The sequence below is a fragment of the Ammodytes marinus genome (assembly GCF_949987685.1).
Source record: "Ammodytes marinus genome assembly, chromosome: 14".
NCBI lineage: Eukaryota > Metazoa > Chordata > Actinopteri > Uranoscopiformes > Ammodytidae > Ammodytes > Ammodytes marinus.
In genome coordinates this window covers 15,948,655-16,088,628 of record NC_137218.1, presented here as the reverse complement: position 1 = coordinate 16,088,628, position 139,974 = coordinate 15,948,655, and the positions used below count along the sequence as shown (strand labels likewise).

General features: G+C 40.4%; 15 protein-coding genes across 20 annotated transcripts in view; 3 read left to right on the top strand and 12 right to left on the bottom strand.

The window, feature by feature from the left end:
* LOC307260240 (transcriptional coactivator YAP1-like) overlaps positions 1 to 6,611 on the top strand; it is a 9,279-nt gene extending 2,668 nt beyond the window's left edge. Inside the window, exons 4-9 of one of the 2 annotated variants that reach the window (XM_080040425.1) lie at positions 1 to 104; positions 1,615 to 1,716; positions 1,957 to 2,060; positions 2,231 to 2,349; positions 3,131 to 3,231; positions 3,677 to 6,611. The exon at positions 1 to 104 is cut by the window's left edge and continues 51 nt beyond it. In XM_080040425.1, the coding sequence (XP_079896551.1) occupies positions 1 to 104; positions 1,615 to 1,716; positions 1,957 to 2,060; positions 2,231 to 2,349; positions 3,131 to 3,231; positions 3,677 to 3,846 (700 nt within the window). In that variant the 3' untranslated portion in view covers positions 3,847 to 6,611. The remainder of the gene's footprint in view (positions 105 to 1,614; positions 1,717 to 1,956; positions 2,061 to 2,230; positions 2,350 to 3,130; positions 3,232 to 3,676) is intronic. The other variant, XM_080040426.1, reaches the window with a different exon arrangement.
* Positions 6,612 to 8,135: 1,524 nt separating this feature from the next.
* Positions 8,136 to 17,591, top strand: birc2 (baculoviral IAP repeat containing 2). The gene is made up of 13 exons (XM_080041289.1): positions 8,136 to 8,259; positions 9,740 to 11,469; positions 11,583 to 11,863; positions 12,483 to 12,779; positions 13,028 to 13,316; positions 13,690 to 13,789; positions 13,964 to 14,042; positions 14,144 to 14,192; positions 14,286 to 14,528; positions 14,678 to 14,776; positions 15,078 to 15,233; positions 15,545 to 15,586; positions 15,889 to 17,591. The coding sequence occupies exons 2-13, from the start codon at positions 11,376 to 11,378 to the stop codon at positions 16,080 to 16,082; spliced, it is 1,923 nt and encodes a 640-aa protein (XP_079897415.1). The 5' UTR covers positions 8,136 to 8,259; positions 9,740 to 11,375; the 3' UTR covers positions 16,083 to 17,591.
* A 139-nt stretch (positions 17,592 to 17,730) lies between these two features.
* Positions 17,731 to 20,259, bottom strand: rpl23a (ribosomal protein L23a; the record flags this gene model as incomplete). The annotated part of the gene is made up of 5 exons (XM_080041290.1): positions 17,731 to 17,795; positions 17,993 to 18,062; positions 18,424 to 18,600; positions 18,868 to 19,048; positions 20,190 to 20,259. 5 exons carry the CDS (start codon positions 20,257 to 20,259, stop codon positions 17,781 to 17,783), a joined length of 513 nt encoding a protein of 170 aa, XP_079897416.1. The 3' UTR covers positions 17,731 to 17,780.
* Positions 20,260 to 21,356: 1,097 nt separating this feature from the next.
* ddx52 (DEAD (Asp-Glu-Ala-Asp) box polypeptide 52) lies at positions 21,357 to 33,470 on the bottom strand. Of its 2 annotated transcripts, XM_080041561.1 has the most exons (15): positions 33,321 to 33,470; positions 32,836 to 33,085; positions 32,150 to 32,289; positions 31,833 to 32,018; positions 31,592 to 31,735; positions 30,840 to 30,951; positions 30,670 to 30,742; positions 28,804 to 29,007; positions 28,625 to 28,715; positions 28,300 to 28,422; positions 28,056 to 28,206; positions 27,671 to 27,746; positions 24,819 to 24,890; positions 22,027 to 22,251; positions 21,357 to 21,446 (listed from the first exon to the last, which is right to left on the bottom strand). In XM_080041561.1, the coding sequence occupies exons 1-14, from the start codon at positions 33,465 to 33,467 to the stop codon at positions 22,047 to 22,049; spliced, it is 1,974 nt and encodes a 657-aa protein (XP_079897687.1). In that variant the 5' UTR covers positions 33,468 to 33,470; the 3' UTR covers positions 21,357 to 21,446; positions 22,027 to 22,046. The 2 variants fall into 2 exon arrangements, with proteins under 2 accessions (XP_079897687.1, XP_079897686.1); XM_080041560.1 differs by lacking the exon at positions 21,357 to 21,446 and having other exon boundaries at positions 21,585 to 22,251.
* A 1,160-nt stretch (positions 33,471 to 34,630) lies between these two features.
* Positions 34,631 to 42,772, bottom strand: heatr6 (HEAT repeat containing 6; the record flags this gene model as incomplete). Its single annotated transcript, XM_080041441.1, has 20 exons — positions 34,631 to 35,684; positions 36,287 to 36,491; positions 36,633 to 36,729; positions 36,896 to 37,020; positions 37,113 to 37,235; positions 37,347 to 37,481; positions 37,606 to 37,692; positions 37,990 to 38,112; positions 38,200 to 38,546; positions 38,645 to 38,744; positions 39,304 to 39,510; positions 39,601 to 39,775; positions 40,021 to 40,253; positions 40,350 to 40,514; positions 40,650 to 40,751; positions 40,845 to 40,959; positions 41,430 to 41,548; positions 41,626 to 41,766; positions 41,935 to 42,042; positions 42,482 to 42,772. The coding sequence occupies 20 exons, from the start codon at positions 42,770 to 42,772 to the stop codon at positions 35,098 to 35,100; spliced, it is 3,585 nt and encodes a 1,194-aa protein (XP_079897567.1). The 3' UTR covers positions 34,631 to 35,097.
* A 1,462-nt stretch (positions 42,773 to 44,234) lies between these two features.
* On the bottom strand, positions 44,235 to 45,754 carry dynll2b (dynein, light chain, LC8-type 2b). The gene is made up of 3 exons (XM_080041182.1): positions 45,648 to 45,754; positions 44,854 to 44,998; positions 44,235 to 44,772 (listed from the first exon to the last, which is right to left on the bottom strand). The coding sequence occupies exons 2-3, from the start codon at positions 44,983 to 44,985 to the stop codon at positions 44,635 to 44,637; spliced, it is 270 nt and encodes an 89-aa protein (XP_079897308.1). The 5' UTR covers positions 44,986 to 44,998; positions 45,648 to 45,754; the 3' UTR covers positions 44,235 to 44,634.
* Positions 45,755 to 48,435: 2,681 nt separating this feature from the next.
* srsf1b (serine and arginine rich splicing factor 1b) lies at positions 48,436 to 52,245 on the bottom strand. Of its 2 annotated transcripts, XR_013845205.1 has the most exons (5): positions 51,806 to 52,245; positions 50,922 to 51,133; positions 50,650 to 50,822; positions 49,390 to 50,088; positions 48,436 to 49,000 (listed from the first exon to the last, which is right to left on the bottom strand). XR_013845205.1 is itself a non-coding variant. In XM_080041419.1 (4 exons), exons 1-4 carry the CDS (start codon positions 51,997 to 51,999, stop codon positions 49,891 to 49,893), a joined length of 777 nt encoding a protein of 258 aa, XP_079897545.1. In that variant the 5' UTR covers positions 52,000 to 52,245; the 3' UTR covers positions 48,436 to 49,890. The 2 variants fall into 2 exon arrangements, 1 of the variants encoding a protein (XP_079897545.1); XM_080041419.1 differs by having other exon boundaries at positions 48,436 to 50,088.
* Positions 52,246 to 52,589: 344 nt separating this feature from the next.
* Positions 52,590 to 57,046, bottom strand: pigs (phosphatidylinositol glycan anchor biosynthesis, class S). The gene is made up of 12 exons (XM_080041027.1): positions 57,013 to 57,046; positions 55,987 to 56,126; positions 55,783 to 55,894; positions 55,595 to 55,684; positions 55,401 to 55,492; positions 54,974 to 55,214; positions 54,725 to 54,867; positions 54,510 to 54,624; positions 54,244 to 54,389; positions 54,005 to 54,105; positions 53,714 to 53,924; positions 52,590 to 53,163 (listed from the first exon to the last, which is right to left on the bottom strand). Exons 1-12 carry the CDS (start codon positions 57,029 to 57,031, stop codon positions 52,885 to 52,887), a joined length of 1,689 nt encoding a protein of 562 aa, XP_079897153.1. The 5' UTR covers positions 57,032 to 57,046; the 3' UTR covers positions 52,590 to 52,884.
* A 1,091-nt stretch (positions 57,047 to 58,137) lies between these two features.
* aldocb (aldolase C, fructose-bisphosphate, b) lies at positions 58,138 to 69,309 on the bottom strand. Its single transcript, XM_080040721.1, has 9 exons — positions 69,214 to 69,309; positions 62,150 to 62,266; positions 61,370 to 61,581; positions 60,870 to 60,924; positions 60,600 to 60,760; positions 60,415 to 60,498; positions 60,141 to 60,315; positions 59,301 to 59,500; positions 58,138 to 59,194 (listed from the first exon to the last, which is right to left on the bottom strand). The coding sequence occupies exons 2-9, from the start codon at positions 62,259 to 62,261 to the stop codon at positions 59,102 to 59,104; spliced, it is 1,092 nt and encodes a 363-aa protein (XP_079896847.1). The 5' UTR covers positions 62,262 to 62,266; positions 69,214 to 69,309; the 3' UTR covers positions 58,138 to 59,101.
* A 1,404-nt stretch (positions 69,310 to 70,713) lies between these two features.
* Positions 70,714 to 78,005, bottom strand: rskrb (ribosomal protein S6 kinase related b). The gene is made up of 13 exons (XM_080041512.1): positions 77,870 to 78,005; positions 76,361 to 76,651; positions 76,150 to 76,233; positions 75,674 to 75,742; positions 73,987 to 74,056; positions 73,110 to 73,217; positions 72,860 to 72,900; positions 72,538 to 72,565; positions 72,193 to 72,282; positions 71,950 to 72,038; positions 71,607 to 71,717; positions 71,381 to 71,494; positions 70,714 to 71,291 (listed from the first exon to the last, which is right to left on the bottom strand). Exons 1-13 carry the CDS (start codon positions 77,897 to 77,899, stop codon positions 71,055 to 71,057), a joined length of 1,362 nt encoding a protein of 453 aa, XP_079897638.1. The 5' UTR covers positions 77,900 to 78,005; the 3' UTR covers positions 70,714 to 71,054.
* A 649-nt stretch (positions 78,006 to 78,654) lies between these two features.
* cct8 (chaperonin containing TCP1, subunit 8 (theta)) lies at positions 78,655 to 84,903 on the bottom strand. 2 transcript variants are annotated; one of them, XM_080041231.1, is made up of 15 exons: positions 84,759 to 84,903; positions 84,063 to 84,153; positions 83,885 to 83,964; positions 83,645 to 83,794; positions 83,109 to 83,289; positions 82,936 to 82,997; positions 82,703 to 82,840; positions 82,048 to 82,226; positions 81,749 to 81,815; positions 81,574 to 81,661; positions 81,345 to 81,460; positions 80,974 to 81,045; positions 80,691 to 80,855; positions 80,256 to 80,375; positions 78,655 to 78,939 (listed from the first exon to the last, which is right to left on the bottom strand). In XM_080041231.1, exons 1-15 carry the CDS (start codon positions 84,816 to 84,818, stop codon positions 78,865 to 78,867), a joined length of 1,644 nt encoding a protein of 547 aa, XP_079897357.1. In that variant the 5' UTR covers positions 84,819 to 84,903; the 3' UTR covers positions 78,655 to 78,864. The 2 variants fall into 2 exon arrangements, with proteins under 2 accessions (XP_079897357.1, XP_079897358.1); XM_080041232.1 differs by lacking the exon at positions 78,655 to 78,939 and adding an exon at positions 78,975 to 80,001.
* Positions 84,904 to 88,367: 3,464 nt separating this feature from the next.
* Positions 88,368 to 92,803, bottom strand: pimreg (PICALM interacting mitotic regulator). 2 transcript variants are annotated; one of them, XM_080040667.1, is made up of 6 exons: positions 92,735 to 92,803; positions 91,513 to 91,836; positions 90,966 to 91,273; positions 90,720 to 90,815; positions 90,139 to 90,177; positions 89,226 to 89,316 (listed from the first exon to the last, which is right to left on the bottom strand). In XM_080040667.1, exons 2-5 carry the CDS (start codon positions 91,819 to 91,821, stop codon positions 90,147 to 90,149), a joined length of 744 nt encoding a protein of 247 aa, XP_079896793.1. In that variant the 5' UTR covers positions 91,822 to 91,836; positions 92,735 to 92,803; the 3' UTR covers positions 89,226 to 89,316; positions 90,139 to 90,146. The 2 variants fall into 2 exon arrangements, with proteins under 2 accessions (XP_079896792.1, XP_079896793.1); XM_080040666.1 differs by lacking the exon at positions 90,139 to 90,177 and having other exon boundaries at positions 88,368 to 89,316.
* A 1,975-nt stretch (positions 92,804 to 94,778) lies between these two features.
* tmigd1 (transmembrane and immunoglobulin domain containing 1) lies at positions 94,779 to 97,600 on the bottom strand. Its single transcript, XM_080041299.1, has 6 exons — positions 97,535 to 97,600; positions 96,994 to 97,078; positions 96,578 to 96,856; positions 95,252 to 95,539; positions 94,989 to 95,092; positions 94,779 to 94,890 (listed from the first exon to the last, which is right to left on the bottom strand). Exons 2-6 carry the CDS (start codon positions 97,064 to 97,066, stop codon positions 94,879 to 94,881), a joined length of 756 nt encoding a protein of 251 aa, XP_079897425.1. The 5' UTR covers positions 97,067 to 97,078; positions 97,535 to 97,600; the 3' UTR covers positions 94,779 to 94,878.
* A 7,474-nt stretch (positions 97,601 to 105,074) lies between these two features.
* On the top strand, positions 105,075 to 116,079 carry slc47a1 (solute carrier family 47 member 1; the record flags this gene model as incomplete). The annotated part of the gene is made up of 17 exons (XM_080041440.1): positions 105,075 to 105,278; positions 105,645 to 105,746; positions 106,815 to 106,883; positions 107,003 to 107,151; positions 107,535 to 107,577; positions 109,559 to 109,603; positions 109,966 to 110,063; positions 110,766 to 110,863; positions 111,168 to 111,281; positions 112,925 to 112,992; positions 113,579 to 113,687; positions 114,014 to 114,089; positions 114,175 to 114,244; positions 114,387 to 114,519; positions 115,237 to 115,331; positions 115,503 to 115,607; positions 115,723 to 116,079. The coding sequence occupies 17 exons, from the start codon at positions 105,075 to 105,077 to the stop codon at positions 116,077 to 116,079; spliced, it is 1,935 nt and encodes a 644-aa protein (XP_079897566.1).
* Positions 116,080 to 124,288: 8,209 nt separating this feature from the next.
* On the bottom strand, positions 124,289 to 130,198 carry LOC307261003 (multidrug and toxin extrusion protein 1-like; the record flags this gene model as incomplete). Its single annotated transcript, XM_080041439.1, has 16 exons — positions 124,289 to 124,530; positions 124,804 to 124,867; positions 125,086 to 125,180; positions 125,279 to 125,411; positions 125,502 to 125,571; positions 125,799 to 125,874; positions 126,016 to 126,124; positions 126,332 to 126,513; positions 127,603 to 127,700; positions 127,878 to 127,975; positions 128,165 to 128,209; positions 128,343 to 128,385; positions 128,516 to 128,664; positions 128,830 to 128,898; positions 129,032 to 129,133; positions 130,016 to 130,198. The coding sequence occupies 16 exons, from the start codon at positions 130,196 to 130,198 to the stop codon at positions 124,289 to 124,291; spliced, it is 1,758 nt and encodes a 585-aa protein (XP_079897565.1).
* Between the last annotated feature and the right edge of the window lie 9,776 nt (positions 130,199 to 139,974).

Below are 139,974 nucleotides of genomic sequence, written 5' to 3'. Positions count from 1 at the left end.
GTCAGCTGTAGCGCAGCATCCTATCACTGGCACTCCGATCCACTCCCACTCCCTCAGCAACCCAGCACCTACTACGCAAGCACAAAACATCAATCCAGATCCAGGTATCACTCAGCCTCCCCTCTCTCACCCTTCTGTTTCTTTATAAATCAAACACCTGCTATTACATTGTTCAGCTCCATCGGCTGCGGGCCAGGTCTTTCTGCTGGGTGTGATTTCTTCAGGATTCCCCCCCTTGGGTCTTTTGCATCCGTGGCTTTGGTGGCAGTTATCTCATTCATAGGCTTAAACTGAACTTCAAAGACATCACCATGGTGACAGTCTGTGACGGAAACGGCTATAGAAAGAGACAGGAACCTCCAGTTTTTACATATAAGTGACAGCTTCCCCAAAAATTCAACTTATTTTTGATTTACAGTAATAGTTTTTTCCTCACCTCCTGTCCAAACTGGACATTAATTGATCTCTTACTAATGCATTTCCAATGTAAGTGAATGGTTGCAAAATCCAGCTCTTCATACAGGCACCAGATGTTGTGACCCTATCCTTAATCCCTGGGCTTCAAAGTGCATCTCTACTTGCCTAAATTAAGAGACATCTCTTTGCCTGCTCTCAATCCTATAACGAGGGGGAGACTGACATTTAATTTGTGGCCCTCATGGCATTGCAAAGTAAAAACAATAAACACCATTACGGCAGATATGATCCAATATTTGTACGTTAACAATTGAAAGCATTACTCCTTGGATGTGAAAGAGTGATTTAAGTTATCGTCAAACTCTGCAGTTCCCATCAGCTCTCTTTCGGCCGCAGCAGGCAGCAGGTTCAAGCAAAAAACACATAATTGTACATGACACAACAGACACAGTTAGCGACTAGCTTGTGAACATAGTAGAGCATTTAGTAGCAGAAAAGCCAGACATTTCTTCCAGAAGTTTGTAGAGACCAAAAATTTATCTGAAGGGAGAGTGAATATTGGACTTGAATTTGCCTTGTGGCCACTATTAAGCTGCAAATAAATGATGGTGTTTATCCATATCTCCTTAGTGTGTAAATAATAGGCAGCTTTTTTCCATGAAGTTTGTGCTGACAAACTTTATAAGGTATGTCAGTGTGTTAACAGCTTGTTTCAGCTGCCCCCAAGTGGCCACAATATTAATGACTGCAGGTTTGTGAACAGTTTTTAAACTCAGGGAAGAGTCAAAATAAGAACCCTCCAGAATTTGTTCTGCAGATTAGCCAGAATAATGGCGATGGTGTTTTTGCTGTTTTGTTATATTGTATTGTTATATTGGCTGTACAGAGCCTTTTGAGAATACAACTTTTACAGTTGACCGTTTGCATATCTGTGTAATATCCTGTAGTGTTTTACAAACTTTCACCCACTGCATTCGGGCAAAAATGCACATAGGTTAGCACATTTCTATTCTGCAGAATGTGCAACACCGAAGCTATTTACCCATTAACTTTCACTTCTATTATTAACACCTCTACCAACTAGAAGCTGCACACAAATTAAAGGACATGGGCCATATTCTATCCTTTTTATTCTCCAGTCTCCATGCAATCCAGCCACCATTTGCCTTCTCACTGTGTACTTTCACTGCTGTTCAGGTCCACTGCCTGAAGGCTGGGAGCGCGCTGAGTCTGCAGATGGAGAGGTGTTCTACATCGATCACATAAATAAGACCACCGCATGGGTCGACCCGCGTCTAGGTAGCGCACTATCAAATCTGTGTCTCCTGAATTGACAATTCTTGTTTGTCAACAAGCAACATTTTTTTTGTTACAATGTCCACCATCACAAGTTGCTGATAAGAACGAAAATAAGAAAGATCGCAATGTTTTGACACATTTTTCTTTTCCTCACATATGTAATTTGTAATGTTTGAACGTGCATTGAAATATTGACTTCATTGTGAAAAAGTTCCTCTTCTATACATTTTTATGTTCCAGCCCAGAAGATCAACCCCAGCGTCCTTGGCTTGGCTCTGCAGCAAAGGCAGGAAAAGGAAAGGCTCAGATGCAAACAAGGCCTCCCTCCGCAAATCACACCACAGGTCGGAGGATAAATAAATCTGTCCATTGATTAACTTTTATAGAAGGTTTTTCTTGTTGAATGTAACGCTGTAAATTCAGTTTGTGTTTGTGTGAACACATTCTGAGTTTACGTGCCGTGATACAAGTAGGTTTGTGTGTTTGTTTGTTTGTTTATTTGTTTCTGCTGTAGGAGGCAGGAGGAAGGAACCAGTTGCCCGTTGGGATGGACCATGACAGGAACGCACAGACACTTGTCCCATCTCTGGATGTGAGGATCAGAGCCTCGAACCACGAACCCACACTTAATGGGTGAGTTCATGTTATTGATATTTAAGGTGCACTATGTAACTTTGGGTGTGTCTGAGAAGTTAACATTTTATTCTCATAACTGAATAACCAAACTTTTCTCACAGGAAAATTGGAAATCTGCAACAATGTTTAAAGTTAAATAGCTACATGAAAAGTTAATGTTTCAATGTTGTCTACAGAAGCAGTGCCCACAGTTTTGTTTACAACCATTACAAACTATTTTTTTTAAAACTTTATGACTACAAAAATATTCATTACTAAGAATTTCATTAGAGAAAATATGTTTTGTAAACAAACTGCTGGCTCTGCAATTGTAAACAAATCCCCCTCACCTGAAACTGCATAGTGCACCTTTAATGCAACATGCTGTTACTGGTCATAAAGGGAAAAAAAGGGAAAAGTATTCATAATTAGCTTCTTCTTGACTATTAAGTATTACTAGTTAAAATTATCTAATGATCGCCCCACTTTTAGATTAATAACAAAATATATTTACTTTTCACACTTAGTATAAATAGGTGTAACATGCCCCGGTCTTTCCAGCAAAAAAAATAATTAAAAATAAGAATTCTCCGAACAATCTGATGTTGATTCCTGCAGTTTTTCATGAAAATTATTACAAAATATTTCAAGAAAGAATTGTTGTAGATGTAACTGTCAGTTACCATGAAGACGTTTCACTGGTCATTCCAGGTTTTCGCAACAGTTGCTGATGGTGTGTGTGTGTGTGTGTGTGTGTGTGTGTGTGTGTGTGTGTGTGTGTGTGTGTTCTCTTTTGCAGTGCTCACTCTCGCAACGAGAGCACTGACAGTGGTTTGAGCGTCAGCAGCCTGCCCCGCACGTCGGACCACATGTTGAGCTCTGTGGATCACATGGACACTGGTAAATGCACACAGGCACACCAGAGCATAGAAAAGAAAGATTGCCATGGGGATCCCACTATTTTTGTTATTTAGTTTTTAATTTCCTCCCCCCAAACTAGATGTGTATTTGTACTTAAACCATAGTTGATGAACACTGTCTGCAAATGTGGAATAAGGTGATTTGAATTTACATTTCAACCATTGGGAAGGATTTTTATTTAGAATTTAGGAGATAAGAGTTAGTGTGACACACATTTAAGCAAGCATAATGCATTGATATTGGCCTTTGCTGTAATACATTTGAATTTATAACTAAGGCCAATGACATGATTTAGAGAAAAAAACAGGTGAAGCCAATTTAAAGAGAAAATCCCTGATTTTGTGAAAGCACCCAACAGCCAGTCTAAATTCCCCCAAATGTATTTATAATCAAAACACAATTAATTTGTATCTTCTTTCTTCAGGTGACGCTGGCGATGTCTTACAGGACTCGATGCCTGTGCTCCCGATGTCTGAGGGTGAGGAGCTGATGCCCTGCATCCCCGAGGGTCTCAGTTCAGACCTTCTGATGGACATGGAGACAGTTCTGTCCGGATCACACATGGACAGAGACAGCCTGCTCACCTGGTTATAGACACGCCCAGTATGGTTGACATCAGATCTTCATAACATGACTGAGAATTCTGGAAAATCAAAAGTGGTACAGAACAACGTTACTGAGCGAATATGCTACTGTCGTGTGACGGACACCTAACACTACTCGCACCCTGAAGAATGAAAGAAAACAAAAAAACAATCCCTGACTCTCACAGAGGGTGGTAAACTGCAGGTATTCTTCTCATTTTGGGCCTGTTTTAACATATATGCATGACGGGGCGTCCACCGTTTTACGACACTCCTTTCTTTTTAGTCATCCCCCTCAGATGATGCTCCCCACGTCTCTTGTAAAATGTGTCAAAGCTAATTTAAGAGCACAGATTAATTTTTATTATCCCCAGAAGGGTCATACTCTCTGCGACAGATGTAACAACACAGTGTTTGCATGAAGCAGTCGCATAAATGCAAACAATCATGTTGAAATAACATAAAAGATGCTGTAAAGATATTTAGCAGTGAATATCTGATTTTAGATTGTGGGAGCAACATTCTAAGGCCACTACCTCTACCTTCAAGCAGCCTGTAATTTGTTATTTTAGTGCACGTGCTCACATAGAGTGCCAGGAAACAAATAATTTGTCTGGATTAACAATACATTACATCTCGCTACATCTAAAAAAAATATTAAAAAAAAGACTGGTAAAAACTCCCAAAGACACTGCTGCATAGAAACATAAGGGAGGAGAGAGGACGCACGTTTGTGGTGAGACTGTAGAATATTGAAAACACTAACAAGAGTCCAATTAACACTGTCTACTAAGACTAAGGTCCGTCAAAACGCTCACATGCCAAAAAACTATATTAAAACCTGTCTGTGAGGACAGCTGTGGGTTTCACAGTGCACACCTAACAAAAAAAACCTGCAAGATAATCTCCAATTTAGAAGGAATGTTTCTTAACTTTGGGCACCCAATCTACATAAAAAGTGTTATTTAGGGCCATAGCCTAGAGACAGAAGCTTCTCTTTTTCGCTTCTGGTAACAGTGTTAAGTTTTTATTTTTCAAATTAGCCTCCCTCCGCTCTAGAACTGCTAAAGAAACCCTATAACAGCCATTATACCTTTTCTCATTTTGTTGTTGCCGTGTTGGATTGCATTTTATTGTAAAGGGCTTCAGTCATTTTGTCCACTCCAGAATAGAATATAAGCTTCACATAGGTAGTATTTATTGGAGATTTGTTTTATTGGATTGAATTATATATTGTACAATTGTAATATTATAAAGTTCTTGTGTAAGAACTGGTGCCATCAGGGCCTAGACTGGTTTCTCTCCTTAGAGTGCTGCAGAGGCTCTCAGCAGCTCCTACACTGCCCCTGAAACCTAAATGAAAATATTCAACTGATCATCCAGCAACTTTGAGATTAAACTGTTTAATTCCTCCTTCTTACTTTTCTCACTATTGGCTTGATACTTTACTAATAATTCCCCTTTCTCACATAGGCGTAATTTTATTCAGTAAAAGCGGCGTTTCACAGACAGCAAGATGTGGACAAGCGTCGATCAAACACTACTTTTCTCCTGTACACCACCATGCTTTATTAATTTCTGCAACATTGCCTTGATCAGGATGGAGTTTGAGGCCCCTCTCCAGTTTACTTATACTGTATACAAGTCATTAATCAGTCCTTTGACTGGTAAATCACCATAGATACCATGTATAAAAGACTGTATTATCGTCATCTTTTTCTTTTAAAATACAATTCAAAAAATAGCATTACTCTTAGTTGATGCAACAACTACAAGAGGAATATAGCAGTACTACAGTATTACTATCATCTTTTCATAATATTCTCCAGCGAATGTACAATCTTTTATTTTACAATCGATTTTTATCCAACATCATCCAAGAAAACATACATTTATGTTTATGAATATATAATTACACAAGTTTTAAGGTCCAGCTATTAGATTTCTCATTGTTTGGATTAGATATATACTGTGGAACAGAAAGGGGGAGGCAGGGTACGCATTGAAATTTCTAAAGCAGAGCCGCATGGTTTGCAAATTACTTAGCAGTGCTGTAAAATGTATTTGATTTGTTGTCATTGTCAGTGCCGCTAAGATATAATTTTGCTACCACACCCTAAGGTTCCGCTATCCGTGGGTCTAGTTTTTCATTCTTCAAAGAGCTGTCTTTGGGAACGAGAAAACATTTAAAAAATTGACTTCTTCTCATTCTGAGAGGACTCTGCTTTGCCTCTTCAGACACACTCATTTCGGATGCTGTGTTCTTGGTACATTTTGATCTAACTGCAAGTGCTGTAACACAGAAGGAAAACGTTGCCTTGTTTAGTTAAACTATATAATAAGCATATAATCTGTTTTTTAACTGCTGGGTTGTTTCTTCAGTGTGTTTTTTATATTTTATCTGAATTTGAAGCTGTCAATTATTGGTGAGATTATTTCCCACTAACCCGCTTCCGTGTAAAGACTTCATTCACAACATCCCTGAATAAAGGGCCACGTCTTATCTTTTCTAAATTAAAGTACCATGGTTCCTGGAGCGACCCATTATTCATGCACGAATTGCAACACACTACCTTGCCTATTATTTATCTTAGCATGCATGACACTTGGTATGTATGTATGTTACATATTATGATGTTTATTCTCCTATTTACAGAGAGTTTGGAGGCAATCAGACTTGTTTTGTACCTTTTTATGCATGTGCTTTATATAAATATATTTCCTCTTACTCTCACTGTAATCATTTTAAAGGAGTTTCTGTTTAATAAACTTTTAAATACAACTGGCAAGTAATCGTTTTTAGTGTTTGGATTGTCTATGGCATGGTAGTAAAATAACACCATGATGTCTTTATTGATGACTGGTTTCAATTTTTGTTCGTATTTCTATGTACACTATGTTAAAGTAGCTCCGAGGAGTTTTCAGTTCGTGTTCATTCTTGCACCCCGTTTGGACAAAAGCCGTAGTGTTTTTACTATGCCAGCTGTTCCTGGATGAGCGTTCCCATGACAAAGGCATTGAGAAACTATATAAAAATAGTGTTCTTTGGACTGATGGTCTTGTTTGCTGTTACATGTAATGACATTCATGATCATCGGAGGAAAAATGAACCTCAGAAATATTAAAAAGTTCCTGGTAGCAGTTTTATTTTAACCTCACAGCATCACTAGTATGAAGGAAAAAAAACTGAAGTATGCCAAATTCTTTAATAATTATAAAATGTATTGTAAGGATTTAGCACAGTTATAAAGATAAAAATAATCACATTTCATAGACAGGAAAGCTTTAAGACATGTTCCCTTGGTCTCCTGATCTAAAGTCTTCATAATAAAATATACTCAATCCTTTTTAACCACTAAATTATGGTAAAATTATTTGGATTACAGAGGGAAACCTTTCTATTGAAGAAATACAACTACTTTACATGAAAGACTGGAGAAAATCAATCTATAATTGGTTTATGTGGTGTGAGACACTGTATATGTAGATAGGGGGAGTGGTTAGTGTATTCAGGGGAAATACCGCATACTACTACGTGACTCACTTGCCTACTGTGTCCACACCTATATGTCTATTGTCTACTACACCATATGACTTGTCTTCAACAAGACCTCTCTGTAAGTATCTTCTCTTATGAGAATATTCCTTGTACCATTATTTTAACTGTAATGATCTTGGCAAACCTAAATTGTAGGTTTTTGTCTGTTGATAGAATATTGTTGCTGTTAGAATAGTTAAAATAATTTTAAATGTAGTTTATATGAATATGATCAGTTCTTGCTTTGTTTGTAATATAGCATTTTATTTTCAATATAGGCCTACAGAATAAAATAAGACAGTAAGTATAAATTCTAATTTGTAATTAAATTATGATCTATTCACATGCAGCTAGATAATCACACGGGCCAAATAGTTTTTAAATAATAAAATTGCAGTTGTTTTGCAGGTTGCTGGAAGTGTTTAATGGAGTTTTTATTTTTATTAATAGAGAAGTTTGTTAGCCTTTAAAAAAAAGAGTAGGCTAAGGTTGATCTAGAGTCCAAAATGAGCAGTTTCAGTGTTGTCACACACTGCATCAAATCAAATGTTATTAATGTGAGATAGTGTCATTAGTGTAGGCCCAACTTCAGTATTATAATATCAAAATTGTCTAGTAGGATTAGGTGACCAAAACAAGGAAAATATTCGATTCATAGCGCCTATATGCAGATGTTTGGTTATCTAAACTTGGGGGCTGTTTTCACCCCTGGGATGCTGATAGGCTAGTTGGGCTATGAGACACCGGAGAGAGGTACTAATTTTACACATTGGGGGCGCACCTGGGTGACTGTGGACATTTTTCTAGTTTCATTTCAGAAGGGACCGGAAGCGGAGAGAGACAGCGGCGTCGGTGACGTCAGGGACTTTCCGCACTTGCAAAACGGTGAGTGACAAAACATCACCATTGGAAACGTTTTTTTCCACTGGGTTGCTTCGTGTTATTGTATCGCTTTCTTAAACTGTTATTTTAATTTCCCTTCTGCTGCACAGTGTTTACCGAGCAGGATAACGTTCTACGGTTATAGCCTATAGCAAACATTAGCGTTCGCTAGCTAACTAGCTCGACTGATCCTGTCAGACCTGTTTCTGCACTGCAGGGCGTTAAATGTCATCACATATTTGTTTTAATTGGGGCTTAGCTGCCGAACAAACAACCTAAAATCATTACAACTCCTTCCTCGGGTTTTAAAGACATAGCTAACGTCGACTTCTGAACAATTGAACCGAAACATAACCAAGCTAGAACTAAAAGAGGAAGTGGGTCAGTGGAAAGTACCTGCCATGTCAGAGTAAAATACCATGAATTTCCAACTGTTGTTGATTTTGTTTCCAATTTAAGTATTCATTTGGATGTTTAATTCCCCATTTACCATCTCTAGTTTCGAATGGTTTAACTTGAACTAAATAATCGATTGGTGTTACGGGAAATTGACTGTCAATTTTGTTTAAATAGACACTTGATCAATTTTCCACTTTAAAGTCATTTGACTAGTCATAAGCATAAGAAGTAGCCTACTAACTAAGCCTGTGGAAACAGTGGTATAGTTCCATCTCTTGCTCTTGAAAAGGGTAAGTCGCGCAGATTCCTTAAAAGTCTTATTTAATCTGAAATCCAATTATCTCAATATTAGATCCTAAATAATTAAGATTTTTACAGGTCTTCAAAATAGTTTGGATAATAAAGTTAAGGACACTTTAACAAAGCTGTGTTAAATTCAGTATTGTTTTAAATTAGTTTTTGGAGAACATTTCTATCGATCTTGCTGTTACAAAACTAAAAATCCGCCATAGAGCGACATAATTGGTGTTGACTTGAAAGTGAATACAATTATTTAATTAGCAAGTAATTACATTTTCTTTCATATTCCTGACAAATCTTTGCGAGTATAGATGTGAAATATTTTCTTAAATTCAAAATGATCTTAAAAGGGTATTAAATGTGACTTTTTAAACCTGCCAGAATTCCTGATTATGATGTTTAGTTAAAAAAATAACCTTGATGATGTCATTGTGTCTATTTGTTAGTTGGACAAAACAAGCAACCTTGTCACTTTTTAATAAGTAAATAGTCAATTAAATCATCCTTTCCAACATTTCACTTTAATTTTTATATATATTTACTTTTTTATTTAATATGTTGAAGTTGAGTTATGTTTAATTGTATTTGAAAGGCAGCAAAACAAATGTATCTATAAGTTTGATAGTTTGTGTTTTTTTTCTTCAGGAAATTACTGAAATTCTATTCTTTTTTACCATTACAGGAAAGTGGCCATATAGACTCTTTTCATTAATGTATTAACCTTAAAAATCGTATGCATGAACACAATTCAACATTTTGTTTTTATCTGTCTTTCTTTCTACAGGTCCTGCTATCATTAAACCAAAGAGACACGTATGTTACCCTTATAAGAAGAGGATAAAATATTTCTTATTGGGTTTCTACCGTTCAACTATGGAGGCTTAGACACCTACAAGGGGGGTGTCCGTGATGGGGGGAGGGGTTTGAGAGCATATATCCCTTGGTCTGGGTGTGTGTGTGTGTGTGTGTGTGGGTGTGTATCTGACTATCTGTGCTTGTGACATGTTAAATTTATAATGCGCTTACACATAATCACATACGTCATGCTCAAGTTACAATGTTTACAAAATGTGTTTAACTTCTCTCTGCTAAATATGTCGGGTAATAAGTTGTATACGGATCCTGGGTGATCTGATCCACAGTGTAATATTATTTGAGTGATTATTGATTTGAGGATGCATTTTAAATAAGCTTCTTTAAAATCCATTAGTTTTTACTACGGCATTTTGTTGGACTTAAATCCAAGACATGATCTGAAGTAGATGGAAAAGGGTGTAAAGTAAAGGCTGTATGCAGGGAATAATATTTTTGAGAAAGAGAAAGGACAAACTTCATCACTTCTTTGTGATGATGGTGGTGTCTGGATTGGTTGTTTTGTTTCTTTTGCACCACGTTTCGCACTTCACTTTCTTTTTCACTCTTTCTGTCTAGTGCAGGGGTGTCCAAACTTTTTTCACTGAGGGCCACATACAGAAAAATCTACGAAGGGCCGGGCCACTTTGCAAAAATAACACATTTATCAGGACATGTAGATGCTCTGATGTTTAGTTTCATAGTGTCTTCGTAAATTGTAATCCTTCTTCACGGCAACACTTTCCTTGCACATTAAACAGATACATTCCCCCTCTTGTTAAATACCATTGATACACCCAGTGTTTTCTGCTTTTGCTTCCAATGTCCAGCTGGGTGAAAATGGTGGCCAGCCGAGATCCCGACCCTCCTAGAGGGGTCCGGGGGTATGCCCCCCCGGGAGATTTTTTTAAGTTTTTAAAGTGAAATGCATGAATCTGGTGCACTTTGAGAGAGAAATTAAGAGGCTAAATCTGAAGAATTTTGTATGAAAAAAAATTTAGACACTGTGTCAGATGAATTAGAAGCTATTGGAGAAGGACACATGGATTTTCCATAATAATATTAATTTAAAATAAAATATTATGCAGGGTCCTCTGGGATGGGCTTGGTGCTCTTTTTCTTTTATGGGACATATTTCTCTGTAATATAATGAGTGCATTTCAATTATTTAAAAATTAAAAGGGCCATATTACATTATATTTTTTAAATGTGCCACGGGCCAATCAATCAGTTTTGACACCCCTGCACTAGTGGGTTAACTAAGAAATGCAAGAAAAAAAAAATATATTTTTTTTTTTCAAAGGGCCATATTACATTATATTTTTTAAATCGGCCGCGGGCCAATAAAAAGCAGGCCGCGGGCCGCAGTTGGCCCGCGGGCCGTAGTTTGGACACCCCTGGTCTAGTGATCTTAATCCCCCACGCCACCTCCTCTGCCCCCCGATCTCTTCTGCTAGTTTCTGTCTCATTGTGTGTGAGTGCGTCTGTGTGACCTCGGGCTTTCTCAAACCTCTCTCCCTTTGAAGGACATCTCTTTTGCCTTCATATCTCTTTACCAAAATACGAAAATGGAAACTCTTGTTCAACTGAAAAATAATCAGTTTTTGATGGGGCTGTGTCGAAACGGGCCCCCTCCTGACCTGCAATATGATAACTCCTCAGGTACAAGTCTCTCCTGTACTATCCCCTCATAAGAAATATATTGTAGGTGTATTTTTTTGTATCCACATCTGATCTGTTCTAATCTCAAGTAAATGTGTTGCTCTCACCCACAGAGCTCTATCGCATCTCCACCTTCGCTCGTTTCCCAGCTTCGGGAGTCACGGAGCGAAGCCTGGCAAGGGCGGGTTGGTTCTACACCGGCGTGGGCGACCGCGTGCAATGCTTCAGGTGTAACGTGACGGCAGAGGGCTGGCAAACTGGAGACTGTCCCACAGAGAAACACCGACAGCTGTCTCCTTCCTGCTCCTTCATCCAGAGCCTCCCGTCTACAGCCAACCTGCTCTCGTCCTCTCACTCGGCCTTCTCCCCACTCCGCATTGCCCCGGCCATACCAGTAAGATCAAAGTGGGAAAAAAGGACAAAGTTTCACCTGTGCATTGGAAAATCATCTATAGTACCGTGTTGCAAAATTATTTGAAAGTTATAGTTGTCCTTCATATTAGCAATCCTAAAGGTAACATATTTAGCTAATTTTCTGGTTCAAAATTGTAATTTGGGTTTCAACTAGAAACTTTTTTTAATGGTGAAATCCTGTCCAAAAATCACTTAATATTTCACAGTGCCATTGCTGGATCTCCTCTTTTCAGCCTCTGTCTGAAACGCTCCACTCTTAAAGTCCCACCTTCCAAAAAGCCTAGTCTCCTTTGATTGTCCTTAAATATAAATGCCGGTTTGAATCTAACTGCGAGTAAGATTCAGATGTATCTGAGGGTGTGCTCAGCATGGGTGGAGGTAGTGCTTAGTTAGGTTGGTAATCATATATCATATATCTTATGATGTCATAAGGGGAGAGAAATCTGATTAGGCTTTTTGAACACACGTTTCCAGAAAGGTGGAAAAAAGAGAGAGGGTTGTTTTTGCTCATACTTTGGGAGTCTCTAGACACATATTAATGTTAAAATCTGCATTTTGCACAATAGGTGACCTTTAAAGTACCATTATTTTCCTTCTAGCTTTCTGGTCCCGGCCCAGCTAACCCAACAGTGAGCCAAGGTGAAGAGCCAGCAGGCTACCTAAACACAGGATTCTCTGCTCCACCGCCCTCCAGTCCACTGAGCTCTCGTGGGGTGGAGGACATGTCCCACCAAAGACCCTCGTGCAACAACCCCAGCATGCGCAAAGAGCAGGACCGCCTGGACTCTTTCCACCCGTGGACACTCTCCATCATAACCCCTGCCGAGCTCGCCAAGGCCGGCTTTTACTACCTGGGCCAGGCCGACAGAGTGGCCTGCTTCAGCTGTGGAGGACAGGTGTGTATCATCACAGGGAGCAAACAGCTGAATGGTGTTGACATATGTCATTACCCAGGGTGTGGTGTAACTATCCTTGGGTTATAAGTCATTGCAAGCTCTGGAAAGACCAAGCTAGCCAACTTGATGCCCTCCTCTCAGTCACATACAAAAAGGCTAAAGCACTTCCACCTTACCAGCAACCGGTAGGCACAGGGTCAGGGTTTTCAAAAAGTGGACAGGACATAAGTTTTTGTTTGTATTTGTAGCTTAGTAACTGGGAGCCAGGAGACAGAGCCGTGTCCGAGCACCAGAGGCATTATCCAAACTGTCGATTTGTGCGGGGAGACAGAGCTGACAACGTGTCGCTGGCTGCAGCTGCTGCAGCTGCATCTGGAGGAGGAACTTCTCAACCGCCGACAGGATCTGCCGCTCTCAATAATGTGTCCAACCCTGCAATGCAGCAGAGCGATGAGAGGCTGCTCACTTTTGTCAACTGGCCGTCACGTATCCCTGTCCGGCCCGACCAGCTGGCTAAAGCTGGCTTCTACTACGTAGGTAAGGACAATATCAAAGAGACACAGATATTCACTGACGGTATCCTGATGATAAAGAGAACCATTTAACAGCTTTAAGAATGGTGAAAACTGGATCGACATTCAGCAAGTGGCTAAAAATCGACTTTATATTTAGATAATTTGTTGGTGTTGTCGTTACTGTTGGTGGTGCTCTCCAAATGGCCACAAAAAAAATCGGGCACAAATGGTTCCTATGTCCATATGTTCCAGCGTAGTGCATTCATATCAATTCAGATCAGTTTCCTGCTAAATAGTTCCAGCAAAAGAGGAAATGAGAGATGAATTTTTAGAATACCTATGTTTTTTTTCCCCAAGCTGCTTGTCACAATAAAATCTCTTTGTTGGCCCTGAAGGTCGTAACGACGATGTTAAGTGCTTCTGCTGTGATGGAGGCCTGCGATGCTGGGAGTCTGGAGATGATCCTTGGGTGGAGCACGCTAAATGGTTTCCTCGGTAAATGCAGCAGTTAACATTTTATTTTTGATGGTTTAATTTGGCGTCAAACTGTAATTTCCAAAGCATTGTGTACTCTATTTATAAACTAAAGAGACAAATATTCTGATTGTCTCTTTACATGTGTAGAGAAAGGCTTATATGAATGTATGTGTCTCTTCTTGTTCATTCCAGTTGTGAATATTTGCTTCAGGAGAAAGGACAAGAGTTTGTTCACCAGATCCAGGCTCGCTTCCCTCGGCTGTTTGAGCAGGTGAGTAAAGAGAGGCATGAAAACAAACTAATAAACATTCGAAACAGAGGAAGGGATTATTCCAAAGATGACTTATTTCTCTTTTTTGTTTCACCTAAAAGCTTTTAACAAATGGAGACAGCACCTCCAGAGAGTTTGTGGATCCACCTGGTGAGTTTGATGCAATGGAAAACCGAGTTGGAGATGTATTTTTTTACAAATATGATGAAAGGTTTGACGTGGCCCCCCTTAATTTCCTCTCAGTGGTTCATCTCGGTCCAGGAGAGGAGCGGTCCGAGGACGCAGTCATGATGAACACACCTGTTATTAAGTCTGCTTTAGAGATGGGTTTTGATCGTAGTCTAGTCAAGCAAACGGTCCAGAGCAAGATCCTGACCAGTGGAGAGAACTACAGAACTGTCCAGGAGCTGGTCTCAGACCTGCTGAGCGCCGAGGACCAGAAAAGGGAAGAGGAGCGAGAGATGATGGCAGAGGCCATGGCATCAGGTACAGCCAACAGTGAAAATTGAGAATGAATCATTATGTCTCTGCGATGTGTTGGCCGTGAAAACAAACAACCGTGGATTCCACTTTAAGTTGTACTATCTGTAGCTTCTATCAATCTGTAAACAATACAATCCTTTGTTATTTTTCAGATGGTTTCACCTTTGTGAAGAGACACCAGGCAGCGTTGATCCAGCGTCTGAAGAGTGTTGAGCCAGTGTTGGAGCATTTAAGAGAGCAAAATGTGTTATGTATGTTTCTCTTTTACTCTGAGATTTGAATAACTGTTGCCACTTCTTTTTTTAGGTGTTTTGTAACTCCACTAGTAGAAAGGGCATTTAATTAGCTGCTGTGGGGTGCAGGATTTAGTTTTTCAACAGCTTTGATTTAACTCTATCTGGAAAATGTATAAATTAAGTGAAACAATATATTCTCGTCATTTTGTCATCACAGTAAAATAAGCTACTGTGGATTTCTGGCATTTGTTGACTTAAATAAAGCAAAGTTTAGAAATCTGTGGATCGTTAGTAATTCTTGCCTCTCAACCTACAGCGCCGGAGGAGTATAGTGGCCTTAAAGCTCAGACGTCTGCCCAGCAACAAACTGCCCGGCTCATAGAGCTCGTCCTCACCAAGGGAAATGCTGCCGCCGAGGTCTTCCGCAACTGGATCCAGAAGAACGATGTCCACCTACTCAGAGATCTCATGGGTATGTTTCCGAACACCGTAGATGTTGTGCCAAATAAAGAACATGCAGTATGTGCTCAACATGTGGAAAATTAAAGTTTAAAAAACCATTTATATATTTGGCAACTAAGGTTTCAATGTGTGAGCAGACAGCGCTGGGGAAAAAAGGAAACCACAAATACTGATCAAATTGTAGCTAAGTGGTTTAAAACGATAAGCCAAAAAAAAAAAAATGCTTTTATTTAAAGTGTAAAGTATTGTTTTCCTTGAGCTGTGCGAGACTACCATTGAGTGATCCCTGAGCTAACCTGATCTCGTCTTTCATATTTTCAGCCCAATCAAACGAAGCTGCATCACCAAGCCAAGATCTTTCAGGTACAAGGAGCACTTTGTAATTTCTATTTTACAACGTCAGTGATCTCTTTACTAAAGGAATATTTCACCCATACGGAACCGGCGGTCTATCATTATAAAATCGCTACTATAAAATACTGAATTAGGTTTTTCTTCCCTCAGTCTTCCCTTGGCCCAGCTGTCAAGTGTGATGTCATATTTTAACTACATAGGATCTCAGAGTTCAATAAACCTTCATATTCCCACCGGTGAAGTAGGGCTCTAATATCGGCCCCAAATGTGAAATTCAAGAAAAATTCACTTCCACCTTTTTATTTTTGCAGACCTTCCTATGGAGGAGCAGCTGCGGCGTCTGCAGGAAGAGCGTACCTGTAAAGTGTGTATGGACAAAGAGGTCAACATCGTCTTCATCCCATGTGGACACCTGGTGGTGTGCAAAGAATGTGCTCCGTCACTGCGAAAGTGCCCCATCTGCAGAGGCCTGGTCAAAGGCACGGTTCGAACCTTCCTCTCGTAACTAGGAGGCCATGAGCCGCGTTCCCTCAGACTCTTAATGATGTGATTGAATGATTGTAAGCAATACGGTTATTTCTTTAACCTGGTCATGTTAGTCCTATCAGACATTGCCAAGTTCCTACATCATTTATCTTACCGGATATAATGCGGAAATAACCTTACCCTTAATATATGTGAAAATAACACTTCCAGTTTAATATGATTACCAGTTGGCTTTTATTGTTAGTGCTTGGTGATAGGTTTGAATTCAGTACCATGCTTGTAAAAGGTACTTTTATGCCATCAATGAACACCACATAATGGAAATGGTATCTAGAAGCTCAATCAATATTCATTCCATTGAACTGTTACACTATTTAACTCATTAACAGACTTCAATAAATGAATGTTTCTCAAATAAACTGATTTATAATTGAATGCAGTTTCCTTGCAGTGTTGGATGAAGGTTAAACTTTTATTTTTTAAATGCGAGGGTCTATAAGATGGTTGATGCTTTTGTGTGAGATGGACAGGCAGTTACATAAGCCGCTACAGTGATAAATGTGCCAAGAAATGTCTATTTATTTTATACTGTAATCATCAGTATGGGAAAACTTCAGAGTGGTCATGGACCATTTTAACAATTAAAAAAACATGCTCAACATTGTCTCAGATATAAGCGTTGCATAAACTGCTGGGTTTCTGTCTTTTTTGGTCACTTCCTGCCAAACAGGGAGAAGCCAAAGTTTAATTATAATCAAAACTAAATAAATGTAAGGCAATACTGTAATTCTGGCAAAAGTCACAATGACAATTAGACTGAACATCCGACTCCTTAAATGCAACTACAGCCTTATAACATTTTACATAAAACCTTTTATAGCCAGGATAAATCAACATGTCTTTCTGCTGACATGCTTTTTCTGTAATTTAATGTTCCATATTCTAGATTTATGAAACTGATATTACAGGCCTCGTTTTATTTTTTCTAAATATTAGGATATTACATAAGGCAAATCAAAATCAAAAATGTTAAAAACAAATTTTCCCACCAAAACCACTGGTTGGCTGACCATGGTATTACTGTGCTGGATTGGCCAGCCAAGTCACCTGACCAGAAACCCAGAGATTCTACATGGTATTGTCAAGAGGAAGATGACTCACTAGACCCAATCATACAGACGAGCTGAAGGCCGCAATCAAAGCACCCTAGGCTTCCATAACAACTCAAAACCACAGGCTGATCTCTATGCTGCATTAATTCATGCAAAATAAGATCACCGACCAAGTATTGAGTGGATGAATCAACACTTTTCACACTGGTCACACTTGGAATATTCTAATGCCTGAAATATTTCACTTCATGTGTAATGAATCTTGAATATTTTGTATGAATATATATTTCACTTTTTGAATATTACAGAAATGCGGGCTTTACCATGAAATTGATATGAAATGCACCTGTAAGACCTGATCATTTTTACAGCAACGACTTGCACCTAGTGGAGAAATTCATGGTTTTAAACTTTCTGCCCAAACACTCTTGAACTTTATCAAACTCTGGATTTACAGAATCTATTGGCCTGAGAATTGTCAATAGTGAATTAGGCATTGGAGGATAAAGCATGTAAAACCTTATTTTCACTTTGTATTATGAAGACACCAAACAATTTTGATTTGTACAAACATTTATTCATCCACAAGTGTCTTCAGCCACAGTTTAGATGATGCCAATCTGTGAAGAAGGAAAGGACATGAATTACACAATGTTCTTCAACAGTGAATACATCTACCTCCACTATCTGGCATCAGTGGTTCCTTTGAATGCATCACAAATATTCAGACATAAAAAGTTTACATCACGTGCACAGGATTGTCAGCTTCTGAAAGCTAGCTTTCAAAAAACCTTTACCCTGTTGAATTAAGACTCACCTTGTTTGCAACATCCAACGCGTCATAGTCTGGTGCAAGCCGAACGTACGCCTTCTTCTCACCGTCAGGCCTAGACACAGATCACAACAAAGGACTCGATTGAAAGAATGAAAGGAAGCAAATAAAATCTATGCAGCCAAGTTTATATTTACAATGCGATTATGTGATACTCAAGTGCTGCATGATGACCTGTTATACTTTCAAATTATTGTTCCAATTTACTATACATCATATAAATTGTTAACAGTAAATTTACTTCTACAACAAACTCCTCAATCCTACAAACCTTGACCCAAGTACAATGAGCCAACATACCACAGACCTAAATTGATATATTAACAGTAAATGAAAACGAGTGCGAATAAACAGATTTCACTCCAATTTCCATCAGGACACAATCAAAGGAGCGCTAAGCGGTTTAAGATTTCTACCTGATGAGTGTGTTGACTTTGGCGACATCAATGTCGTACAGCTTCTTGACAGCGTGTTTGATCTGGTGCTTGTTAGCCTTGACATCAACAATGAACACAAGTGTGTTGTTGTCCTCAATCTTCTTCATTGCGGACTCTGTTGTCAAGGGGAACTTGATGATGGCATAATGATCCAACCTACAGAATAAAAATATTTATTAATATACAAGACCAAAAAAACAGCAACATGCCCCCACTTTTCTGGTTCACAACAAAATACACCTGTCTGCATCTTTTTAAGTTCTTGCGCATAAACAAGTTTTTGTTCAAACATGTATATTTTATTTGGGTGCATCAGTAGTTTATAAAAGGTGGAATCATGTTTTTTCATACTTTGATCGCTTATACCATCATGTGCACCAGATTTGAGCCCGATTCATCAGCAGCATAATCAGTACTACTCACTTGTTCCTGCGAGGAGCACTCTTGCGAGGGTACTTGGGCTGTCTGCGGAGACGAAGGGTTTTAGGGCGACGGAAGGTGGGAGAAGTCCTCATCTTCTTCTTCCTCTGGCTGTGTACACCCTTGAGCACAGCCTTCTTGGCCTTCAGGGCCTTCGACTTGGCCTCAGTCTTGGCAGGGACCGCTTGAAACAGAAGAATAAAATGGTAAGACTATTGGTCAGCTGATGAGATACTCCAGTTTATAACTGATAAACAATAAAATACCTCAAATCTAGTCAACAGCACCATTACGTCCCTATATTATACAATTTTAATTGTTGGCTAATAGGTATTTTAAATTAGACATTGATAATTTCATTGTATACATCTGGACAAACTAGGATATTCCTTCCAGGAAATATGACAAGCTGAGACAACTATTAAATTTTTCATTATACATAGAAAGATTTGTGTGGCATAATTGCATAACTAGGCTTATTTTTGGACAAATGATGGTGCTCAAAGAGAAAACGGTCACAGTCACACATGCCTTTGCTGCATATAGTTCACTACATGTTTTAATGTGTTGGTATTCGGTGCATCAGTAGTTAATAAAGCTGGAATCATTATTGTTCATACTTTGATCGCTTAAAACATCATTTGCACCAGATTGTCCCTGCCACGAAGCGCCATCATCGTCGATGCTCACTTGTTCCAATGAGAAGCACTCTTGCGAGTATAGTGTTTATTTGTAAAGATTATACTCAATAATAAATGACACCTGACTGGAACAAAGCCACTAAACTCCTCCGTGATTGAGTAACAGGATTTGTGCTATCTTCAATCAAGAACTGCCTAAACTTCAGCAAACACATTAAAATTCCTAGTATATCAGCAATATCCCAAACCGCTTACACTCACGTGTAGCTAATGAAACGTATTACACAGTGCTAATGTTTAGCAGATGCTAAACTGTCATGCAAAACACCTTATCCACAAACGGATGTTACTGGTGAGAATACTTAAGTATATTGTAGTAAACAGCCAATACTTTTCAACGAAAGACTATAAACGAAGAAATCGGCACAGTACCAAAAATGTATACCATTTTAGTAAGCATCGGCAACGCTAACATGCTAACATTAGCTTTGCCTCACGTTCCGGCATCCATGCCGGAGACAGTGTTCATTATCTACTAATTTAAACCGTTGACAACATTATTCCGGGGTTATTTGAACCACGGCTGGTTTATCTTTACATTTCGTACACACATATTGAACCTTAAATACGTAAATGGTCCAAATTGTACGAAATATTCATAGAAAAATTATTAGGTTGACAAACCTTCCTTCTTCACCTTCGGTGCCATGTTGAGAAAGGAAGACAGAACGGGGTTTTCTGAACTATAATGCATGGGCGAGATCTCGCAGTAGATATATCGCGATAGTTAAGAAGGCTAAACCTCGTTTGATACAATCTGGATACAATAGGCCTGTAATGAAATATTTATAGATACATAATACAACATTTTAATATTTTCATGTCAACCGAAATTACAACAATTATTGTTGTTGAATATGGTAAAGCATATATTTATTAGGTAAGGTAATGTATAGCAAATCTGAAGCTATTTTGCAAAGAAGAATGGGCAAGTCTCCAGATGTGCAAAGCTGAGACATACCCCAAAAGACTTGCAGTTTTAATTGAAGCAATAAGTGGTTGTACAAAGTATTGACTCAGGGGGGCTGAATACTTTTGCACGCTACACTTTTCAGGTTTTTATTTACTAAAAAAATTTAAACCCATCTTTAATTTTCATTCCACTATACAATTATGCGCCCCTTTGTGTTGGTATATCACATGAAATCCCAATAAAATAAATGTACTTGTGTGGTTATAACATGACAAAATGTGGAAAGGTTCAAGGGGTATGAATACTTTTGCCAGGCACTGCATGGTCTTATAAGGGGTCTGGTTCTCGGTGCCTCAAAATAATTTTGGTTTGGTTTATGATAATTATTCAATACTAAAAATTACATGTGGAAAATATATGTTTTGTGAACTAACTGCAGGCTCTACAAATGTAAAAAAAAAAAAAAAAAAAAATTAAAAACTCCCTCCCCTTGAAACTGTATAGTGCACATTTAAGTGCATACATAGAGTTGAAATACTCCTTTCAACATGGTCTGAATGTTATTATACTCAGATCCAGTGGGGGGCAAGTTTGTTGTATTTGATGGGTGTAAAGGAACACGTATTTCTCACAAATACTTAGGCTAAACAAATACTATAAATTAAATTACTTTAAGCCCTCATCTTGATAGTTCAACATAATCATTCTTCACTCACTCATGAAAGCCTATATTTTTCTCAAGGAATGATGATTATTATATGTGCAAAGTTGCAGTTGAATAAATATAATAGCAATAGAAACAAAATAACACAAATATACAGAACTCTTTATTTTTATACTCTGATAATAAAAAGCACAAATGTGAAAATTAGCAGTAAATCAGACTGCAAGATGTCCATCTTCCCATCAGTCTGCTCGTAACCATTCTTCTCTATTCCTCTTGTGGCTTATTTTTCTTACCCTTTTTCCTGGTGGAGAGATTTGGGGCAAAAAGGAACATTTGAAGTAGTTCCAGCAATTTTTGACCAACATCCTCAAATAATGCCACATCTTACAACCTTTACTTCAATGAAATACAATCAGTATAAAATTAGAACATAGATAAATACTGCTGTGTGATTTATTTAAAAACGGTTAATACACACACATTATTTAACACATTTATTTTTGAAATCGTCAGCATAATTTCATGGGCCCATGTTAAATAAAGTGCCAGTTTTATTTTCAATTAACTGTTTTCACTCAGGAAAGAAAATTCCTCATTTGCACTCACAGAAAACTTTATTCATTTATCAGTGCGCTCATTACTATAGGGTGCAAATATATGAGCATGTACAACTCAGAGCCACCTGCTAATTCTGTATCCTGTAAAACCCACAGAAACAAGACTAAACTCTGAAAATGTGTTAAGCTAAAAACACATCAGGGGGTAAAGTTTATGAAGATGTCATAATTCTCAGGCAAAAAGCTGTTATGGCATAAAACCCATTAAACAGATATAGCAAGAGAATAACTCACTGAATATGAGCAACATAGAACTTTCTTTACTTTTTCAATTTGTCTCCAGATTACTTTGATTCAGTTTTCTGAGGCGCCGTCTTCTGTTTTTCTGTCCCCTCTTCTTTCTGTGTCCTTTTCTTCGTCCTTTGTCCTGCCTTCTTTCCCCCTTTCTGCTGTTGCGCTGCCGTTTGTTTCTTCTTCATTAAGAAGCGTGGAGTCGTGCAAATGGTGCTTCTCTTGGGAGGTCTCTTCTCGAGTTGCCGCTTCACTTTGCTAAAAAAACAAAGAAATGTCACAACTATATTCATTGAAACTGATAAAATTAGCAAGAAATAAAAGAGCAAAAAAACGTGCTGGATAGTGTGGAACTTTTTTTTTTATGCTTTATTGATAGTGTAGAGACAGAGTTGAAATGGGGCAGAGAGGGGAGTGACATGCACCCTGCGTTCCAATACCCGTTCAACATGCCCTCGTTCACTTGCCCTAGGCACTTGCCCTCGGGGGAATCCCCGCCTCCATCATAAGTGTCGTTCCAATTGTCTGGAAACTGAAGTGAACTTCATGAGATAGACCCTCGGAGGGCTGAGTGATCGAGTGAACATCCATGGTCACTCCGAGGTGGATATCACCCACAGTGCATTGCAGTTTGTCTGCTTCTTCTTCTCCTTTTATTTTCCGGTAGACTGTATGCTTTTAGGGACATCGCGGCCACCCGCAGGACAAATATACAGTATCTCACAAAAGTGAGTACACCCCTAACATTTCTTCAAATATTTCATTATATCTTTCCATGCGACAACACTGAATAAATGACACTTTGATACAATGTCAAGTAGTCAGTGTACAGCTTGTATAACAGTGTAAATTTACTGTCCCCTCAAAATAACTCGACACACAGCCATTAATGTCTAAACTGTTGGCAACAAAAGTGAGTACACCCCTAAGAAAAAATGTCCAAATTGGGCCCAAAGTGTCAATATTTTGTGTGGCCACCATTATTTTCCAGCACTGCCTTAACCCTCTTGGGCATGTAGTTCACTAGAGCTTCACAGGTTGCAACTGGAACCCTCTTCTACCCATTCATGACGACATCAAGGAGCTGGTGGATATTAGAGTCCTTGCGCTCCTCCATCTCCCGTTTGAGGATGCCCCAAAGATGCTCAATAGGGTTTAAGACTGGAGACATGCTTGGCCAGTCCATAACCTTTACCCTCAGCTTCTTTAGCAAGCCAGTGGTTGTTCGGAGGGGTGTTTGGGGTCGTTATCATGTTGCAGTACTGCCCTGCGGCCCAGTTTATGAAGGGAGGGGATCATGCTCTGCTTCAGTATGTCACAGTACATGTTAGAATTCAATGAACTGTAGATCCCCAGTGCTGGCAGCACTCATGCAGCCCCAGACCATGACACTCCAACCACCATGCTTGACTCTAGGCAAGACACACTTGTCTTTGTACTCCTCACCTGGTTGCCGCTCCACACTCTTAACACCATCTGAACCAAATAAATGTATTTTGGTCTCATCAGACCACAGGACATGGTTGCAGTAATCCATGTCCGTAGTCTGTTTGTCTTCAGCAAACTTTTTGTGGGGTTTCTTGTGCATCATCTTTAGAATAGGCTTCCTTCTGGGATGACAGCCATGCAGACCAGTATGATGCAGAGTGCGGCGTATGGTCTGAGCACTGACAGGTTGACCCCCCACCCCTTCAAGCCCTTCAGCAATGCTGGCAGCACTCATACGTCTATTTTCCAAAGCCAACCTCTGTGTACGACGCTGACCACGTGCACTCAACCTTCGTAAACTGGGCCGCAGGGTGGTATTGCAACATGATAACGACCCCAAACACACCTCCAAGACGACCAGTGGCTTGCTAAAAAAGCTGAGGGTAAAGGTTATGGCCTGGCCAAGCCTGTCTCCAGACCTAAACCCTATTGAGCATCTTTGGGGCATCCTCAAACGGAAGCTGGAGGAGCGCAAGGTCTTTAATATCCACCAGCTCTGTGATGCTGTCATAAATGGGTGGAAGAGGGTTCCAGTTGCAACCTGTGAAGCTCTAGTGAACTACATGCCCAAGAGGGTTAAGGCAGTGCTGGAAAATAATGGTGGCCACACAAAATATTTACACTTTGGGCCCAATTTGTAAATTTTTTCTAAGGGGTGTACTCACTTTTGTTGCCAGCAGTTTAGACATTAATGTCTGTGTGTCGAGTTATTTTGAGGGGACAGTAAATTTATATAAGTTATACAAGCTGTACACTGACTACTTTACATTGTATCAAAGTGTCATTTATTCAGTGTTGTCCCATGGAAAGATACAAAGAAAAATGTGAATAAATGTGAGGGGTGTACTCACTTTTGTGAGATACTGTATATATAAATATATTCCAAAACGCCTCAATTAGCCTATCCTATTTCCATAGGAACAATCCTGTGAATGTATTGCAGGTTAGGCATTGCTGCTTTAACACTGATGGCTGCCAATTATAGGACTATTTAAAACAAACGTTTTCTGGTTGAAACTAACATAAATAAGAAAATACGTCGGAGCAAACAAACAAAAGTAACAATATATTGATAATCTGAGTTACCGTGTCGAAATTCAATGTTTGTTATACTATGGAAATGGCTTTCTGCAATATAGGCTACCTTAGCAGAATGTTATAATTCTGTATTATTTGCATTCAGAACTACCTATGCAGCTGCAGAGAACGACCGCGGGCTGGAATCGAACCCGGGTCCGCTGCTGGCCGAGGCCCATGGGGGGGGGACGCCCTACCAACTGAGCTAAGGGCGCCCCGATAGTGTGGAACTTTAACATCAACATCCATCCATACATTACCTGTGTATCTTTTTGAAGCCAATCATGTAGTCGGGTACAGGACAGCCAGCTTGTTTTATCACATTAGCGATGCTGTTAGGACAAGATGCAAAGAGACAGTGTTGGAAAAGTTCACTTTCTACATTAACAAGTGAAAAGTTCAGTTCATACGTTTTAAAATGACCTAGTTCAGTTCATAGTTCATAATTCAAAATGTTGAACTAAGTTCACAGTTCAAAAATGAACTAGTTCATATTTTATTTTTTTTTCAATATTTTGCTGTGAGATATAATTTTTCAAAATTATTGCCATAGCCCATATAGAATCACAGACAGCAATTATTGTATCAGTTTTAACACTGAAACTATGTGTCAGATTCGTATCAAATTTTTAATGAGGAATTATTAAAACAAACCAGGACAGTAGTCCTTTAACCCATTGATGACTATGGCAATCTAGGATGCATGTCCTTAATGCCTGAGGGTTTTCTGAAAAAATAGTACGAATTGTGAAGTCTACCAAAACCTTAATATCTAAGCCTGTGTAGCACATAGAAACATGAAATAAAATACATTTAAAAGTTAAGGTTCACATGTTTTATTTAAACATGCTCCCATAGCGCTTACAAACCAACAAATATTTCTAAAAATCGTCAAAATTAGATGAATTCGAAAATTATTAAATATTGTTAATAAATACAGTCATATGAAAAAGTTTGGGAACCCCTCTCAGCTGGCAATATAATTGACTCTGCTTTCACAAAAAAAATATAAAAGTGGTGTGTCTTTAATTTACTAGGAACAGCTAAGTACTGGGATGTTTTCCAAACAAAGATTTTTTGAAAAGCAGTATTTGGTTGTATGAAATAAAATAAAATGTGAAAAACTGGCTGTGCAAAAATATAGGAACCCTTGTGCTTTTGTTGATTTTAATGCCTGTAACAGCATGTAAGACTGATGACTTTAAACACAAAGTTGGTTGGATTATGTTGTTAAGCCTTGAACCTCATAGAAATGTCTGTTTAATCATGAGAAAATGTATTTTAGGTGCCTAAATGCAAGTTGCACTTCTCTTTGACTCTCTGCTGAAGTGAGACAGAATGGGATCATCAAAACAGCTCCCAAAAGATCTGAAAAACAAAGATTGTTCATTGTCATGGTTTAGGGGAAGGCTACAAGAAGCTTTCCCAAAGGTTTCAATTGTCAATTTCGACTGTAGGGAACGTTGTCAGGAAATGGAAGGACACAGGCATAGTGGCAGTTAAACCCAGGCATGGCAGACCAAGAAAAAAACAGGAGTGGCATAGGTGGAGGATTGTGAGAATGGTTGCACACAACCCACAGATCACCTCCAAAGACCTGCAAGAACATCTGGCTGCAGATTGTGTATCTGTACATCGTTCAACAATTCAGCGCAATTTGCACCAAAACATCTGCTTTTTATAAAGACCAAATAACTTAATTTTTGTCTCATCAGTCCAAAGCATATTCTTCCAATATGAAGCTGGCTTGTCTAAATGAGCTTTTGCATACTCCATGCAACTGTACCTGTGGCGTGGGCGCAGAAAGGGCTTCCTTCTCATCACCCGGCCATACAGATGTTTTGGTGCAAATTGCACTGAATTGTAGAACCATGTACAGATACACAACCTGCAGCCAGATGTTCTTGCAGGTCTTTGGAGGTGATATTTGGGTTGTGTGCAACCATTCTCACAATCCGCCGCATATGCCGCTCTTGTACTTTTCTTGGTCTGCTAGACCTGGGTTTAACTGCAACTGTGCCTGTGTCCTTCCATTCCCTGACAACATTCCTTACAGTAGAAATTGACAATTGAAACCTTTGGGAAAGCTTCTTGTAGCCTTCCCCTAATCCATGACAATGAATAATCTTTGTTTTTAAGATCTTTTGGTAGCTGTTTTGATGATCGCATTCTGTCTCACTTCTGCAGAGAGTCAAAGAGAAGTGGAACTTGCATTTAGGCACCTAAAATACCTTTTATCATGATTAAACAGACCTTTATATGAGGTTCAGGGCTTAACAACATAATCCAACCAATGTTGTGTTTAAAGTCCTCAGTTTTACATGCTGTTACATGCATTAAAATCAGCAAGACCACAGGGGTTCCCATATTTTTGCACAGCCAGTTTTTCACATTTTATTTAATTTCATAAAACTAAATACTGCTTTTCAAAAAATCTTAGTTTGGAAAACATCCCGGTACTTAGCTGTTCCTGGTAAATTAAAGACATACCACTTTTATCTTTTTTGTGTGAAAGCAGAGTCAATTATAATGCCGGCTGAGAGGGGTTCCCAAACTTTTTCATATGACTGTAGATGCAATGTGTTGTGTGATTTTCGTCAGTAGTCTATAGTAGACCTTGATTCTGCGCACCAAACGCCACTAACTGTTCTGTCGCCGACATAGCTGGCGTATTTTTTTTATTATTTTTTTTTATTTTTTATTTTTTTGATTGACATGATTTTCGGCAAACCACACAACTTTTGGGTGGTCACGTGGTCTTAAAAAATCAACAAAACCCACCTCATGTGTATTTGAACCAATGACAGTGCATTCAATGCTGGGAATGCCATGAAAATTAGATAAAGTAATAATGCTGCACGATGCAGCATCAGGCAGGAGAGCCAATGTGGCATCGCGCAGCAGCCGTCATCAATGGGTTAAGGCCAGGACACACCAGTCCGACTACCGACCTAAATCCAAAACACTTTGCTGTAGTAGTTAAGTCACTGTACTTCACACACATCGTCATCCTTTGTTGTTGTATGACATCAAAGATGAACAGCCTTATGTTCTCTCACACACCCACACAAACTTTATTTGCAACGAAAGTCAGCCTTGGAGTTTCTTGTACCTGCGCAGCAGTGGTTTGTCATTTTCTGTGAAGAAGGTGATGGCCTTCCCCTGATGTCCAGCTCTACCAGTCCGACCTGAGGAAGAGAAAACAAGATGGTGTTCCGGTGAACTGATTAAAAGGGATACCACAGGATATACAGCAACTAACGATATTTACTGATTATTTTTCATCCTTTTCTGCAGCGCAGCATTCACACCGCATTTTGTTCAGGAATTGCATTTCTAGTTACTAATTATTTTTCATAATTCTTTTGTGAAATCCTCAAACGTAATAACACATACCCCTCAAAAAATCTGCCAGTCAGATGAGATAACTCCAAACATTGGCAAAAAACAATCTATATTTAATCTTATGTAACCCAATGTTATATCTAAAAACTAACCAATCCGGTGGATGTACTCCACAGCGCTGGTGGGGAAGTCGTAGTTCAGCACGAGGTTGACTCCTTTGAAGTCCATTCCTCTGGCAAGCAAAGCCGTGCAGATCAATACCCAAATCTTCCCAGAGCGAAAGCTGTTCACGACGTTGTCCCTCTGACAGAGAAAGCCATAGAGGTGCAGGATTAATACAAGGCTGCCCATTCATAAGTCATTTACTACAGTGTATTTGTATATATGTATATGTACCTGCTGCTGTGTGCGGTCGGCGTGGATCACGTCTACATTGATGCCTTCATAAACCAACTCATGGAAAAGCTCCTGTGCTCGCTCTATGGACTGCACAAACACCAGCATGGGAGGCAGAAAACCCTGGAAATGTTGAAAAAAAAACAGGCCGTAAACATCCATGGGTTTTCTTCCCCATTATTGTTTCCTGATGTTCACACTGGAGATTTTTCTGTTGACGATACATCGTGTTCAAATTGACTGTAGAATGATCTAATTTAGAAAAGTATTTAATAAAATGTATAATTTACATGCTTGAAAAGTAACCTCTCTGGAGAGTCCTTACTTTTTTGACGATGTCCCTCATGGCCACCAGCTTGCCGTTCTCCGTCCCAACAAACAGCAGCTCCTGTTCTACTGTCTCCACAGCCGTATTTCTGACAAGATGAGAAATCCATTTATCTAATGTAAGAAAAATACTTGATAAACACACCAAAGTAAGGATACCTACAGGTAGATTATTACCTGTGTCCAATGTTGACGGACACCAGGTTGTCAAGGTTAAGGCGACACCACTGCTCCACATCTGCAGTGCAGGTGGCGCTGAAGAAAGCCCTGCGCACCTTTGGACCCGAACAGGCTAGAAAAACTGAGGCCAGCTGCTCCCTGAAGCCAGCCCTACCGTCCTCAAACAGCTTATCGGACTCGTCGACAACCAGCCACTCCACACTGAACAACACCAACATAAGACAATCAAGGAAAGAAATGCACTCTCTCAACACAGCCGTTTCACCTCAACGACACACACAATGGCCCTCATTTATCAAACTTGCGTGGAAACTGGTGCAGATTCTGGCGCAAATACCTCCCTACGCCAGGTATCGCGTGGGATTTATCAAACAGTCGTATCTCGCCAATCTCAGCGTACGCCAGGCCATTATTGATAAATGCGGCAGCTGAAAACAATCGTATCACGCCCCTATATTTTCTCAGTTTAGAGGCCTCGCCCAGAGGTTTTACGACATGGATATGCGCATTACAGCACAGAAGAGGAACTTCTCTTAAGTAGAAATTGACAGAATAACAGCGAAAGTAGAAAAAAAAGAGAGTTTCATTTCGGAGCATTACAAGCGGCATCAAATAACGACAGAAGGCAGCAGTTAGGAAGGAAATAACTGCTGCTGTCAACAGCGTTGGTGTTGACAACAAACCATCTCCAGCTGAGGATTTTGCATTTTAGGTTTACATCAGCACTATCGCTCAAATACTATAAAACAGCATATACAATTATATGTACATGTGATGTGAAAAAGAATTTCCCTTTGGGGACAATAAAGTCTAAAGTCTATATGTCGCCATTTCTTTACATAGATGAAGAAAAAGTGGTCTGACTCAAAAATCGCCACTAAAAAAGCGTGTTGCTGTTCTGAAATGCAACCAACTGGGGGTGCAGGCATAATATTTATAGTGGTAGAGGAGAAAAAGACGCACCAACTGTCCGATAATGGTCCCCATAAAAGAAATACACGTCTGCAGAGATTTGAATGATTAGAATGTATTGGCCCTTTTAGATAGCACTACTCAAAAGGGGTTTAAAAACTAAAAATAACACATTTTGCGTTTTACTGTATGACAGCATGCGCTTGGCACGAGTGGTCAGCCCGGCCGTCAGCTGCACAAGCCGACCCGGCAACGATCAGCTGTGAGAGCGCCCACTGTCCTGCTCCACCAGCATATCGGAAAAACGTGCCGGTTAACGGTGGAAATAAATCGCTCGCTTAAGCGATCAACGACACATTAAAAGAGGAACTAACATCTAAAAAGTGCGTCAAATAAATAAAATGTTAAGCTGAATGTTGTGCCGTGTATTTTTTATCATGAAGAGCAGTGTAGGCCTACTACATATTTAATACTTAGGCTAACATTTTGAATGAATGCAGCCCCCGTGCCTCAGTGCCCCCCCTGCTGCTCCAAGACGGAGACAACTGCCCTTACGCAGTCCCATGCAGCGCTCCTAAGTGGCCGGTGTGTGCACTATTGAATCAGCTCTCCTACTCAGTTGCACACCATAAGCTGCACATTTTTAAGTGATTAATATCTTTATTTCGGTCTGAGCAAACACTGCATTTGTATTATCTTCTAATAATTGTCCAGCAAAGTCATCGGCTACCCGGCACAGCCTGCACTGCGAGTCCATGCTGTTTACAAACTTGCGTACACGAGCTGAGAGCTGGCGTGGGATTTGAGCGTATCCTACGCCCACGTCCATATTGATAAATGCCGAGGTTTGCGTGGAAATGTGCGTACACCTACTTTTCTGGTCTAGGCACGGGTGATAAATGAGGGCCAGTGAGTTCTGGTGAGGGCCCGTGAATGTTAATTGAGTGTTACCTGCTGAGGTCAAGAGCCGGCGGATCCTGCTTGAGAAGGAAGACAAGTCTGTTTGGAGTGCTGACAAGTATATCTGCACGGAGAAATGTAGGAGGGTAAACAGCTAGGTAAAGGGGATTCTCATTTTAGTTCATTTTTCCTCTTCTGTATAAACCTTTTTAATTTCTTACCGTATTTCTTGTTTGACTGTGGTCCATATTTCTTGGCAGCCAAAGAGGCTTTGTCTATGATGTGAACTCTGAATCCTGTCCCGTCTGACAGGCGCTGCAGCTCTCTGTAGGTCTTAACACAACACAACAAAACTCCATGTTAAAAATACACGTAATGGCATGTGGATCAATAAATAGGCCATGATGGCAAACAGGACTCAAATTGCCATCGTTTCTAAAGTATTTTAGAAACAATTCTTGGATATATAAAATGTGTTAATTGCTATGTTATGTCACATTCCACAACACAATATGAAGTTATTTTAATATAAAGCTAAACCCTTGCCTTGATTGACTACAGGGTTTAGCTTAAGGCTAGACTACACTCAATTTTAAATTAAGACCAATCTTACAATAAGCAAAACTGCAGGAAAAAACATCAATTAGTTGGGGTTGGGGACAATTTTGCTCAGACATTTATCGCAACATAAAGTTTTTTCTCCAGTGAATTTCGCTTCAACTAAAAGTTTTAGTTTTAGTTTTTGTTGTGGCTTTTATTTACATTTCAGGTCATTCAAAATGCACAAATAAAAAGCCCTTAATGTGTCACTTTAATGATTGATTTAGACATTTTAACACCAATAACGGCTTTATTTTTTTTAAATGTACATATTTAATTGCCTTATACGACTATTTAAGGTTCTGCAGAAACCCTGATAGAACTTCTATAATGACAACATCTCAAGAAAAAACAGTATGTGTGTGTTGTGTACCTGGCTGGCCAGTTCTCGGGTTGGGGAGATGATCAAAGCTCTGAAGCCCAGGTTGGCCGGCTGCTGCAGGTGGGCGAGCAGTGGGAGACAGAAAGCCAATGTCTTTCCTGATCCTGTGGGAGCGCAGGCCAGCAGCTCTCGACCCTGAGCAACAAATCAGACACATTCAAATGTTCACAAAAAACACAGTCAGTACACCTTCTACCAACCACTAAGAGAGTGAGAGTGTGTGTGTACTCACGTGCATCATGAGCGGTATCGCCTGCATCTGTACTGGCGTCGGGGAGTTAAGCCCTGCTTCTTTGAGGTTCTGGAGGACGCGCGGGTTGAGACGATACTCGGCCTGCAGCTCGTCAAACGTGCACACGGGGTCAGGTACGTCGCAGCCGTGCACATTTATACGGTGCTGAGAGCGAACGCGATTCACCTAAAATCAAAACAAGGGAAAAAGCATTTTACAAAGAGGTACTTTTACTAAACATCAGTGCAAAACATTGTTTCTTTTATGTCAGAATCACATAAAAATCCGATATCAATGTTCTGTCTTTCAGTGAGGACCTTTTCCTGATGGAGGTGCTTCATCCTCTTCGCTGAGGATTTCTCCTTGCCGTCGCCGGGCAGGTTTTGGATCTTTCTGTCCAATGAGGTGGTCCACGTGATGCCGTTTCTCTCCGTGGCTTTTGGAGCTTCGTCGCCAGCTTCAGGGACACAGACGACAGCGGTGAGTCTCTGACAAACCGACATCTACTTTAATGTGGGGACATGCTAAAGATAATTAGACGTTTTTGAGTTTTGTTTTGACTGGGGTTTTTGATCATTACATTACATGTCATTTAGCAGACGCTTTAATCCAAAGCGACTTACTGAAGCACACATTCATACACCGATAGCAGCAGCGAACACGCAGAGTGCTGGCTAACTATCAGGAGACATTTAGGGTTCAGTGTCATGCTCAGGGACACTTGGACATGTGTCGGGGAGACTGGGGATCGAACCAACGACCCTATAGTTGCGGGTCCACCACCCTATCCATTTCGCCACCTGCCAACCCCCCTCCCCCTGATCACAGGTGAGATATTCAAAAAGGTGGAGATAGAGAAAAAGAGAGGGCTCATACGTTTAAGGTCTCTAGTTGAGGGAACCATATTAATGTTGAAAAACCATGAAAAAGTGCATTTTGGATAATAGGTGACCTTTAATGTTTCACACAGCATTCCAGCTGCCAATCGCTTGACAACCTTTACCTTCTGAATCCACCTGGTTCCTTTTCTTCTTCTTCTTTTTCGTCCTCACGTCTGTCTCTTCACCCTTTTGCTTCCTTTTGCCTCCAGCAGCAGAATCGCCACTTTCACTTCCCACGCCCTGTTCCTCTCCATCAACATCCTCCTCCAGTACACTACAGCTGCTCTGAGATCTATTGGTTGGTCCTGTCCCGAAGAAATCGATCGCAGATAAAGGATCCGATGACGCTTCTGCTCCCTGTGGTCGGACAACCTGCAAAAATAGACACAAGTAGTCTCATATCATTGTATTGTACACTTGTCCTAACCCCCCATCTAATGTAATGCAACTTGAAGGCACCAGACCTCCTAAAAGAGTCAAAAAACATCATGCTAAAACAAACATAGCACACTTATTTCAGTATCTACCTAGCCTATTGAGCTATGGCTCGTGCTGCCTTTAACAGACGCTGTGCCTGTGTATCATAAGCTATTCATTTAATATTCACCTTAAACCGAGCGGCATCCTGTCCAAACCTCTTCAAGTCGAATTTAGCTCCTGCTCCGAGCTTCCGAAACAACTCGAAGGCGTCCATAGCTGCGACAGCGTGGTCTCTGGTGCGGAGCACAGAGATCCAGGCTTCGCTAATCAACATCCGGTTCATTCCACAAGCAAGCTGCTCCCCTCCTCTCTAAACACCGGCGCACCCTGGTGGCTGCGATGATACCACCCCAGTGTGGTTGTAGATTTATTATAAATCACAAGATAAGTATAGACTTATTTATTGGTGTGTTGAATGTTAGCCTTTTAAGTTCGAAACAAAATGTCTTTCCTTTGTATATGTAGCCTACAATTCTATGTGCTTGGTGTTTTTATTTATAAAATTTTTGAATAGGCTATTTCACTTACTTTTTACATAAATCTCCTTTTTACTTACTATTTGTATGGTCCTTGCTTGTGTTACGACTCGACTTTCTATTTGATTCACCTGTGGGGGGCCTGTACTTTTGTAAAGAGTCCTTAGGTTTCTTGAGAGGCGCTACATAAAACCAAGCTATCATTATAATAATTTTTAGTCCCTTTATTTTGTTTACTTTTTTCAAAGGTTGAATATTTTATTTTTGTATGTATTGGATTGAATATACATCTCTACGAGACATTGTATGTTGATGCTTGTCTGATCTTTAATTTTCAATGACAAAAATAATATATACTGTAAATTATAATTCACACAGAATTGGACCACCAGCCACATTCAACTGTAAATGCAGCTGAAAAGTTTTGTCTGTAATCATCAGTGGTGATATCTTCATTTCTGCATTCTAATCTTTGCCAAATAATCCCTGCAATTATTTATTTAGTGAAAACATTTGGTGTGTGAATGCAAACTTCTTAGTCAGTTTGAAGTGTTTATTTGACGCCTATTAATTATGGTTACAGAATTAGGTTTGCGTGTATAACCAATATGCATTATTTACCTATGATTTTGCCTTTCTGAAGTATAAAAGTTATGGCATCAAAATAACAAAAATAAAAGGACTTACTACTATCAGCATTAATTAGTTGATTTATGATTAGCATCTCAAGTAAAAGTACTTTAAAATTGTACTTAAGTACTTAAATAAATGAAGCTATAATTTTAGATTAACATATTTATTGGTTGGATCATTTAACATTCTGCACAGATGTCCCATCAGTGTCATCATTACTTTTTACAATTCACCTCATAATTTGAAAAATAAATTAAAAGAACATTAAGAATCCTTTTCAGATAATGAAAAATATCTCGAAAAGGCAGTGTATGTTAATGATAAATAAAACAAACTGAGGTTCAATCAAATCAACCACATTCATTCAGACAAAACACTGCGAACATGTGAAACAACAAAATGTTTTAATTAAAAAACTTGGACAACAACATGTTTGTTTCATTACAATTTGATTGACCTGGAAGTCAAAAGAAAATATATTAAAACCCTGCCCTCAGCTCAACCTTTATCATTTCTATAATTTACATTTCACTTCATCTCTGTATATCAGAGGATGGAGTGCAAGTGCAATTAGATCATTTAAAAAGGATATAAAAAGGCACTGTGAACTTGAGTCTTTCGAGACAGTCTTGTGGTTTCTTATGAAATCACATTATGACAAAGCTGGTTATACAATCTGGACATTTTCTCCTCCGAGCGCCTGTCTGCTCTGACCTGTCCATCCTGAGAGACCAGGCTCTGTGATCTCAGACTGTTTTGGTGAAAGTCAACCTCTGCAGCTGGAGATAAGGCTCCTCACGGCTCCTCACAGGTCTTTAGCAAATCCTCCAGGAAATGAACGACCACCTCCCTACCCCTCTCCTCCTCTTCTCCCTGTTCCTCCCCTTCCACCATCAACCCCTTCAGTCTGATCAGGGTCTGCTGTAGACCTCCCATTCTCTGCTGAGGGCTTACACTGTCCCCAGCTGAGTCTTTCTCTCCCTGTGCCCCCTCTCCTCCTCCTCCTCCTCCTTCCTCGGCTCTGAAATATTTGATCAAATGCTCTTTGATGGCCATCCCCTCGTCCCCGGCCAGCGACTCCCTGAGGACGGGCATGTCCTGTGATTGGCTGACGCTGAGAAGGTGTAAGAGAGCCTGGGAGAGTGTGTGTCGCAGGCTGGCGCTGTAGCGGTATTCCAAGAAGTCGTTGGTGTCCTCGCTGTTGTCCAGCGCCGTGGCAAGGGAACGCCACACGCATCCGAACCGCTTCGTGTCGCCGTAGCAACCACGGTGGGCGGGAATGGCCAGGGCGGCAGCAGACTTGATCCGCACCTTAAAGTTCTTACAGGAAGTAACAACGTGGCAGAGGGCGGAGAACGCGTCACTAGACCACGGGGCTGATCCTGAATGGAAAGACAGTTTGACATGTGAGCAACATGAAGATAAAAAGCTAAACATTCAGATCAATCACTGTTGGTTACAAACAAAGCTTGTATATGATACGTTGTATTGAGATCGCTCTCGACAAGCGTTTTACAACTTAGACTTAAATGTGGTATCAGTGCTTCTGGAGGATGCTTATCAAAATCACTTTTTGACTACAGGAAGTCACCACCACTAAGTCACTACCTAAAGCCAGAACATGTTTGTTTTTGTACGGATAAAACAACAAATGAGACATAATCTGTTAATAGGTAATTTGTTTGAGTTTCTGGTAGGTTCATTGTGTTACCCTTTGAAAGAGCCAGGCGAGCTACCCCCTGTTTTCATTCTTTATGCTCGGCTAAGCTAATCATCTTCTGGCTATATCCTCATATTTATTGTAGAGACACACATGACAGTGGTATCAATCTTTTTATCAGACTCTATACAAGAAAGCAACTTATTTCCCAAAATATAAAAAAAAAAAAATCCTTTAAACCTTGATTAGAAGCATTGGCACAGAGCCAGATAGACGAGGTCACACACTGGGCAGACACAGGTTGAACACCCGGGGAGCACTTACCCAGTGGCAGGGCGGGGTTTCTGAAAGCATTTCCAAGTGCATAACAGGCATTCCATCGGACCTTCATGGTGGCCTCCGATTGGACGGTTTTAACCAGAGCACGGACTGCGTCTTCCAGCGGGCACTGGAACACGGACCGGGTCAGCTGACTCTCACGCAGGAAATGAAGCAGATTCCCGAGAGCGCGCACTGCGTTTGACTTAACCTGTGGGTGTGAGGGGAGGGCGGCAAGGTCAGTGAGGTGAAAGTCAATCAAAAAGAAGGCTAAATAAAAATAACAAGGAAAGAGTTCACTTAGGAATGTTTGTGCTTTTCTACTGTAGTGAAAAAATTTGACTGCTCTCACTTTGTCTTTGTCGGCCGATGCTCGGGTCGCTGCTTGCAACATCTTGAGCAGCAGCATGTCTGATAACTCTTCTTGAAAGTCCACACCTACACTCGCCCTGAGAGAGAGGAGAAATACAAAATTACATCTTTATAAAGACTATATAAACCTCGAATGCTATATTATACTGGTTTTATCCAAATCAGCTGGATACAAACAAATAAGATGCATACAGTGTGTTTAGTCAAGGATTCACTCAGAGCTTTATAGCCATGTTTTCTTACATATTAACAATGAGTGTGTCTGTGAGGTTGCCCAGGGACCAGGCAGCCTTGGCACGGACATTTGTACATCGGTCGTCAAGCACAGCGAGGATGGTGTTTGCCGTATCCGCCACGAACATCACATCCTGAAAACAGAGCGAGAGAAGATGAATCCCAACACACTGTCAAAGATCCTTGTGGTTCAGAAACATGTTACTCAGTGGTCCGTGTCCCTAACCTCTCTCAGACAGGGGAACAGTATGTAGACTCCCAAAGCCCTGACGGATGCAGTCTTCACCAGATAGTTTTCACTGTAGGTCAGCCCCAGCAGCACAGTGATGCACATCAGCTGAGTCTTGTCCTTGAAAAAAACAATAATATATATATTTTTTTAATGACACATCTTAGGTACAGCTCCTTGATGAAGCTCGGTATTAGCAGAGTAGAAACAGACCCTCAAAGGTCAACTCACGGGCAGCTGTGCGAAGGCTTGCGGCAGGATGGAGGAGAGTGTGTCGCAGGCGCTTGTCTGCAGCGTGGGATGTTGTTCGTTCTGCAGCGCTCCGTTCAGCGGACCGTTCAACACTTCGGTCCAAAACAGCACCACCTATATAAAGCATCATTACAGTATGTCATAATATAAAGAAAAACATAATTGTTTGTCTGTCTGTCTGTCCTACAAATATCTCAGTAACCCACCCACGCTGTAGATAAATATGGTTTGTACTTACTTGGCTCATAGGGATCCGGCAGCTCTCCGGCACGTTGTTCTCTGCTCTGTACTGCTGGATTATTCCTGTCCCAAACTCCTCTAGTAACTAAAAAAAGAGGACGATGACACATACCTGTATATCAGAGCAATGATCATAATTGCTTATGTGACTGACCTCCGTCCATTGTCGTCATTAAGGATTAGGGTAAGCTATTTCTTTTTAAATAATAAAATGATGGGTCTGTTCTTGTGACCCTTTTGCTTATTGACTGCGCAGCACTAAGGCTCAACTCTTTTGTTTTCACATTTTTATAAATAAAGTTGGATTGGAATCATTGGATTTAATTGGTCAGTGTGGAAATCACTTGTAGCAGATGGGATTAAGAAAACTAGAAGGTGTTACCTTTGTTCCGTGCAGCTGAATGGAGGGGTCTGTCTCCCTAAGGCAGTGGGTGCTCACCTGCCCAATATCACAAAGACATGCTTTGGCTAGAGAGATGTAGCCACGCACCAGGTGGGACATGACCTGAAATACAAATGTAAAAAAAAATGAAGATTTAGGATTTTAGAAATGTCTACTTTGTCACTTCCGGTCTCACCCACTATCTCTCACCTGTAGAGCCTCTAGTCGTACAGGGGAGGGCTCTAAAGCAGCACCTCCTGCTCCCTCGCCGTCTGATTGGTCTTCTCTGGGCTGAGTCACCAGCGACACACAAAGCTGCAGCAGCCACGGTGCAGCACCTTCCTCCTCTGCCACTGGCGTGCGAGGAGCCCGCGGGGAGTGTGTGGCCGCTCCGTCCCTTTTTCTCCAGCTGAGAGCAGAGTCCTGTGGCGTGAATGAACCTCCACTAGTGCCGCTTCCCTCTGGCTGTCTGAGGAGGAGCTCCACCTCTGGGAGCGGAGCCTGAGTCGTCACCAGGGCCCCGTAAAGTGTCAGGACTGACACGCGAACATTCACATCTACAGACAGAGAAAAGTTGTGTAAAAGCATGTCTTATTGAGGGGTTTATCCTGAGTCCCTGCGTGCAGTTATTGGGGTGCACTGAGGAAATACAAACCTCTGTGGCGCACATAGGGACGCATCTGCTTCCAGAGCGGGCTGAGCAGACCCGGTCTGAGACGGTGGTAGGGTGCGTTTGTCACCAGGTAGGCCAGACACTAAAAGACAGCAAAAGGTGGAGCTAAGTTGTTTGGAGATGTCGTTTTTTTAATTCATCAGTTAGTCTGGAGAGTACAATATTTCAATAATTACTAGATCTTCTTAAAAGCAAAATTATTTATCCAAATGATTTTGGGGATCTCCAGACTTTCATTTAGCATCTCAAGAAGGTGAAATTTTGCAGATCTATGAATATTTATAACATGCAGGTGACAAATCATTATGATGTGCCTGGACTTTCCTGCAAGTGGAAACCATCTGAAACATAAAAGCGATGTTGTCTCCATTAAACCTTTTTGTTGTTGTGTGATGAACCCTCAGGGGACGTGTGTGGGTTCGAAGAGTCAGTGTATAATAAAGTTTCAACTATCACAGTTTAAATGACGGCATTTGAAATCTATTGTAATCCAAATGTTAAAAGTTTTCTATGTTCAGACATTGTGGGCAGTAACAGTAGCAAAAGCACAGGAGAGGAACCTTTGAGGAAAATAATTATAATAATTCATTATTATAATAAAATAATAAAAAGATTATTAAACTAAGTGCATGTCAGCGTACCTTTATGACCTGAGTGAGCGTCTGAGGGGAGGTCTCGGCCAGCAGCGCCAGACTGAGAGCTCGGTGCAGCTCTCTGATGGCAGTGGCCAGCGAGAAGGAGAAAGGGGTGTAAGACGTACGAGGGGATGCAGTGTCCTCAGCCACGGCCAGGAACTGACGGGAGCCGTCCAGCATGGAAGACAACACCTGAAGGGCACATGCACGCACCTTGTGGGAGAGAAGAAAAACAGAGGCAGATTTTAGAGGACGAACAACTAGGGAGATAATTGTAACATGAGAAAGAGGTTGTGTTTGTACCTTTGGAGAGGCATCCTTCAGTATAATAGTGAGGAGATTGAGAGGCGGCGGCCCCCCAATGGGAGATTCTGGGATGAAGGAGGACCAGTAGCCGTACAGCGTCCTCTTCTCTAAACCTTTCACCACCGCTAGCAGACAGTGCAGCGCTCCCTGACGCACACGGCCGTGGTAAAGTCTGAGAAGAGAAAAATACTGCAGGATATAGATGGCCCAGAAAATGATTATTTCACTCATTTATGCAGAAAAGTGTTGAAGTGCAACAGACATTGTATGTCAACTAGCATTTATAATATAACTAACAGCTTCTTTACAACATCGTGAGTCGGTAGTAAAGCAATTACGAATGAAGAAAAAGCTTAAACTTTGATTAAAAACAACAACAAACATACATGTTAGGACGTGGACAGTGTCTTCCTTTACCTTAATTTGCTCTGAGCACTGCCTTCTGGGTCAGAAAACTCTGAGTCTGAGCTGATTTTTTTCCAGGAGGGGTAGAGGGACGGGCCGGTGGGTTTAGACGGGGACTCTCCCTCTCTCCCCACACCTTTCTGAGGCAAAGACGCCACTTCTCTATCGTCCTCCTCCCCATCATCTCCTCTGCTCTCCTCATTGCTAGTCTTCTTCCCCTTTCCCCTGGATTTCCTCTTTTTATTCTGAGGAAGGACAATAAAAACATCTGGATAGCAATTTTTTTTTTTTAACGGTCCTTACTAGAACTTATATCAAGAGAAATAAAAGTCTGGTCTTACCCCTGAGGTCTTGCCTTGCATGGCGGGATCCTTCGCTGCTTCAGAGGGTTTCGGTGCTTCGGCTTGTTTTGGTGCAGAGAAGCCCTCGTACTGCGGGAGAGCTGCTGGGTAAAGCACAGACGGCCACTCCACACTGACACCTGGGGTTCCCTGGAACATGAGCCTCTGCAGAGAAACACATGTACAGCCATTCAAATTATTACTAGTTGCATGTAATATCTTTCCAGAAAAAAAATTATCACAAAAAATAAATAAAGATAAAGCGACAGCAACAATCTGCATATGTCAATTTTGTCTCACCTTCAGTGAGGCCAGTATAGACCCAAGCTCTTCCCCTCCACCAAATTTCCACTTCCCACCTGACAGACAACACTGAAGTCCTTTCAGGGCTGCCTGGATCACCTGCACAGAGGACACAGGAGCAGACATGGGTCAACATTGATTAAAACCCACCCGATTCAAATTTCCATTACAAAAACACCAAGTTAACCGTACCATGCTGTAGAAGAGCTCATCTGTGTTGGGAGGTTTTGGTGACTGCAGTGTTTTCAGGAAGACGCTGAAAGACAGACTCCTGTACTGATCATCCAAAGGCGGCTGACCAGGGATCCTGGAGAAAAACAAGAGAGCATTACACTTTCAACACTGACATGGTTTAAGTTCTATACGTATTTGAGAACCAAATATGAGTAAATTGAGTCCACTCATATTTGGTTGGAAAGGGAAGCAGTGGAGTATGTTGCAGGAGCAGAACGGAAACTTGGAAATATCTTTTCCCATAAGGGAATATATTGTAACATTTTTTAATCCAAGCTGAAAACAGCTGCTGTTCCTCTGCAAAGCTACAACATTTTCAGTGCCACCTTTCCAGGGACCCTATGGGTGTTTTCAATGTATGTATGGCTGAAAAAAGTATTTATATATCTTCTTGTGCATCTAGATGGGGATCTTAAAACTGGTTATTAGAATAAGAAAACATTCAGGATTAGTCTGCTTGCTTAACCCCAATGTCCAATGCAGTTGTTCTGTCTGGACACCACGTCCATGTTTTTATGCATTTATAAGCACGCTAAAGCCTACCTGAGACAGATGTTGGCCATACATTTGAGAGTGACACGACGCAACTCCATGTTTGACTGGGATGGAGAACTATACAGGAGGAGGAATCCATCTTCACCAAGAAAGTCTTGGCCGAGATACTACAAAGGAGAAAAACCTTGATGTAAACAGTTAACATATTTCATTATAATTTCACAAAGCTGGTACAAGAATCTACCTGAAGGCACTGAGGTCCATTCCCATAAACTATTGTGGAGAGCGCCAGGAGGACATCCGAGTGTGTCCACGTACTGCACTCTCTCATTGCACTGGCAGTGTAGTGCAATAACACGTCCAACGTCTGCTCGTCCATTATGACCTGAAGTAACAGTGACGACAGGAAGTGAGGAAAAAAACAGGACATAGGCAGAGAGTACGACACATTTCCGGGTGATTGAGTACGCAGACATAGTCAGTACATACAATACATGGATAAATGTTTAGTAGGCTACGAGCTGTACTGATAAAAAAGGTAGTTGGTTGTTACCTTGAGCTGATTGAGTAGATGATGTACTAGCTGGCAGAATTTGATGACTAAATGTTCTTGATTAAGTGGCACCAGGGTGCTGGCGTGTTTCAGCAGGGTGCACACATCCTGGAATGGAAACAAACAAGGTCTTTCACAGCAAAAACAAAACAAACAAAATCCTGGATGTCACATATAAGGCTATGTTGCTATATGGCTTTCACTTCTGTTTATGATTATTATCTTAACAATATAATGATGCATAACATAATCACTGACAATTAGACCTACAATTAAATTGATACACATAGGCTTTAACGTGAATAGCCTAAAGAAATGGACGATAGATAGATAGATAGATAGATAGATAGATAGATAGATAGATAGATAGATAGATAGATAGATAGATAGATAGATAGACACTACAATGTGGCAGCAAATCTGGGCGGAACCTTTGATTTTTGAGTTTACAGTGAGGCAATTTAAGTTGGGTACAGTCAGACGTGACTGTCAGACCCTCTTATAATAGGTCCATGGTCAGACCATAGAGAGTAGGCCTTCGTGTTACCTCTGGTCGGATGTTGATGCTGGGCTCGAAGGTTTTGTTGTAGTTCTCGGACAGAAGCTGATCAAACAGCTGGTTGAGTTCCTCTCTTAGCTGGCCCGACTCCGCCCGCAGCGCTCGGAGCTTCGCGGCACAGCGGGAAAACTGTTTCTCTGCGTCCGACGGTGAGCCGAGCTGCCAGCCTTCCGTCCCCACTGGGGTGAACGGGGCGGCCTCAGCGGACAGAGCCACCGGAGGGAATACATGGACATTTGCCGGTTCTGCAAACCCAGTTTGGGTTGTTTGAGCCGCCATGTTTTTTGGACTCGGAAGTATTTCACTTTCTTGTTTGGTATTGCTCTTCATTTCAAGTAAAACAACCAAATGTCAGGCTCATTACCGCCCCCTAGAGTCTAAATGACCCGTGAACAATACCATTGATTAATATTAAAATGTAAATCCGTATTACAGGAAAAAAAAACGATTAAAAATTGTATTAGAGTACAAAGGTTTAAATGAAGTATTAAACGATTAATCATTTTCACTACTCTTCCCTTAACATTAGATTCCTCTGTACATTTTCTTGAGTTTTATAGGCCTATCAATGCACATAGAGATGGGCATTGTTAACCAGCTGTTGCATTGATCCATGCTGTAGGCTACTTGTGCACCTTTAAAACCATTAAAAATATATATAGATGCATTTGTATGGACGTTTAGGATTTTAATGTTGAAGCTGGTGGAGCTAATTCTGGTTCCTTAAAGGCATAGGCTACTATTTCTGGAGAATGATCGTTGACAAAATCAGTTTGTCAAAATCATAGCTCTGCACAATCTGCTAATTGTCCGTACTGTGTGTGAGCTGAAAGAAAATTATGTGGGAATACACAGCCTAGGCTCTGTAAACTAGTATGTAAACAAAGGGAATGTAAACAAAGTGGTCCCACTTTGTTTACGTACCAGATTTGTTTCAGCATGCACACAGTACAGACAGAATATTGTGAGGAGATATTCACTGATTTTGACAAATGCAGTCATCAAACATTCTTCAGGATTACCTAGTATGCCTTTAATATAGGCCTAGAGTGCATGAAAGTTTATAGTCTGATATTTTTGGGGGATAAAACTTTAAATCAGACAATTTTTTGGTGGTCTGGTAGCTGAAGGACAAAAATAGTACAATACTTGCTTTTACATGGAGTATAAAGTGGAATAAAAATACTTACATAGAGTTACATTATGATTCATTTTGCTAGCTCTCCTCAGACCGTTTGAATTCTCGAAACAACTTGAAGAACCTGCTATTTGCTTCTAACCTATTTATTTAGCTTCTGGAAACGGTTATTATTGAGAATGTTATTGTTAGTATGTGACATTGTAGCCTCTAAGAAAAAAGCTTTGTCATGGTTCACAATATAGTAGACAGGAGACACCTGCATAGTCTATCAAGATGTCAGGACATTCGATTATAATGCAAGTGAAGCAAATCCAAGACACTGAACACATTTGGAAACAGTTTACTGTCTCAAAGTTTTGTGCTCAACATGTTGAAGAAAAATAAATCACAATACCAAACTGCATGCTAAATAACAATCCAGAGATAGACAGCAACATTGTAAATATTCACAACTGGAGTGGAAACAGGAATGTCCAAGCATGTACAAAGCCCTAAAGATCTTAGCAGGTAACATTTTTTATTCAGTTTAGACAACAGTCTTGGCATTTTTACTCAAATCTTAGTCAACATTGAAAATTAAAGGCATTATTCAACAAAAACTCTGTTGCTTATTTTAATTCCATGAAAAATAAGTTATTATACAACATATTCATATGAAACAATGTACAAGGTCTGTGCTTCGACGCACAGAAAAAAACAATGTGTAGAAATTATGAGTCATGGCGTGTCTTTCAGATGTGCAAATGCTGACAGAGAGCTGACATGGGGAGTGGTTTTCTACATGGGCATTCTCTATGACCAGCACATCACTAGTCCAGGCATAATTCAAGTGCCATCCAATGATGGTGATCATGTTGCAGTTGGCAAACAATAACAGACTGAATGAAGCAAGAAACTAGAAGGAAAGCATGTCTACAGAAAGTTGGGAGCAAATGTACAGCGTGGCACAAAGTATTAAGGGCTGAATTAAAAGTAGTTTTAAGCGGGGCATGTTTGGGTTTCAGCCTGACTTGAACAGCAGAATGGCCACTTGGCCCAGGTAGAAGTAGATGAAATGCTTTGTCTCGTGCGTCACGTAGCTGCCAAAGTTCCTCCCAACAATGCAATGCCACGTGGGGTTGTACTTCTTGTCAAACTCCTGTGGGGGGAGAAACGTAATTAGCACTACCATACACAAGAAGCTTGTCATGGTAGACACTCAATACCTAAATAAATGTACCTTTTTGACATAGGCGGCAATATCTTTCTCTATGTTGTACTTCTCCATAGCCTGCATGGCACAGTCCACCGCATCCTGCTGCATTTCATCAGACATGTCAGCATTCTTGATCACTGCCTTCTTGTCAGACATGTTGGCTTCTTGACTGCATGGGAGACAAGTCAGACACATTTTTGCACACCTCTTAGTTGTCACCTCACCCTGTTCCCTGCCTGTGCTAATAAGTAAGCAGCACCGTTCAATTTCAATAACTAACACTGCCACCGCCATTTGCTTATGTCACTTGGCTGTGCTTTGGAGTCTACTTATTTACATTTTAAATGGATAGTTTACATGTTGGAACTTATTACACTAACCCCTAATGGCCCTCAGGTGAATACTGAACCAGATCGAGTGATCCTGGATCACACTTAAAAATAACTAGGTGATGCGAGTTTGGGAGACACAAGCATCGCAGTAAGCATGACAAGAAGGGTGCCGATATGCTTCCATCAGCAACATCATTGGAAGAATATTCACCTGTACGGTGCAGGTGGCAGCTTTGAGCCTGTGGCTCACTGCGGCTGGTTAAGAAGCCCTTACGCACATAAATGAATGATATAATTCAGGTGTGATTATACAGTGCAGACAAAAAGTGAAAGCAGCCTTTAGCCAGCATCGGGGCATAACACAAGAGGCGCGGGCGAGATTAGCATGCGAGCAACAGAATGCTCGGGATTCACCTTCACCTGCTGACGGTGCAGTTTATATTGCGACACAGAAACACACTCTCAGACATTGCAAATTACTCTTACCGTCTCTTTGCGAAGTTATAATGTTCAGAAGGTTGCGTTACAGGCAGCTGCACAGTCTTTCGTTCATTTATGGAAGGAAAGCGTGCGTCTCTGCTCCGCCCTTCACATCGCATCCGCCGCCTGATTGGCTACAGCCAAGCCTCCACCCTGGTGACGGCGTTTTTCACTTGCGGACAGTGCCCGCATCTTATTTCAACCCAGAATGCACCATTTTCACCCCCCTCCTCAACTCCACCTTCCCCTCAGTTGGAGTCATTGATCCAGGTGATGGGGGGTTGATCGATTGCATTGATCTAGGCAACAAAGGGATGTCGTAACACACAAGGAGCTACGATACTTTGATGGTATTATTCCAATGCGAGATGTAACTAGAAAAAAGAAAAGAAAAAAAGAACATCACTCAAAATAATAACGACAATAATCTGGATTAAACGAAATATTTTGGTGGGACTAAATCACCACTTTTTAAAATAGCCTACACAATGTATTTGCTGTGGACCTCAGTCAGAGGGACAAAGACATCAGAGAATGTTACTGGATTGATTTATGAGTCGTGTGAGGGAAAAAAATTATAATAAATTAAAAATAAAATAATTCTTATAAATAATAAATGTCTGTATTCTTGTTGTATTGTTACGTAATGGAAGCTCATTTGAAAAAGTAAATTATGGTCTAGAATGGTCCACAATGTAACTTTGGTGACTCAGAAGTGAAAATGTACTACTCGGGGTATATTCTCAAAGCTGAATAAATAAACTTAACTCGCAGGAAAATTGGAACCCTGGAACACAGTTGGAAATTAGAAAGCTAGGCCTACATGAAAAGTTACTGTTTCGCTGTTGTTGTTTTACAGCAAACTTTTTTTGTGAACTAACTGAAGGCTCTGCAAATGTAAACAACCCCCCTCCATTGAAACTGCATAGTGCACCTTTAATTAAAATGTTTTATACAAAGTGGGGTCAATTTGGCTGCACGTCATCTGTTTTAAAGAACCTTCCTGCTAAAAAAAAATGTTTTTCTTATTATTTTGTCACTTGGATGCTTGAATGATGTACAGCATGTGCATAGCTTGACACAGAATCGAATAGGATTTGACAAAAAAAAATGTAATTACATTATTACTGTGGACCTCAGTCAGAAGGACAACTGACACACCTGAGAATGCTGTTGGGGGCTGGTTTATGACCCCTAAAAATTGAACGTCTTTTGAGGGGAAGGAAATAAAACATTTTAATTAAATAAAAATGCTTATGCATCTATGCAACACACACAAGTGATATCGAAACCCCTGGCCCGAAATAACTTAAATTAGGCTACTAAACGTGAAATACCGAAATTTTTTATTCGACATTCAAAAAGTACAACGTATAACCAATGGTCCGTCTCTCTCAGTCATGACATTTACTACAAATGAAATAATCTAATAAAATAAACTCAATGGGTCAGGTATGCTCAGGGCCAGCGGTAGCCAGGGTGGGCCGTGCCCACCCAATAAATATATATATTTTTTAGGTGGAAGTCCAGACCCACTATCGGAAGGACCTGTTCATTCGCTGTCCAAGAAAATGTCAAATAAAATTCAGACAATTAATTAATACTAAAGAATATACCATTACCATGCATTGCTTCTAATTGTATTAGTGGGTGGGCAGGACAGGCTGCCTCCAAGTTACCCACCCGCTTATAGTGGTCAGCAGAGCCGGCCCGAGGCATAAGCGAAATGAGCGGTTGCTTAGGGTCCCGACTGCCAGGGAGGCCCCCCCAATTTTTTTTTTTTTAGTTTGTGTTTGATATCAACATCATATTATGTAACTGTAAATGATCATACAATAAAAGGAATACAATGTTTTGGTAGATAGTTAATTGCTTAATAATTGAATCAGTTCATCTGGGAGGTAATCCGAGGTTAACTGATCACGTCAAATTCAAGTCCATGGCATGTGTATTGAGTTTATTTAAAAATATTTGAAAATGGGGCTGCCCTCAGTTGCCCATGCACTGTGTATAGTCTATTTCAGCCTTGTCTGTGGAAAAAAAGATAACTGGACAACAGAGTTCTTCTGCTTCGTTCCTCTCACTGCATTTAAATTAATTCATTATATTACAGAAAAATATGTCCCGTAAAAGAAAAAGAGCTCTAAGCCCATCGGAGAGGACCCTGCATAATATTTTATTTCAAATTTATATTTCTATGGAAAATCCATGTGTCTTTCTTCAATAGCTTCTAATTCATCCGACCCAGTGTCTCCAAATTATTTGTTCACACAAAATTCCTCAGATTTAGCCTCTTAATTTTCCTCTCAAAGTGCACCAGATTCATGCATTTCACTTTAAAAAGGTAATCAGATCACTGATAAGGAAACTGTGATGATGGGGGAAAGAGCTTGATGATGTCTGAAGTAAACATTACTGTACCAACTTCAAGAGATCCGTTTAAAAACCCTTTTTTAAAACACCAAATAGGTATAAACAAACTCAGATTCTGCATGTGAAGGAATCACGGCTGATCATGCTCATATTTTCTAGTCTTTTTTTCTAATTCGTAACAACTTTCCAAATTCAGCTTCCACTTACAAAATGTGGTATGACTATGATACGGCATTGTAATCGATTCAATGAGGATTCGGAACTAACAAAATACCTTATATTTGATCCTCAAGAAAACACTGGTATTTTACAGGTACACCTGCATGTGTTGTAGATGTGTACAGGTGTTCTGGTATTAGAAATATAGGGAAAGAAACACAAAACACTTCACTTATGTTATTGAAACTTTTATTAAAAGAGGATAAAGCTTTAGGATGCTGGAGATTATACTTAAGAAAATCAGAATGCATCCTCCTTAGGAAAACACTGACCTATGAAAAAGATACAAACCGCATTAAAGTCACATTCCCTTGTCGCCTCCCAAACCTCCCTCTCCCCTCCACCATTAATGGTTGCCCACTATTTACCACTCTCCTTACGCGTGTGGATCCATCCTGCACTTCTCAGCCCTCCTCCTGGTTTTGAGCCCAGCTTTGCTCTTCTTTAAATCATTAAAAAAAATAAAAAAATCTGAAAAATATATTGCCCGTTGCAGTGCCGCCAGAAATTGTGCCTCTGAGGTCCAACACAAAATGGGAAAAAATAATTTGGAATATTTGAAAGCCAATTAAGTCCAAATATTTCACTAAATTATTTCCGGTTTGTTGGAGTTATGTGGACAGGGCCAGGGTTTCGGGATCCTCTCCCAGTAAAATGTTCCCATGCTCCTGCTCCATGTATCCATCCTGATGCCTAATCCTAATCCTGATCTGATCCTGAATCCTGATCCAGCTCCGGAATGGGGGGACAATGAGCCCAGTCCAAACCTTCAGAATACCAGCAGAACCAAAGAGAAGGAGGCAAGTTAGAATCACACCTTCAGAAGAGACTTAAAAAAAAATATATATATTAAAAAAAAAAAAAAAAAAAAAAAAAAAAAAAAAAAAAAAAAATCAATAAATGCATCTATGAGGGAGTTTACTTTGAGAAAAGCAAGGGAAACCATCTAGAATCAAACCCCAAAAAGATTTACTTTGGATACTATAGGATGAGCAAAAGCAAAAGAACAAGCTTTGGGTCTCCAAATACAAAGTGGTATACAGAACATGTTACAACTGAAAACATTCAACAACGGCACATTGTCAAGTCTATGTAAAAAAGAATTGAACAGCCTTATAATGCAGATTTCACAGTTGACATGGCACAGCCATCATACCATTGGTGCCATATTTGACTCCTCCTCCTCCTCCTGTTTATCCTAATATGAACTGTTTCCTCTCTTCCCATCCTATCCTGTTCCTCTGAACTCTACAGAGAGACACACAAGAAGGTCAAAGGACAGTAGTATTTGCTTAAAAGACACATATTTCCAAGTGAAAATAAAAATAAAAAGCATACAAGGACAATCAGCAGTAGCAAAGTATAGAGAAGCTGGAGAGATGGTTAGCAGGGAAACAATGCTTATGAGGGGAGAGGGGGGGAGGGAAGAATGACAGAGTGAAAGGGGGCTGTGTACATGGACCAGACTGATCTGGTCTGTAAAAATGAAAACGGCACAAAAAAAAGGGGGGGGGAGGGGGAGGAGGGGAGAATGGGGAACATAAAAGACGACGGCGTAAACAGGTTACACATGACATGATCCGTGGTGGTTATACAGGATCTAAGTGATGTGACGATTTCAGCTCTGAGTCACACCGCTGCCTTGGTAAGGGTGAACTTAGGTGCGGGAGCGGGATCGGGAACGACGGGGTGAGTAACGTGGGGATCCTCTGCCGCCACCACCGCCGCCGCGGCGAGGGGAGTAGCTGCGTGACGCACTCTTGCTTCGGCTTCGACTGCGGCTACGAGAGCGAGAACGTCCATAGCTGGGGCTGCGAGGACCGTCCGTCTTCACACGAATGTAGGCCGTTTCTCCCTAAGCGCACACACACAAATACACTTAAAGCTTTCATACAATGAGTGTGCCATGATAAATCCACAGAACAGTGCAATCATCCCTGAATTACTTAATGGCCCTGCATACATGCAAAGATCTTCACCTCATACATTTGCTTTACTTCACCTTAGTTCACTCCCTAGATTAATGTCAGTCACTTCAAGTGTCAGCCAAGGGTTAGCTTTTGTTTCTATAAATATGTCCATCATACAAATATATATTTTTTTTTTAAACCTGCTTATCCAAATATTTTAATTATATCTCAAAAATTAGCAGACTAGATTATCCCCATGTCAATCAGGTATGAATTATATTAACATTATTTTTGTGAAAGCATGTCTCTGTTTTTGTGTTCACTCCACAAATGATTATGATGCAAAACAACATCACAGTGACACACTTAACATTGACCTTTACTTACTGCCCAATCATTTCCACCCTCTCCTGTTTTCTTCGATTTGAGAAACCCTTTCAATTCCAAAACGCAGTCCCAGATCCATTCCTTATTAAGTTAGCCCGAGGCTGTGACCTTTTACGTACCTCATGAGAGCGAAACTTGGTGTTATCCAATTTACGGACGGCGTAGGTCATGTCTTCTTTGCGTACAAACTCCACTACCCCGGTGCCATCACGGTACACATCAGCATAACATACATCACCTGCCTCACGCATGTGATCCTTCAGGTCCTGCCAGCTTCCACTGGAAGGTAGACCTGGAGGAGATAAGGGTAGTTTAAGACTTGTCTGTCCATCTATCTATACGCTCAGGTCAAGAGATACACAAATTGTAGAGAGAGGAACACATCACCCACCTGACACAACAACCCTGTACTCCGAGCGTCGGGAGGGGGGACCGTGCCTTCCCCTGGGAGGTCCCATTGCTCCGCCGCCGCCGCCACCCCCCCCTCCTCCACCACCACCCCCGCCTCCTCCACCTCCTCTTCCACTTCGAGGAAACTCGACGCGCAGGCGGTAGCCATCATAGTCATACCCATCACGTCCGTAGACAGCATCCTCAGAATCCCTGTGAAATCAAAGAAAAAAATCTGCTAAATGACAATAACACAACTTTACTGGTAGCGAAATCCAACTGTTGTATCTTTATCAGCAAATTGGTAACAATTGCGGGCCTAGGCTATGGGAGAGAAATAAAGTTAAGACTTGAATGGACGCACAGCAGAATTAATTGTATATATGAAAAAAAGGTGAATCTAAACATGAGCATAGCATTTAACAAACTCAATATATGCACATGAAGTGTTGAGTTGTTTGTGTTCAAATAATTGAAAACTGAATTAAACAAATTTCAAAGCAACACTGAATTTAAAAGCAACTTTATCAAAGTAACAAATAAGACTTGCAAAATCATAAGACATGCCCTAAAATTGACATTATTCACAAAATTCGATTTAAGACTACGTACGACTTCACGGATAAGGATTGCGGAAACCCTGGTTGGAGCTGCTAGGGTAGGGTAGGTAACACCACCTTTCATTGGTAAAAGAAAATTTAGCGAAAAGTGAGATCAATCAATATATGCACAGAATATGTGCACCAAGAACAAAAAACATTTCCTTTATAATGTGTGAGCCTGGATCATTGTGAGACTCCATTTAGCGTGCATTTATTTTGAAATCGGGTTTGAATGCATTTAGAGAAATAGCGTACAAGCGTGGCGCGGAGCCCTGCAACTTACCTCGGGTCCTCGAATTGCACAAAGGCAAATGGTGGTCCTCCTCTTCGGTTCTTCAGGTCAATATCACGGATGGCTCCATATTTGTAGAACAAGTCTTCAACGTCCTTGGAGCGGATATCAGGGGGGAGATTCCCAACATATATCCGACAGTCGTTGCTCCCCGCCGGTCCTCGGATGATTCCATCGCCGGACATGTTAGCTTAACAACGAGCTAAAGCTAACAGTTAAGGAAGTTAGCACGCTGGCTAACAGATCGTACAAACGATAATATAACACTTAGCTGGTCACTGACTTCAAGAAACCGTATATGAAATACAACTGAACTATTAAGCTTAACGTATGGCTGAAATTCTTCGGGTGGATATATAAAAAACAATGAAATTAACAACCCCTCGCTAGCTCCAAGTTGTAGGGCGCGAATCCAGCAGTCCACCAACAAAGCGCTCTTCTCCAGAAATGTGACGCTGTCCGAGTTTTAAGGAGAAAACACCGCCACCTACCGCCCCGGAGAGGTACTCACTCACACCGCCACCTACCGCCTCGGAGGGGGAGTCACACCTCATTTGTTTAAATTTGAAAAACAAGTGAGTTACGTACAACTCCACTGAGAAAAGATAACGAGATTCAATTGAACACTGAAAAAAGCTAGTAAGTGGACCTTGCGTTCATTTTGGTTTGGTCAATTTACAATTGTATTTCTCAACCTGGACACAATTGTTGTGAATTGCATTAGAGAAGTATTCCAAATAATGATCAGGTTTTCTTATTTTATTGCTGGCCAAAGAGCAAAAATATGAGTTACAACGTAAGTCTTTATTTGTTAATAACTTAGAGCAGAAAGTGGAATTCAAATATACAACTTGTAGACATTTACAACAATTCAAGCTTTCCAGTGTACAGCATCAGCCAGCCACAGCAGCCCTTCAATCACAATCTCATATTAAACACAATTCATTATCGGAAACAATAAAAAATTACTTATTTATAAAACCCATGCCCCAATCCTGCAAATTAGTATTTCTCCATGCTTTCACCACACATTGCGTTTTTTGTTCAGACCATTTGTTCGGCACAACCTCTCAGTCCTTCTTGGCTTGCTTTTCTCTGCGTCTCTGTCTGACCTCTGACAAGATTTTGAGCAGTGACAGCAGAATAGGCACGCACATGGGCAGGAAGAGTGGGATGTAGATAGCAAACTTCTGGTCATCAGGGAAATAGAGCAGGTGGAGGAGTGAAGGGTCAAAGAAGGCTCTCTCTGATGCTAATATGGCCTCTTTACTGTACTGCAGTGCAAAGCCCAGGTTCCCTGCCTCCAGCTCAGCCACGGCCAGCTGCAGAGACGTGACGGCACTAGACACCTGAAGGACAACAACAACAATGACAGGTTGGAGTGGACAGAACTGGTACAGCTATAGGAAAGGAGAAGTAAGTCTATTTAAATACCAATTTAGCCATTATATCCATGTCACATTGTGTTCATTATAGCATATTTTATGTTAGAGGGGTAATTTCATTCTTTCTTGGTTTATGATAGGCTGGGTTTAAGAAAGGAACTATTAGGATATGCGTCCCCTTGAGGTCCTTTTCTGTTAACATGGAAGCTGCCGAAGCAGTTTCTAGTAGCAGTTAAATACATGTTTTTCAGATTGACTTAAGATATATAAGTTGGAGGAGGTTTAAGGCACTGGCCATAGTATCCCTTTTGTGATCTCTAATTCAAATGAATATAGTTCCCAAAGATACTGGGGGGGAAAAGAAAAATGTTGAATGAAGCGTTTCTATTCTAGACTATAAAATAAATAAATTCGCAAAGTATCATCTGTGCATACAAAACAGGTAAAATGAGGTAGGCCTAACTCTAACAAACCTACTGACACATGCAGGTGTGTGTGTGTGTCTTAATCTTACTTGTTGAGCAATGTTATCGTTGATAACAATGTTGCCTATCTGGTCCAGCAGCTGTGCCAGTGAGGTGATGGTGGTAGTTGCTGTTGCTACATTTTCCACGGTCCGACTCCACATGAGACGGTCCAACTCCCAATCCGCTAGTCCAGTACTGCCGCACGGTGCCACAAGGAAGCCCGGGGGAGGGGTTGACGACTGCACACCCAACAGTAGCCTGACAAAACATGGTACAGCAATGTTACCTTGTGTTTTGGGTGAAAAAGCAACACCTGTCGTACTAAGCCTTCCATTTACCGAAGCTGCGCAAGGAAGACTCCCATGACTTTGGCCATGTTGATGTTTACGTCGGCCGGGAACACAGCCTCTGGTCCATAGTAACCATTGACATTGTAGACCTGGAACAACATGAAGAAAAATCACTGCATAGCTGACAACCTATCAATAATATATGACATATTCACTTATAATACTGTATTAAGCAATGAACGTTCATAGTATTTAGACTGCTGTCAACCCGTGTAGCCTTTTCTTACCATAATGCCACCCCACCTTGGAGAGTGGAAGGCATTAGTAGGCACTTCCTGTTTGTTGTGGTCCTGAATGTAAAGGGGTGAATGGTGGGCATCCGGGACGTACAGAAGAAAATTCAACACCGGGTTGGAAGATGCAGCATTTGAACCTAAAAATCAAATTCAAAAATAAAAGAAAAAATAGTTATGTATACATAATATTAGAACAAACTACACCTAACAACTTAACATTTGAAATATGTTCAGCATGCCAAGCTCTCTCTTCTTACCAAGTCTGGCCTCCACAGGGTTGATGACGTGTGCCAGGCTGTCAGAGTTGAGTGTGTAGCCGCCGCGGCTGCTGTCAAAGCGCGGGTTGACACCGAGCACGGCGTAGTGCAAGGTCTGCAGGGAGAACATGTGTATTAACATATGGCGGATGAGCATCTTGTCACAATGATGATGTGGGTGCTCTAAATTCATCACACACTCGCTCACACACTACCTGAGAATCGATGCTAAAGTTGGCCAAAGGGGACAGTTTGGTAAGCAGAGGTTGGATGTACGTCTCCACGGCACCCTCTATGTCCCAGTGCAACCTGTGTGACTTTGGGTCTGGATTCAGCAGGCTGAACGTTATCTCATAACCTAAAGCCAAGATAAGCAATAAAGCAGAGAACATAAGTCAGGTAAATATTGACTGATACAGAAGAAGTTCAACCCCCTTTATGCCTTTTCTGAAACAGAGACCGACCTGGGCTGGATTTAAAGGCTCTCATGCTGTCAGCGATGCTCTCCTTGTTGCCAGGGCTGAGGCGGACCCTGTCGCTGAGTGCGGCGGTGATGTCTGCGTGGCTAAAAGACATGACCTGCAGCACCTGCTTGATCCGAGGCTCCAGGTGAGCCAGCAGCTGCTCCAGTGTTCTGCCCACTCTCATCTGGGCTCCTATACGCAGCAGGGCTGTGCGCCGCTGACCTATATACACCTCCACATCCTGAGAGACATGAAGGTACAGTTGGGTTATTATTTTCTACTTATCTGGAGTAAATTCACGAAAATACAAATTTCAAAAGAAGATCATAAAACTACACACTGATTTTAATTAATCCAATAACATATCATGACCACATACACAGAAGTATGTATAGAAAAGAGAAGATTTTTTACAAATAGTTTTAACCTCAGGCAGCAGTGAAGATAACTCCGGGATCACATATACCACCAAAGAACCGCACGGACTCTCACTGAGCGTGTGCAGAGATAGATCTGCCTCTACAGAAAAAGATGAACAAGGGAGACAAATTATTCATACCAACGGTCTCACTGAGATAAATCTTTTTAAATAAAAAAACAAACAGGTAGGCAGCATCTCACCTGCAGCACTGGGCTGGTTCAGGGCGTCCTCCTCCATGATTGTAGCTGTGCGGTACCTCGTTTCATACCTGTACCTCAAAGCTGTGTCATCTAGAACAAAAGAAATTGAGAAAAGATAGAATTACCTTGCAGAAGTCTTCATATTTGGAACCATAAAATAACGGTGTCTTTGAGCATTAATAAATCACCATCCACTGAGTGTTCCTCATCCTGCGTCTGCGTCAGTGGGACTTTTTTCTGCTGTTCGGGCATCACCGTCCCGCGAGCAAAAACCACTTCAACATCAGCACTCAACTGTAGCTACAAAGGAAAACAGGGAGGCGTTACACATGGCAAATATAATGGACCACAAGACAGAGATGTGTAGTTCACTGCATGAAGCACAAACAAACCTGCAGATTATCCAACTCTTTGATCTGACTGACAGGCAACCAGGCGCGGTACGTTTCAGTTGTTCGCCACCACAGAGGGACGCCGACGAGGATGACCACCGCTGCTATGGACAGAGCAGCAAGCTGGCCACGCCTTCGCTCTGAGAGGCACATGAGACAGGTAAGGCTCAGGACATTGCTGTATACGTGTGTATATTTATATATACAGTAGAGAGAGAGAGAGAGAGAGAGAGAGAGAGAGAGAGAGAGAGAGAGAATTGTATTTTTCCATGCTGTATACTGCAGTTGTAACTAAATTATCTTTGCTTGTGTGGTCATTGTGGATATTATTGCAAATCAATGTGCAGGAGAGTTTGGAAGCCACAATGGATTTGAATATGTTTTATGCATCAATGTGATTAATATCTTAATTGGTCACTAGATAACATAACATACATAAATAAATAGGCTAACACATTGTAAAATGACATGTACCATCATGAAAGAGAAGTTTATCTAAATCCAGAGCTCTCCCCGACACCTCACCATTGAGGAGATTACATACATCTGATCATTCCATAACTGAGTTAGCAGATATACTCAAGGCTTCATTATAATATTAAGAAAGTTTCTTATCGAGACAACAATGATTGATCAACATACAGTAAATGGCTGCAAGAAATAGTTTATTTCTAAAGCTATACAGACACAGTAAGGCGAAATGGGGTGTTCAGCTATACTGGGGAGGAATTAAGAAATCCAAATGTTGTTGCTAATCGTGTATTTAACAAAATAGTCATAAGTTGGTAAGAACATGTAGCAGTGCCTTCAGTGATAAGTGAAGGAGGGCATCATTGATGCTGCGGCAAGTGCAGCTAGCTAGCTTTTAGCTTCAGAAGGCTCCAACGTGGAGACAACAGAGGCCTCGCTACGACTGCTGTATGTTGAAAAACATGCTCCAACAAACCGCTGTAAACTGGTCTACGTGCTGCCTTTCTGTAGGGATAAAATCATTCATACAGATTTCGTTTTTTGGGATCTACTCACCCACTTCCGCGGTAGCCATTGCTGTCAATGAACTGAATGGGGTACGTTTGTTTAGATTCACCAGGCCTATTGTAATTTACACGTGACTAGACTGTCCGTCGGAGAGCTGGTTTGAGACGCAGTGAGGGACAACCCCGCCTCTGACAGGTCCGGTGAGAATATCCAATGCACACACACAATACAATGTGAGAAATGTTGGCCACCAGAGTCCCACTTGGTGGCATACATGCTGGCTGGCGAAATTCACATTATGTCCAGTTACCTTTAAAACCCAAATTATTATTTATTCAATCAATGGCTACAAAAATGGAAAACATCAAAACAGCAACAGCTATATAGAAATATTTGAAATTTAGAGATGAAGATGGTCTGCTGTAGCTTATATTGAGTGGGGTTTTCATTATTTAGTCCACTTTGTTTACATATATAAATTATTCCAAGAGGAAAAATAATAACAATTCACGTTTCTCAGAGGTGGCATTTATTGTCATAATGTAATAGACTAGGCCTAGCATATGAATATACAAGAGTTTCTGTTATTTTCCTGTCACCATTCAAAATACAGAACTATTTTACAGCTTTTAGGAAACATTACTGGTAATAGCAGGTCACAACTCTCACATCTGGAGGCTGACCTGTACAATAACCATAGTGTGCTCTGTTGATACTGAGTAGCTTTACTAAAGCATATGGGACTTACACTACCCTAAAAACCTTTTAAAAAGCCTGTTTGCGTATTTATAGCAATATCCAATCCAGGATTCTGAGTTAGCCTACATGTGGGATAACTAATACCTACATCCTGCTGTATCTGACTGTCAACATACTAAGTGAGGAATAATTTTCAATCTAATAATTTTCATAAACAATGCAACCAGAGGGATTAAGTCCTTTTCAAACGGCAGTTATCAAGTCAAATTCTCGCCTGTTTAGTTTCATGGAAGTAGATTGACTGAATATACAGGACATGAGGAAAGATCTGGTTGACCAACGCAGAATAAAAGAGCACCCAAAGAGGAATGGGACGGCATGCATATAACAGGAAAAATGTCACACAAAGAGATCTCTGCTATTCTTTTTTTTAAATGTTTATTTTTCTCCACTATGTGACACACCAAGTGCTTCAACAACAATATTAACATCACACACATTACAGTAATCAAACACAGCAGTGACTGTTTCCCCCTACTGCCAAACCCCGCGTATTGGTCCATATCATGTTAACAGAAACCATCTCCTTTTCCCATGGGGTGGGGGGGCTGGGGGAATCAGGAAAAGGAGGAGGAGGAGGCTGACACACAAGCATCACATAATATCAACACCTTCACACAACTGAATACATTAAGTACTGAATGTAATTTAAAGCTAATGTTAGACTGAGAATAGACACACGCGATGTTTCTCTGATTAGTGGTGATTAGAAGCGCTTGAACAGAAAGGTGAGGATGGATCCAGGTGTGAGTGTCTACTGACATCTGCTGGAGCTACTGTTGTCTGAGAGTGCAAACGAGAGCACTCCGTCCGCGCATTTGGGACAGTCTCTCAAAAGATCAGCTCCAATCTGAAAAAACGCATGTACTGATGCCACTAATAATGGGCTGGTCCCACTGTGGATGTTAGCGCAGCGGTTACAGGATACAGGCTATACTGCGTTCAAACTGAAGCGAAAAACACAGACACACACCTCAAGATTTACCATGTTGGGGAGAAAGCATCCAGTGTAAAAACTGGTTCAGGTGCAGTTCAGAGGAGGTATGAATTGAATACTGGCTGATTATCTTCATCCACTGTTCTTTTTTCAGCAGCTTCTAACTTCTTATCTTTGTTAGAGACAAGACAGCTAGACGTGACCTAAAATAGCTTCCCACTTAAGTCATGAATTGTCTCAAAAACACTATTGATTGGTTCGATTAATGTTCCCTTTAGTATTGTAGTTTCACATTATGTTTTTTTAAATACACATATCTAACTCTGACAACTCTAAAGTACAGTAGACAGCGCAGGCCTGTGTTTGATGGAGGAGTGAGAGGGAATAGCAGAGCAGATAAAGACTACACCTAGGCCACAGCTGAATGTGGTCGTTTGCTGTTTAGTAGGCGTGGTTAGCCACATAAAGGGATTTTGAGCCGGCGCAAGAATCTCCTGAACCCTCGTACTTTCCGAGCGCAGCCTGCCCATTTGCCTGAAGAGGGGACAAAGAAAAGTCTAATTAACAAAACTGCACACAGGAGGTTTTGATGACATTTTGCTCTGCGAGGATGTATAACCATTCACGGTATTGCTCTGACCTCAGCACGTTTGATGAATTCCTCTGCGGCAGCCTTCTCGTTGTTAATCTCTCCTTTCCATGCGTTGAGGGCGGAGGCCTGCAGGGCGCGGCCGTAGGAGAAGGTCAGGGCCCAGGGCCTAGCCAGTGAACAGTTGTTCATGGCATTCAGGTTCACGCTGGCCTCCTCTTCGGACTGGCCACCTGACAAGAAGGTCACTCCTGAGAAAAAACCCAGACATAAACATGTTATCTATGTGCACAAACTAGATTTTTTAGACAACATTTAGGCTTTCAACAATACATTATGTGGTAATACTTAATTGTATGGGTCTGTAAATCCCTATTAATGTCCTTGTTATGTAATTTTCCAGGAAGACCTTTGGAATATCGCACCAAGTATTCTGAAAGTTTAATTGTGTCTCTATCTCGCTCAAAATCAGTATCAAATGACATAATTTTTTCCAGAAAATAAAACTATTCTGAAATATTAGGCGTAATAGAAAAAAGAAAATGTATTGATACTGATGCATTATTGATACTGTAACGCCAATTATATTATGTATTCTAATAGTTATTTTGCCATTTTAAATTTTCATTTGGCCTCCTGTCAAACTTTCATTACACAGATTTGACTTCATGAAAGCTATAGAAGCACCCTTCTCTGACAGGGCACACACGTCCATGTTGCCGTCTGAATGTGTCAAAGGGCTCACACTTTCTGGACTGCACTGAATTTTTTAACACACTTTTATCTCAAATGACAAATGAAAAACGTTAGCCATTTTTGGTTTGTTACAGTTCATGGACAACACACATATCATGAGGATTTAGCTTTACAGTATATACGCCTGTCTCTGACCTGTGACGGCGGGAGGCACAGTGCGGCGCAGGGCGGTGACGGTAGCCATAGCGACTTCCTCACTGTTGTATTTGGTGGGGCAGGAGTGTCCAGCTGTGACCATGTTGGGTTTCAGCAGTGTGCCTTCCAGGTACACATGGTGGTCTGACAGAGCCTTGTACACTGCAGCTAGGACCTGGCAGCAGCACAGAGACACATGGACTGTCAGAGCACTGGCACAGAGTGAAATACAAACTTACAATTTTTTCTTTTCTTTTTTCTTCAGTAAATTCACCTTCTCAGTGACGTACTGGGTGCGCTTCAGGTCATGCTCTCCGTCAGGAAGGATCTCAGGCTCCACAATAGGAACAATACCATTCTAGGACACAAATACAAAGTCAACATTTGAAGGAAACTCTCGCCTCACTGCATCATCAGTTGTCCTCAAAAATGTCCTCAAGTAATCGCAAATACACCAACCTGCTGGCAGATGCTAGCATATCGTGCCAGCACATTAGCATTCTCAAAGATAGCCAGCTCAGACGGCGTTGTGTCGCTGATCTTCAGCACGGAGCGCCACTTAGCAAAGTCTGCGCCGTCCTTCTTGTACTGCGCGCATCGCTCAGACAGCCCGTCCAGACCTGCTCTCCAACATACACACACAGGAGCATCCATCAGTAATACATCAGAGCCTTTTTAACGCGTGGGAAGTTTGGAGTGTTTGTGTGTGAGTGTTATCATGCCTCTTACCCTGAGTGGTGGTCTCTCCATCTGTTCCAGCGAGGGGCACAACACCTTTGTCCACCTGGCAAAAGTGACATACACCCAAATATAATTTAATTCTCGTGTGCAACCATTTCAGCTTATATAAGTGACATACTAGTTTTTCTGGAGCACCTAAACAAACCTACTACGTCAGCTCTTTTCCCCAGGTCGTCCTCTAAACCTGATTAGCTGTTATGGGTGGGTCTGTGTGTGTCTAAACATGCTCACAATGAGTCACGTGGTTCCATATATTATTGCCAAAGCAACTGAGGGTCCCACAATCATGGTTCCTGTACTTTTAGTAGACTGTGGTTGAGCATGACAAAAACCATGTACAAAAACAGCCTAACGCTGAAACCAGGAAATATGTATTAAAATGTGTTGGAGAATCGGGGAAAGATGAAGAATTTAAACTGACTAATGTCAGATGTCAACTAAATAGGTTGACTTTGGTGGTTTTAAATAGAACATTAAGCAGTGTGCACCTTGATGCCGACGACCATGTTGCGGTCTTTGATGAGCTGAGCGAAGTTTGTTCCATCGTCTGTGTTCTGGTAGAGGGTTTCGTGGAAGAAGATGACCCCTCCGATGCAGCTGTCTATGCGCTCGTCGGCTGTGAAGAGGAGCTGGCGGTAGCGACGCCTGTTCTCCTCTGTGTTCTCCACCCCGATGGGGCTGAAACGTTTCGCCATGCTGCCTGTTAGACAAAACACACACACACAAACAGCTTATTATTCAAGACCCAAACTACTGAGCCGTTGTGGATCAGGCTTTGACCCTTCCTTGCAATTTTTTTTATTAGACATTTATGAATTCGATGACAACTCGTAAAACCACCTTTGTAGGAGCTGTCTAATACATGAAACATAACATGTAATTGGAAAAGCAGTTTAATCAATAAGTTTTAATCAAGGTATTTATAAGAGAAAATCAGGTAGTTGTTGTGTAAAATAGTTAGGACCTTTTATTTGTTCTATGAAAGAAAAAAGTATTAACATGGCTTCTATTATCTATTATTACGATATTAACAGACAAATAGTGTCCCCAGCAGAGTTCTGTATCCAGTTCCATAGTGATTCTGAAAAATTATATACCTTATCAATCTGATTTTGCGTAACACTGACTTAAATATTTAACAAAGATGTATGTATGAAAGTATCCATCCATGTTTAATTTGGAGTCACGCAGAATTTAACAGGAAAAATATTATTTATGTTGTAATTTTGCAACTGAACACACACACACAAAAACACACACTTGCGTACCGGTGGACTCATCGGCTGCGAGGATCCCTTTGCCTGGAGCTACTATCCTCTCTGCGATGTCCTGCAGTTCCTTTTTCTGCTCAGGAGTCAGTGCTGGATACTGGTGAGTCATGGTTGCTGAAAGAAAGAAAGAAAGAAAGAAAGAAAGAAAGAAAGAAAGAAAGAAAGAAAGAAAGAAAGAAAGAAAGAAAGAAAGAAAGAAAGAAAGAAAGAAAGAAAGAGAGAGAGAGAGAGAGAGAGAGAGAGAGAGGCTGTGAAGTGACAATTGTTTCACAGTCTGTTACCTGGACGACTGCCCAGCACCGGCCTCATTTTGTCCCTCTACTGTATTCGACATGGCTACCTCGCTGAAGCACTAAGCTCCTCTCAGTGAGGGCAGGAGGATTGGTGTTAGTGATGATTCATTCAAGATGGAACTGACAAGACAGAAATAGTTGTATATGATCAATTAAATAACTATTGTGTAGCTGTCATCTCAGACCCAAATTGAGATTTCTCATTGATTTTCATATGACACGGTTACTGCGTTAACTCAAAAAGGAAAAATGTCCCTTTCATATGTTGTCCGGTTGTATTGGTGCACTCAAAAAAGTGAACTCAGTGAGCTGTTGAATTTAATTAATGTTTTTATGTCAAATTTAATTAACATGTCTGTGTTGGCTTTTAAAACGTAACCCACTTCAGTTGGTTTCACTTAAATGTAAGACTTCTTAAAACCAAAGAACGCCAGTTGAGTAAATACAAAGTAACAGTTTTGAGTAAATCGCACAATCAAGACTGAACACACAACAATTGTCCTAGATGTGTTGCCGTAGGCCAGCATTGCGCATGCTCGTGAACGTGGACATCGGGAGCAAGAAATTCAAACGTCGCCATCTTGACTACAGAGTACAGACGCATGGCAAGCACCAAGAGAGTTGTACTGAACAGCCATCTAAAAATCCTCATAAGTTTGAAATTACCTTTAAATGCAACATGTTTTCTTTCTGCAGTTAGGGAAGCAAGGCAGTGTGAAAAAGGATTTACCTTTTCTGTTTTTTGGTAAATAATTCTCATTGCTGGGTCCATAATCTCCAATGTGTTGTGTCTCTTAGCCTGTTATCTTATATATACACTGTGTTGTTATCCAAAGTGTGAAAAACATTGCATCGTATGACATTTTCTTCCATTTCAAACGTTTTGGTCGTAACGTTTGACGGCAAGATATGCCTATTGTATTTGCATTAAACGTTGTAATTCAACTATACTACTTGTTTTGTGTACTCTTGGACCGATATCTTATGCACTATTTAGTAATGTGATTTGAATTAACATAATTATTATATATGTAGAAGTTGTTGATAATATATAATCAGGTGAAGTACGTTTTGTCAACCAGTTAAGTAAAACAAAGTACAGTGGTTCCCACACTTACATACACTGTAAACAATTGCTGTAAATTTACAGCAGGATTTCAACAGCATTAACCTGTTATTTATAAAAACAGCATTTAACTGTTAATATAAAAGGCAGTCTGTTAAATGACAGTCCTTTGCTGTTATGTTACGGAATGGTAATGTTTTTCAAAAATACTGAACTTTGCTGTTAATACCATCAAACTTAGAAGGGACAACTTGACATGAGCTGCCTGCACATGTGAAGCTTATGCAATTTTCTTCATTAATCCTCATCCATCCACATCTTAACTAATAAGTGTTGTTTACTTTATATCCTCTGGTTAAGTTTACTTAAAGTTGAGTTATATTTACTTGGAAATCAAAAGTGCAGTTAACATAATTAAACCAAGTTAGTCTGAAGTTATGTTTACTCAGTAGAATGAAGGAAACGGATTGCCTTAGATAAATCAAGTAAGCACAACAAAGTGTATTGTAGAGACGCCCCCTTTCCCACAATGACTTGCACTGGACTAAACGTTTGGTATGTTGCTATTTGCACCCTCAGTAAAGGGGATGTTTCACTCCATTACGTCACTATGCATTTTGTTTAAATAAAACATTTCTGTGTGAACTAACCGTTATTTTTGGTTATAACAAACGGTTTGTGGAAATCTTAAGCAAGATCCCTAGTTCAACTCAGGAGACAATTTGCAATATAAATTAATCATTCCATTGAACTTGATATATTGTGACAAGTGTCTTGAAGTAACAAACAGAAGCTGATCTCTGTGTTTAGCATTTGAACAAATAGGAGACATAGTAAACTTACAGATGGAATGAAACACATCTGCCCAATGAAATATAACATCCCCTTCACTCACGGTGCAAACAGCAACATAACAAACATTTAGTCCAGGTTCATCCCTTTTTTTCATTAACAGTATAATCCTGTCAATTTTAGTGACAGTAAAATAATGTTAATTTAACAGTATTAAAATGGCAACCCTGCTGCCAGTTGATTAATGTTTTTTTCCAGGGACATTTCTTACAGTGTATGTAAGTTAAGTTGGAACTACAATGTGAGGTTAAGTTAGTCTTGCTTAATAAAGTTGAGTCATATTAACGTAAGTGGGTTAAGTCAGTAGAATGATTATCTTTGTTGGTATTACTCAACACAGTTAATTAAGGCAAATGTAGCCATGTTATGTTGAATGTACTTAACCTAGTTAAGTTGGTTGCACACAAGTGAGTTGATTCCATTTTAATCATAATTTTCAAATATATCTAACTTAACTCAGTTGTGTGGAAAACGTTGACATAACTGTATTAAGTAAATTCAACAACTTATTTTTTTGAGTGTGGCAGCAGCAGAAGCAGCATTAAGTGCCAACACACACACACACACACTTCAAAGCGGATTATTTTGTTCCCCATTCCCTTTTTCACTCTGCCGTAAATAAGCCGTTACGTAAACCCTCCCCTCCCCATCCGAGGCAGAGAACACAGAGAGGCAGCCATTATGTAATGTATACTGTGCTGCCAGTCCTCATTATAGCTGCAGGACTGGATGCGGCACGGCTTGTCTCTCCCTCCTCAGCAACCCTTCTCCCACTTTCCCCCCCGAATGACATTAATCTCTTTGTACACTTTACACATACGTGCCTTTTTTAATTTGCCAATGTTTTCTCACGCCTTTTTAATCAGCTCATCTGGTGTCCTTTTGCTGAGCTCACTAAAGCATGCTGCTGTTGCTTTCTTTCTTAAAAAGGATGTCTACGTACGAGCTGAAAACGCAAGGGATTTGTAGATTCACGTTTCTTTTTCACACATCCCTGAAACTCACCTCCACTAATGCCAGGGAACAGGCTGTGACTTCTCTTTCTTGTCGACTGCACCGGTTGCAATGCAGAGTTGCTCCCTGGTGGACAACGTCACAGGCTATAGCTCTGTTCATCATCACACAAGTACAACGCCATGTGCTTCATGGATTACCTATAGCCCGATCTGTTGGGTTGTTTGATAATACTACTTTAGTGACAAACACTTACTGGTTAGCTCCAATCAGCTGTGCAAGGAACTTCAGCTTCTCAAGAAACACCTGGACAGCAGCAACTACATGTACTATACCTGGTTAAGAGCACTGAATGTAAAAGACTAGTTTCAATTAAACTAAGTACAAAACTATCATCGAATAGTGTTTTATTACCACAGCGAGGAGGACGCTACGTTTTATATTTTAAAGCTGCCTGCATTATGCAACTGCATGGTAGAACACAATACATATACCAAGAGGAGGGTTTAGCTGCACATGAACTCATGTGCCCAATGGATTCCCAATGGTAGGCCGCAGCCTGACATACCCTGTATCCTCTGTGTTAATCCTCAGCTTACAGCTATGAGATAACAACATTTAGAGCGCACGCACACACACACACACACACACACACACACACACACACACACACATACACACACAGGTCCCTCAACGACAACAGTGTGCAGTTACAACAACACAAATGTCAATAATGGCTCACTGCTTATGGTTAAATTTTACATGCAGGTGAACGAGAAGAGGCAAGGCCTGCTGGGCGTAATGCGAAAAGTAAGGCCAGGACTGCATGCAGACCTGGTGCGGTGGTGAATAAAACAGGGTGTTTCCAATTGATAAAGGTTAAGGGCACCGGCATGATGTGTGGGACTTCAGTGTGTTTGTGCACTCACAGCTATGCTTCACTGTTCAGCCATACAAAACTCATGCTCAGCAAATACCAGCTATCTTTTGTGAAGGTCTTGCATGCTTTACAGTAACAGAACATTTCCATTGACTTTGAGACCAGTGTGGCTAGGTTTCTGTTGAAAAAACATTGTGAGGTAATGTGAAATGTAAATTCTGTGCAAAGTTGAGAGACCACAGGTGTGTTGTGATGAGGTAATGTATTTATATGTGAGTAAGATTAATAATGGTAACACTATGACGATGGTGAAGGAAGGTTTACTTTGATTTAGTACCGTTAATGAACGCAGGATGTTCCGCTTTGCCTGCCGTAAATAGTTTTGTTTCTCAGAAAGTTTCTTCTAAAAATCAAACCCGTGCAAAGGCCTAAATTATAATAACTATATACAATTTAGTTATTTTCGCCTAAGGTCTCATTTTCTGTTACAGGTAATTTATAATTAGAGGAAAATGAGACACACATTTAAAAGTTCCTCTTAGGTGGTTTAAATTTGACTGGTAAAATTGACCAGTGCATTAGTTTTAGGATAATATGATATACGATCTGGGAGCCAATTAATTTGTTAAAGGAATAATTCATGATTTAAATTGTTTAGCTTTTTGCCTCACTCTCCGGCTCAAGCAAAGACGACAGAGACTGTTCCTGTAACTGCGTACATTTTTTTATATAGAAATGCACATAGGTTGCTCATCCAGGTTAGCTTAGCTCAAACACGGTAGTCAATGGGAGCAGGTCAAAAGATAAACTTTAAAAAAAAATCCGCGCTCTATAATTTTACACACTGTCATTTAAGAACCAAATACATACTGGAAAGAAACCACGAAGTGCATGTGACAGTCGCTTATGTATTTATTTCTTGAGCCAGAGAGTGAAGCAACATTTTGAACTATTCCTTTAAGATAAAGGAAGGAATTTATATTTCCACTTGCTCAGGGGCACTTCAGCAGGGAAAATGCTTGTTTGAGAAACCATCTTTCTTATCGGCAAAATTGCATCCTGGTGCAAAAATGTCATTCAGATATGATTTGAAGTAGCAATCTTCTGATGCCATTTATCACATACTACCACTGCTGACATTGTTTATCATACAGACAGTGTGTGCACGGGGGTAACCTTGTGACGAAGGACATCTCTGCATGATGCCTGAATGAAGTATGTTAAAGGGGTGGACATAAAAAAATATAATAATAATCAAAAAATTATTATATATATTTATATACTTTATATTGGAATCCTTTCCATGCAAATGAGTCAGATGTGAAAGAGAGATAGCTCAGCTGAGGTTATATTCAGTTGTCTTTATTCCTCTCTCCATTGTCTGTCTTCAGCCTGTTGCACAGTGGACGGCCTCAGTAGGACAGACACGATTTCTGCACTGCGACATCAAGATGCAACAGCCAACTCCCCTGCTGTGGCGTCACGCTGAACCACTAAAAACCTGTCATGGCTGCACGGTTATAAGACTGTCAATAAACATCAATCAAACACAGTGCACAACAGCCATACAGCAGAGCCGCCTTACAGACATAGGAGTCGATCAATCCTCCAGTGAAAACACATGAAACGTGTGGGGCGTTAACTCAGTGTATTTACCTAAACTCGGACTGGCACATTTAACATTTATTGATAGTTAAAAGTAAGTTTTAAGCAGGATAAGGGTGTTTGGAGAGAAAACATATTTCTTGTTGTTAGCTGTTGTTGCTTTGTCTGCAGTATCTATGATATCACTACCCGGAGGTTCACCCCCAGGGCTGCACTAGTAAGAAGTAAGAAGCCTGCACTGTGTGCTGCATGTTTTTTTTAACCAGACGACGTGCTGCACCGGCCTCGGCCTCTGTGTTTGGGCTGCTACTATTCTCCAGGAGTGCTAGCACGAACACCATCAGATGTCAAGGCTCTTCCTTATTCCCCCCCCCCCCCCCCCATCTTCTTTTTGCATGACAACTTGAAAACAGTTTTTAGAATTTACATTAGACTAATTTTAATCAATGATAATCACAGTTTAAGATTTTTTTTTTAAATGTGACTATTTCTGGGTTTCTTATTTGATGGATAATTGAATATCTTTGGGTTTTGGGCTCAAGATTTTCTTTAGACATTTTGTTCCCAGTGATTAATCAAGAAAGTTATCAAACGGTGAATCAAATAAATTGAAGCTCTATCTATTGAGGACTGCAACTAACTCATTTCTCTATATTTGAAACGTGTTGCAGATTTTCCTCCAACTAATAGGCTTAAATTAGTCGTTTGGTCTATAAAATATCAAAAATTATTCGAACTGATGAATACATCGAATATTTCAGCTCTACAATGAAACATTCACTGAATCGAAATGTGTGCTGTTGTTGAATGAAGTCAGATTTGAGCAATTTCATTGATATGTGGTGAAGCCAGATCTGTCCCCCTCCTCCTGCGCTGCCCCGCCCCGCCTCCCATCACATCACATCAGATCAGAAGAGGTCTACGTGCTCGGGCTCAGATACCCACTGACAGGAAAGCACTAACCACCATTTCACACGAATTAAAACAGATCAAATAACAGCGTGTGACGATTTTAAACTGAAAACCGATGCAAAAGGATCTCCTCTTTGTGCCACTCTCATCCCTGAAGGTCACCATTTTCACGCCCTTCCTGTAAGGTATTTCGATGATGTAAGCTACTCAGAAAACGCAAATTATAAACTAAAATATTAAACAAAATAATACCTATAAGGGGTTGGATGGGAACTTGCATGGCTTTTTGTAAAATGACACGACGTCACGCGAGCCACAGGTAGTAGTCTACTATCAATTTCTCGGCTACTAGCTAGGAAGATAAAAGTTAGCTTTAGGTCCTGTAAAGCAGCATCACTCTCCAAATCATCATATTTGTTATTACCACCTATCCATAATCAATTACACATGAATAGTATGAGAGGGTTTAGCACTGTTCAGACAAGGGCTCGTGTCTTACCTGCTGGTGGATGTCGGAGCGGAGAAGGTTGCAGGTGAGCTGGGTGCTGAGGATGTGGTGGAGTCTCCTGTTACAATGCTGCAGCGCAACGTGACCCTCTACAAAACCCTCGAGTCTGGGGGCGGAGCCTTGCGGAGCGCGTCGCTACGTCACGCGACAGCACGACCCCGGATAACGCATGCGCTGGACATCTGCGGCATGATTGTGCATCTTTGGAAAAAAACCAAAGCTAGTAGCATGAAATTATGTGAAAAGTTGTTCATAAATCTTCAGCTTTTGTATGGTCAGCTTGGAGCTTAATGAAATAAAGAAATAGCTGATTGAATTTCCTGCGGTGTCCAAAGACAAGAATGTAAAACGACCCTGCCTATTTAGGCTATAGAAGCATATGGTGAAAGTGACGTAAGGATTAGATAGGCTGGTTGTAGGCTACTTGGTTATCTCATCAATAAGCCTATATCATGCTACGATAGAAAAATGAATGGAATAATGGAAATGCTACTTGGGAAGGTGTAGCTACAACTATCCTGTAAAAATGTAGTCTTTTCAACAATTTTTATTAATTTTATTATATAATTCAGCAACGGTTGACCACATATTTTAATACCAGTAGCCTACCAGAATATTGATTTTATGTTACTGACTGATATGTTGCCAACTCCTTCTTTCTGTCTCTCTTTTTCTTCACTAGGAGGTCACACAGATTAATCATCCAAATGCGCAACTCTCTGTACAATTAGCTTTTAATATTCCCCCTGTGATAATGTGGTAATTACAAAAATACATTGTAAAATAACATAAAACATAACATATTTTCCAAAATATTTGTATAAACTTTAATTAGAGAAATTTATAAATAAGCATTTCTTGTGAATGAACAAAACTGAGATCAGGAAACACATGTGAGGCATTCTGGGTACACATCAGGGACATACTTTACAAAATCATAATTTTATCTGATGATCCAGTAAGTGCATGAGGGTGTGATTACCGGCTAGGTCTCTTACAATAGAAGAAAAAGTCCGAGTCCCAGGTTGTAATTCAAACTTAAATGGATGTTGAAAGCGTCTCATTCAAATGTGATGCTTGCATGACGTTTTACTTAGAACAGAAGGAAAGATGTTTCTGCTGCTGAATTTAGGCAGTGCAGATTGAGTTTGGGAAAGGTTATATCACAGCATTAGTGAATGTAGAACAGAACAGGTATAGAGTAGTAAATCACACCATGGTCACATAGAAACGGAGGCAAAACAGGTTTCATAATCATGCATGAGAAAAGAAAGGCAGAAGCTCAGAAATACACACATTTTTTTGATAGGGATTGGTTGGATTTCTGCTCAACTACATAAAGTAGGATAAAAAAACTGAACTGAAATGAATTTGGTGCATTATCTTCGACCATGGGGGGAATCGATAGCAGTTGAATAGGAACAGGGCAACCATGAGCAGTCACTCGAAAACTGAAAGTAGCGGACAATAGCGCAATATTTCTTGTAGGCCTACAACTGTTGAGAAAATGCAGTACTCTTGAAAAGGTGCTCATTGGAGAAAGGCAAAACAGTAAAAAATAAATAAATAAATAATGCACAAAAATGTCTAGATCATCACAGAAATTAAACAAATAAATAATAAAACTCTGATAAAAGTGGGGAAGATGTGTTCTTTACTCAAATGATTCATACCTTTCTAAACTATGGATCCCATTTGTTTATAATCTTCAAGACAATTTAGAAGGCGCACCACACCTGTGAATAAGTGTGCAGAAATACATACATGTAGGCCTTTTAACTTTAGTCTATTGGTACCCGACAGGCCTACCGGTACTGTAAACTCAGAGTCCATCACACAAACACTTCTCTGCCTTTTCCCTGAGCAGGCTGCAGTGTCGATACTGGACCAGGGAGTGGTGTCTGTGTCTGTGTCTGCGTCTGCGTGCCGATATCCAGTAGTGTGTCGGGTGTGGCCGGAGGGCTGAGGAACGAGTCGTAGTCAAAACCTTTGAGAGGCTGCAGGGACAGAGTGAGGCCTCGTCGAGCTTTGGCAGCTCGGTCTGGTCTCTCCCTCAGCTCCAGAATCACCTGGATGGGGACCAGGAGAAAAATAAATCACATGACTTTGTGTGCATGTTGTGCATTGATTCAACAAACTGGCCTCCTTTCAGACTGACCTCCACAGGCTGGCGCTGCAGGAGGGCGAGGTCAAACGTTGTTCCGTGGAAGAAGGTTTGCCGTTTGAAACGCTCGAGGGTCCGCAGGCGGCGTGTGGGGGTCTTGCACAAAAGCTGGACAGAGAAATGTGTGTGACTTAGTCATGATAAGACCAGATTTGCTCAAAACATCATATTGGTGATCATATGATATCATATGCCATATGATCACACTTTGTTTAATTACCTCAGTTATAAGCAAGGCCAGAGGGGGGCTGAAGCTAAGGGGCATTTCATAGGGGAAACTCCTCACTTTCCACAGCATACGGCAATGGTCCGATTCTGGCAGCACGGGGAACTGAGGAGAGTTTGAGATGCGAGAGAAGAAAAATAATTAAGTGGGGTTTCAATGTTACATCTTACACATTATGTAAAATCACCTGATAATGGACACATCAGACACATTCTACACAATCTCCTTTTGCAGCAAACCTCAAGCTCAGCTACGTCACTGAGGGAATAGTTGCGAGAGATGTCTGCATTTCACACAAGATCCAATCAGCTCCTCCTACAGGCATAAAATAGCTCACCTTCCCAGTAACCAATGAGAAAAGGAGAATTCCCAGTGACCACCAATCAGCTGCGTGGTTGTAGGGTCCACCACTCAGCACCTCGGGGGCTGCAGAGCAGACAGAGAATGTTCACAGCACTGAATTTACCATATATTTGGACATTAATAAATGTGCTTCTCAGTATAAGAAATTACAATGATTAATATTATATTAATATAATGTCAAAGCAGAGTTGGTAGAATTAGCTACAGTATTTCTCACCCATGTATTGGATGGTTCCACAAATGGTAAAGGCTCTTCCTCCTCTCTCCAGGCGCCGGGACAAGCCAAAGTCAGCCAGGCGGAGGTGTCCTGGAACAGACCATTTTATCTACATCACTACATCACAATGAGCGAAACACAAGTCTCTGAATAGAGGTTATTCTCACTCATGCAGTTACAATTGGTGTAAAATATCTAAATGTTCCCATCATTATCTAATCTCATTAGAGAATGTAATTAGATATGAAGGCTTTTCCCTCTCAGTCGCAGCAGGAAGTTCCCTAGAAGATTCTATGCCTCTCCTACAAACCGGAGCTCTGCTGCTCTCTGCTGGTTCTTACTCACCGTTGTCTGTCAGCAGTATATTCTCCATCTACAAAAAAAAAAACATAAAAAATCCAACTTTATTCACCAATGCACTAATCAAGAATCCCGTAGCAAATTTGCATTAGCCTTGCATTTTTTATTCTCATTATGTAATTCATAAGGAATTCTTATTTCAAGCATACGGTGAGACATTTTAATAGCACAAAAAAGGAAACATTGGCTATTCAAACATTAAACACATCATAAGTGCAGAGAAAATAGACATCCGGATGTCTGTTAACATCAATTTATTTTCTTCCATAAATCAGAATAAGCGGTCTGCCATTTCTGCCTCTCTTACCTTCACATCTCTGTGAATGATCCCAAAGTCATGTAGAAAGCCTGTGAACACAACAGTAGAGCTCATCTCATTTAAATAGGACCTCTTTTTTATTATAATTACTTAGTTAAAAACTGTTGGCTACAGGGAAAACTTTCCTCATCTCAGATATCTCTGATCTAATTTGGATAATTGAGGAGAAAGGTGCAGGTGTAGTAGGTTGAACCAATATTTGTAAATATAAAAAATATTGTATGTGAAACATACGCACCAAGGGCGCATCCCAACTCTGCTGCAAATACTCGTACTGTGTCCTCTGTGAATTGGCCAATCATCTGCCAGTAGGTGTACAGGTCACCTGTGCTGCAGTAGTCACACACTGCAGGTTAGGGGGGAAGTAGAAACAGTATTAAAGAACATGTCATGAAATGTGAGGGGGTGGTACTGGTAGGGTGGTCAGCAATATGTGGAACAAGCACTGGTGAAGGAAATTAGGAGAGAGGAGTGCAATCTGGAAGTAAGGAAAGTGTAAAAAAATATCTCTCTGTACAAAGCAAACACACAATACAACAGGTATATGTGTGTGTGCTGAGTAGTTTACAATTTTCTGCAGAATACAGCCAGAAGGAGTCACATTCCCATATACAGGAAGGTGGTGTAATATAGTCTTGATTTGCTGCTCCCTAGATCTATATTCATGGCTTGATGATTCAGTGATGATTCACCGTCAAAGCAAACAGTCAAATGTAACATTCGCTGCAGAGGCAGCATTCCAACATCTGGTCCCCCGGGTTAACACGCTCTCTTTCCACAGGGGGTGGGGAAGCATACAAACTGGGTCACACTTTCGAGCGTGCGGCTGACTTGCTATAAAAAGGGTAAAGTGAGGAGAAAGGGGACAAAGCAGAAACAGGATGAACAGGCAGTGGTAGTTTGGGTATAAAGGGGTTGAATATAGAGCTTTGCGGCAAAACAATCTGAATAAACAAGGCTTCTTGTCTTTATTCCCCATGTTCTAGGTGCCGGGTCAGGGATTGTGGGTAGATTCTGGACAAGACTACTGGTATTGAAGTGATTTCAAGGTGCAGAGAGGGGTTTGGACAGTGGATCTGGGTTGGAATTGGGTGACTGATCTCTGCCTGACTCACTAATGTAGAGGTGGCGCTGAGTCTGCCAGCAGTCCTGGAGGTCATGGACAAAAGGATGGCGAACCTGACGCTGCGGGAAAAGGTCAAAGATCAACCTGGTCTTTTCTTTTGGCCACCGATCAAAGAGAGGTCCATTTTTTTATTTTCTCCAGTGGGTCCAAACTGTGTTCTGAGATCGGACTTCACTCACATAAGTCCAGTTCTTGGTTGGTGAAAATTGAAACCTCATAATTGGCATGTTTGGATGGACATGAAACTTGTTGAAATAAGGCATAACAGATGCATTTTTTCGGAAGAAGTGCGAAGAAAAATACCTCAATCGTATATACATACACTCAACGGCCACTTTATTAGGTACAGCAGTTAATTTTCTTGTTAACACATATAACTAATCATCCAATCACATGTCAGCAACTCTATGCATTTAGGCATGTAGAACTGGATGGGACAACTTATTGAAGTTAAAACTGAGCAACAGAATGGGGAAGAAAGGGGTTTTAAGTGACTTTGAATATGGCAATGTTGAGGGTGCCAGGAGGCCTGGTATGAGTATTTCAGAAACTGCTGATCTACTGGGATTTTCACTCTAAATCATCCCTAGGGTTTACAGAGAATGGTCCAAAAAAGAAAAAAATATGCAGTGAGCGGCATTTGTGTGGACGTAAAATGCCTTGTTGAAGTCAGAGGTCAGTGGAGGATGGGCATACTGGTTTGAGATGATAGAAAGGTAACAGTAACTCAAATAACCACTCGTTACAACTAGGGTATGCAGAATACCATCTCTGAACACAAAACACGACCAACCTTGAAGCAGATAGGTTAAAGCAACAGAAGACCCCATCGGGTGCCACTCCTGTCATTTAAAAACAGGAAAATTAGGCTACAATTCTCACAGGATCACCAATATTGGACAATAGAAGATTTAAAAATCATGCCTGGTCTGATGAGTCTCGATTTAAGTTGCGACATTCATATGGCAGGTTCAGAGTTTGGCGTAAACAACATGAAAGAATGGATCCATCCTACCGTGCACCATCAACCATGCCATGTTCAAAGTCACCTAAACCCCCTTTCTTCTCCATTCTGATGCTCGGATTGACTTCAGTACATTGTCTTGACCATGTCTAAATGCATAAATGAATTAAATTGCTGTTATGTGATTGACTGATTAGCTTTTTGTTTTTATAAGCCTCAGAACAGGTGTACCTAATAAAGTGGCCGGTGAGTGTATATCACCTCCTTTTATTGATTACAGTGAGTGCGACCTACAAAATAAAAGATGAGGTCTGGATCGATTAACAAGACTAGCCTAATTTATACTCTTATATAAATGAATTCATGTAACAGTGTTGATACAATTAATACTTCAACAATTTATAATTAATAGCACATCGTCAGAATACAGAGATATTTTATGCTCTTTACATTTTACATAAAAAAATCCACATTAAATATTTGAGTAAGCTCTTATTCTGTGCAAAGAAACACAGTTAAATGTCACCTCATGTATTCATCTATCCGTTTATGTTGACCTATAATTTGCCGCAAAGGTATACTGGTGGCTAATGATTGTGGGTTCTGTATTTACCATTAGATTCATGCCTTTAAACTTTCTCCAGTCCATACCTTAAAAAAAAATACTTTTACAAACTCACAGTTTTTTCCAAGGCCTGTTCTCAATACCCACCTGGACTATGACTTCTTCCTTTGACTGCTCCAGGACTCCGAGTCTGAGAATTTCAGATTTAGGTATGACCTGTTGGATGACAAGAGACCAATATATTGCAGGACTCACACAGGGCTGTACGTATTTTGAAATCCACCAAAATATGCATTACACAAATATAGTTAGCCACAACAATCTCAATAGTGTGAATTTTTAAACCTTTATTGACTACAGTTAAAAATGACATGGCAATTTTGACCATTTTCAATTTCATTGGTCATTGTCTTTAAAATAGTTTTGCCTGCATACAACATTATGCATTCATTTTGTTTTACAGGCCTACAAATAATAGATTTAGAGTATACAAACTGTATTTTTATTAAGCTTTAGCCCTTTTTCACATACCATTTGCATGAATAAAATAAACTGACTGTTTATTCATGGCTTAGTTAATAATTTAACATGTGTTAAATGTGAGACATAGATAGAAGACTCACCTTGACCGCATATGTTTTCTGTTCGGCCTTATCCTTCACTTTCAGAATGGGTCCAAATGAACCTTTGGCGATGTAACTCAACACCTATTGGAGCAAAAAAACAATGACAAACACAAATAGAGTGAGCAATGGCAACAGCATCAGAAAGATGCCAGCAAGTCATGCACTATCCAATCTTGATATGGAGTCTGTGTTGGTTATCGACGACTACCTGAAAGTGATTGTGCCCAGGCACATTTCTGTGGGGGAATTCGGGCAGGAACATGGCAATGAACCCTGGCAGGCTCCACTCGTTTCTCAGCTTGTCTGGGCCAACTCCCGCCAACCTCAGGACGTGCTCTGGGATGTCGGGGGCCTTGCCTTGGAGCATTCGATGCCGGCCCAGACGCAGGGCAGGTGGGGCCAGGCGACAGAGGCCTGCAGGTATGGACAGACCCATACTGGACAGGAAGCCACGCCACCCAGATGAGAAGTCCTCATCCTCCAGCCCCTCAGTGGGCCTCTGTAGGGGCAGAAAGGGCAGGTCAGCAGATTATCTGTAGCTCTGTGGAGTATATATCTTAATATGCTTTCTGGAAAGAAATTTAAAAAGAAATTCTTTCATGGCTAACAAGTATCAACACTTTTCAAGGCAGACGAGGGCTAACAGCAGCGTTCTTCTACTATGAGCCGACAGAGCCATGCAAGACCAAAGGAGGCCTACTTTTCATCATATGTTCACTAGGCTATTTAACAAGGGGAAGTTGCTTGAACATTGCTTCATACAAACAGGTGAGCTGCTCCGTGCAACACACAGCTCCTGCATGTTTCCAACTCTGTAGCTTCATTTTGTGCAATTTGGCAAACATATTGTGTACAGGAAATACACTTTTTGTATTTATTCATATTTCATTAAGACTTTGTTAGATCTTCCTTTGATTTTCTGACATGCCTGCAAAATATTTCCCACTTTATGATTGTCGGGTTAATTTGCAAAATTATGAGATAATATTACCCAGAGGTTAGGATGTAATACTCATTGATATAACCCCCCTTAAATGCCTTTCTGAAGCACATTCGCTGAATGATTTAATACCATTCCTCCATTGTGATTAAAAAAAAAAAAAAAAAAAAAACAACAACCTTTGGTCTACATTCCATCTGCAGTCACTCGGTCAAACAGCCCATCTCTCTCCCCCTGGGCTGCACAACATATTTGATGCTCTGTCGTGCACGATGTGTGTAATCAGCCATGCAGTATGTCATCATCTGAACCAAATTAAAAAAGGCCATCTACAGCCACTCCAATAAATCCCAACCATAAATGCGACATCGGCATGGCATCTGACCAGGACGACCAATGTTATTATGTAGCCTAATTTAGACGTGTGTGCGCTATGAGGTGTTTAATTGTCAAAAATTATTAGGATGTCAAACCCGGAAGCTTGCGGATTTCGCCTTCAAAGTAAAAGCGTACAAATGAACAGGTAGGCTACTTCGGAAGAAATAAGTTAATATTTTGATTGGCAGGAGGCCCAAGTGTTATCATAATTTACTGTGAACTCATGAATTGGTTCAGTGTATTTAAGAAAACATTTAAACGCTTGATTGGCCACTTCGGAAACCAAATCATCGTCATGGAAAGAAGGGAACACACCCCTCCCCCATTTCCGTGCGTCACACCCCATGGACATATAAAGAAAGGTCACACCTAAGCATGCAGAGATTTCGTCCAACTCACCTTCCTGCTTTTACTGCCGTCGGCCCCCATCACTTAGTCGGGACATCAGCGCTGTTACACCTGCTCCTCATGCAGGCACTTTGCAGCAGCGTATCCGCAGCGGTATGCACAGCACCCACAATAATTTGGGTAAATAATTTCTAATCTATATCAAGAAATCTGCAGTTAACGAGCATGTACGGTGCATAAACGTGACAGATATGGCGACATGAAAAACAAGTTAATCCCATAGACTGCATGGGCAACGTCAGTGCAAATCCGCCCACAGCTTTGCCGTCCAATGAGACAGCAATCTGGTGGAGTTCAGCTCCCCCTGCTGCTCTCCCTGAATCAGAGCCGCACACATCAACTCTTCAAGTCCCTTACCATTTCTGTTAAAGTTTGCATCATTTGCATGGCCGACCTCGGTGCGTCATTTTTAGTTTAGCAGAGGAGAAAAAAACGCACACATTACAACAGTGGCTTTATGTGGCATCTAGTCAAAGCCTACTTCTACTACCAGTGCGTGCACAACGTCTGCTGCCTAAGCATGATGTGAAGAGCCAACACACAGGACAGAATCAAAAGGTATACTGAAGCATGCTTGTAGCATAAGCATGAACTCCAGGAAGGTGCAACTGAACAGAATGGAGCCTCTTTATATGTCCATGGATGGAGCCAAGAGACATGGGGGCCATTATAGCAATAACCCCATCCTTACTTGTACTCAAAAACACAACACAAAGCATTACAATGATAGAAACCTGGCTGAGTGACAACAACAATTAAGGACAGAACCCAAAAGATGACAGCGCAAGTGCCTTTTATTTGGGACGAAGAACATAAAAAGCAAACAGTGCCATCCATACGTTTTTTCTTTACATATGTTAACCAATGTACGGTAATTTCTGCAAAATAAACCAGACTTGAGCTTTAAATAAACAAGTAGAAAAGGTTTTATAACTCAATGGGGGAGGGTTCAGGGATAAAGGGACATCAGCTTGACACCATCACATTCAGTCATCCTCATCAAAGTCTTTCCTGCCGCCCTGGGGAGGTTTGGGTCCTCCTGCCGGTTTGGCCATAATGATCTAAAAAGGAAAAAGACATCCATCAAGAGTCTGTTCTTTTTTTGGGAAGAGATCCATGCAGCAGGCTGTGGGCTGAGGCGGGTTACCAGCTTCAACTTGAAAAACAGACTTGTTAGACAGTACTTAATATGGGTGAAAAAACAAACAAATACGATTTACCTGAAACTAAGAATGTTTCCATTTAAGGATAAATATATATATATATTATTTTAAATGTTTGCAACAGCACAAACACAAAATAAAAACAAAGTGTGACAGTTTCTTAAATTAATCAGACTAAGGCCATTTAAATCCCCACAGATACCAAGGAAAGCCATTTATGGTGATTTAATATTCATGAGCTTGTGTCGGGATACGCACGTACTAAATGTTTTACAGAGGACTAATGCAGTGAATGCTTTTAATAATAAAATATCTAAAAAGGAACTTGAATGGCCTTCCCAAAAAGAAAGATCAGACCTCCAGTGAGGTACCAATGCTGGAAAACGGAGTCATAGTTATGGAGTTCATCTTCCTATGGAAAGGCCCTTCAGCCTTCAGAGCCCTACATTTCATCTCATTTCCTGTACATGTTTCTTTTATATTATGTTACATTCAACATTTTTTTTTAAATTCTGCACTTGCCTGTGGAGTCCAATGTAAAAAAAAGTTCATGAGTGCATGCAGCATGCCATCAAACCACACTTTATACGTTTTGTGCAGGTTTCCGACCTAAAAGTGATTAAGTCTGCTGGTATCATTAAAAACACCTGATAAGTGGTTGGATCTCATCGGACCATATGCGGCAACTAGAAAACATTTATCTGCAGTGAGTTCTGTATCACACCCAATGTTAGTAGTGACAGGCAAAAACAGCAGACAACGTCAGTGTCCCGTGAGCGAGTGAGTACATCCAAGTGAGTTAAAAACCACACGCTCATTCCAGGACCTACTGACAGAGGGTGTGTGCGCCCTCTAATGGTGAGTTTCAAAATTATCAGGAGCCTCATCCCAATCGTCCTTGTCCCAATGGCCTCTCTGCTTAGGAGCCCTGGGTCCCCCTGCAGCCTTAGCCATGATGATCTGCATCGCACATGTACACACACCAACATTAACTACCTGCACCCCTCAATGACACTTCACCTGCTTAATTTAAGAAAAATGTTAGCTGTACATCAAATTATAAACAAACATGAAGTAAAAAAAATTAACACTTGTGTTACAGCTGGATTGCTAAAAAACACAAATGTGAATGTACTCTTCACCAAGTCGGTGTATTGTGCCTGAATCCGCTCCCGATTATTATTATTTTGAATATCTGCGTTATGTGTACACACCTGGTCAACCCTCAGCACTGTGATGGCAGCGTTTGTGGCCAGTTTGATGCCCCAGTGTTTGACCAGGTAAGGTTCCACGATGCCAGCTTCAAGCATGTCCTTCAGAGCGGGGCCCTCTCCCTAAAGACAACAGCAGTCTTCAGAAACAGACTAGAAACATCTATCTTAACAGATCCCAAAATAAATGCAATGCATAGAAAGACTGAGAGCTAACATGACTTTTTGTAATAGCAGAAGTTGGTTAAAATACAGTGGCCACAGGCCCAATGTACACGACTAAGCATAATGACAGATCACATTTACTTTGGCTTATTTCTATTACGCAGACTGAAATCAAAGTGACCAGCACTGACATAGGCTGGATTATTTTTAAGAAAATATAATTTACATGAATCATAATCAAGTCATAGAGGTATTCTCTTGTAATGTACACACCTCAATGTCGAAACCCATGTTTTTGTTTCCCTCATGATGTGCAGAGTACAGTTTAGAGATCAGCTCGCTCCCTTTCACACCAGAGTTTTCAGCCAGTGAACGTGGAATTGCCTCGAAGGCCTCTGCAAACTTTTTAATGGCATACTGCTCCAGACCCGGACAGGACTAGAGAGAGGGAGGAAGAGGTAATGTTTCTGCAATTTATCTTTATACAGTAAAGACGAATAGGGGCGTTACAAAGAGGCATTCATCTGAACCTGGCACCCTTCAGTTTATCGCATACCTCTCCATATGAGGTGATCTGTTTGGCCAGCTCAATCTCAGTAGCTCCTGCTCCAGGGATCAGTCGTTTGTCCTAGAGATGGTAAATGACAAGAAGCTGTATTTGTTTCTGCAGGCAACACAGTAGATGGAAAAGAAAGGCTATGCAGGCCTAAAATAAAGTATTGAAAAATCCTTTTAAAAGTATAATTTTTTTACAAAGAATTATGAAGAAAATACGTTTAATAATGACTCCCTGAGATAAATATGAGGAATGAAGGAGACTTTTTTTCAAAGTGGAATATTGATCTTTTTCTCACCATAATATATCATTTTTATTTCTTATTATTAAAGTTGCAAAAAAACCTACAGCGGTTCAATATGTTGACTTACCCGCACTAGAACCTTGAAGGTGTTGACTCCATCGTCGACCGCCCTCTCAATGTCATCCATCAGGTTATCTGTGGAGCCTCTGATCACCACCGTTGAGATGGCACCATCCTCTTTCTCTGTTAAAATCAGTCAAGATGGTGACTTAATGTTTAGCAAAAAATTTAACTGAACTGACCAACGATCAGGTTTAAAATGAATACTGGCAAGTCTGGAGCAGATAGGGATTTACCGTGTTTGAAGACGACCACCTGAGTGTCCCCGACCTCCGACAGGTACACACTGTCACAGTGACCCATCTCATCTGGAGTTGGAGCCGTCTTAGGAAAGCAGAAAAGCATTTATCATACACAATAGTGTCAATGTGGTTCAAAATCCTGATCCGAAGGGAAAATGGTGACACTCACCATCCTAGGCAGTGCTACAGCTCCCACAGTCTTGCATAACCTGCGGAGGTCCCACTTGGAGTTAAGCCTGATGGGGGTGAAAGGTAGGATTTAGGGCTGGGAAATACACAGCGAAGACACACTACCATGATGTAGATCATTACCCTCTCATTGTGTCAAACCTGCACACCAACCATGCTAACATGAACTAATGTCAGTAGCACAGAGGAGAGGGATGAGTTCAGGTGACTTTGAAACAACTGCTCATTTGGTTCAAACTATGTGCTTTGGTGGATTATCATAGGTCATCACGGTCTTACCTGACCACCATGAGATTGTACTTGTTGGCGTAGTGCAGCGCCATGTCGGCCACTTTGCCCCCGGTCACAACCACGTTGGCACCAGCGTCCTTGATGGCCTTCACCTGAGCCTCCATCATATCCTCCTCTCCCTTACTGAAGTCGACAAGCTCCTTAGCGTTGTTTATCAGCACTGTGCCCTATGAGACAGATAAGACTTACGTTAGCACCCAGATCACTCTTCATAGGGCAGAGTGTAACAACGCCACAACTTTATAAACCCGACAGTACGACTAGTTTTACTTGTCATAATAGGAAAAGCACAGGCGTTACTTATAACAATAATGATTGCTTTGGTTTATTCATGTTTTGAACATGGGCTTCTCTGTGACATGGCAAAACATCTTCAGTGAAAAAGGCCAATCGTATTAGAATTATTTAAACTAGCATTGTGTTGAAAATAGTCCTGTGTCACAATCCTGAAAATAATGTGTTTATAATATATCTAAAAAATATTCTATTGCCCATTATGTTTCGATGAATGGGAAAAGTGTGTCAAGAAGATGAAAATTCTTAAGAGATCAGGGACGCTTAAAATGACATACAATTTTATTTATGCTCTTTTAGTTGTCAGATTTCTCTAAAAGCACAAGAGAAACACTGAAGTATTCATTACCTTGGTCTCTGTCACTGTGCAGTCGAAGGGGCAGGAGTAGACGGCGATCTTTGCATCTTTAACTGATGTGACGTCTCCCTCAGCCTCCTTCTTAAACACCATGCCATGCAGCACGGAGGATGCTGTCACACCACAACCCTGAGAAAGAAAAAAAAACACACAACGGAGATTAACATATAGAGACAAAAAAATAAAAAACACAAAATATTAAATGGCTAGATAATGCTGCTTACCATAATTTTGCACACTCTGACACTGTCAACATTAAAGTTGCCGGACTCGGGGAAGATGGACACTGTAGCACAAAGCAATACAGAAAAATGAAGTCAATCAAATACAAAATGAATAACATCCAGTTAATTTCCTTTGACAGCTCTCATTTAGACAGTCTGGATTGCTGACTCACCACAGGCCTGTGCGATGAGGCCGGCGAGAAAGTCTTCGTTGCCGTACTGTTTACTGATGACTGCCGTGCGGATGAGAGCGGTTGCCTCTTTAACATCGTGGAGGTTCTTGGCTGAGGAACATACGCAGTCTGGCAGGATCTCCAGAGTCTTTATAAGTGCCTGCTCGTAGCCTTCAATCACCTGTGGCAAAGTGGACACTGAGCAAATGCAATACTGCATGTATACTACTAGATCAGGGGTGTCCAAACTACGACCCATTTTGAATTGGCCAGCAGCAAATTCTAAAAATATAACCATCAGTGCTCCCACTGAGTGCAATGCAATATGACTTATTTTACCCATCCCTTTTCCCCTTTATTTTTCCGAATTTGGCCCTCAGTGAAAAAAGTTTGGACACCCCTGTACTTGATACTATATCAGGCAGGTATAATCTCTTAAGGCTCTTTCATGTCTGAAAAGTTCTCTTTGTAAAGGGTACAATGTGTAATCTACAAAGCACAAATGATGACAATGAGCAGTGACTACGGTTTCTCACCTCTGACACAGACAGGCCCATCCGGAGCAGCTCTTCAGCCAGCTCCAGCAGAGCTCCGGCAAACACCAAGACAAAGTTGGTGCCATCTCCAACCTCCTGCTCTTGCATGTGGGATGCCATCACGATCATTTTGGCTGCCGGGTGCTGCACCTACAATACAAAGATACCATCCATGTAAACAGATAAATCCCTTTGTGTATGTAATTGTCAATGGCACACGAGAAATTAAGGTCCCCTCACCTCGAGCTCTCTGAGAATGGTGGCAGCGTCATTGGTGACAAACAGCTTCTCCAAGTGGTTGATGACCATTTTGTTCATACCTGAAATGGGCAAACAAAGACATGTTTGAGCCATCACAGATTTTGCTGCGTCATAAATATACATTTGAAAGTATTCTCCAGTTGGAGATGTGTGTTACCGTTTGGCCCATAGGCGGTGCGTGTGGTCTGAGAAAGCTCCTTACAGGCCTTGATGTTACGGTAGACTGCCTCTTCAAGCCCTGAATAGTGCTGCATCAATGAAAAAACACAATTAATCAACTGCTTTTCAGGAGAAATGCATCACATGGCACTTGTGGTGTCAATGGCAGACAAATACTTTTTGGAGTCCTGCCTACCAACAATCCAAAGAAAATAGTTAAATGAATGTATTAGGAATATATACTGGGAATGCCTGCTGTAATAAACGTGTTCACAATAAGCTACGAAGCCACAACACCAACGACGAAAGTGAGAGGAGTAGCAAGTAAGCTAACCCAAAACAGGAAGAATCAGCATCTCCGAGCAGCCGAGGTGCCAATCAAAGCCAACGCGCATGTAGCGGAACGCTAGCTGGGTGTGACTGTTACTAGCAGCCAGTGAGTTATCAATGCAGATGCGACACTGCCCACACCACACATACACCGCGTTTAAGAGGTAGGGGGGACGATGCAGAGACCAGCCTTATGTCCATCATACACCAGACCCGGGTGCAGCATCTCACGCGGCCTGGCTCCTTCTAGAACTCTCCCCCACATGACGGTGAATAAACGTGCTAAAGCTAGCTAGCACGCTAGTACACAAACCACACACTCAAAGGTACCAAATTTCTCAAAACACATTTGGTTAAACCTCACCTTGGCGCCATCCTTCAACATTTGGGCAAAGCCCGGAGCTTTGGGGACGTGTAGGGCCATTATGTGTTGTTTAGCAGTCCCGGTCTGTTGGAGAAAGTAGCCGCGGCGTGGGTTCAGCTCTTGTACAAAGCCGGAGAGACAGAGGAGGAGCGACTTCTGCAAGGCGTGGGGCTGACGACAGGCAGCAACAAGGGACAAAAAGAACGATTCTCGTTTCAGCTGCAGTGACCACGACGCACCACTTGGGGAAAGTGTTGTTCTTTATGGGTTATATAGATAAATCCAAAAAAACTCACTGTACTTTGGATATTTAATTTAATTGTAAAAGAACTAAAACAACCATGTAAAAATACTCCTGTATCTACCAATGCAAAAAAATAAAAAAGAAGGATACACAGGTACATATGTTCAAAATGTTACAGTTTTTTTCGATTGCTAACCCACAGTGGGCACAACTGTAGCTCAATGTGCAAAACTCTAACTACAGTATGCACGGTAACACGTTATTTGAAGGCGTATACATAACGCTGTCATAAGACTGTCATGACACCTGTCATGAACATTATGAATGGTTATGAATGGTTATGACTGTTGTCATAAAGTGTCATTCGGTAAATTATGTCACGTTTAATGCCACATTGACATGTCACGTTTAATGCCACATTGACATTTTATGAGATGTCTTTTTTATGACAACCTGACATAAGCTAAGACAAAATAACTTGTCGATGTCTTTGTAATGACAACCTGACATAAGCTGAGACAAAATAACTTGTCCGTGTCTTTGTAATGACAACCTGACATAAGCTGAGACAAAATAACTTGTCCGTGTCTTTGTAATGACAACCTGACATCATTATACTTCATGACAGTATAATAAAGGTTTCATGACAGTCAATGTCAAAATTAGACAGTGTAATAACACTTAATGACATGTTAATGAAATGTACAAATTGTTTCACTTTACCTGAGGCCAAAAGAATCATTCATGAGCATGTTATAAAGGCATTAGACAGTGTAATAACGCTTCATGACATGTTAATGAACTGTCCAAATTGTTTCACTTTACTTTAGGCCAACAGAATCATTCATGAGCCTGTTATAAAGGCATTAGATAGGTTAATAACGCTTCATGACATGTTAACGAATTGTCCAAATTGTTTCACTTTACTTCAGGCCAACAGAAATATTCATGACAGTATAATAAAGGTCTCATGACAGTCAATATCAAAACCTTCCACATATGACAGTTTAATGTAATCTTACAACATAAATCAAAATAGTTTCTTTACATTTGATTATATAGCCTACTATTACATGTTTATGACAGGTCATGTTATTGGTTAATGTCAAGTCGACATAACCAAGATATTTTGTCTTCATTAATGTCAGGTTGTCATTACAAAGACATCGACAAGTTATTTTGTCTCAGTTAATGTCAGGTTGTCATTACAAAGACATCAACAAGTTATTTTGTCTCAGTTAATGTCAGGTTGTCATTACAAAGACATCAACAAGTTACTTTGTCTTAGCTTATGTCAGGTTGTCATTACAAAGACATCGACAAGTTATTTTGTCTTAGCTTATGTCAGGTTGTCATAAAAAAGACATCTCATACAATGTCAATGTGGCATTAAACGTGACATAATTTACTGAATGACACTTTATGACAACAGTCATAACCATTCATAATGTTCATGATAGGTGTCATGACAGTGTAATGACAGTCTTATGACAGTCTTATGTATACGCCTTCAAATAAAGCGTTACCGTATGCACTACCAAAAGTCACTGGAGCTGAACAGTTCACTTCACCTGCAAAATAGGCTCAGTGCAGCAAACACTATGAACCAGCTTCTTTGAGATAACACACACTGTTACTCAGAACACACTGAGAGTATAAACACTAGCATCAAACCCCAATACACAAATTACAAACTTTTAATTTTTACAGTTTTGAATAATTTGAGTCACTTCACACAAATAAAGTAATATTTTCTTTGAGGAAAGAATGAAATTAGTTCACATGAAATTGTTTATTTTATAACATACCAGTTATGTTTAGGTAAACAAAAATAAATGACGATCAGAAGTTTGCTTCAATAGATACATATTTTTAGTTTATATTTTATTGATAACATTTCCAAATATAGCATTTATCTGTGTAAATATTCTATAATTGTAATACAGAAATCAATTCCTGTAATGTTGTCATTCACTGTAAGGGTGCAACTCTTACATTTTTGTTTGCTTGAAAATTCGTATTACAGATGCAACTTTAGATCTTTGCAGATTGTGTTGCACCCTCAACCCTGCCTCTCTCAATGAGAGACCATGATTCACAACAGGGTCTATCAGTGTTGCTCTTACTGTATTTCATCTGAAATTACAGCTCAATGTCTTCTAGGTCTTCCTCCACACATCCAGTCTCACTGCTTCTCTTCTCCCTCCAACATGTCTTACTATTTTTGAGCTTTCCCTATACTGTATATACAGTATGTTCACTAACAAGTCTAAAACAAGGCACCTTCTTAGTGTTCCAGTTGCAATCAGCAGTGTTTGAAATGCACTATGCTGATATCCATTCTGTTTTGAATGTGTGGTCTACAGTTGTGACAGCAGTGTGTTAGCATTTGAACAAAGTGCTAGAAATCCACAATGTTGTGCAGCCTGTGGTTAAGCCATGAGATAAGTGTGTTAAGTTTTGAAAATTGTGTTTAAGCAATGAAAAACGAGCTAGTTTGGTCCACATGAACCGCTGCTGTGCATAGTGTAGTTAGAGTTTTGCACTTGTCGTTCCAGTTGTGCCCACTGTAGTTTAGCGATCGAAAAAAACTGTAAAGTAAAAGTATTCATTATGTGCAATATAGACCCATTCAGTGTTAGATCATTAGGCTATATTAAGACTTTTTTAAGGTCATGCCGAATGAAATTTAAGAACAATTTTGTGATAACCAAAACGGTTGAACATGAAATTCTGCTAATCCCCATGTCTTCCCATTTTTAAGTAATTTAAAGATTAATTTAAGAAATTTGAATACAAATTCAGTCCTCATTTTTCAATGAATTGATTAAATGTCTTTTAAGGATCTGCAGGAACCCCATATGATATCGCAACGATTACTATTAAGGCATTCAGATTTAAAGGCATACACATTTGTTGGTTGAAGCTAATTTCATAATACTGGTTGTTGTTCATATCAATGAATAGTATTTTATAAACTGTACATGTTTAATAAAATGTGTAACTATGGCTATCAAATGGAGTTTAGAAAAATGGAAATATCTCATTTAAGTACAGGTTATTAAAAAAACAAATAACTTTCTGTATCATTACAATAATTAATTTTCTAAAACTACTGATATACACACTGAATATCACCGACAAGAATACCTTCCACGTAATTTATTTTTCAGACAATATAGAAATTGTACCACAGCAAGAGTGACACAAGTATTAATGGTAATTTGAAGCCATTATTTTGGGTGACAGACAGCCTACATTACATACCCTATGTGCATCAATAATAACAAAAAGAAAAAAAGACAAGACATGAGGTTGTTGAAGCTTACAGGTTTTACTTTGTGTTTTTTTTCCACATTCAGGCAAAATGTATCCCTTACTTTCAACCAACACATTGTTGTTGTTCATAATGCAGTGGATATGGCTTTATAACAGGGTTGTCAGGTTGTGATTCATCACATCGCAATACCAAATTATTTATGTGTACAGTGTTGGTGCATGAATCATCCACAGGCTATTACAACTACCAACCTCTGCTTCAAGGAAAGATATGAAAAAATATATCAAGTAAATACTTACTATATATAAAAAAAGTCATAAACAAAGTTTCATAGAAAATACTCTTTACAATTTGGCATAATCAAATGACATTTAAAAAAACCATCACAAAATGTTAGTAACATTATTGCATACATATACAATTACGGAAAAGGCATGAATGCCTCTCTCCTCCGTCAGTAAAAAATAGTTCTGCTGATATCATTATGGTCTTGTGCAGTGTTTCAGTTAAAAGTAAATATCAGAAACAAGCAAATCGTTTTCATGCACAGTGAGAATACAAACAACAATATCAGTATTTAAAATGTAACTAAGTCATTTGGACGGGTAAATACACCACAACACAGAAATCCCTTTGGCAGCTACTATGAGGATATTTTACCCACAACTAGCTAACTAAGTGTAAACAGACAAGAAATACTTTGATATAGCTGTAACACTGTATAGATGAAAAAAAAAGATGACGACAAGATGCCATTAAACAGTCTCCCAGTATCATGACAACACTACATACAATTTTAATAGTGATACTTCAATAATAATACATGTAACTTGGCTACAAAAGGTCCTGTGTTTCACATAAACATGTGTGTAGTTCAGTTGGGTTTGCGAATAGTGTTCACAGCTGTGTTAGCCCAACCTCCCAGTGTGTTTGAGAGGTTGGTGGCTCGCCGTGTGAGGTTGGAGCGGCTTAAATTACCACTGGGGTCTAGCTTTCTCATCACAGCTCCTCCAGAACATTCCTTTGTACTGGTTCTGCAGAGAGAAAGAGAGAGAGAGAACAACTGTTACCGCAGACAACATAAACAGAGTGAGTAACGAAATGATCCACAGCGTTATTGAATCAAATTTGAGGGTGCCAACTAGTTTTTTTTTTATTTTTTATAGCTGCCGCTGGTAATTTTGACTTGCTATAAAATGACATGCATTACAAGCTTCACATTAAAATAGACATAAAATGAAGACAGATAAGACATGGACTTTAATTTGCTTTCATGCAATAATTTGCCACAATGCCTCTTAGCACACAGTGGACTGGGGTAGATCCTGAAATCCTCCTTTGTACTGAATTGAAGATTCGAGTTTAAATCGGGAACCATGACCCCAAAAATCGGAATTGAATTGTGCGATCCCAAAAGAGTCACACCCCTAGTGCCAATGCCATATGGACAACATTTTTCAATAATGTCTTGGACCATAAACTGCATTTTGGTAATGAAACGGTCCTATATTAAAGCAAATGTTATGAACATAAGAACTGATAAGGCGACAGGACAGGCCATAGGTCAATATAAAATCAAAGGATAATAAAGTACGATTGAGTGTGAGTAAAAGCGAGAATAATAACATCACTTGCATGGACAATGCTAGTTATTCATTAGTTGAAAAATAAAAGCCTTTTCCTTGCAACAGGTCAGAAGCCAACCATGTCATACACACAGCAGTTCATGCATTGAAGTTCAGACATCAGCCTAGTTCTGCCATGCGCTTCCAATCACAAAATGAGTTACACTCAGAGCAAATGTTTTTCTCAAATCCTCATGGCTTGGAATCATAATCTTTGAGATATTGATTTACCTTCTTTCCTACTCCACAATAAGGGAATAGTTGAACCGCCTGTTGTAGGAGCAAAAGAAATGTGTTTAAATTCCAATGGAAAAGCTTTTCATACAGCGAGAAAAGCAGTTGGCTGCATGTAACGCACCCTGATAAGAAACAAGGTCACTGTTCATGAGCATTTCGGACGTTGTTTGTCCCCCGTTATGGGCTGGCCATGATTTAACATTTTGAATGTCAACACAGGAAGTGATGCAGATATACTCCAGGCACATTTTTTTCATTTCTACTGGCTCCGATTCCCCCACTTCCACAAGATTCAAACGAGCAGGGAAGAATGTGGGTGGGGGGTATAGGGAAGGAGGTGTGGGGCCCCTCAAGGGAGACTGGATTCTTTGGGGTGGGAGGTCATGCACCAACACTCTCATTCAAGTACAGTACACACATGCTTTCTTCCACACATACAGAAACATAGTTGTTTCACAGCCAACCCAACATGTATTACTTTCAACTAGGAAACACTAAGAAAACACTAAAGACCAGAGATATTCCAATATAGCACATTCCTAGTGATCAATACACTCAAACTTAAAATGCGTTACCTGTTGTCCCTGCCAATTATGTCATCAAAGGCCCTTGACAGATGTTTGAGCCGCCTGAGTCCACTGGACACCGAATCCAAGTCCTGATCAAACTTTCTGTTACAGAAGATAAACAAATGAAAGGCGAATGAAAGTCAAAAACAAAGATAAAGGTCCACCAAGCAAAGAAACAGATATATCAGCTGTATCACGTTTAATGCTACTAAGTAGGTGGTTATGATGCTCTGAATAATAAGACGGACTCACTGCCTCTGGCTCTGTGTATTAGGGGAGGCAAAGGGGCTTCGTAATGCAGCCATGCGGACCAGCTGTCTCCTGCCTCCTCCCGCTTTCACCCCCCGTACCCGGGCCTCGGGAGTCTTCCTTCCTCTAGAGCCCGGGGTACGTCCTGGTGTGCCGGCGGCTCTGGGGGTGCGCCTGGGTGTTACAGCTCGGCCAGGCGTACGCCTTGGGGTCGGGGTGTTGGATGCACCAGCTTCTTCCCCATCCCCGGACCGACCCGGGGTTGCTACCAAACACTCCTCACGTGAGAACTCTCTGGTCCTCTGCATCCTCTGGTCAGGGGGAAGAAAGAGATGATGAGGAGGGAAGGCAGTCTAACACAAAACACTTGATTATCAAACTTTAATATAATTAAAAGTGAATTCATAAAGTATGTATGTGTAGGTTAAGGACTATTAACTACAATTGTTTTCGTTTATTCCTATGGCATTTAAAATAAAAAAGCAGCTTGATTTCCAGGCCTTTTCACACATGCAAAACCAAAGTAAACTTAACCCAAGTATAATTATACCTGAAACACTCCACTGATGGAGTTTTTAGTATTGCGGGTTAGTTTGGTGACTGTGCTGGTTTTTGGTAGCTCCTTCACGGTTTCCCAAGTAGGATTCTCCGGGAGTGAGTTGGTCTGCATAGAACGCAGCGGGAGCCGCTTGCGCAGAGACATTCGCATAGAGTTAAGTGAAGACGAAGAGCGAAGCTTGCGGAAACGGTCGGGGGCTTCAGGGGAGCTCTCTGCCCCGTCAGACTCGTCAAGGACTGTGTGTGCCCGCCACAGGCCCACCACAGCCTTACCAACTCCATCCATCATTGAAGACGCCATGCTGACTGAGCTTAGCTGCAAGAGGCGAGATGACAGAACAGCAGTAAGTATTATAATTATAAAACTTGCTTATTTTAATGGCAGGTTTTATATCAAGTTTCAAGTGCTTTAAAAGGGGTGAGGACAATAAAAAAAATTTGTGTTGGACAATGACCAGAGCATTTTCCAGATAGGTAGTTGGCAACAGTTGCAACACTGATTTTCTACTATGTAAGCAATTGCAGCTTTTTTTTTTTTTAACATGACTGTCAATTGGTCCTGGGAAATTGGTCTTGGGCAATTTTTTTTGTATTTTCTGACATTTTATGAATGGCAGATTAAAACAATGGCTACAGCTATTTTTAATTGCAGGCAGATAACTCCAACAGAGGAAATTAAACGATAATGTTTCATAACATTCAAAATTAAACATAATGTAATACACATTAGTATTAGTATAAGGTATAATAACTGAAACATTTCTATATTAGGACAGAGACAAACAAATGTAATCTACCAACAATGTGTCGAGGAACAAAGGCGAGAAAGACCCATAACAATGAGGCAGCAGTTAATCGTGTTGGTAAAAGTAGCTATTGTTACATTTCTGCCCTGCCCCGTTTAACTTCTAACCAAAACACAGCCTGCAGAGCAAAAAGTTGTGATTTATCACGTCTGCGTTAACTGGGAACGATAATGAAGTCACACCTTCTCACTTTCTAACAAAAAGACGCATTCAAGTAGTACCACTGTGGGTAAAGGGGTTTCTAATTATTATTCACAAATGAGAAAAAGAGGACTGTGCACGCGGGAGCACCGTAAGCTAATAACAACGTCAGCTAACGTTAAAATCTCATTTTACGCCCAAGTAATTCGTAAATTAAAAAAAAATCGAGAGGGGAGCAGCTAACCAACTACCACATCGCTAGCCTACCTGAAAGTATCTGAAGTGAAAGTCGTCTCTGTCCTCTCCGCTTCGGTTAGTAGTCCAGTCGCTGTGATTTCTTTCTTCCGATGTTTGAATTTGGCGGTGGACCGCAGACTGTCGCGTACACACTTCACCACGCCCTTTACGCAAAGCCCCTAAAAGCCCCCTCGGTGACGTCAGACGTTACGTCTCGGCGTCATGAGATGATAGCTGAAATGTGCTTGAGAAATGACCTGATTGAAAAATGTTTTTTGGTTTCGTCAAAGACCCACAAAATGAAGATAACCGTAGTCTAGAATACATTTGTAATTTAATAATGTCATTGGCAGAATTATTTATTCATAAATGTAAGTTAAGCAGTTAACATTTTTTGTTTTTTTGTTTTCATGAAGTAGGCCTATGCCTAGGTTGATAAATATGTGACACTATACTTTCAAACTGAAGTAAAAAAAGAATAAAAAAAAGCAACTAAGACAACATGTTTGACTAGTGTACTTGTGCCATATCCCTAATCCCTGTTACCGTTATTTGTTTACTGTTTCCCTTCACACTTTATCTGTTATTCTCTTGAGTTAATAAATACAAATAAATTGAAAATGGATTTGGTGCTTTGATAATGAAAAGTCCAGCACCAACCAAGTCAGAGTCAAGTATGATTCAAATTACTCAGAAAAAACTGAAAATAGGACATTTCTGAATGATGGTTATTTTTGTAAAAGGCTATGGTCTTTTTTTTTTCAAATATATTTTTGGAATTTTTATGCTTTATTGACAGTGTAGAGACAGAGCTGAAATGGGGCAGAGAGGGGAGTGACATGCAGAGAACAACCGCGGGCTGTAATCGAACCCGGGTCCGCTGCCAAAATGTCCATTAGTTAGCAAAAAAATATTGCCAAATGATATCAACATGTAGGCCTATTGATGTATTTGGATGACACCACTGTTACCCCCAAGAGCATGCTGGTGGTGCTCTTCTGGAATTCTGCACTTTACCCTCACAGTTTTGCTTGTTTTTTACGTGTTCAGCAATCTCAACTTTGACCTTGATGCTTCTTTTATTCTCCCTTGAAATGCAATCATAAATCTTAATGGAAATGTGTGGGTAAGGGTTAAATAAAACAAACACCTTTGAATGACATCAACAAAACAAGTCACTAAACACTGATGCTTATTTACTTTTTGCCATACACTGTGAGGCCGTTTTTCCCCTGTCAACGTTCATTCTGTCTTGACTTTCACATTTGCACAATTTATATTTTATTTTCATGGATAGGAAGGATTTTGAATTTAAATGTCCAGCAGATGTCACTAAAGACCTGCATGTGTGAGATGCATTCAGGTGCCAGTGCCTTGAGACCGTTAATCATCAACCTTTGATTTAAGTCTTTGTTCCTCTATTGTCTTTTAAAATAATTTGTAATTAACCTGTGTTGTGCAATTTTTTTTTTGACATTTCAATAAGACCAAACGGCTGAAAATGTACAAGTGGTACAGCTTCTCCTTATCTGCACAGTGACTTAATTGATTCACAAGTGAATGATCAAAACTCAAAAATATATCTAAAAAAAAAAGATATATTGCTATATATAAAACCAGAGCTTTATTTTGGCATTCATTTAGGCATAAATTATAACCCATGCCATGAGAGGTCTCTTTTGAAATGTGTTTTGTAGCTGACAGTGACCTCTGAAATGTTTACATAATTTTTTTTACAAAATTTACATTTTGCGATGGCAGCTAACAGAAAAGCTTGAAACAGTAAAAGCCTTTGCTTGGACAGTAAATCTGTCTTCATACTGTATATTTATCTTACACCTGTGCATTCTTGACAAATGTGTCACCATCCTCGTTTTATGTAGTTCTTTTTTATGTGGTCCCGTTAACTGTTTCTTTATTGGTAAGATCTAGACCTTGACCTCATTAAATGGTCGTCCTTGCCTTTTTTCCTATTAAGAGTAAATGTATAACATGATTTTAACAAGCCTTGATTGTATTGTTGAGTCAGGAGTTAAAGTTCAGTGCAAATGTGGAGACCGTAGACCATGGTGGTGAGGAAACAGAAGTACTTTTTATTGCAAAGATATTAACAAGAAAGAAAGGGAGTGGAGTCTTAAGACCCACATTTTTGGTGGTGTCCTCTTGGCTTTCTCTCATTTGCAGCACTGTCACAAGAGAAATAAAGCATTAGGAGATTCAGTTTGTGGTGAGTCAGGGTCAATCATTTGTGCTGCACGTAGGCTACCTTTGTTTTGTGCATTACCTTTATAATTCTGTTCCATCGTGAAACGATCGCCAGAAGTGCAGTGAGGCACACCACCACCACCCCTGCTATTATGGGCATCAGTGGGAACTTCAGGGTCTTTTCTACAGATAAGGAGGAAGAATGTGATCAACCCACTTACTTTCCATCACAAATCAATGCTTGTTTTCCTGTCATCCAATCATACAAGAACAATGAAATGTATTAAAACCATTAAACATTTTGTCGCAGCTTCAGAAAAATCGTGGATTGCGTGAACTGACCTGTGACCGTGACATGGAAGAGTTTTTTGTATGGTCCAGAGATGGGATAGACTGCTGAGCACTCATAGTTGCCTTCATGCAAGCTTCTCTCCACATTGTTGGTGGTTAGCTGGCTTGTAAACCCGTCATTGGTCAGTGTGAACCCATCCGCAATTATATCCACTTTGCTTCCATTAAGTGTCCAAGACACAGATGAGACTTGTGGATTGGCCCAGATATCACACAGCAGGACTAGCACTGCCTCCTCTTCCACTGCAACCTCCTCTGACCCTTGGAGCTGTGGGGGATCTGATGAAAAAAATATTAAAGCTGCTGAGTTTTTTCTATACAAGTTTGAAACCAAACAATTTTTGTCTTTTAACCATGCTAACGCAATGCCTCTATGGGTGGCAACTGGCAATGATAGTGAGTTGATTGGTTCACCGCTTAGTTCCAGACTGTCCAATCTATTATATGGATCTCTCACTGAACTCTTTGTAGACATGATGGTTCCTGGGCGATACACTCTATATCAAAATGAATTCCTCAAAACTGAAATGGAGAGGGGGGCGCCCTTAGCTCAGTTGGTAGCGCGTGTCCCCCCCCCCCCCCCCCCTCCCGGGCCGGGCCCAGCAGCAGACCGGGGTTCGATTCCCTCCCGCGGTCGTTCTCTGCATGTCACTCCCCTCTCTGCCCCATTTCACCTCTGTCTCTATCAATAAAGCATGAAAAATGCCAAAAAATATCTTTAAAAAAAAACTGAGATGGAGAACATGATTAACATTTAATCTGTTAAACATCCGCATTTTAGCTGATGTTGAACATTGGCAAAGAACAGTGTCACAATGACACTACAGTGTCTGTAGAATTTGAAGCTTAAATTAGGCTAGCATCAGCATGCTAACATGCCCACAATGACAATGCTACATGCTGACATCAAAATGGTAAGGTTAATCATGTTCACCATCTTAGTTTACCATTTTAGAAAGCATATTGTTAAAACACGAAACACATAATAATGCTGAGGCTGATAAACCAATAATGGACAAAGTAAAATCTTGAGTGAGTAAAATTAATCTAATATCTAATTCATCTGAAAACCCTACATGTCAAGCTCTTTAGCGACACACTGGAGAAAAAGTCAGATCCCCAAAGTCAGAAGGATTCGTCCTCTGCGGAGCACAACTGTCAAATTTCATACCAGTACATCTAGTGCTTGCTGAGATATTTCAGTGCGGACCAAAGTGATGGGCCGACATTGCCATCTTAAAACAATTCAGAAAATCTAAAAGCTATATATAAGTGATTAGTTTCTAGTATTATTTTAATTACTCATTTTGGACTCACATTTGACATTCAGGGTGACTGAGGTGCCAACTGTGGCATTTGCTCTCAGGTGGCAGGTAAAAGTGGCTCCATTGTCTTCATGGAGGGTGGGTGTAACACAGACTCTGCTGCGACCCTTCGTATTTCCTTCCTTCAGGCTGATGCCAGCACCATTCCTCAGCCAGACCAACTCTTCATCAGCCTCGCTGCCGTTCACCCTACAATCCAGAGACACAGTCTTCCCTAGCTCTGTCTGTACAACACCCTCACTGACTACAGGGTCGGACTCGATCCTGACACCTTCAAGAAAAAAATGGGGGAGAAAGTTGATACTTAAAGAGATGGCTGACCGAAGCCGTGAAAGCATACATTTTACACACAAAGATTCTATTCTATTCTATACAATTTAGACAGTTAAATTCAGACACACATCATACCTGATGCCTGGATGGCACAGTACAGGAGCAAATGTAAAAGAAGAGGTCTGAACATCAACTTCATTTTACTCATCCTTGGAAAAACCTGGAGGTAAAAGGAACGATTAATGGACATTCATACAGGGTTTATTCAAATACTGTATGTCTGCATTAATTAAATCCTATTCTTGTCCTTGTGTTCTTCCTTTTTAATGTGTAGGTTTTCTGTGAAGCACTTTTCTGAAGGCAAAAGGTGCCATAAAAAATTAATTTGCCTTGCCTAGTCTCAGTTGTTTCCCCTTAAAAGGCTACCAATCACCTGTGACACAAACAAATAAACTTAACACAGTCATTTGCGTTTTAACCCTAAGTATAAATTGTACTTTTCATAAGCCTTAAACATTCAAATTTTTTAAGAGGTCAAAGACAAAAGGGTATATCAGTGTTTTGGTATTTGGAAAATGAATTGAATTTGAACTTGCTGGTACACATTCCTGAAAGCTAAAGGTAAACTACGGTGGATTAAAAGTTTATCAGCCTGAGATGACAAAGAGTTCCTTACCTGCCAATAATTGTTTCTCCTTTTCCTTGTCTGTGTTTTCCTTACGATGTTCCCTGTGTGAGAGTATGAGGATGTGCAGGGCTGTTGAAATCTCAAACAGCTCTTTAAAGCCTTACATGCAGATGAGGACACTTTTACAACTCTCCAATTCTGAATGTGTGTTCTTTTTTACTTGCCTGTTCCTGTCAACACCCTTGCTTATCCTGCCTCTCTCTTTTATTGTTGCATACTTATAACGTGCAAACACACGGAACATTTTTATAGGGTATTTTGTCATAACAATGGCAGTAAAACATCTTGGGTGTGGATCTAATTACACATTTTACAGGTTCATTTCATATTTGATTTTGATGGTTAGTTTGATAGTTTTTTCAAACTTTTTTTGTCGGTCTTTTGTATACACCTTTTTCATTTAACTCAATAAAATGCTTTTTCCAAATATATTAGTGTACTACTACTGACATTATTATTCTACAATGAGTAACCTACTTTTACTTCTGACATCTAATGTAATACATGATTCTGTTCGTCTCTACAAAGTGGTGAACATTTAAAAGGATTAACATTAGATTTTAGCAGAAGGCAAGCAGAACACTGTAGATACATAATATGAAGGGGGAGCACATTCTTTAGAGCATTGACAAACACAAGTGCGTGTGCATGTTTCCAACAGCCCTCCCTCTGTAAACCAGTAGAGAGAGGTATTGGCCAACTGAAAAAGGTTTTTTTCCACTGCAGGCAGCTAACAAAATGATGGCTTTAAACGTACATAACTCCTTTATGTTTTTAGGGAATTTCTACATCCTGCTACACTCTTACCTAAACATTTGTAACTCATTTTCATATCATGAGTTGTATTATGCAAGCTAATTAATGAGGCTACATTCAAAACACATATTTAATCCTACACTATTTTTTTAAAAACATATATCTCAATGGCATTACTAACCTTATAATTGGACTATTGCATTTTTGTTAATGATTTCTATCTTGTTACAGGGGAGCCAGGTGTACAGTACTAGGTTAGTACTCTCCACTTCCTCACTGTTGAATTAGCTACAATATGAATGTATTAGGCGCCAATGTAAAGTATTTATGTGCTGTTGTTATGGTGAAACAGCCTAATGTGGGAATATTTTTGCAATTTCAATTTACATACGATATTCCCATGAGAAGTTTATAACTTCACACACCTGATACCATTCTGAAATCTCAAATATGTTGGCCAATGAAAACATATTACAAAAATAATTCAGCAACAACTTTAACACATCTAAATATTATTGCAATTTGATGCATAATTATATCATCAACATAATTTGTAAACACATATGAACATTGTTGTTCTCCATGACAAATGTCTTGCTTTAGCATTCATTTTCTCTGAAACATCTGTCACTAACCATTGTCTGGACTTCACACATAGACAGATTATGAGATAATGGGCCTCTGGGCACATACTCTTAAAGGGCCCCCCACTCCTACCTATCCAGTCAGACAGATACATACAATTAATGGCAAAAACATATTAAAGAAGTAAGTGTTTCCCACAGGTTTTTGGGATACTGTGGGAGGGACCCTGGTCCTTGTTGGGGAGTCCAAGGGGCATGCCCCCCCGGATTTTTTTTTTTACCTTTGAAATCAATCTGGTAGCCTTGAAATCCAGCCCATATCTAGAACAATACAGGGTCTGGCCACGATCAATAGACCTTCCCAACTCAAGGGGCGGCACCTATGCGTGCATTTCAAATACCACTGCGCGCAATTGGATAGCACTACAACTAATCAGAGCAATGAACAAGATGACGTATTAAGCCCTGTTCGTTTAGTGAACAGCGGGGTTAACTGGTAAATTAAACTTTTGCCGTGGTCGGTCGGCAAAACAGAACATTCCTCTTTCTTGCAAAAGAAAGATTTGAGTGCCGTCTTCTAAATCGTTATGTGTCGAGGCCAAAGTCGTCTCAATCCCAAACAACATATCGGACATATCATGGCTTCTACGGCGCATGCACAGCACTTTTGTCATCTGGTTACGTCCCCCAAGAGTATCATACATAGGGCTCTGGCCCGCCCATATCAGATAGAACCAATTGAAACGTAGCTCAGAATTGTCTGACATACACTCAACAAAAATATAAACGCAACACTTTTGTTTTTGCTCCCATTTTTAATGAGATGGACTTAAAGATCTAAAATTCATTCCAGATACACAATATTACCATTTCTCTCAAACATTGTTCACAAATCTGTCTAAATGTGTGATAGTGAGCACTTCTGCTTTGCTGAGATAATCCATCCCACCTCACAGGTGTGCCACATCAAGATGCTGATCTGACATCATGATTAGTGCACAGGTGTGCCTTAGACTGTCCACAATAAAAGGCCACTCTGAAATGTGCATTTTTTTGCTTTATTGGGGGTCTGGGGACTCAGAACCAGTCAGTATCTGGTGTGACCACCATTTGCATCATGCAGTGCAACACATCTTCTTCGCATAGAGTTTATCAGATTGTCAATTGTGGCCTGTGGAATGTTGGTCCACTCCTCTTCAATGGCTGTGCGAAGTTGCTGGATATTAGTGGGAAGTGGTGCACGCTGTCGTATACGCCGGTCAAGCACATCCCAAACATGCTCAATGGGTGATATGTCCGGTGAGTATGCTGGCCATGCAAGAACTGGGACATTTTCAGCTTCCAAGAATTGTGTACAGATCCTTGCAACATGGGGCCGTGCATTATCTTGCTGAAACGTGAGGTGATGTTCATGGATGTATAACAATGGGCCTCAGGATCTCATCACGGTATCTCTGTGCATTCAAAATGCCATCAATAAAATGCACCTGTGTTCTTCGTCCATAACAGATGCCTGCCCATACCATAACCCCACCACCACCATGGGCCACTCGATCCACAACATTGACATCAGCAAAGCGCTCACCCACACGACGCCACACACGCTGTCTGCCATCTGCCCTGAACAATGTAAACCGAGATTCATCCGTGAAGAGAACACCTCTCCAACGTGCCAGACGCCATCGAATGTGAGCATTTGCCCACTCAAGTCTGTTACGGCGACGAGCTGGAGTCAGGTCAAGACCCCGATGAGGAGGACGAGCATGCAGTTGAGCTTCCCTGAGACGGTTTCTGACAGTTTGTGCAGAAATTGTTTGGTTATGCAAACCAATTGTTTCAGCAGCTGTCTCAGTGGCTGGTCTCAGACGATCTTGGAGGTGAACCTGCTGGATGTGGAGGTCCTGGGCTGGTGTGGTTACACGTGGTCTGCGGTCGTGAGGCCGGTTGGATGTACTGCCATATTCTCTGAAACGCCTTTGGAGATGGCTTATGGTGGAGAAATTAACATTCAATGCACGAGCAACAGATCTGGTTGACATTCCTGCTGTCAGCATGCCAATTGCACGCTCCCTCAATGCTTGTGGTATCTGTGGCATTTTGCTGTGAGACAAAACTGCACATTTCAGGATGGCCTTTTATTGTGGACAGTCTAAGGCACACCTGTGCACTAATCATGATGTCAGATCAGCATCTTGATGTGGCACACCTGTGAGGTGGGATGGATTATCTCAGCAAAGCAGAAGTGCTCACTATCACACATTTAGACAGATTTGTGAACAATGTTTGAGAGAAATGGTAATATTGTGTATCTGGAATGAATTTTAGATCTTTAAGTCCATCTCATGAAAAATGGGAGCAAAAACAAAAGTGTTGCGTTTATATTTTTGTTGAGTGTATTTAATGAGATTCAATGGATCGTGCCCAGACCAACATGCTGAGCAAATTTAATTTGCAAGAGGCAGGTCTGGATTTCCAGGCTATCAATCTGGTGCACGTTGAGAGGAAATTTTAGAGGCTAAATCAAATCCTGAGATGCAGAAGGAACATTATTTTTCAGATTTTTCTTAAACAGGCAGACCTCTTTACTCTGCAACTATTAAAAACAGTACAGTATATTGGTCTGCAGACCCACATTATATGATGGAGGGGTCCATTTCAACAGATAAATGGTAGATAGCTACTTTTTACAAACAGTATTGAATTTACACGGATAGCTTATTCCTGAATGTGTGTAGGGGCCTTAAAGGCCCCTCATGAAGCCCCTTAGACAGAGCTACTATTGCTGCTGTTTTTAACATGCTTTTGTATTTCTCCCCTACTAGTTGAGGGGCCCGTGATAATTTATTTCTTGTTAAATTTGAGTATCCTTATATTTATGGCGCTTTTCCACCGCATGGTATCAGCTCGACTCGACTCGACTCAACTCGCATTTTTGGCTTTCCCACCACAATTTGATGGTACCTGGTACCACGTAGCGGCTGCTTTTTTATCGCCTCGCTCTAGGTTCCAAGCGAGCTGAGCCGATGCTAAAAGGTGACGTCGGCAGACGGCCGGCCACTGATTGGCCAGAGACTATTGTCTGGCCAATCAGTGGCCAGAGACTACCGGCTTCATTCTGTTGTTTATTCTCCCCAACTCTCCGGGACTTTTGAGTGTATTTACGCCGCGTGCAGCCTTCTCTGGCTCTCTTTCATTTGATTTGCATCACAGATCTGAATTTATTTTCCATATATTCGCTAAGCTCACCCAGTGTTGGTTGTTGGGGAAGTTACTTATCATACGAGAGGAGACATGTAGGGCAGCTAGCAGCTAGGCTAATAGTAGCCAGCTGGGACAGACATGATAGCGAGCGATTACATTACAAGCCTCGGACTGAACTGATTACCTCAATAAAATATTCAGGCTGAGACACGGCTTGCATTTGAAAACACGTATCCTGAAACAAGCACTAAACAGTCAACTTTATCATGCCCGTGTTTACGTGCATAGGGATGTACGTGACGCATCCCTAAAGCTGACTGTGTGGCAGAGTCACACATCGGGACAACAACCATCCCTTTTAATGGCCCGTAGCAATATTCTTCTACTTCTTTTAGCAAACAGATACAAGGGGGGTATTTCTTAAACATTTTTCATCCGTGTTTTTGGCGGTTGGTTCAGTTAATAGTGCAACAACTGCTCGCAATTTCTGCTCTGCTACTTTGCTCCGGAGTAGGCTTTCAGCCCCTTACGACGACCCCGCCCACGTTCAGCAGGTACTATTTGCAGTGGAAAACGACCCGTGCTGCTACCAAACCAAGTTGAGTCGAGTCGAGTTGAGTCGAGTCGAGCTACATTTGCGGTGGAAAAGCGCCATTAGGCTAGTGACTGAGCTCTTTGACCATGCAACTTGAAAAGTTACTATCAGTATCTCTGGCTTTGGATCTGCCCAGTGCCACTCTGGATCTACCAACCAATTGCATAACGTTTGGTTGTGACGTATGTCATGCGCCGGCTTCTGAGCCACTCCTTCTGTTCGCTGATTGGACTGGCAGAAATCTGGCTGGATAGAACCCACTAATTTACCGCACACGCAGACTGACTACTGAAGGGAAATTAAAATTAAGCGGAAGTATGTAGGCGGGCGGTGCCAGGCTGATAAGACGGCAGCAGATACTCTTCTATATCAGATTTCGATTTCCCTGAGTGCTGTCTCAACTCAAAGCACACAGTTCAGCTTAAAATGATTGGCCTGTATATGATAACCCTATTTTATACTTCTAACATTCGCTTTTGAAAAAAACAAAACAAAATCTATTATGACTGAGCATGATAAGTGTTAGTTGTGTTACAAGCCTACCTCAAACCTTCAACTTCTTTGCTCGTGTATTTGCATTTTTTTTTTTTTTTTTTAAGATATTTTTTGGGCATTTTTATGCTTTATTTGATAGTGCAGAGAGACAGAGGTGAAATGGGGCACAGAGGGGAGTGACATGCAGAGAACGACCGCGGGTGGGAATCGAACCCGGGTCTGCTGCTGGGCCCGGCCCGGGAGGGGGACGCCTTCCCAACTGAGCTAAAGGCGCCCCGTGTATTTGCATTTGTTAAGGTGAATCTTATGCGCCATAAGTTTTGGACATTTGATAAACAGTAAGCTACATAATATGCCTGCTTCTTATACCAGCTCTGTAAATAAGTCCTCATGTATACAGTCAGATCAGTCAAAGATCAAAGGTTAACAGCAATTTCAACATAATTTGTGGGGGAATAATTTGATGTTGCACAACTGAGTAGTAAGGTTTATGTAAGCTGATATTTGTTTCTGATAACTGATGTGAGTGACTTCTTTTATAGGCAAGGCAAGGCAAGGCAAGGCAAGTTTATTTCTAAAGCACATTTCGGACACAAGGCCATTCAAGGTGCTTTACAGATGCAAAAACAAAATACATCAAGAATAGAGCACACATTAAAAAAAAATGCATAAAAACATTAAAAAAAATACATAAAAACATAAAATAATTAAAACATTTAAAAAGAATAAAAATAAATAAAAATTTAGATTTACAGGTTAAAACGGAAACAATAAAGTCTTCAGACCTGATTTAAAAGAGCCGAGTGTTGAAGCGGACCTCAAGTCCCCTGGAAGTTTATTCCAGAGCTTGGGTGCTCAAGCACATACTAAAGCTTGAGGATTTGATTGGTCACACATTACTTTGTCACATAAATTGACTGAAAGTAAAGGCTGGTCAATGCTGTTTTGCAAATGATATGCATAAACTGAGCACTCCCTAAAACTGTGTCTTTTCCAAAAAGCTAAAAGTAAGAGCCAGTGATTTAATCAATATTGCTGCTCAATCTTAGTAATTTTTTTCTACTTTTAAGTGGAAGATACCTTAAAATACTGGTAAATAAAAGTAGACGTCACTAAGCATAGTCAGCAAAAAAGAGCATTGCAAGTTTGTGTGCACGTGTGACTATGTTTGTTTATGGACTACACAAGGAGAGCCAGCCAGGGATAAAGTCAGTGATCAAGGTACACTCAGGAGGCAGATAGGCTCTGTGGCTAATTGCGCGCGCACACACACACACACACACACACACACACACACACACACACACACACACACACACACACACACACACACACACACACACACACACACACACACACACACACACACACACACACACACACACACACACACACACACACACACACACACACTTACACAAAGCATGGCTGCCCTAAATGCAAACTTGCAGAGTTTGTGCCATAAGAGCTTTTTGGGTGCACGTGCAAACAGCCATTCCTCATCAGATTACTACTGAGCCCTGTAAGACCACACACACGCTCACACAGCAAAAATATGTCAATGAAACATGTTCACAGAGTGCTCACTCAATGTATTTACACTTCAGACACACTCAATTCACTACCTCCCTACAGAAAAACTCGTCTCCACTCCATCACACCCTCTGTTCTCTCTTCCCCTCTCCTTTATTAATTTTCTAATCTTCCCCCTCCTCCGGACCACATCATTTAATCAGTAACTTTCAAGACATGCGTGTGTTGTATTTCTAAACCTAGATAGACAACCCCTCTTACCCTTGCTCTCTCTTTCCCCAGTCCCTCCCTCCCAGCCTCCCTCCCCTTGTCCCTTTGCTTTTGTCCCTTCCCTCTCCCTCCTCTCTTCTTTTACCGTGTTTGAATGGAGAAGCCGGAACCTGCATGCCCGTCGCTGGGTGCAGGGCCCATTGCTGGGGTTTCTGTTGCCAAGATGGCAGGGGTTGAGGGAGATGAGGAGGCGACAGCTGTCAGCTCCAAACTGTTTCGGTGTGCATGCGTGAGACGCTGGCTGCCACTGGCCTACAGAGAAGAACTATACCAAGTCTTACGACTCACAGGCCCATTGGTGAGTAGGGGAAAGTTGAAGTGTTGGTGGGACGGATCGGTATGTTGTTCATAAAGTGCAACAAACGTTATACATTTAACAACTGTATTCCTTTATTGCAGAGTTACTGTTGAATGTGTGTTGTTTACAGGGTAATTTGAAGTTACATGAAATATAAATATACATTATGCAAAATGTGAATTAAAATGCTGCCTATGCTGTAGGTTAGTGCAAACCTGATTTCACAACACTGCTCTCGAACTTTTCTGATAGCACATGAGTGCAAATAAGCTGTCTGAACCTAGTTAACAACAATCATTTGTTGCATCAGTTTAACCTGATCAATGATGGGCTGTTTAGTCTTAATCTTTCTGTTTGTTTCTACAGCTGTTGTCTCGGATTCTGAACTTCCTCATGCCCTTTGTGATCACCATATTCTGTGGTCATATTGGTAATGCAGAACTGGCTGGATACGCGCTGGCCTCAGCGGTAGTTACAACTACTACTCTGTCTACTTACTGTATTACTTTTAATGCTGTTACTATGTAATTTCTGTGTATTCCTGTGTGTTTGTGTGTGTCTGTGTGTATGTTTGGTGTGTGTGTGTGTGTGTGTGTGTGTGTGTGTGTGTGTGTGTGTGTGTGTGTGAGTAGACACTAAAATGTATGTAATGTAGTAGTACACCTTCATGTGTGTGTAACTTTTTACCACAGTGCAGATCTGGTGAGTAATGTTCCTTTTATGTACCTTTGAACATCCAAAGGATTAAGCAATATCCAAAAGTTTGCAGAGAGACAAACAAATTCACATCAGCATCTGCCATGTCACATGGGGTACAGAACACTGCTAAAACAACCAAAAGCTGTTGTGCACCTGCACAAACAGAAAAGAGTAGGCAGAAGTGTAGACACTAAAGACAAGCAAAGCGATGTGAATTTATTGTTTCTCAGGGGCACTGTAATAGACATAAAACATTTAATTACATTTAAAATACATTTATAACCTGCCAACAAAGAACCAACATAGTTGTGTGTACCTCCCCAGTTTCAATAAACAAACATAAGGATGGATGGATTATAGATTTAAGATAAACTCACAAAAGATATTACCTTGCAATAAGAGATTACGTAATCTTTAGTTGACACAAAAGCTGCGTTAGTGGTTAGTATGAGTTGACTGAAAAAATATCTAAATTAAAAATTTGTTATGACTGTACTTTACAGTCAAAGATGGTTCTGAATAGTCAAGGTTTGATAAAAGAAAGGATGATATAGTCCGTGTAAAGCTACATTCGATGTTCTCAGTCACCTATTGATACCGGCAATATAGGTGGAGAGTCTCTAAAAGGGTTAGGGTTAACACAAATAGCAATGGGGAACCATATGCATATTAATTGCGTGGGAAAGGTGTGGCAAAACTAAGTGTCAAGAAATAAGATTAATTTACAAATTTATCAGAGTAATACAAAAAAATAAGTAAACTACTTTTAAAAAGTAACACTGTATAACATCCAGCACTTGTTCTCTGCTTTTTTGTCTTTAAATCTCCTTCTCTCAGACCATTAACATGACAACAACTGCAACAGGCTATGGCCTTTCTCTTGCGTGTGACACACTCATTTCCCAGGTGAGCAGATCACTTTATCTGTGCCTCAGTGCCACTGTCTGTTATCTACAGAAATGTTTACATTTTGTAACCTATGTAATTGGAATTAGTCCTTTATTTGTCTTAATTGTGTTTTGCAGACATTTGGCAGTAAGAACCTAAAACGTGTGGGAGTAATTCTCCAAAGGAGTTCTTTGATCCTCTTACTGTTCTGTCTGCCATGTTGGGCTCTTCTCATCAACTCTCACAACATACTGCTTCTCTTGCACCAAGAGGAAGAGGTGGCGAGGTAAATTCACAGTTTATCAAACAGTGTATTCTTCAAAAGGACCGATACTCTATGAGTTACTTTGTTTAAAAAAACACGATATCTTTATTTTTAGCCATGGTTGTTTTTCTCAGTAATGCTGACAATATTAATACCTATTGTTTTTTTTTCCAGGATGGTATGTAGCTTTGTACATGTTGTATCAATCTAGAAAAGAGAAGTATTATAGTTTGATTATTTTATTATGAGGCACTCAAGCAGCAAAGTAGAAATTGCATGTGAACAGAACCATAGTTGCACATATTGAATTGCAAATAGAGGGGCATATCAGAGCAAAAAGCAAATTATTTTCAATGTGTTTGCTTTTCTAAAGTAATGGCATACTCTGTTTTCCTCCCCTTCAGAATTGCCAACCTCTACATGATGGCATTTCTACCAGCTATTCCAGTGAGTGCAATGAACACAAACACTCCCCAGAGTCTGAGAAAAAAATATAATGTGGTCTCCTGAGGGGACTTACAATTGTACTGCCTTATGCAATACAGGTTGTTTTATGCAGAATTATGTACTTACCCGAGCTACAGAATTTGCATATTGAGACAAAATAGTAAGCACAGTGGCAAATGATGTAAGGAGATGCCTTTGTCTGACATTCCAACTTGTGGTCCATTTGGGTTTTTTAGCTAATCAAAAGACTGGAGATGTGTTACAGTGTTGGTTAGTTATATACTTTAAGATAATACTTAGATACCCTCTGGCCTAGCCTTCAAGCCACGCAGTGTCAACCTGCTGTAGTTATGCACACTACACCTTAATTACTGAGAATTGCTGCAGCAACTCAAATTCAATGATCACCTTTTTTATGATGCTTTAAGGATGGTCAGAATGAAATATATTTACGCCTACAAAATGAACGCAGAAATACAAAATGAATAGCAGACAAACGGTTAAAATGTGTTGATAATAGGGCTGTCAAGCGATTAAAAAAAATTATCTAATTAATTACAGGCTCTGTGATTAATTAATCTAAATTAATCGCATACTTACATGACACTTGTATGCCTGTTTATAAACAACTGTATAGGCTACTCTCTCTCTCTCTCTCTCTCTCTCTCTCTCTCCCCCCGTCTCTCGTAACTTCTGCTTCTTGCTAAATGACGACTGTCTATCTTCCACACAACAGATAGCGCTGCACTGCCACAGGTGCGGTGCGCATAGCCTATGCCGACTCATTCACTGTCCTACTCATAGCCAAAAATATTGAGACACACACACACACACACACACACACACACACACACACACACACACACACACACACACACACACACACACACACACACACACACACACACACACACACACACACACACACACACATACACAAAGGTGGAAAAAAGACAGGCATATGCCAGCTAGGAAGAGTGAGAGGGGGCGGGTTTCCGTTTGTGGGAGACGATCGCAGCTAGCAAACAGAGACACGGAGGAAGATTGAGAGATACTGTTTTGAACCTACATTGTTAATTAGGCACCCACTAAATCAATAATGCACAGACACTGCGGAGAATAACAAAAGACGTATTCCTACCTTCATGCTTATTTGCCCGGAGCAGCCCATAACACATCCATAAAGCCCTCGGCCTCTTTCCCCTGCTTCTTTCTTTACTCTTTAATCCCGTGCGGGCCGTGTCAGCAAGCTACAGGTGCAGCTCCGCTATCGTCTCACATCTTTTGCACCGGGTCAAAGGGCATTATAGAAGTGCGATTAATCTGCGTTCATTTTTTTAATCGCGTTAATTTTTCTGTGATTAATTAATCGAAATTAACGCGTTTATTTGACAGCCCTAGTTGATAAATTGACTTGAATTAATTTTTTCAACAGCGTAAGCCATGTCATTGTCTGTGTATAAAACATGTGCATTCCATCATATTCTCTCCATGACCTTTCTTGTGCATAGGATGAAAGTAATGCATGAGTAGCTGCATCTTTGTGATAATGGGCAAAAACAAAACAAAAACCCAGTAGTATGTTTCCAGAAAAAATGGACGTGTCAAGAAAACAATGAATGCCTACAGTCTGAAAATCTTCTTCAGATATTATCAAAATTAAGTATATGATTGAAAACCAAGGCACAAAAGCCAACTCTGTCCATTACGTTGTGCTTACTCTATTACCCCCCTAATTGTGTTAATACGGTTAGAGTGTTTATGATTCATTAATTTACGTATTAGCCATTCATATTTTTCATTAAATTATTAGTAGTACACATCACACACAACATATCAGCAGTAGCATAGGGGCAACATATACAGTTGTATTGAGTGCTTATCACAGCTTAATTACATCAGTTGTGTTTGTATCTTAGCTGGTGTCTGAGAGTGCTACCAGTTTTATTCTCTCAATAACCCACTTTGTGTCTCCCTTCAGGCCATGTTCCTGCACCAGCTGCAAGTTGCCTACCTACAAAACCAAGTAAGTTTATAAGAAGTGTGATTCTCCTGCACTGAATTTCAGTGGACTGCATAGTGTTTGTTTTACCTAAACAACTTCAGGAAATTGTGGCACTCCAGTGGTAAAACTTAAGATGAAACTCTGTACATTGTCTTGTTTTCTTGCGTATAATTTAATTGCACATGCTACTTTTCTATGTGCTGGGCAATTGATTACTAATATATCTGATGCCGACTTGTGAGGTAGAGGCGTTTAAATTTTTAACCAATTGGCATGTGCATCCCTATTTAGAACCTGCATAAATAATATTCTTGCAGTTTGAAAACTAGCTCTACGCATTGGATATAGCTCGCTGTACATTCCATGTCTTTTTTGTTTGCCAGGGGATCATTCTGCCTCAGATGTACACAGCAGCAGCAGCAAACATTTTAAACTTGGGGCTCAACTATGTCCTAATCATCAGCCTCGAGCTAGGTGTCCTGTAAGTGTTTCATGCTGCGTCTTCATTCCTTTTAATTTTTAAATATACTTTGCTTCATATGGTATCAGGCTTCCATCATTCAAACATATCGTTGAGCCGCTGGAATTTAAAGCAGAGAAACCATCTCTTGCGCTCTCCTGATCACTTTACTGTTGTCCAAATAGGAGAGTGCTGTGGGCTGATGCATAGCCAGGAGTTTGGAAGGAAGAGGACAGGAGGTCAGAAAACTCATTGCACATCCTAATCTACTTAAGAAGAATGACATGTTTTCTGTTTAAAACAGAGTCAGCAGTACACTGATGTTTATTATTTTTGTACTTTATTCTGAGAGAGAAGCAGTGTAGGGCAGAGAAGGAAGAGGGAATCATTTGATCCTGGTCCAGCTGGACAAACATTTGATTCAACAGGCAGTTGACTTCACCAATCAGGTCTCTGTGGTCAGGTCAGGTCAGGTCTATTCCTCCACTCCCATATGAAGTATGGACTCCTGCAAATTTTCAAGGCTTATTCTCAGAACCCTTAGACATCAAGTGTGCTCAAAACACAACATAACTGTCTTGATGCAGACCTCCCTTGAACCCTCAGTGTGCAGTCCTTCCCCTTCTTTGCCTAGAGAGAGGGATCGAGTCACAGCTAAAGTAGACCACCATTGAGGTATCCACTCCAATATAAAAAAATATGTTTTATCATGTGTGTTTGCAGTGGATCAGCGATTGCTAACAGCCTCTCTCAGATCACCATCTGCTTGCTATTGTTTGGCTATATCAGATGGAAGAAGCTCCATACGCAGACATGGGCAGGCGAGTGACACACACACACACACACACACACACACACACACACACACACACACACACACACACACACACACACACACACACACACACACACACACACACACACACACACACACACACACACACACGCACGCACAGACACACTTGGATATCTTACTAAATGATACTAAATGACATACACATCTGGGCCAAAAGGCATATTATGTGTGTAAGCAGTTTAAAAATCTGTTTTCAAAAATCACTCACCTCCTACAGGCCATGCGGAGTATAACGCTACCCTAACATTTCTGTGTGAAACCTTTTCCAGGCTGGTCCACTGACTGTCTGCAAGAGTGGGGCTCCTATATGAAGCTAGCAGTTCCCAGTGCTTTCATGGTCTGCTTTGAGTGGTGGATCTGGGAGATTGGAGGTTTCCTTGCTGGTTAGTGTTGTTTTCCGCACAAAAAGGGTTGCTTTTTCGTAATTTCTTTAAACTTCACATATTATGCTAATTTTCAGGTTCAGAATTGTCATTTGGGTTTTTTCTAGAAACACGTTCTCTCCAAAAATAAGTAGCATACATAGGGGAGAACGGGGTAATGTGAAACACTTTTTACATGTGCTCCCCTCTAAGCGAGCTAAATTGAAATGTACACATTTCCCATTAATTCAGGATGTTTCCTAGCAATAGACATTATCAGAATTTATTCAGGACGAAGGGCAGTGAAAATATGATTGTTTAAAACAAAACTGAGACAGACCAGAGAAATCAAGGGGGTTAACTGATCCACTTACTTTTTTCCACTCTGAAACTACCATAACAACACATGCTGTGAGAGTTTGAATCCTGACAGCTAGCTTGAAAACCAAATATTCCAAAACTAATGTCGGACTAGTAACAGAATCATGGGGTTTGGTCAATTAAGCAAAACATTTTTCTAAACACTTGAAAGCAACTCTGATCGAATACAAGATATAATTAGAACACAGTCTGGGGGTCAGAACACAGGACCCTTAGAGCCAGCTGGTGTCTGGGGGTCAGAGCAAAGGACAATCAGAACCAGATAGAAACAGCCTGGGACTCAGAACACAGGACTAGACCCAGCTGTCATTTTCTATCTTTTGAGTCTTTGATTAATATTTTTCTGCATTTGTTTTATTGGGATCATTCATTGAATAAAGACATATTACTTAGAGTGTATTGATGTTGAATGTCACTCTCTTGTCCCCCACATACATACGTGCCAAACCATGTCCTTGCTGACTCCTCTTCAACCATTCAACCCCCACCTCCGGCCCGCATTGTCTTTTGTCTTACTCAAATTAGTCTCCTTGCTACCTCAAATATAATGGATTCATTAAAAGAGGGCACAGACACTGTCTCACTATACCCCACAGCATTTGTCTCACTTTACCCCACTGCCACAATTTGAGAAAAAACTACCTCTCTCAGCAATTCAGGCTAATCTTCAGTTATCATCATCACATGGTTTCATATGTATGTTGGTAGTTCATCAACATGTATGATAGAAGTGTTTCTACCTGAATCAATTTGCTTTGACACAACACTTGATTAAGTTGACAGCAAGACAATTTACTTTTACATGCAAAAAATAAATTTTTTGTGGAAAAAACATGCTTACAACATCACCATGAGGTCCTCTCCTTCATGGCCAAGGGGAAATGAGAGGAGCTTGAAAACATAATTCTCACATGACCAAAAATGTGCTCCATTGCCTAGATACAGGGGGTGTCTCACATTACCCATGTCTCACATTTCCCCGTTCTCCCTATGCCAAAAGAGAATTATTTAAAAATAGAAAAAGAAAGAAACTATTTTCATTGTGTAGTGTCCAAAAACCCGTTTATATGTCTCAAAGTGCCATTGATGAAAACTCTCTGTCTGAAATGCTCCGTTCAACAGCTTGTCTCATTAAACCCTGCCTTCCAAACAGCCCAGTCTGCCCTGGGGTCTCATATTAATGAAAAAGTGAATTTTGCATAATATGGAACCTTTAAAACCACCTTGAGTGGAGTGAAGTATCTAAGGGATGTTATACCAGCATTTTGTACGTGTCTTATCAGGTGTTCTTGGTGAAGTGGATCTTGCTGCCCAGCATGTGTTGGTGGAAATTGGAGCCATAACATACATGGTAAGGATCATCCAATGTGTTGTTCATTTTGATATCTATATAGCATACATATTATTAGTTAACAATAAAGCAGCATTTAGGAAAAGGTGTTTGTTCACAATAGAGGGGAAGATCGATACCGTCTCATAAAGGACATAGATCCAGGGGGGATTAGCTCCGATTAGAAGGAAACTGCCATTTTAGCTCTCTCAAAACTTCTAAAAGACAACTACCAACACCTCAGCTTACAAAATTACCATTTTTACAGGGAGTTAAATGCTGGAACTGTGTCTTGGCACACTGCGGCAGTGAGTTTTCTTCCCCTTGTCTAACGTTGGAGAAACTCTGCACGGTGGATAGTGACATTTTTGTTGGCAACAAAAAAACTGTTATGTATTTTATATTTGTGTACAGAAATTACTAATAAACAAGTTTAAGAGATGCATACTGACCTAGGCTGACAGTGATTATTGATTTTTTCAGCAAACTTTTGGAGCCCAAGTGAATAAGCGTATTTCCAAAATGTCAATGATAATCACATATTCCTTTAAGTTAATTGTGTAACTGAATGTAACTGACATCAAAAAGTAATATGTAGTCCTTGTAGTTCCCTCTAGGTGTCCATGCAGCTGCCTGTGTCCGTGTTGGGAATGCTCTGGGAGCCGGGAACACTACAAGGGCCATAATAACCTGCAAAGTGGCCCTGGTTCTGTCAGGTACAGTACCTTATGCACCTTATGAAGACCCATTCGCATGTACTTGTAGTTGTAACCACAAACAAACATAGATGGACATAAACTAAAGCGTTCCCACTGAGAATTCCTGATTGTGATTGTTTGCAATGCGTATTCATTTCTACAAATACAGTATAATTGGACACCTCCAACATAGATTTAATCAATTGAATATAAAGCAACACCAAGGGTTAGCTAAATATGCTTGATTTGTGTTTTAATTTGTGTTAGAACATGAAAATCATGAAGTTCAATTGCAGAACATACAACTTGTCAGGTATTATCCCTTATGTATGTCTCCACTGTAGGAGTGCTTGCTGTGATCCAGTGTTTTTTCATCCTTGGCACTAAGTCCATCATGGGCTACATATTTACCTCTGATGAGTGAGTTACAGACCAACATACATTCATTCATGTACCATGTATAGGCAACTACTGTATGTTGTTGATGATCTTCTACTGTTCGCAGAAACATTGTGGAGATTGTCTCAGAAATCCTGAGTTACTACTCATTTCTACAATTCTTTGACGCAATTCTGGTATGTTATACAGAACAGCAAAATGTTCTTGTCTAGATTTGCATTGAGCCCTGGTGTGGAATAGTAAAAATAATTGTTTTCCTACTTTGTTGAATCAATCTCTCTTATTTTTTAAACTTTTTGAATCTATCTGTGTTTTCAGTGTGTCTGCTCAGGGGTTCTTGTAGGAGCTGGGATGCAGAAAATTGCCGCCGTGTCCAATCTGGTGGCTTACTACTGCATCGGTCTGCCAGTGGGAATAGCTCTGATGTTTGCTGCCAAACTCAGAATATTAGGTAATGCTTTCACCTCATTGTATTGCTGTGAGTTTCCGCAAAGACACAATCAAAAGAAATACAGTGAGCCTGTTATTCCTGTGACCTTACACAAACCCTCTTGTCCACTCACAGTGTGCATTCATGATAACTGTGCACGCAAGCTCACACATTCAAGCACACACATTCAAGCACACACTTACAATGTACATTTAAGCTCTGAGGTTTGTGTCTTTTTGCTTGTATCTATATTTATAACGCCATCCCATAAAACATTTGCGAAGCTCTACTGAAAAAAATGGGACTACAAGAGGGATTGATTTAATTCAGTTTCTAATGGTGATTGTTATATAAAGGACTTCCGAAGTAATTCAGATTTTATAATAAAACAAAGGTGGCTCCCAAGCCTTTAGCAACCCTTCAGATCTTTTAAGCGATGCTAGCGACTCTAGGGAAGGCATGTTGGCGATCATTGGTATTTATAGTTTCTGGTGGTCACATGACTTACTTACATACGGCACGTTATCATCACTGTCATTGTGAGAATGTAAGCATCCAGACATTAGCATTTAGCTCAAAGTACTGCTTTGCACCTTACAGCCTCACAGATTCACTAGAGTGGCTGTATCTTAAGGTTTTTGTCATAAAGATTAGGAATATCGTTTTTGTCTTTTTTTTCCATTACTAAGTGAATTAAGTGCAAATATGTAACGCATATGTGTTTGGGTTTCTCGTTAGGCTTCTGGCTGGGTCTCTTTATATGTGTTTTATTTGAGGTGGGTTTGTTCCTCGTGCTAATCTTCAAACTCAACTGGAAGAAAGTCACACACAAGGTAGGATTCTCTCATCTTTCTTTAGAACCTTACATGGTGTTGAAATTTTTTCAAAACATTTTTTTTTTGTTGTTGCAAAGAAGCACCATCTGGAGGCATATCCCTGAAGCATTCTATCTCCCCTGTATGTACCTGTCATTTTCCTGTGTCTCATGAACCTCACTTTTTCAGGCTCTGCTACGATCTGGAAAGAACTTGGTGATGACACCAAGGCGTCCTGTTAGTACATTGCTGAATGATGCAATGGTGCCCGACATCTCTGACTGCCCTAATACAGTTAGTACAAATGTTCAGGATCTGTGTGTTTGTGTTGCTAAGCAGGGTGATAGTTCCTGTTAGTTTGGCCATACTTGAGCTACTCACTTCTTTTTTCACTCTTTTCACTCTGAAGGTCCAATTGAATGGGGAGGATGGCCCTAAAGCAGATGGCTACAGTCCAGTCACCACTCAGGACGGGGAGCTGAAAGCAGGTCATGAGGCCGAGGGCAGGAACCCAAACGCATCAGGGACAGAGAAGAACAAAAATACTCCGAAACCTCAAATGTTGCTGTCCGTCACTCAGCTAATCTTGCGCCGGGGACTCGCCTTCTTTATTTCAGTTCTCATTTTGGCCATAGGTGTTGCTTTCCATGTTGCTTTCCCAGCTCCTGAGCCCTCTGCCCACAGTAGGGCCAACTTTACCCTAAACTGGGCTAATGACTCCACTCCTACACTACTAGCTCCACTGGAACTGACCACAAACCTGTGAGCTATCCTTCACCTCCTAATGCAGACAGCCAGGCAGACAGGCTGAACAGTTCTCACAAACTAATAATGTAGATCTCTCAGAGATTCAGGTTTCGTAGTCGACTTGGGTTGTTCATTTGAAAAAACTACAGCTCTCTACCAGCTCTGTACTTTGTAGAGAAACATATGTCAGCAGAAACCTGGAAGCAATATCAAAAGAGACTTTAGACTAGCAGGATGAACAAAGGTCTTGTTGCTAAGATCATGTTTTAACTTGTTCAGCCAGAGATGAACAACTGGGACTGCAAGACGCATTATAAATCCCTCACTGAGAGACAACGTGGGCATGAAGCAACAGATGTTCTTCCTCAGATTTTATTTACATATTGCACGGTGACATGTATCTTCTTTCTTACTGACCTTAAGTCATTTTCTCTTGTTTTCACTTTAAGTGTAAGATTGACTGTAAATATCTGATGGAACATTTAAATGTAAATAAGTAATGCACAGTTTTAACTAAATGGGCAGGCTATACATTACTGCTTCCTAAATCACTTTCACGTGCCCTTAATAAATAATTTGTGATTTTTAATATTTTACTGAATATCTATGGCCAAAGTGATAATGTACTGCCATATGAGAGCATTCGGATCAATGAAAATGACTTTTGTAGTGTATAACAATGAAACCAACCATGGAGTGCATGGCAGACTCTATTTTATAGGTTGTTATGGTAAATATGCAGGTGAAGGGGAGTCAAGTATGTTGCCAAGGATCAAAATATTAAACCACCAATTTCTGAGATCCTACGGTTGGCCTACTAAAGACAGAAGAAAGTTAAAAATTATACTCGCAGCCCTGCTAGGATGTCAAGTCAAGTCAACTTTATTGTACATTTCTGCAATATGTGCCAGACATACAGAGGAATCGAAATTACGTTTCTCTCCGACCCACGGTACAAAAGGATAAACATTTGTAAAAAGTATAACTACATTCACATGGGATAGTCCTATAAAGAAGATTTCCCCTTTACCACATATGAATTGTGTATACAAAGCAGGACAAACAGTAGTAGGGGAGAGAGTGGGGGGAGCTGTGCCACTTTTTACTCAAAGTGACTTTAAAGTGAGGTGTTGACTGTAATGTCTCCAACTAAAATATCTATGTATATTTCAGGATTTGGTGCATCCCCGGCAACAATACCTTTGGATCTGAAATAAACTGTATAAGAAATATAGCTTTCGGAAAAAAATTGTCTTGTGGCATAACTTGCCCCCGGTGCGAGGTGAGTTGTGCCTTTGGAGAGAATACCATGGGGTAAATTGTGACATTGATATATATCTCATAACTGAAATGCAAGACACATCCATAAGACAATTACTCATTTAAGGTTTATTTAGAGTAAATAAAGTAAATATTTTACAAAGATTGAAGGTCAATTTTCTTAAACAAGGCCTAGCAGATCTAGGTGGTTTTACCTGCAAAGCTCACAATGACAAAGTCACAATCATCATCTTTCTGGCCATCTGAACTGTTATCAATGGTGTCTTTAAGTGGAATGGAGATGTCAGTCTCTTATTTTATTTTTTTTATATATTTTTTTGGCATTTTTTTTTTATGCTTTATTGATAGTGCAGATAGACAGAGGTGAAATGGGGCAGAGAGGGGAGAGGGGAATGACATGCAGAGAACGACCGCGGGCGGGAATCGAACCCGGGTCTGCTGCTGGGCCCGGCCCGGGGGGAGGGGGGGGGGGGAAACGCCCTACCAACTGAGCTAAGGGCGCCCCATGTCAGTCTCTTCTGTGCTACTGTAGACAATCACTTTTTTTGGTGACCTTCTTATACAGCCATGCCACTGGCACAACTCTCAGAAATGTACTTCGCAGTAGCTGCTCCGTGCTTGCCGAACCAACTGCCACCTGACATATGTGATTCCCCCTCCATTTCTGCCTCTAAATCAAGGCTCAAAACCCATCTGTACACCCTGGCTTTTCCTCCATTAACTATCTTACCTCTGGACTATTATCTTTGTTTATATGTGGATTTCTAGGTTTTACGTCTTATTTTATTTTTGTTATTGTTATTTTACCTTCATTTTTTACCTATTGAATGCACTATGTACTGCACTTTGGTCAGTGCAAACTGTTTTAAATGTGCTTTTATAAATACATTTTACTTACATACTTACTTATAACTCACCCAGGCACTTTGGCACAAATCACCCCAATCCCAGAATTTTGGATAATTAGCATGATACAGCAGTTTAGGGATAACATCTTGCTAACTGTATAGACTCAAAGTGTAGCATACTAAAGCACAAAAACACGTGTCAAATGTTTTCAAACGTGTCTATAATTGTTCAGACACAATAATCAAAAAACCTTGATCATAGAAATTTTCCTTAGAAGGCAAAACATATTTTTTTGGCATGAATGTGCTTTTATCTTATTCCATTTGTCTCCCTTATTTACAGGATGAGTCAAATGGATGGCTCTTCTTAAAGGCCTACTTCACCGGTTGGAATAGGAAGGTGTATTGAACTCGGAGGTCCTATTTAGTATAAATGTCGAAAAGAAATTGAAATCGGATCATCTTAGCCTGAGAAAAGGCAGAAAGAGTGTTTTATGGTCTCACTGTCTAACCCTACCTTTTCCTTACTGTGACATCACAGTAAGGGTTAGAATTAACAGGACAGCCGGGCCAAGGGAAGAATAAGGGAAGACTGAGGGAAGAAAAACCTCATTCATAATATTATAATAGTTATTTTATAATGATAGAACGCTGGTTCCGTATGGGTGAAGTATTCCTTTAAATACAATCATATGAAAAAGTTTGGGAACCCCTCTCAGCCGGCATTATAATTGACTCTGCTTTCACAAAAAAATATAAAAGTGGTATGTCTTTAATTTACCAGGAACAGCTAAGTACTGGGATGTTTTCCAAACAAAGATTTTTTGAAAAGCAGTATTTGGTTGTATGAAATAAAATAAAATGTGAAAAACTGGCTGTGCAAAAATATGGGTACCCTTGTGGTTTTGTTGATTTTAATGCCTGTAACAGCATGTAAAACTGATGATTTTAAACACAAAGTTGGTTGGATTATGTTGTTAAGCCTTGAACCTCATATAATTGTCTGTTTAATCATGAGAAAATGTATTTTAGGTGCCTAAATGCAAGTTGCACTTCTCTTTGACTCTCTGCTGAAGTGAGACAGAATGGGATCATCAAAACAGCTCCCAAAAGATCTTAAAAACAAAGATTATTCATTGTCATGGTTTAGGGGAAGGCTACAAGAAGCTTTCCCAAAGGTTTCAATTGTCAATTTCTACTGTAAGGAACGTTGTCAGGGAATGGAAGGACACAGGCACAGTTGCAGTTAAACCCAGGTCTAGCAGACCAAGAAAAGTACAAGAGCGGCATATGCGGCGGATTGTGAGAATGGTTGCACACAACCGAAAGATCACCTCCAAAGACCTGCAAGAACATCTGGCTGCAGATTGTGTATCTGTACATGGTTCTACAATTCAGTGCAATTTGCACCAAAACATCTGTATGGCCGGGTGATGAGAAGGAAGCCCTTTCTGCGCCCACGCCACAGATACAGTTGCATGGAGTATGCAAAAGCTCATTTAGACAAGCCAGCTTCATATTGGAAGAAAATGCTTTGGACTGATGAGACAAAAATTAAGTTATTTGGTCTTTATAAAAAGCAGATGTTTTGGTGCAAATTGCGCTGAATTGTTGAACGATGTACAGATGCACCATCTGCAGCCAGATGTTCTTGCAGGCCTTTGGAGGTGATCTGTGGGTTGTGTGCAACCATTCTCACAATCCTCCACCTATGCCGCTCCTGTTTTTTTCTTAGTCTGCCATGCCTGGGTTTAACTGCCACTATGCCTGTGTCCTTCCATTTCCTGACAACGTTCCCTACAGTCGAAATTGACAATTGAAACCTTTGGGAAAGCTTCTTGTAGCCTTCCCCTAAACCATGACAATGAACAATCTTTGTTTTTCAGATCTTTTGGGAGCTATTTTGATGATCCCATTCTGTCTCACTTCAGCAGAGAGTCAAAGAGAAGTGCAACTTGCATTTAGGCACCTAAAATACATTTTCTCATGATTAAACAGACAATTATATGAGGTTCAAGGCTTAACAACATAATCCAACCAACTTTGTGTTTAAAGTCATCAGTTTTACATGCTGTTACAGGCATTAAAATCAACAAAACCACAAGGGTACCCATATTTTTGCACAGCCAGTTTTTCACATTTTATTTTATTTCATACAACCAAATACTGCTTTTCAAAAAATCTTTGTTTGGAAAACATCCCAGCACTTAGCTGTTCCTGGTAAATTAAAGACATACCACCTTTATATTTTTTTTGTGAAAGCAGAGTCAATTATAATGCCGGCTGAGAGGGGTTCCCAAACTTTTTCATATGACTGTATTGTGGTCACATTTCCAATTTCTTCTATGGTTTTCTATAGGAGTTTTACTACTTCCCAGCTGGCACAACTCAACCCACTCTCCCCTACATTAAATAAATGTTGTAAAATGAAGGACGCTGTTTTATTTAAATTTTGAGCACACTTTTTTTGTTTAGTAGCAGTATTTTTTTTTTACGATTTTTTTTTGGCATTTTTGCTTTATTAGATATATTTGGAGAGACAGAGTTGAAATGGGGCAAAGAGGGGAAGACATGCAAAGAACTGACCCAGGTGGGATTTGAACCTGTGTCTGCAGCGGGGGACACTCTACCCACTGCGCCACAAGTGCCCCCTCCAGTAGTAGTATTCTGTCTAGTAGCCTATAATCACGGATTTCTGTTAACTAATATATACCGTCCATTATAATAGTAGTAAAAGGGAGCAGGGCATATTTGACACAAATGTGCCTCTTCAGATTAAGACCCATGAAAACATAAAGAGACAAAAATTAGGTACTGTATTTCTGGATGAGACAAACGCAAGGCCTTGATAGAAAGTTAACTAATTGCTGCACATATTTAAACAAAAATTTTTAACCAAAGATCAGTAGGCTGCTGTTGTTAAATTACATGTATGTATCCAACATATACTAAGCTACTGAGCTAGGCTTTGACACAACCTCCCAGCTTATGTCCTTTTTATCAAAATGGGCTTTTACCTTGCCATTCCGTATCAAAATGGGCTTTTTACCCTGCCATTCCTTATTTTGTGTCAACACTGCCAGACACCAAAAACACAAATACATTTTCCCTCAATTTATGCTAGACCCACCATGAGATGTATAGTGATTACAAATATTCATCAAGACTGACAGAGGCCACAAAAATATTTTCAAAATGTATATGAATATAATTTTTTTGACATCTGACGGTGTTGACATATTTAAAGTTTTTTAAACAAAACAAATTGAGTTTTTCTAGTAGCCATTTGTTTTTTCTGTTGATGATAGGTGCTAGTATGAACTACTTCAGGAAAATAAAATTATCGAAACATTTCAAATAACTTCTTCAGAAATTGTGTGTTGACGTATCATGGTTATGACGCAGGACTTTCAAGATTTGGAATGTAAAATATTCTAAAACTACAACACTTATCAGAGCCTGTCTGAATCTAATGCACTCTGCAGAGGTAGAATGTGACAAGAGGTCCTTCATAGTGACAGCAGCCCCTTATTTTGGCTGAATTTCTTACATTTTAATGGATTGTCTGACAGTGGTGACAAAAAGTGTCCCACCACTTTGAAACCATATAAAACATGAATGTGTTGTAGAAAATCAGTTTTTATTGATATAAGAGATTATTCAGTGTTGCTGATGAAAAAAACACTTTTTAATCATTAAAGTAAATTTTTAATAGGTTTTATTGTATATGAAAGATTGAAACCCTCTCTGTGGACACACTGTTTTGGACGTCGTGAGAAGATAACAAGTGTCATATATTTGACATAATAATGATAAAATTAAATGTAAGGGGATAATTGTGCTCCAGAAAATCTATTATTAATCCCTAATAACATCTACAACTTTAAATATTTTTATTTTTAAAGATAACAGAAGTTACATATGGAAGACAGCCTTTTGTCCCGGTTCTCAAGAATCACTGATATATATATATATATATATATATATATATATATATATATATATATATATATATATATATATATATGTTGTGTCCACATGAATGTTGTTACATTGAAGAGGGTACGCCATGCAGCAAAGGTCCCCTGCCTGGTAACCATTTTGTGGATAACATGCAGGGGGCGCTCCTGACATGCAATATTATTGAACTGAATTCTGGGTATGTTATTTAACAGCATGGGGACAAAACAAAGAAGTTAATGAGAGATTCCTTAAGCTACTGCATCAAGTGCTAGTCTAACGATACCGACAGTGAATCTTCACGCAGTCACTTGTTAATGATGCCACAGCATGTTATTGATTGCAGTCTCTGAAGGTGAGTGGTCCAAAATTACTGTCTCTGTGAGGAGCCTGGGCAATGTCTCCACTGATGAGCAAGACTGAAGCTCGGGCGACAACGTCACCATCTATGAATCAAGCCTGATTTACATGTTGAATAACCATAGATTACTGTAATATGCAAGTTTTTAAAGTGACTGTTGCAAACATCAGTCTGTTGCAAGCTAGTGCTGGTGTCAATTTGGAGAGTTCTTGTGGGTGCACTGGCCGGAGTGGAGACTTTTATAGGTTCCTTTGACATTTTTTTCATCTGATAAATACTTGTGTAAGGTAGATTTTGGATAAAGAGTACAGCATTTATTCAAAAAAGATTATATGATACAGTGTATTTAAAATATGTTATTTAAGGTTAGGTTAAATCTATTATTTACTATCTATGGGTTAAATACAATGTGACAGAGACTAAATGTATTTTGGGTATATTCTATTAATCTCTCTATTTACAAAGAGTTAAAGAGGTAACATGCCATGATATTCTAGCTTGTATTGTAATGGTGGCTATATCCAACATTTATAAAACTTGTAAGAATTACATTTATGCAAAATATCTTGCTGTTCGTTGATGGATATACTGTAGTACCTTGGCTTTAGACAAAGTCAGTCTAGCAGTTCCCCACTGCTCTCAGCCTTTGTGCTAAGCAAAGCTAACTGTCTTCAGGCTGCCATACATTTCATGGACAGATGACAGATGTGTGTCAATCTTCTCAAGGAGAAGGGAATGAGATGGTTTCATAAAAATGTCGAAGCCACAGCTTCATTAAATCCTTAAAGAAACGTGTTTATATTTAATAAAACCATACGTGGTTAATTGTTTACCAGGTTGGATTCTTTATTCATGAGCGAACTATAACTGTGAAGCCTGAGCTAGCTAGTTATCTGCTTCTGCACAGAGTGAACAGGTGGTTGATTTGCTCGGTTTGACATGTCTTCATCCGGCCAGCATGTTGCAACGCGAGCAGGCAGACAAATTGCGTATCATCAAATTTGGCAACACAGATCAAAGGACCAAAAAATAAACCAAGGAAAGAGAGCAGCTTTTCTGTCTTTGATGATTAGAGCACACATCCACCCATATACGCTGTAACCTAAATATAGCATTTAATCATGCTATTTCTAATTGTGCAATCCATTCAGGCTATATATGTCGTAATGAGATAGAAAACACATATTTTATCAGTGTCTCGATTAGAGCTTTTTTTCCACAGCATGTTTCAACATCAAGTGGACACCATTCATGTCATGCTTTTCATACCCGTTTATATCCCATTTCCTATTAGATTTTACAACATGACTTATGACTTATGCAACGACTGCAAAAGTGGGACCGTTTTCGGTTTTGATCTATCACAAGAATGAAACCTAAAAAGCACTTAAAAAATTATACAAAATGCTATTGTACTATAACTTCTATCTGAGAAAAATTGTGTTTATTTTCTAAACAAATGATAGCAGGAAATAGTTATAATTAAAGTGCATGTGAACTTTTTCAGCTCAAACAATTATTCGAAGTTTGCAGAACCTGTGCAAAAAATCTACACACTCAATAACATTTCAAAACATTTAAATTTAGTAACTCTCACTTTTCTTTGTTATAACATCCAAAAATTGCAGTGCTTATAGACCTTTAAGATTCCAGGCGATTGGATGCTTTTTGACTTTTTGTCTGTTATGCTAAACAAGACGTTGTATCTAAAACACCAATCTGAAAGGCTGACTCACAGTTCTTTGTTTGGTTGCTGCACACCTGTGCTTTAATAATGCTCACTTGTCTAATTCGAGCAGTCTGATGAGCAGCTCGCTGATGAAGACGCCGGCAGCGAGGATGACGAACATTAGCAGCACCGTGAGGCCACGTCGCACCGCCAGCTGTCTGATTGACAGAGGTGCGTCATCTGAAGTCTGCAGCTGACCTGCACTGAGCGCTTCCAGCTTCCCATCTACTGGACTCAAAGAGCTGGATCTACTGGTCTGTATCTGGGCCTGTTTCTCATCGGAGTCCAGGACTGTGAGGAAGAGTTTTAATGTATGATTAAGGGAGGTTAAAAGAAGATGTTTGTATGTAGGATTAGAGATATTACAATACAATGTATGGGGGCGCCCGTGGCGCAGTGGGTAAGGGCGTTGCCCCGCAGCAGACCTGGGTTCGAATCCCGCCCGGGTCAGTTCTCTGCATGTCTTCCCCTCTTTGCCCCATTTCACCTCTACACACTGTCAATAAAGCATGTAAAATGCAAATATATATATATATATAAAAAGAGATATTACAATGTGTTTACCTTTGTTTTCTATCTCAAAGATATTGTTCTTCTCTGTAATGTTGACTCCTGCTCTTACCAGCGCCTTTCCAGAGGTATTTGAAAAAAAAAAAATACAAAATTAAATCACATCTCTCCTCACATTTATAGTAATAAACACAGAAAACATGCTACCATATTTGTATCACATGCAGGCCACACTGTTGAATTGCACCCATTAAGTGGATCATAGTTTATTCTCCAATTGCAATGGCACTGTCTTCATTACATTAGTCCTATTCCTCTTCCAGGGGAGTAACACACCTCTTTAGTGGCTTTCTTCCAGTTCAGTTTACACAGGAAAACTAAAAAAAATGTGGACTGTATCAAAACGCAAATCAGAAACCCCGTCCACATCCCTGCAACAGAGATGGAAAGAGATGAATTTAGTAGTTTGAGTGCAAATATGATTAACATGTCACTAAATGTATACACACATTGTATCTGTCCTCCTCACCTAAGATTCCCATTTTGAGAGGGAACATCAAAGCCGCCCCGATGGGGAACCCGATTAAGTAGTATCCCACCAAGTTACACACAGCACCAATCTTTTGCTTCCCTGCCCCCCTGATGATACCCCCTGTCACACCCTGTGGAGGTAAAACTAAGTAAGAAATTGAAAAACTGGTTAACTTTGCTTAGCAGGAGGGATAAGTGACTAGTAAGGCAAGAACTCTCACCGCCATGGCATCAGCAATATGAATGAAACAGTACATCTTCATGACTTCAGCCACCCTCTGAACAATGTCTCTTAAAGCAAAATGCAAATACAGGCATGAACATGAAAGGTAAGTGCAGACATCCAAGCTTATTTCGCTGTCAAGGGTCATTGTGAGTCTGAGGTTAATATGTGATGAATTAAACACTGACATTACATAAGCGTTCGGGGCAGGGGTCTGCCTGTTAACTATTGTTTTTGATGTAAGAAAACACAAAACAATGAATGTGAAAACTGAGGTGTGAATAACTGCACTCACTCCTCATTGGTGAAAACATAACCAATCACACCTCCAGACACACCAAGACAAGTTCCAATTAACCATGATGCGATAGCTGGATTGGGCATAAGAAAAACAGCACAAAGGTGGTAAATATATTAAAGCATTATGTGGATAAGCATATGTTTTCAAATTACAAGTGACATAGAGAAAAGAAGAGTAAAAAAAATACTTCTACTACATATTTGATTCCTACCTGCACAGATGATGGAGATCTTGCTGGACAGCTTGGCTTGCTCTGTGTCCCCAGCACCAAGGGCATTTCCAACCCGAACACTGGCAGCAACAGAAAAACCCATTGGAATCTGTAATAGATATAGTAAATGTAGTTATATTCTTCAAGAACATTAAGACAAGGTAGTGCTCTGGATACAAACCATTCAAGTGTCCACTTAAAAAATTGCATTAGTTAACATTGTATTCTTAGTGTTACTTCATCAATCCAAAACATACCAGAGGAAGGCCAAAGTGATTTTAATGAAATAGAAAAAAAGTAAAGTAAATGGAGTTACCATGTAAGCGATTACAGCCAGCTGATAAACTATAGACTGAGCTCCCAACTCGACCTCACTGATGACGCCTGCCATGAACTCTGCTATCTCATACAGCCACCACTCCAGACAGAGCATCAGCATGCTAGGGACAGCAATATTGATGAAAGGACCCCAGTCCTGCAGACAGTCTCCTGACCAACCTGTAGCAGGATTGTATTTAATATCCATTAAGACAACATGCAGCTATGCTATACTGAACATGTGAGACATCTCTCATTGTCTCCACAAGGTCCAAAGCTGTCATCCGACCATGAGTGTGACGTTAACATGGCATTACAGATAGTAAAAGAGCCTGCAGACATACCAGAGGCTGTTCAGCACCAAGCCCCAACCTCAGCGATTTTTACCAGCATCCAATAAGGAAGTGACCACAACTGTAGTAACCAGGAAGTGCCACTGGGGGCTGGGAGCAGAAGACAGCCATCTCTCATTGACTCCAATGTTAAACATGCCGTTTTCACAGCATTATTAAACCTATTTATAGCCTGGGCCACGAAACCATTTTAGTCTGTATGTTTAGGTCATATCTCCATGACAACACTGAGGGGGGTGAATTTTTTTGGCCCACGCTAGTTTTTATTCTTTTGGAGGTTAAAATGTATTGGCGCGATCTCTTGAGTGACAGCTCTCCGCCCGTTGTCCCTCACTTTGCTTCGGAGGTATACGTCAGCTATCTCCCTCCCCCTCACAAAATGGTGACGCGCACAAACCAGGATTATTGGTTGCCGTGTGAATAACTGAGGTCAGCCCGGATGCTACATCCATATTATTTACTATCTATGTTCAGCACGCATGCTAACATTTCCTTTAGCATTAGTGGTTAAAATATGCCAAAACAATAATAGTTCTTACTTATACATTTCAAGGAAGTTACCTATTAGCTATGTGATATGGCACAAACTATGGTTAAAATAAAGATTCTGTTCGATTTGATTTGTGCACATTTCAATTTATAAGCTTTACTTTGATGCTTTTTGTAAGTACAATCTCAAATCTCAAAATCTATCTGTAGTCAAGCACACCGTTTAACTCACAGTAAAATGGACAATAATGAATTAAATATGAATATATGTTTAATGAAATGGAGCACTACAGTTCAAATGGAGCAGTTATTTCGGGAAAATTCCTCTGATCATGCTATAGTTCTTTCCAGAAATCTTTCATTATCAGGAGGTAACAGCCAGGTCATGAAATATTGCCCAGAGTAAAGTTTATTCCCCTAAACTTACCGTCCCACGTGGCCTTGTGCAGTCCCTTGGAGACAATGTACACAAATAAGAACACAGCAAGATAGTACTGTGAGATGGCATTGGCAACTGCAGAGCCACTGTAGTGGTGTCAAGACGATCAAACAGCAAAAAATAAGAAAGAAAAAGAAAAACAAAGCTTATTGTCATTTCCTATTATTAATAAAAAAGAATCCTCAGATACAATTGACTATTGCTGATACCGTTGTTAGTTTATTATTATTGGAGTGTATGATTCAAAAGGTAGGTACACTCACGCGACCCCCATATCCAGAAGATTGAGGAAGATGTAGTTGATTATTACATTTAAAATGTTACCCATGGCTCCAGTTATCACCTGGGGCCAAATGATGCCCTGTAAGCAGCAAAGCAAACAGGTAATAAGATCAGATAAACCATTTCTCTGCATCGCTGCACCTGCTGCTTGTAACTTTCTCACAGTACACATACTTTCTTTCACAAGCACAAATTGATCTCATTACTGACAAACTTTCAGTCATTATTTGTCGTTTCACACCAGTGGTCCCACAGTCATTAAATGCACCTGATTCTGAAGATACCTCCCCTGCAGCTGGTACATGAAGGCAGCCTGCAGAATACAACATGAGGCGATGAATGGAATTAATTAGATCAGTAATGCGTCACAACAACCATCGAATACAGCATATATGGAGGGAGACACAAAGAACATTTTGTATAACTGTGAAGGGAGCTGAACTCACAGGCAGAGCCGGCATAAAGATCTTCACATACAGCTGGGAGAGTCTTTATGGCAGACAGAAAAAAGGGAAAGTGCAATGAATCATACCGAACACCAAGATTCTCGAGTAGTTAGTGTACATGTAGCATTTGATGTCACACTAGGGCGTGTTTTTAAAAAAATTAAATGGTTCACCTGGCAACCTCTGTGCTCTGTCCGACAGCTAGCAGAATGGGCTGAGTGTTAATGAGGAGGGCCCAGCAGGGGAAACAGGCTAAGAGCAGAATCAAAGTTCCCCTTTGGAGGATCACTCCAATATACTTCAGGTTACCACTCCCATAAGTCTGCAAAGAAAAGGGGGTTCATAAAAAACTGGGAAATTGAGTACGTGCTGCTGTTTATTAAAAAAGGTAAAAACTGACACATGATTTCAAACGTGAAGGAGCGAACTGTGAACACAGCAGTCCCTGGTCAGGGGGCTGGTTATATAAACAGTATGAAGTGAATACCTGAGATATGAGAGTATCACATGCAGATGCCAAACCACAGCCGATGGAAATACCTGTGATGTTTATTACCTATATTGAAATGACACGTTATTAGGAAAAACAGATTCATGCTTTGACAGATAAAAATGTCTGAAATTCAAAAGCAAGAGAATGAGCAGTGATCCTTGAGAAGCAGCAACTGAGCTGGAGTGAGATCACTCACCGCTGTTGCTAATGCCACCCCCGCCAGCTCGGTTTTCCCCAGATGACCGCAGAACACCATGCTGACGAAGCCGATCAAGAAGCTCATCAACTGTGAAATGAACTGAAAAACAAAAGTCTCTCTCGCTTGTTTTCACAACTATAAAAGCATTAGTGAACCCCGCCAAACGTGAAAGATATTGAATTCCAAATGCAACACGTGCTCTAGGTTTAAATCATGAGAAAAAGATTGTTTCAAAGGAACTAAAGGTAAGAAAAAGCTTGTGTTATACTTTGGTTTAGCTGAAGCCCTTTTGTATTTCAAAATGTCTTTACTACCTTTCTTCTTTAGAAAATAGTTCTATTGATTGCTGGTGTAGGTTTTGGACAGCCTTTGGCATCAAAAGGCTTGCACAGAGGGAAACTAGATGTACTCGTCTATCAAGGCCTGGGTTTGAGCGTTGAATAGAAGTAATTGAAAAGTTGATACATGCTGGTTTCTCCGAATTGCTAGTTCTAATTTTCAGTTGGAGAGCCACTTGCAAAAGTGCCTTAACTTTATAGTTAATTTAAAATTTTGCTCAAGAAACCTTTGATCTAACAATTTCTATAGAAATAACATATTATATATATTAAAGGGAGATTAGATTCATATCTTTAACATGAAACACCTTCTTGAACATCCTCAAGTGTATCGATCACACTGTATTTGTATCATGGTGAAACGTTTCTCTCCAGCAAATATGTTTGTAATTAGTCCCAATGGCTAGAGTTATAAACCTGTTAAACAATCATCATGTTAATTCAAAGTAGCAATTAAAGCATTTGTTTGATTAGCCATTTTTATACATTCCATTTTACATAGTAATAAGTAACCTTCACTGCAAACGACTCAAAATAACAGCTGGTTTTAAAAGTCTCAACAATCATTCAATTATTTAGAATATTGTTTAGTCTGGGGTCAAATTAGACTCTTGTCAACTGTTACATCTAAATACTATCTTACCACAGGTCCCGTCAGCTTTAACAAATGAACCGTTTCATTCTTGTAGTCCACAGGGACACAGAGCTTGATTCTTTTCAGCCAGGATCCGCAGCATGAGTCAACACTACGAGCAGCAGGAGGTGATTCCTCTGTTTTGGACTGTCCATTTACCCCTCTTGAGGTTTGCGTAGCTAAATCTTCCATACTGAAATTAGATTTGACAGAAAACAGAATCCCACACTGAATGATGTCGCTACAGTACACTTCCCTCGAGACACAGACAAAAAGGCTGGGAGCAATCAATAACCAATTACCTTGGTAATAATCAATAACCAAGGCAATGTCCGCCCTCCTTGCTCTATGTCTGTAAGAGTAGGCATTTCAAGAATGCTGGGGCAGGGATACAAGTTATATTACTACCTTCCGTCCGTGCACTTCTCCCTGAAGTAAACTATTTAGAGTTACTTTGCAGTGACGCAGATCTTCACTGTTTCATCAAAGATTAAAGGAATGAAATGTTCCCAGTGAAAGTGTGAACAAACATGCCTATAATTAAACACACTATATGAGTAACAGGACGTTCACCCTGTTCAACTCTGCCCTTTACAGGGCACTGCCACGATGTGGTAAATCTGATGACGACAATTGCGCTGTTGAGAACAAGTTTAAAGATAAGTGACTCTTGAGTTATTTAAGTCTCCTCTTCAAAACACTGTTTCAAAGTTACAGACTTAGACTGAAAAAGGAAATTAGAGGTAAATGAAATATCATCTGTAATGAGGGGTTCAAATAATGATGTCATACTGTGGTATATAGTGAAGATTATTCTCTCCATTTTGGTTTAGTCACACCTATACACTTTCAGTTTTCCATCATGTTTTGATGCAACAATTTGGACAGTGATAATTCTCTGTGGGATTGTATGAGCACATTTAAACTACAATGTTTAGTTATCGGACCCTTTGTTAATTTAAAAATATTGCTTTAGCAGCTGAGCAGCTTTAATTGATATTTTTAATAATCATGTATCAAATGACAATGTCAAACTGGTTGCTCATACTGATGAACCTGAGAATTATCACCAACATCTTTAGCTCCTGTCATCTCTTTAGACCTTTATAGAGAGATTCAGAGTATTGTGTAGCTGTCTGGTCCGCCACTTTCCTGTTTTGATTCACTCTGGTCTCGTTTACCCCATTTCTACCAGGGCGATGCTAGTTATGGGCTGGTGCTTTTGCTGTTTACCATTAAGTTCAACTTGCAAACTTTCAATTAAATGATTTGCTTTTCCACGGACTACAAAGCCACGTCATTACGCCACTGTATAAGTCCAGCTTTCCAGGTAACGCTAACCAACTTCAAGCACAATATTGTTCCTTGAGGATATTTCGGATTTCCTGTGAGGAAAAAAGTACACAAGATGAGGTTTCCCTTCTTCTCGGTTTTATTACGATTAATTTAAAAAAACGTTTTAGGGTATTATTAATTAGCCTGGAAATCAAGACCAACAGTTGCAGCACATTAAATTGGCTGCAACTGTTGGTCTGGACACTGTCCATTGAAGCTCATTAAATATGTCAAGAAATCCTGAGTTACCAATCAAATCGTTCTTTCTGATATGGGTGGGCCAGAGCCCTATATATGTCCTCTGGGGCGGACGTAACCGGATGACGACAGTGCTGTGCATGCGCCGTCGAAGCCGTGATAGTCAACCACATGGGAGATGGCTGTGGATATGTGTGAGTTTGAGACGTTTGGCATCGACACTTTAAGATTTGGAAGACGGCACTCAAATCTTTCATTAGCAAGTAAGAGGAATGTTCTGTTTTGCCGACCGACCACGGCAAAAGCTTAATTTAACAGTTAATCCGGCTGTTCGCTAAACGAATGGGGCTTAATACGTCACCTTGTTCATTGCTCTGATTGGTTGTAGTGCTATCCAATTGCGTGCAGTGTTATTTAAAATTCACTAGTGGGAGCCGCCCCTTGAGTTTGGAAGGTCTATTGATCGTGGCCAGACCCATATTGTTCTAGATATGGGTCTGGATTTCCAGGCTAGATATTAATGGCATTTCCTATTTAGCTACAAATTCACAATTTTGAATTTCCTTATCCTTTACAGTAAAGTAAGTACATAGTGGTATTAGTATAGTAAGTATATATAATCTGAAAAATTATTCAGCATATTTTTGGTTTTAGACTGGATTTTAATGATCAGTAAAAGCCAAAGGCAATGTGTGTCTGGTAGAAAATAAACAGACTTTTGACCCAAACTAACTTTTGCCATTGAAACCATTTCATGACAGCAGGGATACAGAGAGAGCAGACATCATGTTTCTCACTCAGAAACTGACTCTTGATTATCCCCTACAGTTTATCCTGAGGTAAATCACTAAGCCTGTCAACACACATGCTTTTATACTGCCTCCTCATCATGCAGTAGTGTGCTGTATGTATCCTTACTCCCATGGTAACACCTCTCAGTTAGGCGTTTGTGGGTATGACAACCTACCATTGGGTGGTGCTATTTTGCTCCTGCTGAAATTAAAATGCTTAACATTTATGTCAAATCAGGCTACTCTGCTGAACTTTGAATGGATTTCTAATAATTTAATCAAAAGATATAAACATTTGTCTTTCCTTCAGCTGATTCAAGTCATTGAACACAGTCAAGGAAACCTGCAACACAACGTTGAACATTTTGTTAAAACACTCAGTTAATTTTTTGCAATTTCAACTGCTTTTATCGGGGGCCAGAGGGAGAAGAGAAGAACAGGAAAGAGAAAGGAAAATTAGCAGAGGCCAACGGGGGAGGAAGGGGGTGATACCTATAGTGTAGGCTCTCATTCATTTTCCTGGTTCAGTGATGCAGCAAGGCCCACTGGGTCCACCCACCCACCAAATTGTATTCCTCCGGCTCCCCCATCCTAACCACACGCACAGAATAACCCACACACACCCACGTAAATATGTTCCACCAACCAGCGGGGCCAGCGTCTGCCGTGACGTCACACTGCAGTTCTTCTCAGGCTCCACTGGATGACAGTGGCAAGTCACCACTTACACATGATGAGCCGTCATTCTAAATGGCGACCGATGAGAGTGTGTGTACGTGAGTGCATTTGTATATGTGTTTGTGTGTAAATGTGCGTTTGGGTGGGGTTTTTCGCGCCTGATGGGTAGCGATGGGGTATTGAGGAGGTGAAGGGTTTATTGATGGGGGTAGGTGGGTTGATGGAGGTGGGGGTGGGCAGTAAAATCGCAAATGAGAGGAAATTGTTTTGAGTCACAGCAGAATTGGTGGAGTGAGATAAGAGCCGATGACGGTGGTTGTGGTGTGATTAGGATTAGGATGGGTGGGGGGCTTGGAGAGAGTAGAAGATGGTGGTGGTGGTGCGTTGAGCATGTGCATGGAAGAAGGTTTTGGGAGGGGTGAGAGTATTTGCACGCACATTGTCACTGTGTGTGTGTGTTGGCGTGTGCATCTATGTATGGTTGTGTGATTAGGATGTGAATTTTATTCCAACTAAAAGAGAAGGGAATTGATGGAAAGATGAGGAGATGGGTGGTCCAGATAAAGGCGGCCAGAGATAGTGGACGGGGGGCAGAGCGTGTCACGCAGAAAGATAGAGTGCGACAGAAACAAGAAAGAGTGGTTAAGACAAAAAAGGGAACATTTGGTAGAGAGGCAAAAAAAAGGGGAAACAGAGAGCAGAGGGTACACAGCACAGAGAAGTGGGTGGGGGTGCAGGCCCGTGGATAAGAGGATGGATGAGGGGAGGGACATTGAAAGAGTGCCAGAGTGATTTTTCAACGTGTTCTCTTCCCCTCCTTTGTTGGTAGTATTTTGTGGGTTAGCTTTGGCGGTGAGAGCTTTGGGGTTTATTTTGGAAGGGAACAATGACGCAGAGGGACCCGTTGTGTCTGCTCTAGCTGATAATGATGATGCCTAAAGATGATAACTATAATAAGTAGCTTTGAGTGGAACCCTATAAACCGCTCGCACGTGACGCACACGTCACATATTATCACAGATGACACACTGCACTGGACACACAGACGTGGCTATCTCACGTTGGCAGTGTGTGTGAGGGTGTTCAGGGGGAGCGAGTGAGACACAAAGAGAGACAGAGGTGGAAATGGAGAGGAGAGGGAAAAGAGGATTGCGGAGAGGAAAAATGGATAATTTTCTCCGAGTCTGTCACCTGCATACACTTGACATTCGCACCCTGGACAAGCGTAGGAGATGTGTTGCTGAAAGTCAAAATCAAAATGAATGCATTTACGGCTTCCCCCATTGTATGTGAACAATCTTGTGTAATTTAGTTTTTATCAGTACCGACTGTAAAGCAATTCAAATTAAATCAAAGGCAGGCTCTCAGAGAAACCCTACTGAGCTGTATTATTTTGATATGTGGTCAAACCTGAATGAAATGGAGGGTGGGATGGGGTTAGCCGGATTGGTTTCCCCACATATTTTTGACCCTACTTTCAGTTCAAATATACTCATGTCGCTGCGTTTGATTTTTTTTTAGACTTTCTCAAAGGAAAAAATATTTGAATGCTGGCCTGGTCTCACTGAATATTGGCAATACTGAAGAAAAGTAGTTCAGCGCTCAACTAAAGCAGATGAAAAATGAGATGTCTGCTCTTCTGATGATGTATGAGCTTTTGAATATCGGTGAGTCACAGAGAAATTAATGTAATAGTCGTAGCGATCCTGCACTCACATTGTGTACTTGGTGCAATAAATATTGTTTCATGTTTTTTTGTTGTTGAATTTTTAACTTCTAATTTTTCGCAAAAGGAAGGCTGATAGAGAAGAAAAAGAGGAAGAAAAGGAGAGGTATTCTTCTCCTTCAAAAACAAATTACGATAGAGACATGTTCCCGTCGCTTCTCTTGGGTAATAAGGTTAATTTATGCCTTAATGAATTCCTTGTCTGACCTGCTCAAACAGGCATCATGGGAACACATTGTAATTCCGCCGTTGATTTAACAGTGCTGTCCTAATGCAATGGACGAGCCTTCTCAAATGCCAACCACTGATTTGTCTTCCATGAGTCATCCAGCCTCTGAAACAATGCGGCACCGTGCTGCTGCTCAGCCCCTAATGACACACTGTCCTTTCTATAGCACCCTTGGTGAAACTGCGGGTTTGTCCGCAGGGGTACACACAAACCGACAGAACCGGATCGTGTCTAAGGGACCCCGACCGCTCAACTTGGAGGTGATCCGGCAAAGCAAACAGGTTTTGAGGACAACTGGTATGACTCAGTGGAAAGCTTCCCATTTAGGTTATAATGTATGACTGGGTGTACTTGTCAGGCATGTGGTGCGGGGTCAGAAGGCCTGTGTTGTATATACATACTCGTGCTTGGAAGTGGTCCTGTGCTTTGTTGACTCATAGACTGAAGAGGCTCATTGACTGTGGCAGCTGGTTGACCTTGGAGAGAAGGCAACCTGTTTCTCTCATTTTCAGTTTCACCTTTGGGGATTTTTTCCCCCTCTCCTATTGTTACCCCCTCTCCTGCCTGAGGAAGTAAAGCGGGAGAAGTATGATCTGACATGAAAGTCGCCGAAGTAGAGCGGCACCTGGCCCCAACTACAGTGCATCAAGCCTGAATCATACCAGCAGTGTGTGACACTCTGAAAGTCCCTTAGCTCTTTAAATCGAACACGGAATGACAAGTGGCTTAAAATAACTAGGCTGTATATCGTTTCGGAGTTGTTGTTTCTGCTCAGTCTAAATGCTTAGTGTGAGCACGCACACACACACACACACACACACACACACACACACACACACACACACACACGCACAATTCATCTTGTCCTGTTGGACCAAATTTAGAAAGCTAATCCTGTAAAAGGTAACAATGTAATTACATTCAACAGGGTGAATCAACCCCCTGCTTTTTTCTGAAATGTATCTGGATCCCTTTCTTCATTCTCCATGACTTGATCCAACACTAACAGTTATTTCTAGGGATGGTAAGGGACCAAATGTGAGAATCGTGGATGAATCTTTCAGCATTTAAAAAATCATGCTCTGGCAGGATTTGGTACAGTGTAGATGTTTATCCATGTGTTAAAACATTGTGTTTGAACAGAGTTTGGTCAAATATGTAGTCAGACTCTGCAGCGAAAGGTCACAATCACAGAGCACAACAAGACTGTGAACGGTTCATACATCGACGACTAAGAGACCTGAACAGAAACCGCTTTCACTCGCCTCCCATTTCTTTCACAACAATGTAAAGTTTCAGACTCAGCGAGTGGTGGCCAAATATTAATAAGCAGCATGTCTTCAATGAGAGGAGTTGCCAAGGAAACACAGTGAAAAAGCCGGTATTTTCACACCTGTGTGTTTCGAGCCTTATGAAAGTTGCAGAAAACCACTTAAAATGTCAAAGGTAATTTTAAAATGTTCCCTAGAACAAAATGTTTTAAAAGTTGCCATGAATAACAGACTGCCTGGTATTGGTTTGTACAAAAGGGCTCACAAGTGCAAGGCTGCATAAGGCATAAGAGTGAGAACACAGCAGCCGAGTTGACAAAGTGTGGGGAGATCGCTGAGGAGAAGCAGCTCCTGTTCCAGACACAGATTTCATTTTTCTTTTTGACTGCAGTTGGTGAAAACCTAAAGCAGCAACTGCCAACCAGCAACTAGTAATACAACTTGACTGAATTAACCACACTCTTGTTCAGGGACATGAAAGTGGATGTAGGAAATTGGGGAGGGGAGTGAGGTGGTGGTGTGGAGGGAGAAGGAGGGGATGATGTGCTGTGTGCTGGTGATGAGGCTTGAAAAAAAAAACAGGAGCAGAGAGTGAGTTAAACGCAGCGAGAATGAGAATGAATGATGACAAGATCTGCTCCTCATTTTTGCACCTTATTTTTAACCTTTAACCCACGCATCCATATCAATAGTCTGATATTTTCCATTCAAGTAACAACACAATGTTACCCGCCACAAGTGATGGACCAACAATTGAGAAATAAGCTAATGGTGCTGTTGAAAGCTCACTTGATTTACTGTCAGACTGCAGCATAAATGCTTTGTTTTTGTTTTTACAGTAACCTTGTGCCTTCTGACAGCCAGTGACTAATGAATCAGTTTTACCATACAGCTTTTGCTAGGATGTCCTCTTCCACTGAAGGAAAGAAATGTCACATATTTGAGATTGAGATATCTACACATTTTATATTAAAGTTATACTCCGTAAGATTTTAATCTAGTCTGTTAAATTCCTATCCATCAAATAGTGAGTTAAAAGAATGGTGATAGAGGATATGACTAAAAGATGAAAGCACCTGTATTCGCTGCTTTGCCCAGTAATACTATCAGCGTAGCTATATCATATTTCCAGAGCTGCAGGGATGGAACAATAAAATGAAAGTAAAACATTTGATACATCTGTGTACCAAAAGTAAGGTTTGTTTTTCACTTCAAAGATATTGTTCCTTACTGGTTACAAAAATAAACTAAAACAATGCCAATACCCAAAAACTCATATTTTGTATGTCTTTACAAGAACACATGTGATCAATGTATAATGCATTTTAATAAAGTAAGTAATAATATAGTGAATACAATGTGTTTTCATATCACTTTTATCCATTTATCCATTTGTTGTTTTATTATTTTGTCATCACATTAAAAAAGGATTGCTAATATTAATCTCATTACTTATTCAGAAAAATTATCGCTACTATTTTGATAATCAATTAATAAGAAAATTCTGATAGATTTGATGGTTAAAGGTTTTCTTTCTCTTACATGACAGCAAACTGATGCAGTCTTTCCGAGCCAGACCTAACAATAGAGCAGAAAAGTAACAGAAGGATACATGTATACAGGATACAGATGGCTGATTTAATCCTAATTACAGGCGCAGCAACATCATGCCGGCAGTAAACCATCTAAAGACTAATTTCTGTCTTTCATTAGCATGTTGTTCACAGTTTATGTTAATCATGGGCTTGATACCTCAAATTCACCAGGAAGGCTTTAAAAGGTCAAATCATTTTGTCGTTCCTTTTGATTTTTTAAATTCCATCATTTACATTTTTTTTAATCACTTGTTCATTCAGAAGAAGAAAGTGTTCAAGACGGGATAACGCTACACACTCAGTGAATGGAGTATATGAGACAATATGGCATTGTAACTACACAGCTGTGGGCAGAGATTGCAAAGCCTGCCTTTTTTGGGTTTGTGTGTATATGTGTGTGTCTGTGTGTGTGTGTGTGCGTCTTGCCTACAGGTGACTCATCGCACTGCAGATGACCACAATGTTTTTGCTGCTGCTGCTTGAGCGTTCGAGGCTCTCTTTCTACCTTTCCCTGTCCTCTGTGAATCTCATTTTTTAACTCCGTTTCTTCGCTATCATTTTCCTCTCTTACACCTCTCACACTATCTCTCTCCATCAGTGCTTTCTTTAAACGTTGCAAGCCTCTATCCCCAGATAACAACGCCCACAATTCTGTCTGGTCGCTATGCCAAATGAGATGCAGAGAATAAAGTCACAAAGAAAATAGAACATTTTACATTTTGAGGGCAATTCATGCATGTTCTTTTTTTGTCCTTAGCTGTTTTGTGTGCAACATTGTACCTGACAAAAAACGCTTGCCACTGGCATTAGAGCTTTCACCCAGGTCAGGTATAATAAGCCATAATGTCATGTTACGATCTGATTGGCATGGTGAGCGTCACAGAATGAGGGACGGGAAAGAGGGTCTGGCCACAGAGCGAGACAGAAAGAGAAAGAGAGGAAGAATGGGGGAAGGGGGGAGGGGGTAATGATGATGATGAGGGTGATGATGAGGCGAAACAAAGGCAGCATGACAAAAAAAAATAAAACAAAAAAAAGGTGAGCATCAATTTGTGCTCTTTCCCTCCATCCCTCCCTCCCTTCCTCTCTCTCTCTCCCAGCATCAAACTGACATCAATCATACATCCATTTACCTCATCCCTCTCTACCTCTCAATTACTCTCTCCTCCTTTTCTTGTCCTCTGGTTTTCCTTCATTTGCATCCCAGTCTTACAGCCTGTGTTTTTAAGGTGTAACATGGTTTCAAATACGGAGCAGGTGATGTTACAATGTTTCCTTTGATGACAAATCTGACTGTTAACTAAGCAGAGTCATTCTCTATTTAGTTTACCTTTATTGGAGAGTTAAAAGATATTTTTAGTTATAAAAGAGAGACGAAACATGCACACACTGACATGTAAGCAAGCTATGCTAACTTACATACACTTCGGCTTTCCTAAAAGAAGCACACTGGAAGAATGAATATGCCAGAAGAATAATATATTTTCAACTGGCAGATCATTTCATTCAAAGCATTTAAAAATGGGGCAAGACCACATGAAATGAAGTGCCTTAATTGAATGTCATGTTAGTTTTCTATGTAAAATGCATCGTATTACTTTCTCACTAATATGAACAATTATTCAATTCGATACATTTTAGCATAGAATATATATTTAATTTAAGAAAGGTTTGTGTCAAAAATAGATAACATTAAACATTATGTCTAAACACAGGTGTACATATGGCAGGGTCGTATCCCAATACATCTGATTGTAATTTTTCTGTTCAAATAACTGCTAATAATTAGATATTCATTGGTTTCTACATCCATCATAATCAAAGCCTGCTTGATTGTAGATTAACCTTATCTTGGCCATGCACACTCTCTCTCCCTCTCTCTCTCACACACACACCCACACACACACACACACACACACACACACACACACACACACACACACACACACACACACACACACACACACACACACACACACACACACACACACACACACACACACACACACACACACACACACACACACACACACACACACACACACACACACACACACACACACACACACACACACAAAATATTTACATTGTAATTACCCCTGAGCCTCTCTCCAGGTCCCCTAGGGACCTCAAGCTGAGGGCAGT

Bases quoted from the DNA above. Each gene is read 5' to 3' on its own strand.
- birc2 (XM_080041289.1), top strand. From the start codon at position 11,376: ATGGAAACTCTTGTTCAACTGAAAAATAATCAGTTTTTGATGGGGCTG. The intron at 11,864-12,482 runs GTAAGATCAAAG...TTTTCCTTCTAG, and splicing joins GCATTGCCCCGGCCATACCA to CTTTCTGGTCCCGGCCCAGC. The intron at 14,193-14,285 runs GTGAGTTTGATG...ATTTCCTCTCAG, and splicing joins AGAGTTTGTGGATCCACCTG to TGGTTCATCTCGGTCCAGGA.
- tmigd1 (XM_080041299.1), bottom strand. From the start codon at position 97,066: ATGAGTAAAATGAAGTTGATGTTCAGACCTCTTCTTTTACATTTGCTC. The intron at 96,857-96,993 runs GTATGATGTGTG...TTTTTCTTGAAG, and splicing joins CTGTGCCATCCAGGCATCAG to GTGTCAGGATCGAGTCCGAC. The intron at 95,540-96,577 runs GTGAGTCCAAAA...TTTTTTCATCAG, and splicing joins AGTCACCCTGAATGTCAAAT to ATCCCCCACAGCTCCAAGGG.
- srsf1b (XM_080041419.1), bottom strand. From the start codon at position 51,999: ATGTCCGGCGATGGAATCATCCGAGGACCGGCGGGGAGCAACGACTGT. The intron at 51,134-51,805 runs GTAAGTTGCAGG...TTGATTTCACAG, and splicing joins GTGCAATTCGAGGACCCGAG to GGATTCTGAGGATGCTGTCT. The intron at 50,823-50,921 runs GTGGGTGATGTG...TATCTCCTCCAG, and splicing joins GTACAGGGTTGTTGTGTCAG to GTCTACCTTCCAGTGGAAGC.
- dynll2b (XM_080041182.1), bottom strand. From the start codon at position 44,985: ATGTCTGACAAGAAGGCAGTGATCAAGAATGCTGACATGTCTGATGAA. The intron at 44,773-44,853 runs GTACATTTATTT...CTCCCCCCACAG, and splicing joins TTGCCGCCTATGTCAAAAAG to GAGTTTGACAAGAAGTACAA.
- cct8 (XM_080041232.1), bottom strand. From the start codon at position 84,818: ATGGCCCTACACGTCCCCAAAGCTCCGGGCTTTGCCCAAATGTTGAAG. The intron at 82,227-82,702 runs GTAATGAATACT...TCTGTCTCATAG, and splicing joins GCACAGTGACAGAGACCAAG to GGCACAGTGCTGATAAACAA. The intron at 80,376-80,690 runs GTGTGTACATTA...TGTTGTCTTTAG, and splicing joins ACATGGGTTTCGACATTGAG to GGAGAGGGCCCCGCTCTGAA.
- ddx52 (XM_080041561.1), bottom strand. From the start codon at position 33,467: ATGTTGATTAGCGAAGCCTGGATCTCTGTGCTCCGCACCAGAGACCAC. The intron at 33,086-33,320 runs GTGAATATTAAA...CTATTTTTGCAG, and splicing joins AGGATGCCGCTCGGTTTAAG to GTTGTCCGACCACAGGGAGC. The intron at 29,008-30,669 runs GTAACACTCAAT...GGTGTTGTTCAG, and splicing joins CCGGCTCTTGACCTCAGCAG to TGTGGAGTGGCTGGTTGTCG.
- pimreg (XM_080040666.1), bottom strand. From the start codon at position 91,821: ATGGCGTCTTCAATGATGGATGGAGTTGGTAAGGCTGTGGTGGGCCTG. The intron at 91,274-91,512 runs GTATAATTATAC...CCCCCTGACCAG, and splicing joins CCATCAGTGGAGTGTTTCAG to AGGATGCAGAGGACCAGAGA. The intron at 90,816-90,965 runs GTGAGTCCGTCT...CTTCTGTAACAG, and splicing joins AATACACAGAGCCAGAGGCA to AAAGTTTGATCAGGACTTGG.
- rskrb (XM_080041512.1), bottom strand. From the start codon at position 77,899: ATGGGGGCCGACGGCAGTAAAAGCAGGAAG. The intron at 73,218-73,986 runs GTGAGTCAGGCA...CCTAACCTGCAG, and splicing joins TCAGCGCCACCTCTACATTA to TGTGTGACTACTGCAGCACA. The intron at 71,292-71,380 runs GTCAGTCTGAAA...GTCCCCATCCAG, and splicing joins TGCAGCGCCAGCCTGTGGAG to GTGATTCTGGAGCTGAGGGA.
- aldocb (XM_080040721.1), bottom strand. From the start codon at position 62,261: ATGACTCACCAGTATCCAGCACTGACTCCTGAGCAGAAAAAGGAACTG. The intron at 60,316-60,414 runs GTGAATTTACTG...TGCTGCTGCCAG, and splicing joins CCCAGTACGTCACTGAGAAG to GTCCTAGCTGCAGTGTACAA. The intron at 59,195-59,300 runs GTCAGAGCAATA...TCCCCTCTTCAG, and splicing joins AATTCATCAAACGTGCTGAG to GCAAATGGGCAGGCTGCGCT.
- pigs (XM_080041027.1), bottom strand. The intron at 54,390-54,509 runs GTAAGAAGAGAG...TTTGATTTTTAG, and splicing joins CCCTGTGGAGGCCAGACTTG to GTTCAAATGCTGCATCTTCC. The intron at 53,164-53,713 runs GTAAGATTAAGA...GTTGTCCTTCAG, and splicing joins ACGATAACATTGCTCAACAA to GTGTCTAGTGCCGTCACGTC.